Source organism: Amblyomma americanum, chromosome 9, assembly GCF_052857255.1.
Source record: "Amblyomma americanum isolate KBUSLIRL-KWMA chromosome 9, ASM5285725v1, whole genome shotgun sequence".
Lineage (NCBI taxonomy): Eukaryota > Metazoa > Arthropoda > Arachnida > Ixodida > Ixodidae > Amblyomma > Amblyomma americanum.
In genome coordinates, this window is record NC_135505.1 from 33,461,408 (window position 1) to 33,605,586 (window position 144,179).

General features: G+C 44.4%; 1 protein-coding gene and 1 pseudogene across 1 annotated transcript; both read left to right on the forward strand.

Moving 5' to 3' along the window:
• Positions 1–8,197: 8,197 nt before the first annotated feature.
• Positions 8,198–86,128, forward strand: LOC144103279 (uncharacterized). Its single transcript, XM_077636041.1, has 10 exons — positions 8,198–8,340; positions 8,432–8,601; positions 26,614–26,744; positions 37,660–37,754; positions 48,791–48,989; positions 51,580–51,631; positions 57,359–57,465; positions 72,517–72,605; positions 80,181–80,412; positions 85,994–86,128. The coding sequence occupies exons 1-10, from the start codon at positions 8,198–8,200 to the stop codon at positions 86,012–86,014; spliced, it is 1,239 nt and encodes a 412-aa protein (XP_077492167.1). The 3' UTR covers positions 86,015–86,128.
• Positions 86,129–140,167: 54,039 nt separating this feature from the next.
• The window catches only part of LOC144103280 (uncharacterized), a 5,368-nt pseudogene continuing 1,356 nt past the window's right edge, over positions 140,168–144,179 (forward strand).

Here is a 144,179-nt window from a genome sequence, read left to right on the forward strand (position 1 = left end):
GTCATCAAACTGGCCGGGCAGAGCTTGTTGGTGATCGTGGGGGACTTTAACGCGGAACACCAAGAAGGGGGGTACATGAGGCAAGATCCGAAAGGTAGACTTCTCCTTGAGGAGTCCCAAAACCTCGGGCGAACCTTGCATACCGACCTGTGTGCACCCACTAGTGTAGGTAGCGGTGTAAGCAGAGGCATCCCGCCGGACCTCACCTTCAGTAAAAATGCAAGCAGAGTAGAATGGGCAAACACAAGGAAAATCTGTGCAGTGACCACTTTATCGTAGCTAGGAAGCTTGGAGAAGGAGTCAAGCTGCGGAAACTAAAACAGGCGAGAACACTAGAGTGGAACAGATTCCGGGCGATTTGCAGAAGCCACACAGATAAGGAAATTCATGCGACCCGCGGCCAAAACAGCTTGCAGGCCTTGAAGGGATGTTTTGAAATCAGTGAAAACTGACGACTCATGTCGAGCTTCTGGGCTGCAGAACTGATCTGCACCCCGAAAGGAAGCTGTTCTGCACCAGTTGAGGAAGTGCGGTAAGTCACCTTAACCCTCATCAAGATGGACCTCGTCGGGATCACCAAAGACCTCGCGTGTGAGAATCTACGTACCTCGCCTCATGCGTTAAATACACATTTACGATCACTATTAAATGGAAAGAATAACTTAGATTTGATAATTTTTTATTAGCCTTCGTGTGCTGTCAATGAGCCATGGATGCATTGAAATGAATCTCACAAAAAGGGTGACCCTCGGAAATCATGCTCCGACACGGGAAGAAGCATTCATGTTTTCTATCAGCGGAATTTTGAACCTCAGCAAATAGGGTCGAAACATGAAGCCGCTCTCGGCGGTTCTGAACTGCGTTTTGATGGCCACACGGTGTACGGTAGTCCCAAAGAGGATGGTGCGCTGCGCCGAGCGGCGCACGATGTAGTCTTTCTCGACCTGGCTTTGGAAAATGTTCACGGCACCCGTGCGCAGGTTAGTGTTTGCGGGGAGTGGGGAGAGACTTGTAGGAGGAGAGATTTCACGAAACGCTTAAACGTGTCTGTATTAGAGGTGCGCTGTAGAGCTCACAACTGCGCAATTTTTATCAACGCGAGCAGAGATCAGTATACGGTATTGGCCATATATGCTTGCACTGGGTGCCGATTTGTGTGCTCCCATTTTACACTACTGACGTGTGTAAAATATCAGGCAGACACGATCTCACCATTTACTGACAAATAATGCACTTGCATTTACTGGTGGTGTTCAGAGGCCTGGGATTGAAACAGTTGCTGATGAGAGTCAATGGAGAATACCTAAATAATCTGCGATTCGCTTATGACTTTGCGTTGCTCAGTCACACAGCTGGTGAACTGCAAATCATGATCAGTGAGTTAAGCATAGCAGAATGGTGAGTGTAGAAATTAGCAAACAGAAGACCAAAGTAATGTTCAACAGTCTAGCAAGGAAACAGCAGTTCACAATTGGCGCCGATGTGCTACAAGCGGTAAAAGAACATGACTTCTTAAGGCAGGTAGTGACCGCTGATCCAGGTCATGAGAGTGAAATAGAGAGAAATGAATAGAATAAGAATGAAATGAAGCGCATTTGGTTAGGTTCTCTCAGATCTCAAGAGAAAAGTACAAAAAAGCTGTATCCTAATGGAATCACGGTGCAGAAAGGCGGAGGCTAACAAAAGGGTTACGCTTTATATGAGGACAACGCAGTTGGCTAAGGAAAGGAAAACGACAGACGTAACTTTATGAGATGCGGAGAGGGCATAATGGGTAAAGGAAAAAACTAGGGTTAATCATGTCCTAGTCGAAATCAAGAAGAGGAAATGGGTTTGGCCAAGGCATGTAATGCGATGGCAAAACAGCCGATGGCCGTTAAGCGTAACGGACTGGAGCCCTATTTACATGAACCCGACAAAAGTCAAGTTCATTCTGTGAGGGTAAGTTAAAAACATTGAGAAAGAGAACAGGGAACTATCCAGGCTTTTTCTTTTCATAAGCAGCTCTTTCTCTGGAATATACACCTCGACCCGCACTTCGTCGAGTACCTGTATGCGGTGTGTGGGTTGTATGAGAAGGCAAGCGCAGCAGGGGGTGGCAGAAGGTTAGGAGGGCTGATGAGATTAAGAAGTTTGCCGAGATAGGGCGGGCGCAGCTAGCACAGGGCAGAGCTAATTGGAGAGACATGAGAGAGGTCTTTGTCCTGCAGTGTGCGTTCTCAGGCTGATGATGATGATGATGATGATAACGTGTGCCGTATTCCATGAATCAAAAAGAAAAAGTTCGTTTTCTTGCAACGCCGTATACTATTACTATGAAGCGTTTTGTTCATAAGAATAGAGTTTCTCTTAACTGGCTAATGAAAAGAAATAATAACCAACTCATGCACGCGCTAAATGATATATTCACCTCTGAAATAAGCGCTCAGCCACACAGCTACACTGCAACGCATTTTTTTTTTAAACAGACATGCTCCTTCTATAGCACTGACCATCATGACAATCTAATCTAGGGCCCTCCATCCTAGTAGCTTCCAGCTGATATACTTGGCCTTTGTTGGCATGAAACCCTTAGGCACGATGTGGGAATTTTTTTCTTTATTATTATCCTTTCTTCAGCACAATACATAAAATCACTGTCTGGATCTTTAGTCAAAGGCTAGTTATTGATCCATGCCATAAAAGCAAAGAGATTATTGAGGACAATTGTTTTCTACTGCATTTAAAAATAATGCAGATATAAATGGTGGAAAAATGAAAAGCGTAGAAGCACGATAGTTTAAATTACAGAAATACAAATTGCTAATGACTGCATAATAAATTAATAGACACAAAAACGCTGAAGAAAAATTAATGCAGAACGCGCAAATATTGGCGCATTAATATAAAATAGAAGAGTGTGCAAGGACTGATGACAAAAACAGTTATGATAGCAATGACATCATTCATTATACAAAATAAATGCAGTTGCCTTAGAGATGATTATTCGATAATAAGTATGAATAGCAAACCCAACATTAACAATACAGAGAATAATAAGAGCTAAGCGCTAAGAGATTTACATTGCAAATCAGGCAATTATTTGTAACAGAAGAAAGGTCTTCAGTGAAATAGGAGGATTACACGTGGCTAAGAGTGCACAAGAGAATTTATTCCAAAATTTTATACCTGGATACTCAAATAGGCGCTGAACATAGTCGATCGCTGCGAGATGTAGGGACCTTAAATATTCCATGTGCTGCTGAACGGCTGTTTGTTGGGACTCTGTGGAATGTGTTGAAAGGAAAGGGGGAGACGCCGGACAGGACTCTTAGCACGAGTAGTGCAACATGAAAATCTCAAAGCTGCAATGCCGGCATTATTTGGCGTCTAAAAAGAAAAGGCGAGAAGGCGTATTCGGTGTTGTGCAAGTCATTCTCAATTCCCGCTTCTGCAGGCGTAAAACAGGCTCAATGTAAGTGATGTAAGTGAACTCCAATGATTCTTTGTTGAGTAAAGGTACTGCGCAAAATAATACAAACCTGGACGAGAAGGGCACAAGGACGGGCGTCTAACCTTCTAAGGAGGGGTCTAACCTTCATCTACGAATTACCTGACGATAATAGATTGCAGTTTTTAGATATCAACTTGTGTTTAAAGCCAGATCACACTTGCTGGTTGTACTCGCCACGAGCCCGGAAAGACCTGTTACCATACGAATCCGCACATTCCAGGACGGTAAATCGGGCCAATGCTACATTCTGCCTGAAGGGAGCCTTGGAGAGGTCGTGTGTTCATCTGGTGCATGACAGCCTCAACAATCGGGTTGGTAGGTTGCTGAGGGCTGGGTTCCCTTTTCCAGTTGTCGCCGTGGCGGAAAAGCTACTACGGAGATTGAAAGCGAGAGCACCCCAGAAAGGTTCCGTCCGAGAAAAAATCAGGCCGACGGTTGTTCCCAACATACACAGGGTATCACACAACTTGAAGAACGTAGCTAATCGCTACGGCGTGCCGGTGGTATTTTCTGCCCCGCGCAAATTGGCCTCACTCTGCCATCGGATTGCTGCCCGAGAAAGGAGCGTGCGAGGCATCTACCTTGTGCGAGGTTGCAAAGAAGCGTCACGCCACTGAGTTCGTCAAGTGCTCGGAGGGGGTTGTTTACGAGATCCCACTGACATGTGGAAAAGCTTACATCGGTCAAACGGGCCGATGTATAAATGACCGGCTGAGGGAACACCAGCTTTCGATTAAGACCGGAAAAGGATCTAATCTGCCCTTACACTGTAGCGCATGCGCTTCGGCTACGCGTGATAGCCCATGCCTGCCTTTGCTGCCGAAAACGAGGATTTTGAGGCGTAGCCGTGACCAGATGGCGCGTGAACTTGCTGAGGCTTTTTTCATTAGGAACAAAAGAGATGACTGCGTGAGTGATACCTCGACAAGACTTTATCAGACAAAATGCAGATTTCTGGCTTGCGCACAGTGACTGACATGGTGGTGTGGAAGTTATAAGTATGTGTTGTTCTGAATAAACCCAGTCGCGAGTCTGCGCGCGTCCCTGTGCCCTTCTTGTCCATGTTTGTATTATTTTGCGCAGTACCTTTACTCAACGATGTACGACTGACTCGCCCAACAACATGCACTTCTCCAATGATTCTATACAGTAAGTAAATCGGGACTGGAAAGGACGTAAGTATATTGTTTTTGTTGTGTGTATTTCGAACTATCGCCCAGCTTTAGCCAGAACGAAGTATGCATAAGAAAGTTTGCTGCGCAATTTTTTGATATGCAGTTTCCAGTTATATGCAGCATCTAACGCTACACCCAGGTACTGAATTGTTGTAACTTCTTCAACTTCGTTATCTCTTATTGATATTGCGGAGCAGGCATTCTGGTACCTTTTATGGGGGGATGTAATTATAACATATTTAGTCTTGGCTATGTTCAAAGTAAGTCACTTTGTGTAAAACCATTCACTGACTCTCTGAAGTGTTGAGCTTAAAGTATGCTTGGCTTTTTCGACAGAATCAGCGGTCACCAACAACGAGGTATCGTCGGCGTACATAATGGCACGAGTACTATTTAGGCAGTCAGGTAAGTTGTTTGTGTAAAGCGTAAAAAGTATGGGCCCCATTACTGAGCCCAGCGGAACACCTAAGGAAATCGAACACGAGCTTGACGTGTGTTGTTCAATAATCACACACAGCCGTCGCCCAGTTAAAAGCTTCGAAAGAAATCGAGTGATACACCTCTGAACACATATTGTTCTAGTTTTTTGCATAAATTATTGAGATTCACAGTGTGGAATGCCTTATTAATATCTAGAATTGCACCAATAGAAATATTGTTATTATTGAGTGCTTCATTGATTAAATCAGTTATAGAAAGCACAGCCGTGGCGGTCGATCAAAATTTGTGAAAACCATGTTGGGACGCTGAGGGAATTGTATCTCTAGTCAGGAATTGCGTACTTATTTTAGCCAATAGCTTTTCGAAGAGAGTGTTGATACAGCTAAGGATTGAGATCGGCCTATAGTTTTCGAGTTCATTACGATTCCCACTTTTGTAGATAGGGGCTACCTTGGCGAGCTTTAAAATATCAGGATAGATGCTGGACAGAGAGAGACGCTTTATTAAATAATATGGCTAAGGTGGCAGCTTTATTTTTAATGAAGGGCACCGGAATACCATAGAGTCCCGTGGCCTTAGTGGCATCCATTGAATTTAGTACACTCATTACTTCGTCACTGCTTATTTCCATAAAACCGAACGTCTTTTCAACATACTCAGACAGAGAAGGTTCGTATGTGAAACCCATACTTAAGAGTAAATCAGCACCCACTGAACCAAAATTATCGTTAAACTGTTCTGATAGCACACGTTTATCTGCGGAGAGGGCCAGATCAGGAATTATCCGGTTTGATGACGTAGGCCGAATTACAGAGTTCACTGCAGCCCAGAGTTTCTTAGAATTGCCGGCGCATGCTTTTATTTGGTTGCTAAAATATACGTTTTTCTGTAAAACCCATTGAAGCAACAGGTTTATTTCTATAAATCTTTTACTGAGCACTATAGTATGGGTTCTCTCTGCTTTGTTTGATTTTGATGTGGGTGCGATTGCGTGTTTTTATCATGTTTCGCAGAGCTGCTGTCATCCCAGGGCACACTAGATGTGTAGAGCATGTTTTTTTCTGCGTAAAACTAGAATAATTTTTTACAGCAATAATTCTACCGACAATGGTTCGGCATTGTTCATTGGTATTCATACCAGCGAGGTCTGCAAAGCCCATTTTAGAAAGCATGAGTGCATATTTTTGGTAGTCTATTTTCTTCACAACTCGGCACGTGCTGTCAGAAGTTCTATGGCTGTCTCTATCTTATGCAAAAGCACCGAAGTTTGGGCCAGTTGGTAATAATCCATCTTGAGAAAACGAAGCAGCACGAGAAAACGGGGACGAAAAAGACACACATACGACTGGACGAATGTTGCGTCGTATATATGTGCTATATGTGTGTCTTTTTCGTCCCCGTTTTTTCGTGCTGCTTCGTATTCTCAAGATGTCTCTATCTTCTACGTGGTATACGAAGGCAATGGCGAGGTGATCTGCTACTGGTGTATCATTTTCTTTACAAAATAACAAGGCGGCACGAAATTCCATAGCGCATGGTTGAGGCATATTGAGTTAGGACCTAGGATTCGTGCCGGGGGAGATATAAGATTATTTAATCCATGTGAAAATAACAGGTCAGTGTATTCACTATGGTTGGTGCCTGAAGTATCAATATTTGCATCGCCGACGATGATTGCATTTTGTGTTCATTTCTGTTACGTGGATAAAAGCAGAGCAAACAGATATAGAAACAAAGATCATGTATACACAGAAAAGAAACCAATGAGCACTGTGATTTAATATGCGAATGTGTACAGACACGATGAAAGCAATAAAGTGCAGATACCAGGTTATGTTCAACCTAATTGATTGAAATGCTGCACAGGAATTTAAAAAAAATAAAATGCTTGTACTCTGTCTGTTGTGGGACAGAGCGTAGAGCATTTAGCTGCTTAGATTGAAATGTAGCATCCACATTTAGTGGTAACAATATGTAAAAGTGTCCGTGTGCTTGTGGTGGTGTTGAAGACCCCAAATGGGTGACGCAAGTTTGTGAGAGGTGTGTGGGGCACCTCTTATAGCTACGACACAGCTTCAGGTCATGAACTCCACAAAAAAGACAAATTATTTATAATATCTGGTTACACATCTCTGCATGATCAATTCGTGCATGATGAAAATATGTCACTTAAGCTATGCTTGCTAAAAACATTGTAGCACTGTTCCTCAAGATTTCTTTAGCCCAACATGCTAACATGTGAAGAAAACAATGTATCCGCAATGCAATAACAACTTGTGGAGGGTACAGATGATACCCATCTTTAGGTTTCTACGAAGAACGTGAACAATGCTGAAGAGAATAAAAACTTTTTAATAAAAATGACTTTGAGGTCAGCGTCCAGATTTGCGCAAACGGGGCGTGTGCAATTCTTTCACAGAGTGAGCTTCATAAAAATGTTAGACAAGGGATTGATATCACGTTTTTACTGACCTTGATGTACTCCTCGACCGTACTCAGTCGCTGCTGCTGGCTATCATTGCCTAGTTAATATCTAGCGCGTGCAGAGTAGGCGATCACACGAGGTATAATACTGCTGCGCATCTTTGTACTGTTTGTTCGCTCATGCTCCAAGCCGCCGGCTGGTGGCTTTATCATTTTGTTTGCGGCGCCCGATGTGACCAGACTTATCTCGATTAATCGTGGCCCCGCGCAGCGGCTTCTACATTTTTCCAGATTGTTCTAGTTGATTTTGGTCTCCTATCTCGAAGGTTCCTAGGCAGCTTTAAATTGAGCGTGGCCGAGAACTGCAGGCATTGTGGTCCACGACCGCAGAGAACGATTGTTGCTTTCAGCGCCGCCGCCGAGTCATTCAGTTCTTTGTGAGCATAGGTCCTGCCCCTAAACAGTTTTGTTTGGAAACCTTTTCGCTGTTCTCCTGCTCGCCGGACTGCCGTCGCCCCTACGTAACATCTGGTGAAGGTGTGGCTACACCCGAGGTTTCCAGCGGTTGGTTTGTCGGGAAAAGTCTTCATAACTTCATCTCACAAGCTGTTTGAAGGCGAGGACGTACGCGGTCTTGTTGAGGGCGATGTTACTCTTTACGAAAATGCCATCTGTCAGACAAAAAGAGGACAAACCACGCTTGAACGCTGCTGGGGGTGGTGAAGCATCAGGCTTCCAGATACTGGATGAGAAGCTGCAGGTCCGGGTCGCCGCGATGGCCCTGAGCGTAGTCCTTGGTGCTTATCGGTCCTAAACAAATGTACTCATCGTCCTCTTCCAGGGGGTTATCAAACAGGAACTCGAGATAGGCAGTCAACACCGGTACGCTTGCATCCAGATTTGCAGACGACGGAGATGTCGAACTCCTGGAGGCGCACGCTCCACCGAGCGAGTCGCCCGGCGGGGTCCTTCAAATTGGCAAGAAAACCCTGTGCATGGTGATCGCTGACAATCTTGAATGGTTTTCCGTACAGGCAGGGGCGGAACTTGGACATAGCCGGGACAATGGTAAGGCACTCTTTATCAGTTGTCGAAGAGCTGCCCTCGGCAATGGACAGAGAACGACTTGCATACGTGATTACTTTCTTCAGTTTGTCGCTTTGCCGAACGAGGATAGCGTCAAACTCCATGCTGCTTGCGTCGGTTTTAGTTACAGTCTCGGAATTTTCGTCAAAGCACCCGAGGGCGGTAGAGGTCTTTAATGACGCTGATTTTACCTGAAGGCTTCCGTTTGCGGCGCTCCCACTTATATCGCACGTCTGCATTTGTCATTCGGGTCAGAGGATCGGCGACACGGGGAAAGTTATTGATAAATCGTCGGTAATGGGCACACAGTCCGAGGAACCAGCACACAACTTTCTTGTAAGTCGGGGGCGGAAACTATGCGAGAGCGCCATATGATTTTTGGTTTATGAGGGTTTAACGTCCCAAAGCGACTCAGGCTATTAAGGACGCCGTAGTGAAGGGCTCCGGAAGTTTCGACCATCACGGGTTATTCAACGTGCACTGACATCGCACAGTACACAGGCCTTTAGAATTTCGCCTCCATCGAAATCAGACCGCCGCAGCCGAGATTGAACCCGTGTCTTTAAGGTCAGCAGCCGAGCGCCATAGCCACTCATGAGCCACCGCGGCGGCTGTACAAATTTATTTATTTATTTATTTATTTATTTATTTATTTATTTATTTATTTATTTATTTATTTATTTATTTGTTTGTTTGTTTGTTTGTTTGTTTGTTTGCTTGCTTGCTTGTTTGTTTGTTTATATATTTATTTATTCAAATATCCTAATGCCCTCCTGGGAGAGCAATACATAGGGGACACACACGAAGCACTTTCACAACACTCCTTGAAACAGAAAAGAGAGAAGAAAAATACAGACATCCTTTTGGAGCACAGTAATCAACAATAACAACAACACTATAGCGCAAATAGAAAGCGTAAAAATTCTAACAGCTGGGATTAGGAATACAAAAACAACGCAGAAAGAAAAATAATAATGGAAAGGAAACATCTGGAAGAAGGTAGTGGTATTCGAGGGAGCACAAAAGAAGGATTACTAACTGTATAAAATTAATGTGGTGCACAGGGGCGTCACATCCTGATTTGAGTGTGCAGAATTTTGTGAAATTTGTCAAGGTGAACCTCGGTAGCAATATCTGAGTGTAGGTTATTCCAATCACTTATGGTTCTACGTATGAATGATTGCGCGTAGAGTGATGACTGACGGGCTGGGCGACTAAATTTAGAAGGGTGATCACGGCGATGGAATATGAGGCAAGGTGGCTGAAAGACGTCGTCATGCAAAACGTCGTGGTGATAAATCATGTGAAATAGAAATAGTTTAGCTTGTTTTCGTCGTAGTGATAACGGATCTAATTCGGCAAGATTTTTTGAAGATGTAACACTGGTGTTACCATGTATGCACCGTATGTGCACAGAAAGGGAACCAATGAGCACTATGATAAAACATGAAGGGAAACGCAAAGCAAGACAGGAGCGATATCGCTGCTCAGAGCGCGCGCAGAAGCTCGGCGGAGAAGGAAGGAGGCGAGGAAAGAGAAACGACGGAGGAGGAGAGGCGAACCAACTTCCGGTTGCGAGGCGGCTTCGCTAAAAGTGACGTCATGATTCTGTCCTTTCTTCATGGTTGGAAGTTTACCGGTAATGTAGATGGCTCCATCATGCGTCCCCCATTTGACTCTGTGCGCTGCGGAGAGGCTTGAAGGAGGCAGCGACTTTTATCAGCTATTACATCTCCATTTCAAGGTCAAAAGGACATTGCTAGCTTTACCTGCAAGTCTCACACATTTTACTCCTTCAACCTGGCTGAATTCTAAAATCTCTAAGAGTCAGTTGCCGTTTAATGCGCTGAATGCATCCGTGATTGAACAAAACTATAGCAAGGCGGGCGAGTTCGTGATACATATTTGAAAATATACAGCGCGGAAAACGGGGACTTTAGGGTAGGAAACACAGGACAAGCGCTGACACTCAACTAAATTTTAATCACAGCAAACAGGAAAATATAAGCGAACAGGCAACAATCAAACATTAAAACCACAAGGCACGTGCACAGTGAGGTTGCCTATCTTGATCCAACATAGTGCATGTGCCTTGTGGTTTTAATGGCACGTGCACAGTGAGGTTGCCTATCTTGATCCAACATAGTGCATGCGCCTTGTAGTTTTAATGTTTGATTGTTGCCTGTTCGCTTATATTTGCCTGTTTGCTGTGACTAAACTTTAGTAGAGAGACAGCGCTTGTCCTGTGTTTCCTACCCTAAAGTACCCGTTTTCCGCGCTGTATATTTTCAAAAAATGTGGTTGAACAAAACGCCGTATTTTATAAGTATGGTAGTAACTGATGAGAACACAGACCACGGCAGCCTGGCGAAGTGCGTCGACTGCGGCAGAGGGCTTGATGGGAAAAAAGAAAGACTCATATACGTTGTGCATAAAAAGATAAAATTAAAGAAGAATTTTTTTCAATTTTTTTTACGTAAATCTTGTTTTGCACTAGTCTGGAAATTTAAACAGATGTGACATGACGGGAATATTTTGCCCCGGGAAATATTAAGCGAAACTGCATGTGACAGTTAATGAAAAAGCTAAGAGCATTCAGAAAGAAATCGGGGAGGGCAGAGCGCACATTGGAGCGGCGGTTATGGCATGGACCTAAAATAGACATCGGTGCAAGCTTGAGCCACTTTCGAGTTCAAAAGTTCGTTCCGCTCGAATAAGTGCCTGAAGAACAAATTATAGCAGGGTGCCTGTGTGCTACTAGACAATGCACTAATTGTTAAGAAGTGCACTCAGATAAAGTTCATTATTATTGAGAGCAGTGATTTGAACATTTCTGGACGAATGATATCCGAGTTTATTTCTCTTTGCTATCATTTCGTTAAAGATTGCACGGTGGTAATCGCATAGGGCTTTAGGCAGGAGGACTGGAGGAAGTTGGGCGAGTTGCTACATCGAGTTGGACTGCATCGCCTAGCAGGATAATCATGACAACTTTCGCTAACATCTACTCAAGCACTTCATTGATTGCGCTTAGCTCGTTGTTTATATACTCACAATTATTGCAACTTCGTTTATAGCTGCTTGCGACTAATGCCGCTTTGATTCTGTTATGCGCAGCTTTCCTCATGTAGTCCTGATATGCGTTCTTTTGCTTTTGTATAACTCTTTGTGCATTTTCTTCTATTCTGTTCCATGGCGCATAGTTGCTTTTAACTTTTATCACTTTTTGTGAATTTCGATATCTTATCTGAACTCACATATTTTTTGTGTTTAGCTGTAGTTTTATTTTTTATTTCTAACCCCTTTTCCTCAAACTTCTGTATATGAACCCCTTGCACAATGCCTCTCCGGAGGCCTGTAAGGTATTTGTAAATAAATAAATAAATAAATATTCTTGACTCTGAAAGGCGCAGAAAACACTGGCAAAAGGGGGCAAGATAAAAAAAGCGGTGACTTCCGCTGACGTTTATTACTGGAAGAGGAGAATATGTAAACCAGGAATTTGCAAAAACCAAACAAAAACGAAACCGGCATACAAGACGCGAAATATATGCGCACGTGTCAGACAACAAAAACACACTGGCCAAAGGAAGATGAAACTGGACGCGTCCTTAATTGCGCTATCAATCAAGGTGGGCGCCCTTGAGGAAATCCAGTTCATTCTGTGACACCACTACCGAAGGCCGACTGGCGCAAGTGTCTCCAGAATTATGCATGTAATACGCTTTCATCATTTCTCTAGCCAATTGGCCCTGATGCCTGCAACGAATGGCTGGAGCAGCAAATACTGGGGTGCAACCACGCGAGCGACGGTGCAGGGTGAGGTCAATGAATGACTTTGACGAGTTATTAGCGCAGGAATTGGAGTCTTGTTGAAGCCTTTTATTAATGCATCGTCTGGTCTGACCAATATACATGACACTGCAAGAAAGCGGAGATATATATACAGATATGCTTTAGCAAGCCTAATTTAGTTCTCCATAGAAACGATATTGCAAAGTTACAGTTACGACTACTTACGTGCTTTGAATGCAAAATCATTGTTTCTATTGTTTCGTTTATATTTGTTATTTTATTCTCCTTTCTAATTACACGCCTGCTCATAAGTATGCAGTTGCAAAGCAAAGCACGTGGTTCACCTTTGCTAGCCGAGAAGCAACCCGTTTTTGTGGCCCATGGGCTGCATGCTTGCCTCTCAGGGTTAAATTCCTGGGTTTGACTCCCCGCACGTTCGGGAGAAATTTTACGCGGCAGCGTTCGGTCGAAAAGCCGTCGGCGTAGTAGTGGGCATCGCTTGTCGGAAATAATGTTTATTTACGGGTGTTTAACGTTCCAAAGCAACTCAGGCTATGAGGGACGCCATAGTGAAGGGCTCCGGGAATTTCGACCACCTGGGGTTCTTTCACGTGCACCGACATCGCACAGTACACGGGCCTCTAGAATTTCGCCTCCAACGAAACTCGACCACCGCGGCCGGGAACGAACCCGCGTCTTTCCGACCAGCAGCCGATCGCCATAACCACTCAGCCACCGCAGCGGCTGTCGGAAATAATGGGGGCTGCGTAAAAAAGATCTTATCATAGTGATTTGTGGTTCTAGTGATTGATAACTGATTGGTGTGTGATCGGCGATGACAAATTAATGCAATTATGGTAATTAATTGATAAATTAAAGAATTGAAACATTTGGAAAAGGGGGTTCAAAGGTGTCACAAAGCAAAGAATGAAATGCCAATGTTTGATGATGCTACTTAAGAAATTTTAAAGCATGTAATTGATCAATGATTTATTGAAATAGTTGAAAAAAATACGAAAATGCGTTCAAGGGTGTCAAACTGTTCTGAATGGAAAACCTAACCCAGTACTCTATCGCGCCGCACCCTTAAGGCGGAGTTTAAGTGTCGTCTTCAACTTTTATTCTTCTTGGATACCACAGTGACGTCCTCTGTAACTTTTTGTGACGAATTTTGCCGTCAATGACGACAATGACGGGTATCCATGCCAATGAGCTGTATAATGCGTTCGTATTAAATGTTGAATAGGAGGTCATAAGCTCGTGTTAGCATATGATATATTTCTGAACAGAGTTGCGACAATGTTTTGAGTCCGAAATCTACTAAGTGAGCAGCTAGGCCTGTGGTTCTAGTAGAGGCATGGACAGTTTGTGTGCGGCTAAAACAGATATGACTGCGGCAAAGTTCGGTTACACAATAAATGATCGATTGTCAAGATGTGCATGAAAAGACCAATGAACTTCTGGAAGGAGTTCTCTCCATGACACACCGACAGCAAAATGTTAGAGAGAGAAAACTGAATAAGCATTAGAGGTAAAGGCAGGGTTTACCTCGAACAGTTGGTCAGTGGTTAGTAAAAAAATGACGAAAACATTTCCATCATTTTTAATCAACACTTCGCAGACGTTGTTAGCGTCGTTTAAACCCAATTATTTCGAATATTCAATGATTCGAAGTTCCAAAAGCAGCAATTTTAGGGAACGTTTTCTTACATTCATGATGCCTCCAGACAAAAGGTAATTATTGAAAGCATTATTATTGTCTTTTACTCATTTACAGCTTTTTGACGCAAATTTGTTTCCCAATTTTTCTCTCGCATCAACTGATCATGTTTTATTTGGGGTGTATGTAGGAGCAACGCCATTCGGCCACACGCAAATCGGTTATGATACGGTCCGATGGCACTTATTTCGTGTTTAAAACACTGTGACAGGCCCTGTAGTCCTTCGGCGCGGTTCACTTTAGATATGCGTGCGGCAGGTATGAGCAACGAATTGCTCGCTTGATGCGTATTCTAATTCTGACATTGAAAGAGCTATTCTCGAAGGTCATAATCTTTCTACAGTTGCAGGTATGCCACGTATTTCTTGCAACAGGCAGCGCCTCCAATATTTAGATAGCTGCAGGTGCACCATCGTTCTGTCTGGCCACGAAGTCGTGAGGTTTCTTTCATATTGCTCTGTCTGCACATAAAATGCTACCTAGTATATAGCTATGGCGTCTATGATACCATGTGAAGGGTTTTGTTCTTACGATACGCTTTCTAGGATTGAAATGTCTGCACAGACTCATCCATATCGATGAGTTATGCGGCATTAGCTTAATATTCATGCGTACGGCGGGGAGCCTCAAGTCTATAGCTGGTGTTTGTGGATTCTCTGCAGAGTTTTATTAGCCATTCTTTGTGGCTCGAGTTTCAAGAGGACTCCTTAACGCGGCCTTTCAGTTTCCTTGACATGAGCACTTAATTCTTTTCGACATATCAGCAGGTGAGAAACTGACAGTGCTTATGAATCATGCCTATACCTGCAATTTGCCTCTGAACAAACACTACATTTGAAACGAAAGGCAGACAGAGTCACAAGCACTATTCGAATTCACTGCTCCAGAATTCTTCATTTGGGAACCTTTTCTGTCTGGTTACTCCGTGAGGTTAAACCATCACTTGCCGACCCTAACAAGTAAGTTTCCCTAAAACTTTACCATGATAAACATCAGAAAGGTGGAAAAGTGCACAATATTGGGGCATTATTCATAAAACAATGAATAAAATGTACGTATTCAGCAGAATGCGCTGTAAGATAAGAAAGCGCGCTTTGAGTAAAAAAGAAACATACTTCTTTCAAATATTCTCTTGGAATGCGCAAACAAGCACTCAAAATTAATCAACAGTTAAGGATAAACCTAAAGATTTCTGAAGTAGCACAGATATGAACTGATGTCTCCATCCAGCCATAATTTGACATGTACATTTCGTGCATGATGTTCATAGAGCATACATTCCTATTTCGTATCTGTTTTAGCTTATTACCGTCGTTACAAAGTGTTCACTAGTGAAGAAAATTGACTGATGATTACGATAGTTGGTAGTGCGAGATTTCAGTGCAGCTCTTACGATGTTACGCTGCTAGCCATCCTCCGCGACATTCCGGTGCCAGCCACTTTCCAGGTGGCGTTTCGCTCTGCTACTCAGACAACCGGTTACGCTGACAACGGCGCCGACAACGCGGAACGCGGAAACAGGCGCCGCTCTAAACAATCGGTAGGGGTTTAACTTCGTTAAACCGAGCAGACTGGCGAAAGCAGGTGGTGATTCTTCAATTGCAGGAGGCACTTAAGCACCGCTTTTATGGCATGGCGCGATGTATTTTGAGGTTTAATGTCCATACATGCAGAATTGCTCATTCTCTTAACATTCATAAATGGCGGTGAGTCCTCATACCACTGCCAGCGCAGTGGGGCAGCGGTTAAGTGGTGCGCCACAGCACTGGAAGGTGGCTGCGCCTATCATAGCCACCCGTAGGGATTGTGCGACCCAGGTTGTTCAAGGATGCACTTACGGTGCCCTCTTGAAAACCTGGCGTTGTGAAGCTTTCGCTTGAAAAATCAAGGCCTGCGAGGCGCGCTGCCACTCCCGAAACGTGCGCGCCACCTGGGGTGATGGTAGGCTGCTCTGGCGTCGTCTAATTCTCATTTTTTTCAAGCGTTTCAATACGCGTCTACTGCTGCACCTGTGAGAGACGATAGGAACTGAAATTTGGAGCGTATCTAAAAAGCATTTGTTAAGATCCCAATATTAGAGCTGCTTTGTGTTGCATTCGCGTTATTTTTCTAATCTGTCGGCTTCAGCGGCCGACGAGGTTGACGCGATATAATCCACTTGCATTTTCGACCCGTTTGAAAACAACAAAAAATGTTAGGTTTGCGCCTTTTTCCTCATCGCCGAGGATTTTTGTACTTCGTACACCAGGCAGAATTCCTTTTTTTCCGTCAGACTGCCCACTGAGACTACACTTGCAGGGAACCTACATACTACGAGAAGAAAAATCTGCAAATAATGGTTACTACATTCGAATTAGTGCAAAAGCACCAATTTGTGCGACGTACAAGACTATGAGTTGGCAGTGCCACTGGATGGAGCGCTCGCGGTGCGCCAGTTTCTCGGACATACGGTGGACGATTTTGTTAGGCTCTAAATCTCAGAGTAAGAGATTTCGTACAGATATCTTCATAGTAGCGACTTGAAGCGGCCCAAAATGTTGGTCAGGCAGTCGTCACCTGTGACATAACTTCGATCTTCAACGTCTCAGTGAGGCGAAACCGCACTATATTCTGGATAGCAAAGTGATAGATAAGGGGAAATTTATATCCATTCTCAGGGCCTTTTTTTTCGAACATTCGGGAAGTAAAAATGCAGGAATGCATTTCATGCGGTATAACTAAGACGGATTTATCAAAACAAAGTGTCGACATAGCTCAGAAGAACCGTTTAAAAAAAAAAAACGATTACGATGCTAGGCGCTGCCTAGCTACACTACACTCAGAATGTCAGCGCTGCGACATTTGGGGTGTAATTGGCACTTCGACAGTACTACTACACTCCACAAATAATTTTATGTTGCGCTTTTTTTGCTGCCGTGGCTACACATCAAACATTGTTATTAAGCACAGCCTTACCAAGTCATTTCGTTGGGCTTGTCCTTAGTGCTGGTCCTACGGCACCTTCAACAGAAACTCCCTTTGCAAGTCACGCTTCCTTTACGGCCAAGTGTCCAATGACGTCATGGAGGCTTCGCTGGTGAGCATGCTAGAGGCCCATGCATAACTTGTTTGTTGCTTTTTCGCTCTCGCGCGCTGCGCATTCCGTAACGGTCCTGAATCATTGTTGTCTGCCTTTCATTGGAGTACGACGTCAGAGCAGACGTCACTTTGGTAGTGAAAGAAACATGCCTATAGTGCTATCTGCTTGCATAAACGCGTTGCGAGAGCATCTCGCACTGGACGACCAGCGTCGACTTTCAACTGACAAGCTTGAAAGCCGTGCGCGTCTTCTGTGCGGCAAAGCTGCGCAGCGCAGCCGATGTGATTCAGCCGGACTTGGTCTGTTGGCACGACACTCCGTAGCGACCGCTAAACCGTCACAGCCATCACGGCCAAAGTGAAATTGAAAATAAAATTGATCGTTATAGAATGGTCCCCTGCGGTCGTTTCGGCGGGACTGAACCTCTGGCCCGTATTTGCGTCTACCTTGCGTCTGTTTCTCCTTGCGTATCTGCTCTACAAACGCCATGCGGTGCTTCTCTCGGCCAACCGGTGTGTTTTCAACAGCCGGGGTGTTTTTCAACGACGCGATTTTCATTTGTTTCCTCCGTGGCGCCTGTGCAAAAAGCACTCCGGCAACGCCATGCTCCTGATGGTGTCGCCGCGCCGGTCGTGTACTACGCGCCGTCACGTGAATGTTTACCCCAACAAAGGAGGACGCTCGACCTTGAAATGCGCATTAACAGCTGCGCTGTAAACAACTGAGCCGCTTATCCCTAAGTTACGACGAGAGAGCAGCGCTGCTGGGCCGAGAAGTGATTAACACACTGACGACTCCACGCAGTAGCGCCACTGCCATTTGTCTCCCACTGAATGCAGATAAAAAGCCTCAGTAGCCTGATTGTGGCGATCCGCGGCTGAGGGACAGTGCATTCTTCCTCAGTCTCGAAGATAGGCTGTTCGGCTACAGTTCAAAATTCGCTCCGACAGGGGCGTCTGCTACATGCAGATGTTGGTAAGTTGCGACACCACGGGTTCCCGAGCATCCGCAGGTACGCCCCCGCAGTGGGATGATGGTGAGTAGTGCGCCACCACAGAACGGACCACACGCGCTTAGCCGCGCTTGTCATCACCGTGTCCTAAGAGGCTCCTGGTAGTTGATCTGATGGCGAGCGTTTGGACCTTTAATGCCCCTCGGCGGAAGCAACGCACCGCTTTGGCCCGAGCTTCCTGTAGACAGCACCTCCGGTCTCACCCGACTATTGAAATCGGCAGCCGCTTTTTCCTATCCTCCCCTCCATCTTTCAGTTTTCTATCTCCTTTCCCAATTGTCTACTGTCTCCAATTCCCCTTTTGGGTATTTCCTTTCTTAAACATGGCGGCGAAGGTTAACCTTGTGTGGGCAACTACCCTGAGTTATGTCATATTTCGCTACAGTTGGGGTGTACAGCTTGCGTGAGCAGGGCTTGCTTGCAAGTTCCTGTCCCGTCCCCTCGTTGGGATCTATGGTGGGAGGCTGCCACCATGACCGAATAGCATATGCATTTCATGGCTCGCCCCTTTCCAAACAAGACCGCACTCTGAAAGGAGTGATGAACGATGTAGATGACTTTTTTTTCACATAAGAAAAGCAATTTTTCCCAAATACCATCACATCCATAGCGAAGTAGAACATACGCAAGCAATAATCATATCCCCCTTCTTTGTATCAAAGTGCTTGACAGTAGCCTTGCGCCTTGGCTACCAGGTATCAAAAATGACCAGCGGTCACGTGTTCTTCACACTGCGCGACAACGTCCAGCAATCTTAGCTCTCGAGTTCATAGCGGAAATCCAGGTCTCCGTGACTTCCCACAGATCTATGAACACTCTCTAAGGCAAAATATGTGAAACTGATTTTGTCCACATCACCGAAAAAGAAATGCTTGAAGGGCTAAGTGACCAAAAGTTCATAGATGTTCACAAAATCAGGATCCGGAAGTTAAGTAAGGAAATAGGCACAAAACACTTGATCCTAAAAAGCAGCGCATTGGCCGACACATTCGAAGTAAGATATGTTTAAAGTTAACTTAATATCATACATACCCAAACCTCGCAGATGTTTCACTTGTCAAAGTTTCGGCCACGGCTCCAAGAGTTGCCGCGGTCGCAAAACTTGCCTGAAATTGCTTTTAAGGATCACGATTGTGATGAATGTGAAGCTGCCCCACGCACGGGGAACTGCGAATGAGAATACGCTGCACACCCCAGGGCGTGTCCGTCTTGGAAGAAAGAAAAAAAGATAATCACCATACAAACCAAGGAAAAGATTTCATTTCAAGAAGTGGAAAGGCAATTTCGCTTACCAACACATTTTCCTTCACAGCAAAACAAAACTTCTCCGTTGTGATGCGCAGGAGCTGAGAACCACGCAGATCCTCGGCACCTGCCGATACCAATTTCAAACCGCCTATGGCAGGGCCGTCCACGCCCCAGGTAGGGACAGCAAAAGCTACCATGCCATTGTCAAAGCAGGGAACACCTGTCCATAGGTCGGCATCCCGCTGGACTACCCCCCGTCGCGGGAGGCCTGAAACTCACACACTTGCAGCTTCCCCGTGGTCCTCCGGCACCTCTGGTGAGGTAATGAATGTAACTACCAGCCTGCGCCGCGGCGGAATAGCTCTTGAGCTGAAAAGTCACACAGCGCTGATAACGAGCCCAGAACACAAGTATACCACTTTTCTTTCCCGCACCCAAACATAAACGTGGCTTTTATAGTGCAGTATAACTGCAGAGGACTGTTGAGGAATTGTATTGACATAACACAAATTTTAAGGTCAATGTTGCCCTTAGCTTTATGTCTTCAGGAAAAAAATCTTGGCGCAACACACGTGTATATCCTGAAACATTACAGAACTTTCCGATGCGATCGAGAGCAGTCCAATACATTCAGGAGCCGTCGCGATTGTCGTCTAAAGTGCATCCCTGCTCAAGAAATCAAACTCAAAACAAAATATGAACCGGCTCTGGTGAGCATCGTTACCTACAAAACAGTAACAAACTGTTCTGTATATACTCCTTCGTAGTCACCATTAACAGTCCATAATCTGCAAGAACTGATGAGTGAACTTCCAGAGACACACCTGGTAAATGGAGACTTTAACGTTCACTCCCCTTTTTGGGGAAAGGAACGCTTTCAGCTAGGGGCCAAATAATCGAAGATTTTATTCTCACAAATAATGCATGTCTTTTAAATGCGGAAAAGGCCACATACTCTTCCCCAACCTCTGGAAAAATTTGCTGTTTATACATGTTCTTCAGTTCACCGTCTGTTTTTAGCGACATTAAATGGGATGTTTTAGACCGCCCATGTGGGAGTGATCACCTGAGAGTTTTTATCAACCTATCATGCTCACCTGCAGTCCTTTCATGACGATAGAACCTCTATTTACCTTACTTGGTTTTGGTTCAGAGAAAAAGCCAGTTTAGGTAGCATCTTCTGAGCTTAGCATAGATAAACTCAATAAAATTCCCCGAAGTGTATCATCGAAGCTGCGGGCCTAGATATTCTGCAGTCCACAGGAATGCTGCGCCAGAAACACAAAGTATGGCGGCCGCAAGGAAGTAGAGAAGCCCCCCCCCCCCAAAAAAAAATACAAAATAAATCCTTTGGTGTATTTCGTAGCTATCCAACTCACGATAATCTCTGAATGGTAGCTACTTTCCATTCATCTTTCCCTGCTGACAGACCCTGGTATACGCACAAGTATTACACAACAAGAAGACATTTTAGGTGGAAACTTTATTTTTCTAGTTCCTCACACTATACAGAGTCATTCTTAAAATAAAAAAAACACAGTCGAAAAACAAAGGCGTCCTGCGGCAAGCAGCACAAATGAGGCTTACAATTACTTATTTGCACTTCAAGAAACTCATGGAGTATTTTTAGAGGTAAACGAATGGCACCAGGCCTCGATGAACTTCATTATGAAATGCTTCCCATCTATCTGAACCGTCGGCAATTTTGACGTTTTTTACCAATATATGGGTAAGAGTAAAATATGAGCGGCTTGGAAAAAGCCATTATTGTTCCATTATCAAGGCCAGAGAAGCCACCAACCTCCGCTGGTAATTACAGGCCTAGCACCCTTACAAGCTATCTTGCCAAATCTTTTGAAAGTGTTCTCAATATTCATCACCACCACCATCATCATCATCAACCTGACTGCGCCCATTGAAGGGCAAAGGCCTCTCCCAAGTCTCTCCAATTAACCCGGTCTTTTTCCAGCTTCGCCCACCCTATGCCAGCAAACTTCTTAATCTCATCCGCCCACCTAAACTTCTGCCGCCGCCTGCTGAGCTTGCCTTCTCTTGGAATCCACTTCGTTACCCTTAAGGACCAGCGGTTGTATTGCCTTCGCATCACATGCCCTGCCCAAGCCCGTTTCTTCCTCTTGATTCCCACCAGGATGTCCTTAACCCACGTTTGTTCCTCACCGACTCTGGCCGCTTGCGGTTTTTTAACGTTGCACCTATCACTTTTCTTTCCAAGGCTCGGTGCGTTGTCCTTAGCGTGAGCTATATATATATACCCTTTTCGTTATCCTCCACGTTTCTGCCCCGTACATGAGCATCGGTAATACACAGCTGTTATACGCTTTTCTCTTAAGGGATATTGGTAAATTGTTATTCATGATATGAGAGTACCTGCCATATGCGCTCCACTCCATTCTTATTCTAGTTATTTCCCTCTCATGATCCGGATCAGCATTCACTACCTGGCCTAAATAGACGTATTCCTTTACCACTTCCAGCACCTCGCTTCCAATTGTGAACTGCTGTTTCCTTGCTGGGCTGTTGTACATTACTTTGGTTTTCTGAATGTTAATTTTAGATCCACCGTTTTGCTCTGCTTGTCTAAATCATTGATCAGGCTTTGAAATTCATCTCGTGAGTGAGTCAACAAGGCAATGTCGTCAGCGAATCGCACATTATTTAGGTATTCTCCATTAACTCTTGTCACCAACTGTTCCTAATGCACGCCTCAGGACACCTCCTGTAAACATGCGGTGAATAGCGTTGCCATTTGATGCCTGCCAATGTGGTTTTAAAAAGGCATGCTCCACAGTTGACCATCTCGTCCGCCTGGAAAACACAGTCCGAGAAGCCTTTATACACAGACAACGTGTCTTTCGGTCTTTTTCGATATGGAGAAGGTATATGACACTAACGGGAGGACCGGGATTCTTCGTGACTTGGCAGACCTGGGCATCAGCGGGAGGATGCCGAAATATTTGAGCGACTTTCTGTCCAACCTTTCATTCCAAGTTCATCTCTGTGCTACCCTCTCGAAAAATTTCACCAAGTAAAATGGCGTTCCTCACGGATGCATTTTAAGTACCTCATTGTTCATAGTAAAAGTGAATTATTTAGCCAGCATTACTATGAAGTCTATTATGTGCTCAGTCCACGTCAATAACCTTCAAATTGCATGCACATCTTCTACCTTAACAACTTGTGACAGACAAGTACAGCTCTCAGTTACCAAATTAGCTATTTGGCAGACAGAAAAGGATTTAGGCTTTTTCCACAAAAAAAAATGCCGTTCTTTTCTCGCTGCAAAGATGACTGCAGACTGAACCCACCATTTACATGAATGAAACCGTACTTAGAGTGTAACAATAACGCAAATTTTTAGGCCTAACTCCTGACAAAAAGCTCGCATTCCTACCGCACATATATGTCCTAAATAAGAAAGCAACCCAATGCGTGATTATACTATAATTACTGCCAAGAAAACGCTGGGGTCCGATAGGATGTGCCTACTGCACATCTATCGCTCACCAATGCGTTCTTACATAGAATATGGATGCATTGTGTATGGGTCCGCGATGACATCATACCTATAAAGGCTGGGTACAGCACAAAACTTCGGTCTGCGCCTTTAAGCTGGTGCTTACAGAACATTCCCCGTAAATAGCCTTCCCGTAAATGCAAATGAACCACCCCTCACTGACAGGAGAACGATGCTTACCTTTTGCATATTTATTGAAAATAAGGTTGCTACCAAAACATCTCTGTCATCCCATACATACTAAATCCCCTTTTTGGGGAAAGGAACGCTTTCAGCAAGGGGCCAAATAATCGAAGATTTTATTCTCACAAATAATGCATGTCTTTTAAATGCGGAAAAGGCCACATACTCTTCCCCAACCTCTGGAAAAATTTGCTGTTTATACATGTTCTTCAGTTCACCTCGGGCTGTCAAACCTCGGGCTGTCAAACCACTTCACCTCCGCTTTGATGAGCAGTGCTAGGAAATAAACATACTGAACTCACTTCCCGATGTTGCCCGGAAACCCGATCAGTTGCCACCTTGGTAGACGTTTCCAGCTGTGCTCGATTTCGCACTAACACACATTCACAAAAGGCACACCTCAAAGGAATATATACAACAATAGTTTTTTCCAGTAAGTGAAAAATACGATAATTACGCCGATTTATACGCAGACATTTCTCTAATAGCACACTATTATAGGGAGTGCGATAATACAAGAGAAATGAGAGAAAGTAGTCAGGCTGCCTTAGAGCACTTCGACTTTCACAGAAGAATAGTTCGCCATTACTGTATCTGTAGAAAAATATAATGAAGGAAAACGTAGAGGACAGTGTTATCTACACTGACTCCCTCAGCGTAATTACAGCAATAAACCCCAGAAATGCAGTTCAACCAATAATAGGGAACATAATGTATATTGTAATTAAAGCTGATACACAAAGACGTACAATAAAGTTCTGCTTTTTTCCTAGTCACGTTGGCATCAAGCGAGAACGAGAGCGCTGATGCATGGGCCGCACTTTCCCGTAAAGGTTAAGTGAAACAAGTAAACATACCGCATAACGAGTGCACCAAGTTTGTCGCCATAAATTGACAGAAAAATGGCAGGCTTCACGGGAGAGCGAGGTTAACAACAGCTGCACTTTGGAAAGTCCGTCTCGGGTTAATGGAAGACCTGTAAACTATATATAGGAGTCATTTTTTGTCGTCTCCGCATTGGTCACGTACAAATTCTAAAACAAGACAAGCCTCTTTGTGAAAGATGTGTAGACGGGCTCACCCTAAACTATATTTTATTCTCTTCTTCAGAAGTCGGGAAACTAAGAAAGAAGCGCTTTATTAGATTTTATAATGAATACATTCCTTTACAACCAGCGCTGCTCTTAGGTGAAAATGCCGTTGTTAACATGCCTTGTGTTTTTAGCGTTTTAAAAGAAGCGGGTGTTCTTGAGAAACTCTATTTTGATCCACTGCTTTGCTTTATTATATCATATAATTCAGCCAGAAGGCTGATGTCTTTATTAGACTGTTTAAGAGCTTCAAGATCCTTGCCCAGCCAAGGATGGCTGCTGGGGTGACGGTCATCTTTAAAGCTTTTACTATTAGCTATTTATAAAATATCTTTACTCTCTCATTACTAGGTCGAACGAACTGGCTTTTGAGCCCTCTACACCCTAATGTTTGTTCACATAATAGTAAAAATCTAAAGAAAACAATTTATCTCGGTGCAAGCTAGCATTGGCTGCTTATGCGCCCTTAAACCCTACACAACACCACAATTATAAATGGAGTCTCCGCCTGAATGTGGAGACCATGACAGAGTGACCGTGTCCCACTGCTGGCAGCTTTGTAAATAAGTATATCGATTCCTATTTTTTAGGTCCAATATGGGGCACGCGCTCCCGACGACCACAATGGCGGCACAAACGACGAAAGAAAATCGCAGGAACTCCAGTGGAAGCTAAGATGTGCAAACAATGTTTAGTAATAGTTTCGGCCTTCGTCATAATAAAGCATCGGCTCACAAAGGTCTATCTGCCAAGAAAGTAAATAAACTGCTACACTTCAAAATGCTCTCTAATGAAGAGGTTTTGAGGGGTGCGACTTTTAAAGTGAAATCATTGCCCAAAAGGAAGAAATTGTCAGTCGTTATAGCGAAGAAGGAAAGGTGAAATTATTCAAACAGCCAACATACATTGACCTTCGTAATAGAGAAGTGAAAAAGCTACAAGCCATTGAGGCGCTTGGAGAGCATATTCGTGGCGACAGCAGTGTGATTCAAAGCAAAAAGAAGTTTGTTTTTTTCGCCTTTTTTGTTTGATTGGAAGCCCTTGTTATCATGCATAATAAATTGTTTTTCTTCCCCCCAAAAATGTACCGCGTATTTTTGCTGCAGACCTGTATTACGTTTAATAATCATGAGAAACCATAGCTGCCTATGCCGGTCGGTTGCACGTCTATGGGGAGAATAACTTTTTTTTGTGCAGTGAATTTAAGACTCGAGCACCCGATTAATTATTTTCCATAATATATTCTCGTTTATAGGTTTGCAGGACATATGGAAGAATGAGAGGCTGTAAGCATCAAAATGGGACGCAGCATTAGGACCTCAGTCGGGGTCTGCTTCGAGATTATCTTTAATTGATGCCTGTGAACTGGCCCCATAGCCATGCTCATCGCTGGCCTGCGCTGGAAGCATAGCCCCATTTTATAGCTAGGAGCGCGTTTTAGTTACTAAAATAAAAGCACTGTTCAGATTTAAGGCACATTGAAGCTGACTGAGCCAACGTTTTCCGGAAAAAGGTAAATACAACTGACACTGGTAGACGCCGCTTATTTAGGTTTGGGCAGTGAAATCAAGGTAAACTGCGAAACCTAAGAACGTGCAACTTCTACAGGCAGATGGAGAGTCTGTAAAGTGTCAATAGAGCTGAGTAAAACGTTAGATCGTTTACGAAGAAGAATAAGGTATTTTTAGTCACTTATTACATTTTTATGGCTTGAAACAAGGCCATGATCGAAGTTCGAGCTGGCGCGTTTGATATCGATATTGTCTCCCTTTGTGGGCTTGAATTTATGTGCGTTATTTGAAAACCCATTACGAGTTAAGAGATTGGAAAGACAAGGGTTGCCTTCGACGTTGACTGCCTTTAATCCCATTCGCAATCTTTAGCCCTAAAAGCACATAAAAAAACTTTATTTTGTGAATTTTCTTCAGTACCTAGACCAGATGCAGCCCGGCCTTAGGTCGACCACTGGATGTGGAAAATTGGATCCCGGGGCTCCACTGCCGGTTCTTGCTGGAACTGCTTCGGGAATCCGGCATGTATCTCTGCCCTTAGGATACTATTTTAAGCTAAAATGTCTGCAGTCGCGATAAAGAAAAAATATGAGCTGGTTTTCCACTTGTTTCTTCCTAGGAGGAGAAAAATAAAGATTAAGATAGAGGCAGCATCTGCACCTGATAGGTTTGTTACGTTTCGGGACTCACAGACTTTAAAGAATTCGCAGTCGAATACCTCACCAAAGATGCAGCGTCCAATTTACACACCAGTCACTGGTAACAAGAGTTTAGTCCTTCACATGTCCAGTTTTCCAAAGCATTACGTTGTTCTCTGCAGGAAACTTACGCCACAAGGCAGCACATCATTCGGCTATGAGCAGTTTCAACCCACAAGCTCCTCTACCCGCTCCAATCATGGACTTGCGCCGCAAGGTTCTCGCGAACCCAGGTCTTCACATCAATTATCCCGTAAGCCGACTCTGCCTAAAAAATTCGTTATTGTTATAACGTAATCTATATGTTCATGAAAAAATGCGCTTTTTAAAAAAATAAACAAAAGAAATGCCAATGGAGCGGACCTATTTCTGTCTCTGATTAAAGTTATTCTTTCGTTTTTCGCTTCAGATGCGACCGAATAAATGCTCGGCATTAAGCCCTTGCTTAGGAGCGGAAACTTAAGCTCCGCTCTAAGTGTATGACGTGATAGCATTAATGCTCATATATGCGTGATTGGTAATTTTTAAATTTAGACTGATAGATCACTGGAATCATCACATACCGTTCCTCGTGCAGTGGTTAAGCAATGCGCCATTGCGCTGCGATGGCAGGTGCTGCCACCGGTCTGCTTCTGCGGTACAGGTTCCTTTTCCAGAGCAGCCTCTCGCACCCAGTCATTAATTAAACTTCCTCCTGCCACGATGTTGAGTTTGTTCACTATATGGCTGGCCTGGTGTGATCACGCCACTAGGTCACGGGAATAAGGTGGCACACCTATGTTGCCGATGTGGCCTGCTGCTCCGGCAGCTCCGGTTGGGAGGCTCCAAACTGTCGTCGATGCCGACACCGGTGTTCGGAGCGGACAACGGAGAATTTTTACCGACATGGAGGTAACAACGCTCTCGCGTTAAAAAAAATTACTCAAAAGGCCCACTTAAACAAAAAAAACTGCACACTTTGAACAGCAGGATTTTATCACGTTGATCTCGCAAGCATAGCCGAAAAACAAAATTGAAACGTGTAATAATAATAAAAAACACTTCTATTATAAATTACGACCATCTTCCTTCGTTGCCAGTATGTTAAAGAATGATATGCACTGCACGAAATTCCGTGTAAAGAAATTTTTATTGCTTCGCGATGAAATGCATAGTTTATGCTTATGCTCATTAGACCTTCAGTTGTTTCGTCAAAATATTTTTGATGAGATCCCATGAGTTCAGTTTTGCCGCAAACATTGCTTTCAGTTTTCAGAGTGATAATTATAATTGAACTGTTAATTTTTATGTTTATTTACGTCGTAGTGTGTTTTTCTGCTGCTCTGATAATGTGTTCCGAAAAAGATGTCAGTGTGCACCTATTGATGTTTTCTAGAATATGTGCATATAATGTGAGACGTAATATAAATTTTAGTTTGTGAAATAATTATAACGTGAGGGGTAGGAATTAAGAATCCAGGTCAGTGTCAGAGCTTCACATGTTATTCGATTTCACAAGACAGCATCAAATGCTGGATATTTTTTATTTGAATCTTCATAATACAAAATATGCTGCAAGCGCATCCTGGAAATGTAGAAGAATATCAACTAGTCTTGTATTACATAAGAGGGCACAAATGTAGATTAGCATATGTGAACTCAACTATATGTGAGATAATCTGTTTTACTAACGGTCGGTGGTCGCCGTCATATGATCCGTGCAGTCTGATGCTTGTATAATTTGGATTTGCCGAGGGGAAAGTAACAAGATATAAGTACACAAACTACCAACAAAAAACAATTGTTGTTTTCTTCGCCTATAATTGCGCTGCGTGCAAAAAACTTATTCGGTTAAGGAAGCCCAACGAAAAGAAGGTGCACTGAAGCATAACACCTTATAGTCAGCGGCTACATCCAAGGATCACAAATATTTTTAATCCGCATGTTTCCACCTTCATTTAGAAGTTACATGCTCTTATGGTAGCAGTATAATGACGCTCAGGAAGGTTAAGTGCTAAATAGCTTGTCAGCCTAGCGGCACCCCCCGTAACGCTGTTGTATGCTGCTTGCATCACTGTTCACGGATGCACCATGCGGCTTGTTTTACCCGCCGAGTATGTTTTCTGCCACACACTAACACTGTGGAAGCTGCGCGGTATTTTTGAATACACGAGCTACTTAATTTAACTCAAATGACGAGATTGACTTCTTTAAGTACATATCTCTCGAGTTTTAGCCAGAAATAAGCTTTCTTATGCGGCAATGTTCATAAACAAAAAATCGTAGTCTATGTAATAGAAGTCCTTGTATGTTTGTGTCTTTTATTTAAAAATAAAGCTCGAAATCAGCGGTGCATCGTCTTTCTGCCTGCGCCCCATAAGCGGCTGGCTTTCATATCAACAATTGGCGGCCTCAGATGGTAATTACTGGTTAAACTGTACCCTAATCTAAAAGAGAAAGTTTGCAACGCACAAAATAAGTACGAAAATTCTACGCTTCTACGAAAATTAAAAATTGTGCCTACCATTACATGAGACAAAAAATACCAATTATAGAGCTTAGGCAGACACGGCCAAGTGATTCCGGGCATGACGCGTTCTTTCGAATGTGACTGTCATATGCTTATAGTGGTATTGCTGGATGTATTTCGTCTCGGAATCCTGTAAAATAGCAACGTAGAGCGAAATGGAGGTGCGGAATTGTTTCGCTGCTTTCGAAGAAGTTAAAAGATGCCCTCGAATATACTGCAGTCACATTTTTTGTAACAATGCGCCAACACTTTTCTTACAGCGCCTGTTAAAATATATCAATTTTAAGGATAGCGCGAACACTCCCGGTCTTCACAATACGTGTGGCTTCTGGGCAATGAACTTAGTCCAGTGTGTTGCAAACGAACTATACGAGTTCAGTTTTGGATTTGGTTTATGTGGTCCGCAGTATGAGGAGTCCTTTTCAAACTTCTTCCGAAACCTGAAACTACGGAGCGATCACGGCAAGCATAGCGCCCAAGGTGGGTTCCTACTCTTGCATCGACCGTGCTCTGCAAAGGCGGCGTTCTCGCGATTCCACAGCATCGACACGACTTTGTAGACCAAAGTCGTAGCTGTGCGTGAAAAGATGGCGTCCATTTCCCAGATTTAGGTTCGCAAAGGTATAACTACTCCGCCCAGCGCAGACTATGGATAGCGTGCAAGTTCGTAAGTTTCATTCTCTCCGATACCAAAGGAGATTCACTGCCCTCTGAGCCTGTCTGAAGGTACCACGCGTGTTCTGGACGATTCCGTGCCACCAAAAGGGCGGCGAAGCGAGGTTTCTCTATGGCAGTCCGCTGAGTAGCTTGGTACTGCATCGCGGAGTTCCCCAGTTCGCCTCGGTGAGGAATCGATTTTATTTTCATCCCCATCATCATCATCATCAGCCTGACTACACCAACTGCAGGGAAAAGGCCTCTCCAATGTCTCTCCAATTAACCCTGTCCTTTGCCAGCTTCGCTCGCCCCATGCCTGCAAACTTAATAATCTCCTCCGCCCACCTAACTTTCGGCTGCCCCCTGCTACGCTTACCTCCTCTTGGAAGACACTCCGTTACCCTTAAGGACCAGCGATTATCTTGCCTTCGCATTACATGTATTGCCCAAGCCCACTTCTTTTCTTGATTTCGACTGAGTGTTATTAACCCGAGCTTGTTAAAAGCTCATAAAACATATATTCTAGGCTTTACATTCTACTAATGTTTGTCTGGAAATATTAAACATTTTTATGAATTTCAGGCCGAGTCGCACAACTTGTGCCAGTCAAAAAATTTTCTTTTCGTAAGTTATTCTTATCATCTTTTTTTCTGTAATAAATACGGAGTTTAATTAGCTACACTGTGATGAGCTGCAGGAAAGCAGACTTTTTATTTAACGCGGGAATAAATTGTTTATTCACCAATGCGCCGTAGAGGTGGAGCATCCGCCTCGCATGCAAGAGGACCGGGGCTCGAATCCCGGTGCCGCACAATTCTGCAACGGGTTTAAAAAAAAAAAAACTCCGCATGCCGATGGAACTGCATTACCAGGCCTGGGTGCGGCCAGATTTCGGTGCCCGGAACTGAGAACGCACTCCCTCACCAGAACAGGATTTGGCCACCCTGGTGTAGTACTTGGCCACAACAACCTATATGAACAAACCAATTAAGCCACGGCCCTCAGTCCCGTGCGCCTGCGGAGGAACTGACGAAGGCGGCGGTCAGACCTGTGATGCAGCGGAGGGAATTAACAATCTCTTGCTCTACCTAGACCACCATTGGAAACTCCACCTGACAGTTGTACAGGCAACGCGAGCGCTCTCACGCTTTTTAAGCGACACGGACCTTGCCTCGCGTTTGTGATGTTAGAAGTGTGGCTTTTTCTTTTTATTTTTTATGTATTTTTTCATCTGCATCCTGCCATCATCATCCCCCCCATCGTGACCCGGTTTTTTCTACTCTTCCTGTTTCCTAGTGCAGATTAGCAGGCCAAATATTTTTCAGGCCAGCCTCTCTGCCTTTCAAGTCAATAAATCCTCTCTCTCTCCTCTCAACCTGACAGCGTGTAACGCTGGAACCTTATACGGTGAGGCTAGCTTAGCACTTTTTAGAGGAACTAGAGGGTACAAATGGGATGTCTTAGGGATTTGTTTGGTTAGGAGGACAGAAGAAGCGTTTACAGAGTTAAAGGGCGGGCAGGTGCTATGCTATCGTAGGTTAGCGGATACGCGAGAACTAGGTGTGGGATTCCTCATCAATCGGGATATAGCTGGCAACATATAGGATTCTATACTTTATCGAGAGGGCAGCAGCTACCGTAATTAGGCCTAATAAGAGGTACAGACTGTTGGTTGTACAAGTCTACGCGTCTACATCGACTATGATGTAGATTATAGAAAACTTTTATAACGACATGGAATCTGAAGTGAGGAAATTAAAAACATAGTACACTGTGCTGATGGGCGGTTTCAATGCCAAGCTAGGAAAGGAGCAGGGTGGAGACCAGACAATAGGTGACTATGGAATAGTCTCTAGGAATAGCAGGAGGAGATATTAGTAGAGCTCGCAGATAGAAATAATTTACGGATCATGAACACCTTCTGCGAAGGATAAAAAATTTGGCGGTGGTTTAGCTTTGGTTAAATCAATAGTGACGCAATGCCTACAGCTGGCCGAGTGGAACTTGGTCACGTGACCAATCACGTGACGAATCACGTGATCAGCCGCGCCGCTGGAAGCTGCTCCACACCACGTGACCAACCACGTGACAGCGTGGTGGCGTCGCCACTGCCATGGTGGTGTCACGCTGGAGGCTCGAAATGCCACCGTAATGTAGCTATCTCTACAAAAAGAAAATGTACGTGGAAGAGCCCCAAAGATAAAACTAAAAATGAAATAGACTTCATAATATGCGCTTACCCTGGCATCGTACAGGATATGAAGGTGCTCAGGAAGTGCATTGTAGCGACCACAGGATGGTTAGATTTGGAATCAGCCTAGACTTAGAAGTACTCGCAAGTGGGCTTGTTGGTGAGTATTCGTGAAAGACATGAGAGCGCAAAAATGGCAACATGGGCGAGTAAGGAAACAGGACGATCGCTGCACTTTCCCAAAGCCTAGACTTGAAGAGGGAACGGAAGTATTGAAGCGGATGCCAACTATCGAGTTATCGGTTACAGGGAAGTAGAGGAATTCAGGAAATCATTGCAGAGCCGATGTTAGGCTTCAAGTGAGCACTACTGAACGCTTTTTGTTAGCCGGAAAAACGCCGGTGCGATCCCGGCCGCAGCGGTCGAATTTCGATAGAGGCGAAATTTTATAGACTGCGTACTGTGCGCTGTTATTGCACGTTAAAGAACCCCTAGTGGTCAAAATTTCCGGAGCCCTTCACTACGGTGTCCACCACAGCTTGCGCCGCTTTGGGACGTTAAAATCCACAAATGAAAGCTTTTCGCTAGCCTCCACGTTTCTGCCTGACAGGTGGGCACCGGTAGGACACAGCTGTTGTGTACTTTACTCTTGAGGAATATTGGTCAACCGCTATCGTTAAACCACATTTAACTACCAGATTGTTAAACCACCGAAGGTATACCAATTGCTGAAGGACAGAGGTGCGATTGTGCTAGGAAAACTTGCCACCCTGCATACACAAATGCGTTATGACCTCGAGCGCACGAGAGCCCTGGAAGAATGGTAATATTATCATAATTCTTAAAAAAGATGTCAATGGCTTGAGAAAGTAGAGGTCGATCAGCTTATTTTAAGTTGGCTACAAGGTACTTACTAAGGTAATCGCTAATAGAATCAGGACAACCTTATACTTCAATCAGCCAAATGATCATGCAGGCTTTCGTGAAAGATATTCTACAATAGATCCTCTTCATACTATCAGTCAGGTGGTAGAGAAAAGCGCAAAATATAACCAAAACTTATATATAGCCTTTATTGATTACGAGAAAGCATTTGACTCAGTGGAAACCTCGGCGGTGATGCAGGCATTGCGGAGCCAGCGTGTAGAAGAGCCTTATGCCAAAATACTGGAAGATCTCTATAGCAACAGCACAGATGCCACAGTCCTCAATAAAGTCAGGAATAAAATTACAACAAGGAACGGCATCAGGGAGGAAGACGCGACTCTACGTGCTTCAAAAATCGAGTTAGTAGCTGCTTTCAGACTATGCAAGTTAATCAGGCCAAAGGACTGGCTGCTGAGTGCATGTCTTTTCTTATGTTCATATTTTATTTTTGTATTCTTTATTTGCCGTGTGTATTCAAAGCATTGGAGATTCCAGGTAAAGAATTTGTCGTGAAGTATCAAGTGAGAGTAGGTTCTCAATATATTTTAAAGCAAATGCTATTGCATATCCAAATCATGTATATGTAACCGCGCTGAGGGCGTTTTTTTTTCTATCGATGGTCCATGATGGTCTTGTTAGATAGTACGCTCCAAGCATTAACGTGAACATTGTGCGTTACAATTCAGCTAACTAACAAGAAAGGAAAACCCCCACTCAGACTACACGGTGCATGATATCTTTCCATCATTCGAGAGAGTATTTTGCGCTGCACGCTATATGCTCTACAAAAAAAGGCAGGATTACACTTGGGCAATTGGCGTGCAATCGGTAAAAAAAATTGTCCTGAAGCTAATATTTAAAATGCATAATTAGGTTAGTTTCTTTTGTGCTTTCTGTGTTTTATTTATTTACGCCTCAAAGGCCCGCAAGGGGACCCTTATGCAAAGCCCTCACCAAAGGGCCCTTGAGGTATCTGTAAGAAGTAAATAATTAAGTAAATATTTTGAGCGGTGGGCTGATATAATTATTAAGTAATTAGTTCTTTGCTTGATGCCATGAAGCGGCCGGGGGCATTATGTAGTACAGTTTCCGTTGGCAAGTTGTTCCGCTCTCTGATAGCCTGAATGGAAAATATCTTGAGATGCACAGAGGTGGATCCACTGCTTTTTTCTGTTGGATAATACGGCGTCAGTAACGGTGGGCAGGAGTGACGACGGGTGTTCTGAGGTCTGAAAAGCAGAATTTGTTTTAAAGGCAAAGTCTGGTTATCGTCCTCAGCGATTCAAGGCTGGGGTAGTTAGATTGGTATTTAATGTTGTAACGCTACCGTGGCAAAAATAACATGAATATACGGTACGCACTGCACGATGGTAGGCAGATTACAGCGCTCTGTGAAGCATCATTTCATGGGTGTCCCTGATGGCAGAATGCATATTCAGTTTTTGCGTTACTAAAGTTAAATAAGTATTTAGTTTTTCTGAGCGTTGAGTAAGCCTTATGTTGCGTTTTAGGTAGCCTAGGACACGGTTAGCATCATTAGTTATATTCATAATGCCGGAGGTAAAAGTCAGATCATGTGTTAGGCTGATTCCTAGGTGTTTGTTTGATGGTGCATGTTCCATCGTGCTGCTGCGTGTACTGTAACTTCAAAAATGATGCGAATGAACACAATTAAATCAGACATGAGTTGTGTTATTAGCATTCAAGGACATGAACCAAAAAGGGCACAAATTTTTTTTGAGTACTGTGTCATTTCGCTGATGGAATGAGTCACTGTTGCTAGTGGTGCTCCGGTAGATGAAGCCGTCGTCTCCGAACATTCGAACAGTCGATGATAGAATATTAGGAAGACCGTTAATGAACATTAAACAAAGTAGAGGGCGTAAAACGGCGCCTTGCGGGACGCCAGGTGTTGCAGAGGACATTGAAGACACATGGATTTATTAGCGAATACGAATTGCAGCGGTTAGTCAAAAAATGATTTAGCGAACTGAACACAAGAGGGTTTAAGTTTATGAGTAAGAGGCTCTGTAAGAGATCTGTTTGGGCTACTTTATCAAATGTTGTTTCGAAGTCCAAAGTAATTGCATCCACAGGTATATTAACACTCTTACTGGAACTAATCTCTTTATTAAATAGAGCTAGCTGAGTTGAACAGGAAAGTTTTATAACAATTACTAGTTAGTTAGGTTCAAAGAATTTGACAGACTCTAAATTTTCATTATTAGCTGCTCTATTAGTTTAGAGAGAACGCTGATGAGTGAAATTAGACAATTATTTTTATTTGATGCCGGAGGACCCTGCTTGTGAACTGAAATTGTCTTTCCAACTTTCCAGTCTTGAAGTATGACACCGGCGTAAAGCGTTGCTTGAAAATGTGGGACAGTAGGACGGCTAAAACAAGTTTGGCGCTCTTGAGGACTTTTCATTATTTCAATTATGATTGCTGATGGCGACCATTTCACGGTGAGCATTTGTCAGGCACCAACCATATGGATGAAATATAGGTATTCTGACATTTCATCATCAGGACAATTAGTAAACATTGACGAAAATACGGAAATAAATGTTTGAGGCACACTGTGTTCACGAATTGGTGAAACCTCTTCGTCAAAAAGTGATATAGATGATAGCGCTTTAGGGTTAATTACTGAGCAGTAACGTCTGGGATTATTTCGGCAGAAAAAATACGATTGTTTAGCTATGGTTGCGTGAGACAAGAAGTGCTTTTTGGTGGTTTGGTACTTTAATCATGTCTGGTGACTATTAGGGCGTCTGTCATTTCGATAGAGTTTTCTTTTTCTTTAGAAGTCTTTTTAGCCTTCGGTTGAACCAACGCGATGATTATAGTCTGGTGGCAGTTTTGGTGGGGATGTTCGGTTTGGATTATGTGAGTTTAATGTCGCAAAGCGACTCAGGCTATAATAGACGCCGTAGTGAAGGGCTCCGGAAATTTCGACCACCTGGGGTTCTTTAACGTGCAATGACATCGCAAAGTATCCGGGCCTCCAGAATTTCGCCTCCATCAAAATTCGACCGCCGCGGCCGGGATCGAACCCACGTCTTTCGGGCCAGCAGCCGAGAGCCATAACCACTCAGCCACCGCGGCGGCTCAGTGGGGATGTACTTGCGGTTGATTTCACGCTTTTTACTTTTGAAAAGGGACCGTTTACTTAAGTGGAACGTTGTGCAAAAATAAGACGAGAATACTTACAGAACTCGATGAGGTGATTATTTATGCTTTCATTGCCGCCCGTGTGATTAAGAGTTAATATTTTTGTTCGTTTTTTTGGGGCGTGATAGGGGGTTGTGATAATTGTCATGAACTTTGGTTAGGTCGCCCAGGACTGGAAGCTCTGTAAAAGTGGTAGGACGTTATTAGGGTGTGTTGTGAACACGAGGTCAAGTATGTTAGATGAATGGCTATCTTTTAGGAAATGCTTTAAACATACGGGAACTACATACCCATGTCTAAAAAAGGGGTACCGCTTTTTTTAACGGCTTCCTCAAGACGTTAGACTCTATAGCGGCCGGCACTCCTCACATTGCTCGACGTGTGTATCGCCGGCGTCTATCACGACATCTGCTGCTAAGCGGTGCGAAGAAATCAACTTTTCCAGACGTGCCGCGTCTGTTCGTTGTTACCCCAAGCTATGGTGTCCACCAGTGGCACCTTTTTTTTTTCTTCACTTCCCAAACTGTCGGAAACGCGTCGTCCGAGCTTTGTGAGGAAGGAATCCTCGTAACTCACACAACGCTACGCGCTGCACCAGTTAATGCAAGCAATCTTCGCCGTTATTGAATGGGCTTCGAAAGTCGACAACGGTGCCCGTTCTTTTATATTGCGCGCAGATGTAACCCTGGACGTTGCAGATACAGTAGTAACTGCAAGTTCAGTGCTAATTTGTGCTGTCATTTTTCATCTCTTTTTGAGCATGAGGGAGGTGCTTATTGCAGATGTGAGTAATGCTGTAGGTGTGCGATTGGCGCGACAAAAAGAACTGAAAGGAACACCACGAATACGGGGCGCGAAGGGAGAAACAATGTTCGTTTAATTGTTCATGGGTTATGCTCATTCATTTTCTTCAGCTGCGCGCCGTCATATCGTATTGTAACGCGAATAAAAACAAACAGACTTCTCTTTAATTATTGTATCTGCAAGTAGCCGATTACACAACGATCTAGACGACTGCCGTAGTTTCACAATGCTTATCTCGGAAATCTTCTGTGCCTGAACTTTGACGTGGCCGAGAGTAACGAGTATTGCGATCTTCGAAGACTTCCCAGAGCACTTCCTGATATCGCAGCCGCCGCGTTGCGTACTTTTGAGGCACTAGATCGCGTAATACACCTTCCTTTGAATGCCTTCAGCCGTATGACCGCTCGACTGCCGCCTCCACGACTTGACAATAGATAGCGTTTGCATACTCGGCGCAAGTGCATGCCCATATGCAGTTTGTTCAGTCAACCACGGAAAACGTTGCTCATCAGGCTACCGCTATTCTTGCATTTATAATAAAGACGCCTAGTCCGTAGCGTCGACGAAAGTTGGTGCAATAAAATGCATTGTATGAACGGAGGAGTAGATTCTCGTGTAGCTCTTCAATGGTGGTTGCCCTTCAGCTTGGACCACGCCTGTTGGTCGATTACGTCCCACCTTCGCTAACTGAAAGCGAATGGACAAAACGCAGCATGCGCAAAAGAGACCTGTCGAACCAAACAGCCTGCATATCTATCCTAGTCGAACTGATCTGTGCCGACTGTTTGCCGGTATATCGAGCATGGATGGGATATGAGAGTTACTTCTCAAGTGCACTCTTAACTGAGGAACCGCCCTCTTTCCGAATGTGAGCGACGTTATTTTGTGTTCAATTCCATTTCTAGTATGGCCTCACTTTTAGAAGAAAATGGGCAAAGATGCCAGAACCATTGTATACTGGTGTTACATTACGTGCCTTCTTTTACGGGGCTGGAGACGCGTGAGTATTCTTTTTTCAAGCTTTTTGCTCATCCTTCAAACTGGTCTTAACCTTAATGTTCAGTTTAACACTTTGCATTGTTTTTTACTGCCTGCTTTTTGAGCCATATTATAGAATATTTCGATTATGCAGGCCAGTCCGTGAAAAGTTTAGTGAGATCTGGGACATGATGTCTGAAAATTTCCTTCACGGGCTTGCAAAATAATATCGATGCGGCGATCGGAGCTAACAGAAGCCTTCATCTAGAAAGTGGGCCCATGTCCATGAATCCTTCCGCTTGAAGACACGCAAAAGAAAAATTCTACCTCACGGATGATTTCGGTACGCAATTGTTGGAGAAAATTTTTCCGGGAGAACGTGAAAAATTCGCGGAAAATAGTACAGGCCTACATTCCGCCTATATACGAATATAAAAACAAAGTGTACCTCAAATAATCCCCGCAGGGGGGCGCCTGCAGCTTGCAGGCGTCGCGACGGTGAGTGGCGACACCGCGGGTTCCCGAGCATCCGCAGGGACATCCCCGCAAGGGGATGATGGTGAACTGTGCATCACCACGGACCCGAGCACCCGCGCCTCGCCGTGCGTGGCATCGCCGTGTCCGGGGAAAAGGGGATCCTGGTGGTTGAGCCGATGCCGAGCGTTTGGACCCTTAAGGCCCCTTGGCAAAGGCAACACACCACTTTGGCCCCAGCTTCCTGCAGACGGCACCTCCGGCCTGACCCGACCGGGGGGAATCGGCAGTCGCCTTTTCCTATCCTCCTCTCCATCTTTCACTTTCCTATCTCTGTCTCACAACTCTCCTATATCCTACTCACTCCTTGGTTTTTCCTGTTTTCCTGGCGGCGAGGGTTAACCTTGTGTGACCAACTACCCTGAGTTGAGTCATATTTGGTTATAGTTGAGGTGTACAGCTGGCGTGGGCAGGACTTGCTTTCAAGTTCCTGTCCCGTCCCCTTGTTGGACTCCGTGGTGGGTGGCTGGCACCATGACCGAATAACTAAATTTTCCTTATGGCTCCCCCCCTTTCAAAACCTGATCGCTCTCTGAAAAGAGGGCGGAACGAAGCAACAGACTTTTTCCCGAAAAAGAAAACAACCTTCCCAAAGTTCCATGTCATACATAGTACAGTAGAAGGAAAACAGGCAAGAATACTATCACCCTTTCTTGTGTCAAAGTGCCTAACAGATGCACTGGGCCCCGGATATAAGCTATCGAAAATGGCCAGTGGCGACTTATTACTAGAAATCCGTGACCATACCCAAAACTCCAAGATCCCAAACATTCTCTCTATTGGAGACATCCCAGTCTCCATAACAGCCCACAGATCCCTCAATACCGTCCGTGGTGTCATTTCAGAAAACGACTTCATTCATCTAACAGAAAAAGAAATGCTAGAAGGTCTCAGCGACCAAAATGTCACAGATGTCTATCGAATTAAAATCCGCAAAGACAACAAAGAAATAGATACTAAACACCTGGTACTCACATTCAGCACAAGCACATTACCTGAAACCATCGAAGTCGGATACCTTAAAGTTAATGTCAGGCACTACATTCCTAACCCACGCAGATGCTTCAACTGTCAAAGATTCGGGCACGGCTCTCAGAGTTGCCGCGGCCGCAAAGCCTGTGCGAAATGCGCTTCTAAGGACCACAATTCAGAGGAATGTGACGCAGCACTGCGCTGCGCAAATTGCGAAGGAGACCACGCTGCGTACTCCAGGGCGTGTCCGTCCTGGAAAAAGGAGAAAGAAATTATCACCATAAAGACCAAAGAAAACATTTCATTTAAAGAAGCCAGGAGGCGTTTTGCACTAAACAACACATTCTCGTTCACAGCGAAACCAAACTTCGCTGATGTGGTGCGCAGGGGCGTAGCACCACACAGCTCTCCGGCACCTGCCGAGGCCACTTCCACCGAGCCTATGGCAGGGCCATCCACGCCCCAGGCAGGGTCAGCGAAAGCTGCCCTGCCATTTTCACAGCAGGGAGCGCCGGTCCATGGGTCGGCATCCCGCAGGACTTCCCCCCGTCAGGGGAGGCCTGAAACTAACACAACCGCGGCTGCGCGGTCCTCCAGCACCTCTGGCGAGGTGATGGATACAACTCCCAGTCCGCCCGCTTTGCAGCGGCGGAACAGCTCTCTTGAGCGAAAAAAAGACAGACCCCTAATAACGGGCCCTGAGCATAAGTAAACGCCTTAGCGTTCTCACCCCAAAAATTAACATGGCTTTCTTAATTCAGTGGAATTGTAGAGGAATTATGCGGAACTACAGCGACGTAACACATATTTTAGGGTCTATGCTACCCACAGTTTTGTCTTCAGGAGACCAATCTTGGTCCACAACATGTGCATATCCTTAAACATTATAACATTTTTAGACGCGATCGCGAGCAGGCAAATCGACTCTCGGGAGGCGTCGCGATTGTCCTTCAAAGCGGCGTCCCTGCTCAAGAAATCAAACTTTACACAAAACTTGAGGCAGTTGCAGTTAGCGTCGTTACCTACAAAACAATAACAATTTGCTCTTTATATCTCCCCCCACACATCACATTAACAATACAAGATTTAGAAGGCCTGATCAATGAATTGCCGGAGCCATATCTGGTAGTTGGCGATTTTAACGCTCACTCCCCGTTTTGGGGAAGCGAACGCTGTGACTCTAGGGGCAAAATAATCGAAGATTTTCTACTCTCAAATAATGTCTGTCTTTTAAACACAGGAAAGGCCACATATTGTTGCCCAAGCTCAGCAAAAATGAGCTTCCTTGATTTAGCTTTCACATCACCGTCTCTTTTTACCGATTTTAAATGGGATGTTTTAAATGATCCTCTGGGAAGTGATCACCTACCCACTGTCATCAGGCTCTCGTCTTCCACTCCACTCATCCCCACAAGACCACGGCGCTGGAAATTTCACCTCGCCGACTGGTCACTTTTTACAGAAAGTGCCACTCTAGATAAAGAATTTTCTGAAGACCTCAGCATAGATGAAATTAATGAAAGATTTACTACATGCATAATATCTGCTGCAACACTCGCTATACCACAAACAACAGGACTCGTACAGAAGAAACACAAAGTATGGTGGACAGAAGAATGTACATTTGCAAAAAAACAGCAAAATAAAGCATGGGGCACCTTGCGCCGGTACCCCACTGCAGAGAACTTACTCATTTTTAAAAGGGCCAAGGCGAGATCGCGGTACGTGCGCAGGAATGCTGAGAAAACCTCCTGGCAGAAATATGTGTCCTCTATAAATAGTTCAATACCATCAAAGAAAATGTGGGACAAAGTTCGTAAATTCACTGGTGACCATACTTCCTTCACACTTCCGCTTTTGACAACACCCGGTACTCAAACAACATTAGAAGAACAGGCCAACATATTGGGTGAGCATTTTTCCACAGTTTCAAGCTCATCCAACTATACACAAACATTTCAAAAGCACAAAACAATAGTAGAAAAACAAAAACTTCCCTTTAGAACATGCATACACGAAGACTACAATCAGGTTATTACAATGCAGGAAATAAACACAGTACTAACATCCGGTAAAATGACAGCACCAGGCGCAGACAATATACATTATGCCATGCTTGCTCACCTCTCTGAGACTGCCATAGAGGCTCTCCTAAAATTTTTCAATAAAATATGGATGAGTGGAGAAATCCCCCAAGCATGGAAAGAGGCAATCATAGTACCCTTCCTAAAACCTGGCAAGCCACCAACTACTCCCACCAGTTACAGGCCAATAACACTCACTAGCTGTATAGCAAAATCATTCGAAAGCATTCTAAACATCAGACTAACCTTCATACTTCAGTCCCGGCAACTTTTAGATATACACCAGTGCGGTTTTAAAAAGACATGTTCCACAACCGATCACATCGTTCGCTTTGAGAACACAGTTCGGGAAGCGTTCATCCACAACCAGCACTGTATCGGGGTCTTCTTCGACATGGAGAAGGCTTACGATAACCACGTGGAGGTTCGGTATCCTCCGTGACCTAGCGGACCTAGGTATCCGCGGCAGGATGCTGAGCTGTTTGAATGACTTCCTAACCAACCGCACGTTCCGAGTCCGCCTAGGTGCAACCTTCTCCAACACTTTTACACAAGAAACTGGCGTACCCCAGGGGTGCATCCTCAGCACGACCTTATTCATCATCAAAATGAACTCAATAGGAAAAGTAATCCCAAAATCCATAATGTACTCTGTTTACGTAGACGACCTCCAAATAGCATGCACGTCATCCAGCATACCCACCTGTGAGCGACAGATACAAATAACAATAAATAAACTGGCTACCTGGGCAGATAGAAACGGATTTAGATTTTCCCCTCAGAAAACAGTAGCGGTTCTGTTCTCTTTGAGACGAGGCCTACAGGCCAACCCCACAATATATCTAAACCAAACCCAATTACCTGTCAAACAAGAGCATAAATTTCTAGGGATAACTTTCGATAAAAAGCTCACTTTCTTGCCACATATAAACACCTTAAAGAAAAAAGCTTCCCAAGCCCTCAATGTGCTAAAACTACTGTCAAGAAAACGCTGGGGATCTGATAGGGCATGCCTATTACATATATATCGTTCTCTGGTTCGCTCTAAGTTAGACTATAGGTGCATAGTATATGGCTCAGCAAGACCGTCCTACATAAAACGACTAGATCCTATCCACAATCTTTGTTTAAGGTTGTCTTCTGGTGCTTACAGAACTTCACCAATAGCAAGTCTGTATGTGGAAACGAATGAACCTTCCTTAGAAGATCGAAGAACTGCACTAACTTGTACATACATCCTCAAAATCCTTTCTCACCCCAAACATCTCTGTTACTCAATCGTCACGAAATGCCCATCCAGAATACTCTTCAACAACAAGCCTCACGCAATTAAGCCGTTGCTCTTGCGCTTCGAAGAAAAATGCCAAGCACTAAACATATTTAATGAAATTAAAAATATTGCCCCAAGATGCGAATCGCTACCACCGTGGTACACTCTTCCCACAGTGTGTGACGTCACACTAACACGCCTCAGGAAAACTTGTACACCACACGACCAGATAATACAAGAATATCTAGCACTACAGGAAAAATACAGAAATTACACTCCATTTTATACTGACGGGTCAAAAACTCATGCTCATGTAGGAAGCGCAGTAATACAAGGAAAAAATGAAAATGCAGTACGACTTCCCTCATGTGCTACAGTTTTCACCGCGGAGTGTTATGCTATTAGTGTTGCGGTGCAGAAAATAACAAATGAAAACATCAGAAACAGCATCATCTATACAGATTCACTGAGCGTCCTTACAGCATTAAAATCTAAAAATGCCACGGAGCCACTGATTGGAAGCATCATACATAATATAGTAAAGGTCACAACACAAAAACATGTTATAAAATTGTGCTGGGTTCCCAGTCACGTTGGCATTCAGGACAACGAGAGAGCCGACATGTGTGCTGCACAAACCAGAACCATGGAAATAAAACATGTGAATTTGCCTCCTAGGGATTACATGAAGTTAGTGCATAGCAGACTAAGAGACAAGTGGCAAGCTTCTTGGCAAAATGAAGGACACAACAAGCTGCATACCATAAAGCCCATTATAAAAGAATGGAAATCAAGCCACCATAAAGAGCGTTTTATCGAAGTAATTTTATGTCGTTTACGCATAGGTCACACACACATCACCCATAACTTCTTATTAACAAAAAAAGACAAACCTGTGTGTGAAATGTGTGGTGAAGAGCTCACAGTAAATCACATTTTAATTTCTTGTTCGCATCTCGAAGAACTTAGACAAAACGTTTTTACGGTATTTTACAATGAACACATTCCATTTCATCCCGCATTGCTTTTAGGCGAGCAAACACTCGTCGAATTTTCACTTGTTTGTAAGTTTCTGAAGAAAGCCAGTGTTTTAAATCTATTATAATGTAACCTCTGTACACTTGACATAGCATCATCTAACCTTGTGTTTGGCGCATGATAGCCATAGTTGCTTATGCGCCATAAAACCCCATACAACATGTACCTCAAATAAACAAAAATATTTCACCTTTGTGGCTCGCACCTTGATGCATTTCATGTTCATGCGATATACCCTTATTGTAGCAGGAGGAGCAGCATAACTTCTGATGTACGACCCTTTTTACATAGGCCGAGGTTACCATCTTCAAATGTGACCCTTTCTTCACTATGACACAGCAGCCAAGCAAACCGCTCGGTTATTCAAAAAATAAATTGTGAAGGCGACTGTAATGACATTTTCCTAATGCAATGTAATTTGCGAAAGCATTTTCAGATTTTCTAGAAAACACGTGTAAAACGCACAAACGATGTTAACCTGCTGCTGTTTTCATGCCCATAAGTTTTGTTTAACACTGGTACTGAATGTCTGTATGTGTTGAAGTTGCATCTTTTGGGTGGGGATAATGAGCTAAACCCCGGGCCTACCAAGGATGACCCTAGCAAGACAAATAACGACGTCGTTGCTTTACTGAAAGCACTGACTGGTAAAATGGACAAAAATCACTCAGAAGTCCTGTACCAGAGTAGCGAAATAAAGGAAATGCAAATAAATCTCGAGCAGCGAATGAGCAATATTTATGACCGACTAACGGCTGAGGAAGCTGACATTGCTGCTTCACATTCCTACTCTGAAAATGATATTGCTCGCAAACTTTCGGAAGCTATTCATACCAAAGCGACCACTCTTAGTATACGTTTATACGAACTGGAAGACAGATCAAGGCGTGAAAACTTGCTGTTCTGCGGTTTTCCTGATCAGCTGTCAGAATCATGGGCGGAATCAGAAAAAAGTTCGCGACGCTATTTCATCATCATTAAACATGCAGCTAACTGATGATTACTTGATAACTTGATCCGATGAAAATGGCGTTGCTAATCTTAGTGAAATATGTTGCGATGCACCTAATGAAGCATTTTTAAATATCTTTTTGTGACTCCAGTCTGTTTCCCTGCCTGTAATTGATGACATGTATTTTATTCCAATGGACACTGTACTTATTGACTCTGCCGGTGTGCAAAACTTGATTAAGAACCTAAAACTGCCCTCGTCGTCGGCCGTAGAGTACCGATGTATACTGACCCATAATCCTCTCTAACCTGTTTACTCAATCTTTGCATTCTTCAGTGTTACCAAACGATTGGAAGGTGAGAAAGGTGGTACCGTTATTCAAGTCTGGTGACCCACATCCACCCACTAACTATAGACCAATTTACCTAATTAGCGATCCATGCAAAATCATAGAACATATAATCTATTCTATCCTGGTTAATTTTCTTGAAGATAACTCATTTTTTACGCCACATCAGCATGGGTTTCGAAAATCGTTTTCATGCGAGACACAGCTCATATCTTTGACTGATGACCTTCTTGCTACCATAGACTCTGAATCCTACATCGACTGTATATTTCTAGATTTATCCAAACCGTTTGATTTTGTTATTCAACAATTGCCTTGTTTGAAGCTTAGCAGGCTTAACATTGATCCCAGACTTTTAGCATGGATCGAAAATTTTATTCTCATCATAACACAGTTTGCATATGGCAATAACTCTGATTCTTCGCCTTCTCCAGTTTACTCCGGCGTCCCCCTTGGTTCTGTGCTGGGACCATTGCTTTTCCTTATCTACTATAATGACTCGCCTCACCACATTAACTCTTCTATTTGATCGTTCGCCAATGACTGCGTAATTTACAGAACGATTTCTTCTATCTTTGACTACGCCCAACTTCAGTGCGACATTAACTGCATATCCGACTGGTGTAACACCTGGAACATGCGCCTTAACCCTAATAAGTGCAAAGAAATGCGAATTTCCCGGAACACTCCTCCTGTTTCCATGTAATTTTTTGACTACCAAATGGATGGCCTTTCCCTAGAACACCTAACGTCTTAAAAATACCTAGATGTTTGCATAACTAACAATCTGTCCTGGCAAGCACATATAAACTCCATTTGCAGAAATACCAATCGCATAATTGAATATTTAAGGCCAACTTTTACAATGGCACCGTCCTCTTTAAATCACTCGTGCGCCTCATACTCTAATATCTATGCTCGGTGTGGGATCATGGTCTCGAACGTCACACTCGAACATTGGAGTCTGTGCAAAATCGTTGCTCAAGATTCATACTTCACAACTACTCTCGTTTATCAAGGGTATCAAACATGAAAGCTACTTTGAACCTTCCACTTCTTTCCTTACGAAGAAAAATGTCTCGCTTATTTCTCTTTAACAAAATTTATCGTCACGATCGCCATTTTAAAGAAGCGTTTCTCTCTGAACCTGAATGCATTTCATCCCGTAGAGATCAGTCTCATAAAGTTGGCATCCCCTTTTGTCGCATGAACGCATATTTCCACTCATTTATTTCCAAGACCAGCAACGAATGGAACGACCTGCCTACCTCAATTGCCACAATTACCGACTCGGTTTTGTTCAAATCTGCTCCCGAAGAATATGTTTACGCCCACTAATCTGCATCTTACCGCGTTATTTGTTGTTGTCCCTTTTTTTGTCCCTCTGTATTGCCGCAATTCCTGTGTTATAACTACATAAATATAGATATTTTTTATGAATTGTACTCTATTCTGTAATGCCTCCAGGGGCATTGAAGGTATTTAAATATTAAATAAATAAACGCTTCATTATACTTCTTTAAAATTACTGTTTGGGCTGGCGTCCATGGTCGCCTTAGATAAGCCCATAGCGACGTATGCCACTATTCACGAAGAGTAGAAAAGAAAGTATTCCAGGTAAACTAATTGCTGATAACACACAAAAAAATATATCTGCAATGGTAGAAGCAGTACGTATATCAGTATGGTATAATAGAAACTCGCGTTAATGACAGTGCGTAGTCACCATATTTCCTGGCGCTCGGCTGCTGGCCCGAAAGACGCGGGTTCGATCCCGGCCGCGGTGATCGAATTTCGATGGAGGCGAAATTCTAGAGGCCCGTGTACTGTGCGATGTCAGTGCACGCTATAGAACCCCCGGTGGTCGAAATTATCGGGAGCCCTTCACTACGGCGTCCCTCATAGCCTGAGTCGCTTTGGGACGTTAAACCCCCATAAACCAGTCACCATATTTCCTGTATTTTATGACGCGTGTCCAAGAGATGGTACCTACATAGATTGGCACCAAATGCTCGCGCCTTCTGTAAAATATTCCGCAAACGTTTCCATGTCTACAGCGCATTTGACGGCGCACAAGAACGCAGAGAGAAGAAGAAGGCACACAACGCGCAGAGCTCTGACTGATAACCGAGTTTATTGGAAGGCCAGAAAAGCTTTTTGTACACGACGATGACCAGAAAACAAAAATTGCATAAAAATATGCAAGGAAGGAACTACTGCCATCATGTAACTGGCATGCGTCGAATCTCACAATCGATTTATTTGGTTTCCTTTTGGGACAGTGCTACTGAGGGTATAAGCTCACCTTCAGTCGCATTGTCCCAAAAAGAAATCAAGTATCTCGACTGTGAGATTCGACGCATGCCAGTTACATGCTGGCAGTAGTTCCTTCCTTGCATATGTTTGTGCGATTTTTGTTTTCTGGTCATCGTCGTGTATAAAAAGCTTTTCTGGCCTTCCAATAAACTCGGTTGTCAGTCAGAGCTCTGTGCGTTGTGTGCCTTCATCTCCCCTGTGCCTTCTTACGTGCCGTCGAATGTGCTGTGGTTATGGAAGTGAAAAACCATCTCGCCTAACGGATTCTAATCTGCAAACGTTATTCTTTGTTCTTTTGAGCCAACCGTCTAGCTAAAGCCACACCGCATAATCGTGTGGCGTGCTAGTTCTGCAGCTTAATTAATGGGTAACTGACCTTTTTTTTAGAAATAACACGCACTGTTTCAGTTGTGAGTATCCACCAGCTGTACAGCCATTACCAAAGCAATTTTCGCTTCTATGCTAACCACTTGGCTTTTCTGGCCTCCTTGGTGTTCTGTTCTGTGTCCGCTAGAACAACAGTTTCTTGAACTTGCCTCCTAGCCCAACCATATCATCATGTGATATGAACCATGTTTGCATGATTCAGTTCTCTAGCTGTGTTCAGGCAGTAAATGAGACAATTGTCTTGTAAAGGACACAATCTCTAGTCTGCGCATTCAGATGGTTGAGTGAAGGACTGAGCGCTTTGGATCTTTCATAGAAAGACTTTTGTATGCTTAGTCTGAGTGATATTCTGGAAGACTAACTTCATGGTGTTTGGGAAATACTCCTGCACAAATAGCGGGCGCATTATGAGGCCTCTCTATGCACATGATGTGCCGAAGTCCTCCGAACGCCTCCGTGGTAGAAACCACTACCAATACATGAGATGGGAAACTGCGTTGTCGAAGCAACGTGACGCATGAAGTTTTAAGTTCTCAACCAATATTAAAAGTTCGAAGATAACCACAAAGGAGAGAATAAATTGAGAGTCCCAAAAGAGGTATATCGACTACAAAATAAACCTTGCGTTGTGGGTTTTTGTTGACACAACGTACATTTTCTTTATATGCGTGAAGAATACCCTGTTCTAATACACATCAATTTTTATCAAAGGAATGAGTGCAAGGACAAGTTACGCAGAATATGGGCTTTGCCAATCTACCTACTGTTTCCTACCTCGAAGTTTTCTGACTCAGATAAAGAATGCAAAATGCGAATGTAAAAATTCACTTGAGTGGCTGAATAGTGTCGAGCAATGGTTTAGCTTTCTTTCCTGGGAGAAAAAAAAAAGTTGAATTTTTGAGCCAATTCTTGCCTGCAGTGTTTCAAACTTCTTAAACTTGAATTTCTTCCCTCTGAAATCAGCCTGTTTTGCTGGTATTAGGAGCGATCGGTGTAAAGTATGCGTTGCTACCGCGCTTTAAGGTTCCCCTCAATTGAAAAAGAAAACGCACTTTTCTCCGCAGTTAAGAAATATCGGTGGCAAAGGAAGTGACCATCAAGTAGCCGACTGTGTGTTTTGCCTTCCTGCTTTAAACGCTAACCTCAATCATTTCAGGGGAGACACTGGTGTTTCATTGCATTACTACGACTACGTAGCGAAGCCGTATTCACATGTCGCGGTCCGCGTGAACGTCGACAAAGTGACGGTATCCCACTTCTTCACTCCTGTAAGAGAGTCTACAAAAAAGTTATCACTGAAATACCCGGCCTATTACTCGGTGGCTTTGCGAATCACTGACCACAAGTACGTAACGGTAAGTGAAAATTTTGACAGCGTACGTATTAAAAAAAAAGACCACCAGGCTGTACAAATTATATCCAACTTCACGAGCAAGCAGTAAATATGTGATCGTTTCGCAAACAGCGCACGGCCTTCCCTCACAACGTTGATGCGTCTAAGCAGTGCTGGTGGATAAAGACGATTATGCAATAGCACATGGTTATGGCTTTCTGCGGCGGGGCGCAGTTTCGGTGCTGCATCTTAGGTCTGGTTGGCCGCGTTGCGCTCCAGACGAGGTGTATTAATTCCACAGTACGAAGACTTCGGTGTACCTCAAACTGTGCAAAACGGTGGAGATTGACCTCAGAACGACTTCAGTGTTGGCACGAAGTTCGGCAGGGGCACTTAGAGTATGACCGCGTGAGCATGCATACAGATATTCAAACGGCAGCTAAAAGATAACTTCGCACTTGATTCTCACATGGCAAACGAGAATTGCTAAATATCCGTGCGCTTATATGTAGAGCAAAATATACAAATGAATTATGGAGCATTTTCAAGGCCTGCACAAGACGAAGAATGCTGAGGGATGTTTTTTTTTTCTAGCTGCCTGTGATCAGCAAAGCCCCTTGTGCACCGTATCAGTGGCGCTGGTCACCGGGGATCTATTCTTTTAGTCGATAGCTACGGACTAAGGTCAACATGCCCATTTTTTTTTATTCTCTCCTGCAGCCGTTTAAGGGCCTTAAACAAAGTTGGTGGTGGTTTAGCTCTGGTTAAACCTGGAGTGACGCGATAGCTGCAGCTGGCCGAGTGGAACTTGCTCAGTTGAATTGCAAAACCAGTCATTCGCCGCTCTGTTTCGATGGGCGTTCCTTCTTCATCTTCTTCCCGCTTGACACGGCGCATACTCACAGCTGTGGCAGCTTGATTTCGCCGATGCGTCGCCCCACCGGCAGCAGCAGCTGCTCCGCACCACGTGGCTGGCCGCGTGACCAACCAAGTGACGAACCACGTGATCCGCCACGGCGCCGCGCTGCCGGCAGCTGCTCCGCACCACGTGAACAACCACGTGACAGCATGGCGGCGCAGCCACGGGTTGCGGCGCAAACACTGGGTGGCAGCTCGCACGCTGAAAGCTCGAAATGCTACCGTAATGTAGCTATCGCTACCATATAATTAACATTATCTTGTTTAAACGCGCAGCTTATGAGTTGGGCTGTTCGGGAAAATATAGAAGCGAGTACTGCAAATGAATATTACAAGCGCTAAGGACGGTGTGATCAAATTTGTGGTCTCAAGCTGTTGAGGTCTATTTGTCATAGCACTTCGAGATGACAACTTCTAGTTCTATCTGTACAATCTGCCTTAGCTTCTTGATTAATTATTAGGTGGAGTTAGAAACGATGCTGCATGTTTTCAAATCGTTTGTGACGAAATCATCACTACATACGCTGTTATTGTACTCCGTGAAGCATTATTTCGTCCTGCAGACTTCGTATCCAGAAAATCCTATCAGCCAAATTCTACCGACATGCTCCATATGAACGGTGCATGTGGAATATGTGAGCCAGGCGCCTCATAGAGCTTGAATATACATGTAAATACATAAACTTTAGACGTGTTTTTCTTCCGCTTTCTACATCCTATCCGTGTAGTTTTAACGTGATATCAATATTATAGGCTTAATATCATACAGAGCGCGTATGACCTTTACTTTTTCTGTATACGTTGTCTCTATAGTCCGTGTGGCCTCAGTGAGTTCCATAAAGAATCCATATCAGCCATACAGAAAACATTCGAAATGTTGGAATTCTCATAAAGGGTTTTAATAGCAACAGCAGTTTGTTTCACATGAATGGTCTGAACTTCGCATCCCTTTTCCACAAAGAGTTTGAACAAATATTTACGCAGCGTACAACGATTTTAGTTTGCATGAAGGCAGCACTCTGGAAAAAGTTGGTGGTCATAACTAAAAGTGTGATGAGTCGTGATATTGTGAATTTAGATGTATACGGTTCTCCTATATAAACAGCAAGAAAATAACGAACACCTATCATCCATGAAGAAATCGCGGAATTTTGCAACTAATCCTTACTGATGCAGTGTGAAACAACTTCGTGGCATTGCGAGTGTTGAGGATTAGCACGACGTCAAAAGAGGCCAGTTGGCATTGCATTGCTCTCAGATTGAAGAAGCGTTCCATGCTTATCTTGTTTTATAACTCGCGTGTTTTTCAACCTCATTTCTTTAGCGTTATGGAAACAAAATATAATTTACATCTGGCAAGAAATGTAGGTTTATTGATATTTGAGTCCTAAGCTAATGTCTCCAAAACATCGCTTAGCACTTTTAGGAATAAAAATAATTCCATTTTGTACCTATAAGGGCGTAGCATCTTGCTCCAAAACGCCGCCTTTTATTCCATTTCGGCTACCGGAGCCTGGCGGGGTCGTAACTTCAGCGTAACTTCCTGCACTTGTGTTCGGTCTCATACACGTGCCTTTTATTCCCGCATCTCAAATATCTGAGAAGAGGCCAGCAGATGTGCGTGACCGATGCAGCTGCTCTGCATTAGAAATCTGCATGGTCAAATTACTATTTTCCGTCATCCTTGTTTTCAGGGCTACTTGAATAACGAAGAACTTACCGTCCTCGACGTTGATGACATTAGTGGTAGGTGCCAAAAACTTTTCTGATACTACAATCACAAGTGGCGCATTCGCCGAACGTCTTGACAGTTTTTGAGAAATTTTATTTCCGCCTCCTTTCAAACCGTCATCACACCAATACAAGTAATAATACGGAGACTGACTAATTTTAAAACGGGCACTTTAGGACAAGTTCATAATTCTTGACCCTATTGGCTAAAACGCGAGAAGCAACAAAAAAGGCTATTTATTGTGAAAACCACGGGCGCTCAAATAATTATTTAATTGTTTACAAGACAACGCAATACTTTAAATCCTCATCCAGTGATCAATCATTCGACGTCAACGCTTGTGCTTGAACCTAGGTTCGTCTTTCGCCTGGCGTTTGGAGCTGGTGCTGGATTGGTGCCATCCAATATTAATCTCCCAATTTTAGTGTACTTTCCAATCCACTACGCACTAATCTGACCACTGAGCCAGTGCGCATTTAATTTCTCATAGATCTAGTTCAAATGTAGAGAGCTACAGACAGAGAGATGGCGTAATGCCATTTCCGCGTCATTCCTTGTCTGGGTGCGCTTTCGCAAGCAGCGGCAGCTCAGGGGGGATGAAAGGCAAAAAAGAAGGAGGTTTCATGCTTGCGTATCTGTCAGGCGGCAACAATAGGAAAAAAGCGAGAGCCGTAACAAGCGCAGGTAGCGAACTGCTAAAAATGCCCGATACGCTGGCAGGCAATTTCTCTATTGGAAACTATTCTCGCTGAGGTACTTTGAAGTAGACAATGCTTTCAGTTAAGAAAGAGCATCGAATATTTCACAGTTAGATTGAACGATACCCGCGTATGCAGCTTTGAATAATGCACTGCAGCTCTTGTGGAGGTTTAAGTTACCACAGCAGCTCTGGCAGTAATTTTGAAAACAATCGCTTTCAACCTGCTGAGGAAGAAAATCTTCTGTTGAAAAATGTTTCCTTCTCAAACGGGATAACCGATGTGAATGTAGTCAATGCTTACAGCTGACATGGAACATTTTGTTCTCACCTTACTTGTGCTTCAAGGCATAAAAAACCTATCACCCTAGGAACACTCCTTTCCTCGGTCAAGGAAGCCTAATACGAAAGCTGAGTAGAAAAAAAGCGGTTTACTGAATACCTGCATTTAAAAAAAAAACAATTTTTGTTCACATGCATTGCAAAAAGTACGTAACCCTTTCCTATGCCTTGAAGCTTAAGCATAACCGCCCGTTGGCTCGAAGCGGGTGTGAAAATCGTACTCGACAGCTGTGAAGCTGACATCGATGTCAAGCACATGCTTCTTTCTAGTTCGGCCGTTTTTTTATCCTGCAGAAACATCAAACTATGTGAAACGCCTGCTGCTCGGTGTACAAGATTTCTGACGAGAGGAGGAACCGTGGCCTAAACTTCTAATTTCACATGTCTCGAATCTCTGTGTGTTGTTCATGAAGTTGAATGCGCGATGAAATATAAACTTTTGCCAGTTCTCAACCCTTTCTCTATCTTTCCACTCTGCTAGCCTTGATCACCGTTGTAAGTAACGCGTTAAATAACCGGTTACTTATAATCGATTACGTTTACTAGAAATTTCGTAATTAATCGATTTACAGTTTTCAGACAGTAACATGCACTTAATTCAGCTACTTTTCTTCTAAAACAAGCTGTAACAAACAGTCTAGCTTTGAGAACATTAACCTGACGGCATACAATAGCGCTAGAGAGGACGTTTTCTTCGTGACAAAGCGAGAACAAAGCAGCTGCGTAGAAGCATCTTGCACGATAATTTCCGCACCATACCCGAGGGACTGCGCCTTCTCAGCACTATTTGCATCCAGAAATAGCACGGGGCCGCTTTGTATGGACCAGGCGCCCCGACAGAAGGCACCGCTACTTGCCTCCCACTACCTCCCAGTACGCCTAGCCTGGTGGACTTCACATAGACCACGGAGGCGAGGATGTAGCTCAAGAGGGCACGTAAAGCTGTAAAGCAACGATGGTATTGACACCAGCACTACTGCTAGAGAGCTTTGTGTTATCAGACTAAAAAATACGTGGACAACATGCACCTCTATTGTGGACCAAAGAGCAACAAAAACGAGGACGAGATGACAGGCACGACGCTGTGTGTGCATATTTTCGCCCTTTCCTTTCATGCATTTTTATTTTTACTGCTCTTTGACTAAAGTTCTCTAGAGTTTATTAAATAATGCGAAAATTTATTTATTTATTCATACTGTTAACCCTCTGCATGAGGGTCATTACAGGGAGGCAAACATATACAGACACAAGTGCAATTCTCTTCGCTAAAAAAAAGAAACACTCAAATGCACAGAATTACAGATTTGCACAGCAATCTTCCAGGAACGCGTTCACACCAATCACAAATTTTTCTACATCTGTTTGGTCCACAACGTCACTTGGTAGTTGATTCCAAATTTCTACAGCATCGGGAAAAAAGGAGTAGCGATAGACATCAGTACGTGTAATAATAGGTTCTAATACCTCACTGTGATTTTTCCAAGGGCAACGCTTCAGGGGAGGTGTAACATAGTGATGTTTATTAACTTTGACTTTATCATTCATTATCAGAAAAAAATGTTTCAATTTCTGCTTTGTTCTTCTTACTTCTAGTGATTCTAACTGACACTCTTTTAACATTGCTGTGACTGAATCAGTGCGGCGGTATTTAGAGCATATAAAACGTGCTGACATCCTTTGCAATCTTTCCAGTTGCCGGTTTAAACCCTTTTGATGAGGACTCCACACTGCACTTGCGTACTCTATGATTGGCCGCACGAACGTCTTCTACGCAATCAATTTAATTTCTCTAGTCGCATTCGGCAACTTTCTCCTCAGGAAACAGACCTTCTGGTAGGCTTTTAAATAGACATTTTCAATATGGGTGCGCCAGTCAAGATTATTTGTTAATGTCACTCCCAAGTACTTGAGACACTTTACTTGATCTAAGGAATTTTCACCGATATTGTATCGAAACATCATAACATTCTGCTTCCTTGTTACTTGCATGTAATTAGATTTTTGGTAGTTGATTTCCATACCCCATTTCAGGCACCACGAGTTTAACGACTGAAGACACCTATTTATGTTCATCTGATCTGCCGGGGAAGCCACAGGAGAGTAAATCAAACAATCATCGGCAAAAAGTTTCATTCTGACAGGCGATTCGACGATAGCAGAAATATCATTTATATACAATAAAAACAAAAGCTGACCTAAAACGGAGCCCTGTGGCACCCCCGACAGAACTTCACGCTTATCCGATACTGCACTTTCTATTTTGACGACTTGACAGCGGTTACTTAGATAGGCCTGAATCCACAGTACTATATTTTCAGCGATTCCTAATCTGCGTAGTTTAAAAAGAAGCTTATGATGCGGAACTTTACCGAAAGCCTTCGAGAAGTCTACACAGACCACATCTACCTGCTGACGTTCATCTATAGCCTTGCAAAAGTCGTTCACTGTTTCAATTAACTGCGTTACTGTCGAAAGGCCGGTCCGAAAACCATGCTGAAATGGACACAATAGGTCATTTATTTCCAAAAAATGAAGAATGTGTTTAGCTGTTGTGTGTTCAAAAACCTTGCAACATACGGAAGTGAGTGAAACTGGCCGGTAGTTTTTTACAAGAAGTCGATTACCGCCTATAAATACCGGAACTACTATTGCGCTGCGCCAGTCACGAGGTGAAGAATGATCCCGCAATGACTTTTCAAATAAAATTTGCAAATGATATGATAACCACTCAGCATACCGTTTAAGGAATTCCGTCGGTATTTCATCGAGACCGCTCGATTTCTTCGGGTCCAGAAACAGCAGCTGCTCACAGATGCCCTCCCTATTGATGCGAATCTCGTGCATTGAGTATGGCAACGGGTAAATTATTGTATGATCACTCTCAATATCATTGTCATCCCTACTAAAGACCGACTGGAAGAAATCATTAAACAGATTTGCAATATCGTTTTTATCAGTCACCTCATCGTCCCCATTCATTACCTGAGTCATTGCGTTCTTTTTCGCTGAAAAATATCGCCAGAACTTTTGTTGTGAGCTTGTGAGAAAATTAGTCAGTGTTTTATTGAAGTAAGTTTTTTTCGAATCTAATAACACTGTTTTGAGCTTCTTTTTGATGTTTGAAAGTTCTGTCGCTCCATTTTTTTGCTTTCGTAGCCTTTTTACCTTGCGCTTTAACTGAATGATCTCTCTAGTGATCCAAGGATTGAGCTGCTTCGATTTCTTTGAGCGAGTGGGAACAAACCTATCAATGCAATATTTTAGTGTGCCCTTAAAACGTTGCCACAATTCATCGACACTTGCATGGTGTGATGCAGTTGCAAACTGATTCAAGTTTTCTTCTAAGACGTCTAAGATAGACGTATCGTCTGCCCGGCTGTAATCGTTGAAGAAGTTGGCGCGGAAAAACGAGGACAAGCGAGACAAACAAAGACGAGCGCTACTCACAACTGAAGGTTTATTCCAGACAATGCTCGAATAAATAGTGAAACCAACAAGAACAAAAACAAACAAACGTCATGAACACCACAAGTTACCCCGTGAATCCCAATGATTTGGTTAGGAACAGATACTCCCTATCAGAGAATCGGACGGAAGTCTGACTAATGCACTTATCGCCACTGATGCGCATATGAAAGGCTTCCATGAGCTCCCGCCTGAGTTGCTCCCTGTGCCTGAATAGGATGGTCGTTTTTTCAAAAAGCGGTTTACACTGGATTTTCTTTTCCTTGTCGTTTGTAATACACGTGCGGCAATGTTTAGGGAGGTTCTCAAGAGAATCTCCCCCGAGCAATCTTCGGTGCTCTCCTAATCTCTCGTTGACGCATCGTCCAGTTTGGCCGATGTATAGAGCGCCACACGACAACGGCAATCTGTACACAACCCCCCTGGCACAGGTAACGAACGGGGCTTTGTGTTTGATGTTGCATTCATTTCTTGTTTTTCTTGTTTTTCGTACCGTTCTTTCGCCTCCTTCTTCCATCCGTTTGTGCACCTGTGAACCGATTGCTCCCAACTTCCGAGGGGCGGAAAACACAATCGGAACCAGGCTTGAGGTGCGGTGTGATCTTGGCGACCAGAACCGACAACGCACTGCCTTGCCAGAGCCAGATTTGGCCCGCCTTATGGGCTACTTAGCCACTACCTCCTAATTAGCGCTCGGCCCCGAGTTCCCAGCGCCTGCGGAACAACTGACCAGGGCGGCGGTCAGACCTGTGCCAGATTGGAGGCAGCGAAGAATCTCTGGTTCCGCAAAGGCCGCCATTGGAAACTGAACTTGGCAACGTTTAACGCTATAACCTTATCCAGTGAATCTAGCCTAGCAGTGCTGTTCGAAGAAGCATAGGGCGTGGTAAGGTTAATAGGGCGGATGAGCGGTATACAGCGCTGAAGTTCGGACACCTACTATGTTATTGTGGATTAGCGGACATATTTGATCCAGGTGTTGGCTTCCTCATTAGCAACGTGCGAAAAAACACCAAGCAATTGAGCAACAGTAGTTCATCGTAGTTTGAGTAAATCTTCGCTATACTAATAGTAGTTGGAAGGCAAATATGGGGGGGGGGGGGCAGTACTAATCAATCGCTTTTCTGTAATTGTTCAGTTTGTTTTGCAGTTGGTTACTCAGTTTGTGTGACATGTAAAACGCTTGTCGATGCTGAATATTGAGGCCGTGTAACCGTTCAGGACTACTCTCTTGCAGCCAGCGCGGACTGGGACTTGGCCGTTTTCTCAAGGACCCAAAATCACGTATTGATTTCATTCCACATTTCGGATGAGCTGCAAACATCTTTTCCGAGCGGAGGCCTGGTGAGTGCTCGTGACCCTGAGGTCAGTTGAGGAAAGAGAATATTTTATTTTGAAGTCGGGAACTGCCGCTACAGTGCTGTTTTTAGCCTCTTTAGTTCATGTAGCCACCGCCGCGGCGGCTCAATAGTCATGGCGCAAGGCTACTGACCCGAAAGAAACGCGATCGATCCCGGCCGCGGCGGTCAAGTTTTGGTGAAGGCAAAATTTTAGAGGCCCGTGTACTGTGCGATGTCAGTGCACGTTAAAAAACCCAATCAGATCGAAATTTCCGGAGCCCTTCACTACGGGGTCCCTCATAGTCTAACTCGCTCTGGACGTAAAACCGCCAGAAAACAGAAAAATAATAATGTTGCTCCGCGATGTTTTTAGATAGATCGGCGCTCGCGTGTCGAATGTTCATTTCACTGACGCTCACGCGGAAGACTTCTCTTCGCCGACTAGGTACCGCACCTTCATGCAAAGGTTTGGCTATGCCGTTATCTGCATTTTCCGGATTTGCCGAAAGCGGCGGCGCCAAGGAACGGAAATTGCCAGCATTGCTGCACAAGCTTCCAACCGCTCCTGTAAATGATACCGTTTTAAATAATGGAGAACGCCCAATATAGAAAGAAAATCATTTCCTTGCCTGCTTCTTCAAACGGGAAAGATATAGAGGCGGGAGAGATATAGACGCAGAAAAGCAGAAGCTCCCGCCGTTTGCTTCTTTGTCGTCTGCTTGCAGTGAAGGCGGCGTTGAACCTGTTTTTTTGGCACAGACTTACAATTCGGTCTGTATTGTTGTTCTTTCACAGAAGCATGACTGTATTTTGATTATGCTGGTGTATGGCGCTGTCGCCGGTGCTTCGGTGATTCGACAATGGGACGAAAGTGCTTTGCTCCGCGATGCACGACTGGCTACAAGTCGTGCAAAGAAAAGTTTGCACTGTTTTGGGCGCCAAGGACGAAGAAAGTTTGAAGGTGTGGAGAATGATATGCCACGTGGTGACCGTTTGCGGAAAAATTCACACTATTTCTGTGAGAAACATTTCGAACCTCATCTGGTACCGAAAACATGGGAAGCCATGTACAAGGGTCATGTACTCGTACGTACACTGCGGTGACCTTGTATTGCGAAAGATGCGGTGCCAACAAGGTTACCTGACTGCCCTGCGCACCTGCCGAAAGTTAGGAAGGACAGAAAAAGGCCTGCTCAGAGGCACGATATTCCGGTGCCAAAAAAAAAAAAAAAAGGCCGCCTTAAGCTTCACGCCCCTCGACGGTCCTCGAGGATGGGGCGAATCAAGAGCCGTCTACAGAGGAGAGCCCGCAGGAATCATCCTCCTCGGACACCACTTCACGTGACTTCAGCTACTTGTTTGAAGCGCCGTTGAACATTTTAACTTCTAGCTCTTGGGGCTGCCATCGACTCGAACTAGATCGAGTCAGAAGCGTGTACTTTTCGAAAGTTGAGCGCATCAAAGCTGACCACTTGACAGCACCGCCAATCCCGTCTCCTCGAGTCGTGTCGACAAGGATCGTAGACGTCACTGAGGACATGACAAGGACGGTTGTTACATCGGGAAGGCAAATCTCACGACATGAATTTCAGCTGTCAAGTGATACAACATGAGGCGCTGAAAATTTGGCCGCTTTTCTCAAACATGTGGATAACGCTGCTGTCGGTCGTGGTGGACTAAATCCAAAGGCTTATCTTTGAGTTCAGCCGGAAAGCGGATTTCTTCACATAAGAGGCGAGTGGCGCGACACAAGCAAAGCAAGTTTATTCTTCAGCCAGGTCTAAGCACTCGTCTGAGATGCCTCAGTTTCTTGGATACCTTGAGACTCCGCGAAAAGCGGTTAGCGAAGAAAGATAAAGCAGCAGGAACACGTAGATTTCGTTTCAAGTCTCCAGAAAATGCTGAACAAATGGCGACACTGAACAGTGCGAACGACGCACTTGAACTACGCACGAGAACTACGTCAGTGACGGTGCGTCAGTACTTCAAAGCAGAGAATAAATAAACTGGCAACAGGAATCAAACACCCAAGAAACTGACAAAGAAGTATATTCTCTTTTTGCAGCGTACGTGGAAAGGCTGTGACTTTAGTTCTAAAATTAAGCGCGAAAAATGAGGTCTAGCTAATTGCAGTCCTGTTTGTGTTGTAGGTCATACACGTGCTTTTTCGCTCACAAGTTGCATCGATTTTAGAGTGTCTTACTTTCTTTGGCAATAAAGCGAGTCATATGTGCCGAATGAGTTCAAAACTTCACAGTTTCATTAGCATGCGGACTGATTCACAGTCAGGCCTGCGCTCTTTTGGCTTGCGTGAGATATTTTCACATGATGCCAAGAATTTCAAGGTTCATTTCCTTAATATCTTTAATACAAAAAATAGAAGCTGTCAGATTCTGCTCAGACCGCTCACCGCTGTCCGCACCACTTCTCAGAAAACCTGCACGCCGTGCTAGACTAAATCCCGTGAATGGTTTTTGTTTCGACCGGTTGATGAATTACGGATGACCTATGAATACAGACATCCACTTTTTATCTGCCTGGTAGCAGGCTAATTGTTGGAATTCCCAATCTTTCGCACAAGCTAAATAACCTGAAGCGACGAGACCGACTGGTAAACGCAGAGAATTATCGGGAAATGCGCGTCCTATGTTTTGGTTGTTTACTCATTTTGGATAAGCTTTGTAACTAAAGTAGTTGTTCTTATTTCCTGTCAATGTATGCTTCCCTATTTCCTTTCTAACGTCTATTGCTGCCCGATTTACTTCGCCCTTTCTAACTTCAAACGCGGTCGTAGTCGTGTGGCGACATCTGGCCGAGTTTCCAGAACTGCGAGGGGTTCTGTGGCACCTGCGGAGCGCTCGTTGAGACACCTTTGCATTCTTACACTGTGCTCGGAACTCTGGACTTCCAGATTGAAGACCTGAAAGATCTCAAGAAAAGAACAAGGAAGCTCAGCTACACGACATAACCGCTGAAAATTCTCTGGTAGAAGCAGCGGTTGATAAATTAGGGCTGTATTCGAGAAAAATAAGTTTTAACGTTATTGCGTACAATCAAGCCCTGGCGAGCATCTCAGAGCCGTTCTTGGATCCCTTGCTAACAAGCTGTAATTGGATGCACCCGCCATGATGAAATCCAGGCTATCACTGCATTAAAGGCGAATAGAAGACTGCTCCTCCGATTTTCGTAAGGATTAAGAGGCGAGAGATCAAGGAGAAATGGATTGAAAAAAGTGTGTGTGCTCATGGACGACAATATATATCTAAACGAAAACCTAACATCGGCTCTAAAAAAGCCTCTCTGGCCGACAAAAACTCGACCAATGGAATATTCTTTGGCCTCGATATGGGCGGATTCTTCTAAGTTGGAGGGTGCATCGATAATCCAAGTTAACACAGAAGACCTCAGCAACTTAACATTAAAAACATAATGTGCACTACACAAAGGCGCAAACTAAGCGGCAGCAAAAAATGTTCCTAATATAAGCAGACTTCATATGCCTTGTGTAATAAATGCTCGAACTGCAAACAATTGCAGTTTCCGTCTTAACATGAAAAGACTCAAATCTAGAGAAATCTTGAAAACCGACAATTTGAAGCTGAGTTATTTGATAGCACCAGTGTGCCACTGGAAAAGGACGTATTTTATGTTTACACGTGAATGCTTTGTCAGCTCGAACCAAGGAAGACGTCATCACATCTTCGCTTGACGAAATGAATTTGGTTTTTGGGGAAATGAAATGGCCCAGTACCTGTCTCACATCTCAGCAGATACCGGAACCGCGTCGTAAGGAAAGGGATAAAGGAGAGAGTGAAAGAAGAAAGGAAGAAAGAGGTGCCGTAGTGGAGGGCTCCGGAATAATTTACACCACCTGGGGATCTTTAACGTGTCCTGACATCGCACAGCACACGTGTGCCTTTGCGTTTCACCTTCATTGAAACGCTGCCGCCGCGGTCGGGTTTGAACGCGGGTACTCAGGATTAGTTGCCGAGCGCCCTAACCACAGAGCCACTGCGGCGAGTACATCTTTGGTTGATAGCTCCTACCTTTGACATTGATGTAATAAGGATTGCTGATACCTGGTATCACGATGAATGTGAAGTGCGACATTGACCAGGTGGTGGTGTCATGCTGTTAATCAAAAAGAGTTTTGATTCTGCTGGTGCCACTACCTACCCGCCGCGGTGGCTCAGTGGTTAGCGCACTCAGCTACTGATCCGGAGTATCCGGGTGCGAACCCGACAGCGGCAGCCGCATTTCGTTGGGGCGAAACGCAAAGGCCTCCGTGTGCTCTGTGATGAGAGTGCGTATTAAAGATTCCTAGGTGGTCGAGCTTATTCGGGAGCCCTCTACTACTCCACCTCTTTCTTCCTTTCTTCTCTCGGCCCCTCCTTTATCGCTTCCATTACGGCGCGGTTCAGGCGTCCCCGAGATGTGAGGCGGATACGGCGGCATTTCCTTTCCCCAAAAACCAATTTTCATTTTTTTTCAGTAGCATATCTAAAATTGCACCGGGTTATGAAATTCTGTGGATGAAAAACCGATTTGGCATTTGCAGTTATGACTTTTGTGTACTGTTATCAGTATTTTTGAAAGTTGTTAAAGCTTAATTCTGAACACCATGTATTGCACCTTTTGAAAAATAACACGAACCCTCTCCTAAAAAACAGGAGGGCAATACCACAAGAAAGCAGAAAGGGAGAACGGGTGGACTTCTCTAGAAGCTTGAAACCTTTTATAAATACTTGAACAAAAAACGAACAAGACCAGACAGTCATTATCTATGCTCGGTTAGCCACTTTCTTTCGCTGCAGCACCATTTGTGACGTCTTATTTTTGCTAGAGGCAGCTCTACGAATTGCTTTTATCAGTCTTGTCTCAATAACAATCTTATTTGATGATGGAAAGCGTAGGAAAGCAAAGCGCATATTCTGACATACATATAAGAAAAGCCAACAGTCACCTAAACCAAGGAAAGCGCATGAAAGTGTTTTTCAAATTGTGATGCTAATCACAACAAATCAGATTTACAGTTAGAACAAACACTTTGAAAAAACTTTACTGATAATAAGGAAAATAGATTTTTGTAGGGAGTGAACGCTGGAGATAGGATTGAGCGGACGCAACTTGTCTGCGCTCCTTGGATTTCTCGTCCTTCGCGCGCAAGATCCATTCGCAGTTCCACATTTTTGTCCGGATCAGACGTATAACGCCGAGAACTACTCGAGGATACGCTTTGATCCCAGGAAGTGACTTTCTTGGAATTATGCGGGACTTTAAAGCCCAAGCCAAAACGTGGGATCGCTAAGCCTCACAAGCACTTCGGTACCGGGCCCGGCGTCCGTTGCCGCGTTCGGCCTGACCAGCGAGCAGCTGGTCCGCTACGGCTTCGACGATGGATGTTGACCACACCCATGGCTACGACCCCGAGTCTGGAGGATTCGGAAGTGTTCTGATCAGCAGCAAACAAAGCGAGGCAAACTTTGATAATTCACAGCCAGAACATGGATGGAAGATGATATACCTCAGGGCAGGACAGCGTGCTCAATTGCACTCGGCTCCGAAGGCATACGAAGATGACCCGAAGTCACCAGCAGCTCATCACACCAGCCGCAAAAGGCCCCCGAGACTGCCTGACCTCGACAAGTATGAATTTAAAGTGATTATCAAGCCGAGAGACCGTTTCTACCTAAAAATGTAGTGTGGGAGTGTACACCCACTTAACGTCGCGTTCGAAAACGCGTTACATGGCAAGACGCTACGCGCCAAACCTTACATCAGAGCTATTGAAGAGCAAAAAATCATAATCGCGGCAACTTCCCATGTCGAAGGCGCCACAGTACTTGCGAAGATCGATCACATCAACCTAGACGGGAAAAAGTACCACCACAATGCCTACGTGAGAACACCGCAAGACTGTTGCAAAGGGGTGGTGCACGAGATTGACCCCAACGCATCAGACAGAGACCTAGAGAAAGACTTTTCCTCGGAAACCCACGAAATATTAGGCGTCCGAAGGCTCAGCAGATCCAAGTCGGCGGTGATACTGTTCAGTGAATACAAATTCCCTTTCTTTGTTACGTTCGGGTGGATCGAGCGCAAATGTTTTCTTTATCGGAAAACTAGACCGTTTTGCGTACTGTGCGGCAGGGAAGGACATAGACCGGACGTCTGCCCCAGCCCAGCTGAATTGAAATGTGACTCGTGCGGCAAGCTGAATCCCGGGGAAGCTCACGATTGCACCCCAACTTGTGCGGCATGCCAGGGGAATCACCACACCTACTCAAGGGAATGCAAAGCAAAGTTTCTGGATCCCATCAATAAGCCTAGGAAACATCAACATTTCGGTGATCAGGAAGAGAAACCGACAACTAGTGGCACCAGCAGGAGCTACGCGGCAGCTGTACACGCCAGTCGAAAAGAGCAGTTCGAGAACAATGAATCCAGAAGAGCGGCCTCCAATTCTACGTCCAGGTTCAGGTCAAGATCTAAGTCTAGTCAACGTCGCAACTCGTCAGGCCGATCCGGAACGGAAGAGTCAAGACATCATAAAGAGCAGGGGACCACCAGGTCGATCTCCTTTGCACCTAAGGCGGATCCACCGGCACAGGAGACGCCACGCACCCGAGAACGCGGACCGTCTTCTGAGAAGCAAGAAGACTGAAGACACATCATAAAGGTGGGCTATGATGGGTTGCCTCCATCCCTAACCAGAAATGCGATATCTAAGGAGTTTAACGACCTGAAAGCAGAAATTATACAGCTAAAAAACCAGAACGAGGCGTTGCGAACTCAACTTAAATTGGTCAGGCTGCAGTCACAAACAACTCCCGACAAAACACCCGAAGCCCGGCCGAACTCACAGTCAGTTTATGAGCACGTCATTGCAGAGCTGAGGGCTGACAGAGAGGAGCAAGATAAATAGTTCCTACAAGTTATTCAGATGGTCAAATACGAGCTCGCAAACGAGTCCGCCAACACTAGGAAATATATAAACTCCGCCATTGCAACAGTCCGAGACGAATTCAAATCTAAACTCAACGTGTGCAACTTCCGAAATAGGAAATGGAAATCCAAATATGCCGACAGGTACCCCCTTCCAGAAGAGGACGAATAAGGACCATGTCACATAGGGGACAGGAAACAATAATTTGGCATTAGAATTGTCGGGGATTTAAAAATAAAAAAGCAAGCCTTCAATTTTTCATCGACGCGTCGGAGACGCCACCTGCTGTAATAGTACTTCAAGAAGCAAATACGGTCATCAGCATGAAGGGGTACAAAACTTTCCAAGACGCGCATAGCCTAGGAATACTTGTTCACAAGGAGTTTACCACAACGCTGCAAGAACCGCCAGCCAAAAATATCGAACATGCTTACATTGAAATTCTTCCCAAACACTGGGGAAAGCGCAGTTTCCACATACTAAACGTGTACAGTCGCCCCAGGGACTCATGTCATCAGATAGCCGCGCTATTTAATAATTTTATCAAGAGGGCAGGAAAGGACCCCCTCGTCATAGCAGGTGATTTCAATGCGCCCTATCAAGCATGGGGAGATCACATTAACAGCCCGAAAGGTAGGAGGATCCTTGAGATCGCTTACAGATAAGGGCTCACAATCTTAACAGATCCCCTGAAACCCACCAACGCGGGTAATAGCGTCAGCAGAGACACCTGTCTAGATCTCACGCTTGTGAAAAACTGCCTGCAGGCCTCCTGGTCTAACACTGGCGAGTCCCTGGGCAGTGATCACTTCATCGTCTCCTGCACTGTTCAGGGAGTTAAATGTCGGAAACCATTCGGCAAGCCTAAGATTGTGAACTAGGACAAGTGGAGAGAGGGAAGTCGCTGTCATGATCGACGTGCCCATGCAGATGAGATCACCCATCACGACTCACCCCATACCAAAGCACATGGATGAGGAATACAACAGAGGACGGAGACTAGCTAGAGCTAGACACATCAATAAGGGCTGAGATGAAAACAAGGACACGATCTACGTCGATGCGGCTGGACCCGTTAACGGAGTCGCGGCAATTGCAGCAGTTTCACCCCGAGGGGATATCATTTCAAGCAGCCTTATCCAAGTGATGGATACCACATAGGCTGAAGAAGCAGCTATCGCACTTGCGATTACAAAGAACAGCGAGGCAACGGTTATGTCCGACTCACAAACAGCGGTACGCAATTACCTCAGAGGCCGCGTTGGCGCTCCGTGTTGGGAAATTTTGGAAAGGTCTAATCCTTCCAACATCCAGGTCTTCTGGACGCCAGGGAACCTCTCAACGACGTGCAATGAGGCGGCCAACACAGCTGCTCGAGCTCTCCTCCTCCGAGTATCTGGCACGCAGCCTCTCTCTGACACAGTTGACAACCCCTCACCCTTACTAAGCTACGCAGAAATTACGGAGTACTATAAGATCACAAGAAGGAGATGTCTTCTTCCCCACAAAACCCTAAGTAAATATGAAGAGCACATAATCAGGTGACAACAAACTAATACTCTGCCTAATCCTTACCTAATGAGTAAATGGTACCCAGACATCTACGATTCGTCCCGCCCCTTCTGCGGAGCAGTTGGCACACTCTTTCACGCGGTTTGGGAATGTCAAGAAAATCCAGACTTGGACAGCAATCTCGGTCCGACGTATGAGCGCTGAAAGGTAACCCTTCATAGCCACAGCTCCCTCGACCAGAAATCGCTGGTTGAGAGGGGCCGGATTATTATGGCGCCCAATGGGTTCTCGTACTGAACTCACCCAGTTTTTATGCTCTGAATAAATGTTTTTCCTCCTCCTCCTTACTGATAACAAATTAGAACAAACTTTATTGATAACAAAGTACAAGAAAACTACATGCCGCAAGTGGGATTCGAACCCACGGGCTCCGTACAGAGCTTAGGGTGCTCATTCAACTGAGCCATAGCAGATTCCGTCCAATCTTTCACTTTCAACTGTAGTTATGCTTCGTAACGTAACCGTGAAAGCGTTCACATCAACCACTCTCGTTCTTGGCGGTGGTCATGGGCTGTTCGTTATAAGCGCGACAGTCACGTGGAACTTATCGAACGGTGAGGCCGGCTGCTCTACGAGCACTTACTCAAGCTAGGCATGATATAAAGACTACCAGAAAGTTAATCTCTTCTTGAGACCCTCTTGAATAGTGTCCAAAAAGGAATTAAGACAGTACAATGAGAAGTGTGCCTCCAGCGCTTCAGTCATCTGAGCGATCACTTTTCTTACCTGCAGTGTGTTTGCCACCTGCGAAGTGTTTTCAGCCCTAGATTTTCGTGGAAGTGGGGATTTGTAAAAAATTGCAGGGCACTTAAGAGTGCTTAAGTTCTTTACAGGCGAAAGCATGAATCTCTCATCGTGAGTGTATATGGCATCGGTGTATGTCCCGAGCTAGCCTGCAACTTGACTAGCAGATGTATGATGTGTGCGACGAGAAATCGTATGACTCCACGCGCATCGTTGTACCGCGGACCGTTGTGCAACAACTGTAGAACAAAGGTCGGGGAACAGCATACCATTAAAGATGCATATGTCGTCAGTTACAGTCTCTGTCGCCTTCTAACCTGCAACTTGACTAATATACGTATGACGTATGCGACGAGAAATTGTATCACACCGACCACAGTGCTGTATATCTACCGATGGCGTCAATATTTTCATACGAAAGATCGAAGAGTGCATACAATTTGAGGTAGATATGTCGGCAGTTTGAATCCCAGTCGAAAGTAAGCGTTGAACCCGACTATATAACGAGAAATCGTATATGACACCAACCGCAACGCTATACGACAAACGGTTGTATAACATGTTTGGTGCCAATGTCAGCACATCACTGGTGCCACATGGGTATCGGCCAGTTACGCCGTCGTCGCATCTCCGCTTAGGCTTCTAGACGACGAGTGTTGCGACAACATCTTTTGTGGCCATCTCTCAGCCTCACCAGAAAAGACGGTAGGAGACGCAATTTTGTCTAATGGGGCTAGTAAGCCCTTCTCTTTGAAAAATATCACTTAATCGTGTTTTCCGTCGCAGCCTAGACAGACGTTTTGTTTGGAATAAAAAACGTAGCCATAAGAGAGATAATCGTTGTATTGGTGTGGAATGGACACTGAGAGCAACTCAGTTCAGTTTTTGTTCTTAGTAAATAAATATTTTGGTTCTTTGGTTTGATGTGCACGTGTGTATAGCATGAAAACTTTTATTCATAAGGAAAAGAGTTGAATTTAAACTCAAAAAATATTTTTCACAATTACATTCTAATTTTTAATTATTGCCTTCGGCCTCAAGTGAATGACATTTTGGGCCAACCTCGTGCCCCAGCTGACGAAATAAAAGTATTTTCAGCCACTTATTCGATCCCTTGTGAAAATGGTCGTTGGCAGAAGATGATCCATAACAGCGCGACAGACGGTTATGGATCATCGTCAGCACCAACTCGCCCAACAACTGGTATCGTTGGCAGAAATACCCGCACTTATTGGTTGGGCCTTTTTGTTTAGTGAATGCGCCGCTTCCAATTCACTTCAGCAGCTTTTCATTTTAATTGGTCGATCCCTGTGTATGGGCCGGCAAACATTTATCCTATATATCTCTTTGACATTCAGGCGGCATTAGGATTCAGTATGAGCATGATAATAAACCGAAGATGTAACTTTGGATTTAGATGCTTGCCTCATTTTTAGTTCACCTAAAGTCTTATTTATTAATTGATTCAATGCGTGTTTTGATGGCATGATTGAAGAGAATGCAGGCAGATGCTGATATGACACGTACAGGTCTCGAAAGAAATGACCGTGCAACCGCACAGGTGTTACAAGTGATAAGATTACTTACCTTTACAAGTGTTGTATGGCGTGAAGTGTACCGACTAATTGTTTAGTGACCATAGGACCGTAACATTTAGCCTTTTAAATCGCAAACCTGAGCACTGGAACTAAAAGCCAACATTGAAACGCATGAAGGAACAAAAGGTAAAATCACTCGAATAAAACTAGGGGCACCTTTTTTTCCCAAAACGCTTTCGCTGCCAGTATGCGTCAGATTTAAACTCGTTCATGGAGACCACTCATTACCTGTAGTCTTCCTACTTAAGCACAACAGTAAACATAAAGCTAGCAAGAAGACAAAAGTGGGTAGTTGGTATGGCATTGTTGTGTAGCTTGTATGAGCTGAGTGGTTACCAGAGCAAAAGAAGGCAACGACTGTACGTAGCAGTTATAAAGTGTGAATGATAGTGCACTCTCACGTGCTGACGCGGTGCTGTTATACAATCCTGGCAGTTTGCGTGAGGCCTGACTAAATTTCAACAGCCAAAATTCCTAATCCCGCGAAGAAATCTCGTTAACCTGCTTTTCTGCCGCTTGCGTCATTGAAAGGAGCTGTCCTCGATATTCAGGGCACTGAGGGGGAACTTGGTTACAAGTTATTATAATTTACAACAAATAATTTAAAAAATGCGCATAATATAAAGAACTAAACTGAAAAGAGAAGCATCTGCTAATGTGTGAAGCTCTCAGCGACCTACTATAATATGTTAGAACCGATGGAGCACGTTTTTTTTAAGTTCAGGTTTTCTCTGCAAAAGAAAGAAAGTCTGTGAGAAGACGCTCCAGGGTCTGCATAAAAATGAGAAAAATATCCCTGCATTCTTCTCTAAGGGGCCTACACGAGAAGTTGAAAAAATGTATTCTTTGTATTAAAGTAGGGCGTTGCTAAGAGGAAGGATTATTTCCTGTCTCCATGATGTGAGTGGACCATGGTAATTTTGTGTGCTTATCTTGCCCCAATCGATAGAGCCGTTCAATGCACTGAACGATAAAAACCGGTTAACCATTATTTCTTGTGGGACATTTAAGGTGCTGTGGGGCTATGGGCGCTGGCAAAAACTTGAATTTCACGGAAGAGGAGCGTTACATAGGTTTGCTTGTAACCATGATTTTCTTATTCTTTGTGACAATTTATCCGTATTTCCCTTTTGAATTTTGAAATATATTGTCATTTCTCTCATACAGAAACTATAGTACCCCGAATAAAAGGTGCTGCTTTGAAACCTGACTATGTTCAGGGCCCCTTACAACCTCTGTACACATGGGAAAAAGGGCGGCACAGATTAAATTGTTTCCTCCACTCAAGGATGCACAATAAAAATGAAAAAATGCAACAGTAATAAGCACTCAAAATAATAAACATAACTTTTGGCGCTGACGACTGTTTTAATCAGAAGCACTTAGTGCTACATCCTTTGTCCGTAAAGTTCCGAGACTGAGTCTTAAAAAAAATTGAAATCATTTGTGCGGAAACCCTTCGAAATATTCTACATGACAGTCTATACACCGTTTCCAACATTTCTTGAGGTATAGGGAACAGTTAGAAAACGCTTCTTATGGCAGGGCTGTCAGCTCCTTTGTGGTGGCGTGTTGAATGGCCTCCACGCTCCCCATCCAGCGACCTTTTAGGGCCCTCTTCACAAAAGGAAACAGGAAAAAATTATATCGAGAGAGTAAAGCTGAAATTTGGGCGAGTTGGTAAGCATTCATGGTGGGTGAACAGCGCATGTCTTGCCTTTGTCCCGCCTTTGTTGCGCTGTTCACCCACCATGAATATTGAGAGAGGTCAAGCGAGTATACCGGATGAGGAAGTACAGTAATGCTATGCTTGGCGAGAAATTTTGTCGCTTAAAGCTGTGTGCGGCCTTGCGTTATCGTGGAGAAGGCTACATTGTCCAGATGCCCATAAGTCAGGGTGACGGCGTCGCAGTGCATCACGCATGTGTTGGAGCACCCGGATATAAAACTCCTGAGTCACCGTCTGCCCGTGTGGGATGAACTCGTGGTGTATGACACCTCTGGCATCGAAAAAAACTATCACCATCGTCTTTGTCTTGGTCTACTGTCGCCGCACCTTTCTCGACGCCTGAGCGCTTGTGGACTGCCATTCGACGTTCTGGCTTTTTGTTTGAGGATTGTATTGAAAACACCATGTTTCGTCTTCAGCAATGATGTTGTCAACGAATGCAACATCCTTCTCTGCCTCCGAAAGCAAATCAGCGCTCACTGATGCCTAAGTGTTCTTCTGGTCCTGTGTGAGGGAGTGCGGCACAAGTCTGGCATTCAACTTTCGTTTCCCCAAGTTCTCGCGCAAAATTTTGTGGCATGTTGTCTTACTAATGTCAAGAGCACCTGATAGCATGCGGACTGTAATGGTACTTTCTTGCTGTACGATATCCCTGACCCGAGCCACGATGTTTTCATTCCGTGAGGTTAAAGGACGCCCCTGCCTTGTGTCGTCTTTCACCGACGTTCTCCCCGGAACAAGCCTCTTGTGCCACTCGAAAACTTGCGCCCGCGGTAATGTCTCTTTGCTATAAGCGTCACGAAGGAGCACATACGTCTGTGTGGCTGTCTTGTCAAGCTTCACAAAGAATTTTATGTTTACATGCGTTCGAGGTGGTCGTCCATCTCTCCACATTCACTCACAGCAGCATGTGCAAATGACTAGTGACAACGTATTTTTCTATATGCAGGGCCCTATAGTGGCTGCCACAGCAATTAGCATAAATAGCTCAGGTTAACCCGAAAATATGGCGCTACACACACGCACCAACATTTGCTTTGGGGAATCATTTCTAGAGAAGAAAATAAATCTGTCTCGAAACTTTACGTACAAAGGTTTTACATTTCGGTCAGTGTACGCTTGAATACAGCATGAGTGCCGTTTAATTACGTTAACAAGATACTTACTTTTGTTCAAAAGCATGGTTATTTCGGATTCTAGGCTTTGCCAACCATAGTTTGTTGTCAACTATGGTAGCCTGCGTTGCTTTCTCCTGAGGTCAAAATTTTGATTTAGGATTATATGTCTATGCAAAATTATCACGGTTTTTCCTCATTTCGTTGTATATATAAATTGCAAGTTTGTTTTCTACAGATGATCCCCCCTCGCAACTTTATAATACGCACGTGCTTCGCTTCATATTTACTGTTATGTGAAACTTTCCGCGTGCACTTTACCATGTTTGAGTAGTAGTTTCATTTCTTTGTGTGGTACGTTAATGTGTGCGCAATGTACATTAGCTGCAGTTGTTTAAAATCCTTCATTTGTTTCTTATACGTACAGTCTTCGACTTCTAGATTGAAAATGCGAGCGTCAAGATTGTGCTCTTCAGAGCGCCAGTCAATCCATTGCATGTACGCAGCAAAGCGGCACACCACGAGAAGCACCAGATGTAGGCCTCTCTGCGCCTGCGTCACTTAGTCTCGGTGCGTGGCCATGTCGTACACACAGGCCGTCTGAAGAGCGCAGTCACAGCTCTCGCGTGCTCGAGCTTGGAGTGAACAGCCCTGTACATTGTAATTACCGCTCTAGGATATGGCTGCAAAAAGGAAATGCTTCATGCTGTCAACATAAGATTCTAATAGGTTTTCTATTATTTAACTGCGCGCGGTCACTGTATCCCGTTTACTGGGGAACGTGAGGTGTTAATTCTTTTATTGGATTCTCGCTCGTGCCTTTCAGCACTGATATTTTAAATAAGTTTACTTTAGTTTACGGGGGTTTAACGTCCCAAAGCGACTCAGGCTATGAAAGACGCCGTAGTGAAGGGCTCCGGAAATTTCGACCACCTGGGGTTCTTTGACGTGCACTGACATCGCACAGTACAGGGGCCTCTAGAATTTCGCCTCCATCGAAATTCGACCGCCGCGGCCGGGATCGAACCCGCGTCTTTCGGCCAGCTGCCGAGTGCCGTAACTACTCATCCACCGCGGTGGCTGATATTTTAAATAAGGATCGTATTGTATTTTAAGCCAGATCATATTAGATGGCATTTATTTTTCTCGTTCTATGGAGATTTATAGCTCGTTAGGGCAGCACCCATGGTTCACGTCGTTCATGCGTGGTAGCGCTGTCGCTGGTGCCTAAAGTAGCAAGGGAGCTCCGGCGCCCCAGGCCCCTGCGGAGGACCACCCTTATGTGGCTTTCCGGCCGTTGTGTTTTGATACGCTTTATGGAAACCTACAACGTATCCTTTCTGCTCTCCAGAAACAGCAATATGCCCTCGAGGGCGACTTTCATCTCCCAACTGGTTCATACTCGGTGTACACACTGGTGTTCACAGGGCCGTCGCACGAGTAAGTAATCAATTTACTTTGTGAGGTAAACTGCAGCGTTTGCACATGCTCAACAGGAACGTACAGAATGCTGACATACGCTGCTTAATATGATAATATAATATATACGTTTGTAAGAACGGGAACGGCGAACGCATAGAAACATTAGCACGAGTTTGTTATATACTGCTGAAAAACATGCAACACTCAACTTTGAGATAAATTCCCAAATAATAGAGTTTACTAGGTAGTTTTGTAAATATATTATTGCTCAGATATATATATATATATATATATATATATATATATATATATATATATATATATATATATATATATATATTATTCAGCTCATACATTATTCAGCTAACTTGCTCCGAAGGTGAACTAACTTGAGAATGTTTGTAAATTCCTACTTAGGTTTCTTGAATCAAAGTCTCTTTAGCATCACTACGTTTTAATTTAAAAAAAGAAATCATTCTCTCGAATTTAAAAATGCCCATTTGACAATGCTCTCATCTCAAGCAAAATTTGTCACCTCAAACGCATTTGAATTTAAGGGACGCAAATGCATAAAGCTCCTTGAAATAAAGAGTCCAGAGATGACATGCTTGCAAGGCCTGCGTGGGCCCTCCTGGCGTAAATAGTACTGCTGTATAAGGGCGACAATGTTAAACGCAAAATTTTATCTCTGCCATCCGTAAAACCCCGAAGGTATTGTCGAGCTACCCGCCGCGGTGGCTCAGTGGTTAGAGGGGTTGGCTACTGTGCTCAAGTTCCAGGACTTTAAACCGGCCGCGGCGGCCGCATTTCGATGGATGCGAAATGAGAAAGCGCCGTATACTGCGCGATGTTTGCGCACGTTAAATAGTTCCAGGTCATAGGCGTAGGAGGAGAAAACATTTATTGCCGTACTGTACTAAATTGCAAATGGGAGGTGGGGATGGTTGTTGGGCTGGGTGGCAGCCCCTATTCCCGGACGCCATTGGCCGCCGCTGCGGCCCATGCTCTCTGGACTAGGACCTCCAGGTCCGAGCTGTACAGGTCCGCCTCCCAGCCCTCCCCAGCTGGCGGACTTATAACGGCTATACATGTATTTACTGGCAGGCCCACATCACGTGCTATACGTCAGCATACTGCCCGCATAATTTGCACCTGTCCGTGAATGTAGGTTCCACGTGTTTTAGTATGGCGGGATTTAAGAAAGACCAGGTTTAGAAATTATTCAGGAGCCTTCCACTATGCACCTCTTTCTCTCTTCTTTCAGTTCCACCTTCCTCCTTTCTCTTATGGCGCGGTTCGGGTGTCCACAGAGATGTGAGACAGTTACTGCGCCATTTCCTTTCCTGAAAACCAAAACTATTGTCGAGGAGTATCTGCATGCAGCATTATGACTCCTAGAGCAGAATGGCCTGAACAACCAAAAAGCATTTGACAGCCATGTGAATGACTTAAGTGTTAGGTTTCACAATTTCGCACAAGGAGGTACTGCTTGTGGTCCCCTCTAGTAATGAGTTACCGCCACCAGCTAACGAAATTTCAAATGAACAGCGAGGAGAAAATGCTTGCATAATACACCGCAATGTGCCTTCCACCAGCGCTGTGCAGCGCGGCGAACATGACAGTATCTTAAGACTTGTCGCCCCTTGGCACCGGTAATAAGTTAATGGTATGCCTATGAAACAGTATTTCTTTCTTGAAAGTTCATTGCATAATATAATAGAACAACATGCCCTCTCCCTATTCCAGCAAAAACCTTTTCTGCATATTACGAGAGCGTACAAGTGCCGGAAGTGGTGAAAGATAACTTCTACTTAAGGAAGGTAGTGACAGCTGATCCGGATTATGAGAGAGAAATAACTCGAAAATTAAGGATAGGGTGGAGCGCATATTGTGGGATCTCTCAAAAAAGGAATGTCAGTTTACCAATATCTCTCATAGGAAAAGTATACATCAGCTGTACTTTCCCGGGACTCACCTACGGGGCAGAAATGTGGAGGTTCACGGAAATAGTTCAGCTTAAGTTAAGGACGGTGTAGGGAGCGATGGAAAAGAAAAATGATAGACGCAACATTAGAAGACCGGAGGCGTGTATAGTGGGTGAGGAAAAAAACGCTGGTTTATGGCACCCTAGTCTAAATCGAGAGAAAGAAATAGGTTTGGGTAGGACATCTGATGCGAAAGCAAGACAACCGCTGGCCCTTAAGTGTGACGGAGTTGGTTCCAATGGAAGGCAAGCGTATCAGGGGGCAGTGGAACGTTAGGTGGGCGGATGAGATTAAGAAATTTGCAGGCGTGGGGTGGGCGCAGCTGGCAAAGGACAGGGTTAACTGGAGAGACATGGGAGAGACTTTTGCCCTGCAGTGGGCGTGTGTAAATGGTCTGATGATGGTGATGATGATGACACACTGATTCTCTAAACCCTGCATGACTGCTGCGGTTTCGACTGAGAAAAATGCTCTCTGGGAACCTGTGAATGCTATATATAGGGGCTGGTTATATTTGCGGATATTTCTATAGCCCGACTGACCGTGTCAGTATATGTCGAGTAACGTTTCAGATACCATGCATGATCATTTGGTTGAAGCCTATGGTCGTCCTGGCTCTATTAGCGACTAACTTAGTAAATACCTTGAAAGCAACGGACTGTGAGCTGATGGGTCTGTAATTTTTATATATTTGACGTCCGGTTTATAAGAATTAATATGATAATAGCGTACTTCCAAGTCATAAGGCACTGTGTATTCAGAAGGGTGGAAATTTGGGCGAGTCGGTAACGACGATCCATGGTATATGGGGAGCGCATTCATTCAGAGTATTCAGAAAGCGTACTCAGAGTTGCTAGTTTTTCTAGCTCAATCTCACTATCGTCCTTAAAAAGATCTGGTGTTATATGATAGTCACAGGCTGATTTACCCCACTGCTTTGCTCGTGAGACTTTTGCTTTCTCTTTCGTTACTGGTGGGATGCTCCATTGCTGTCGTCTACTGCCTCTCTCATTAACGTCCGGAGAGCAGTAGCTACTTCATAGATTTGTCTAGACTCCTTGGCCACTTTAATTACCTTTGCATATTGTTATTGATATGCTCGTCTTTTTCTCTTAATGCGTTCATCTGATTTTATCCTATGCCCTGTTTGACCTTCACCGTTTCGGTCCACCTCAATTCCTTAAAGCATGCTCGATTCAACCCATCTTAAACTTCCGTAGGCCGGTTTCTTTGCGCTTATTGATTTCCTTTGACAGCTCTTCCAGTTTTATTCGGTCTGTAGGTTTTAATGCTTTCATTTTTTCACGTATCCTAATCACATCTTTTGCCTCCTGAGAGAGGTTACCCTTATCCTGGGAAACCATCCTACCACATACTTCTACTGCGCACTCCGCAATGATAGCTGTGAGACTGTTGTTGATTGCTTCAACATTAAAGTCGTCGTCCGCAGTTAATGAATAATGTGTGTTCTGCCGAGAAATCCTGAATTCTTCTGCCTTCTCTCATTGGCACTAACTCGCTGATGGACTTCCGCCTCTCTTGTTTTCTCCATTACCTCTTCATGTCTATGCTAGTTCTTGATCTAACCATTCTGTGGTCGTTAAAGCACACCTTTCAGAGAGCTTCGACATTCTGCATAATGCCAGTGTGAGCACACATAATGAAGTTTATTTTTAGTCACAATATTAAAGCGCTTCGAATTTCATTTTATGTTCTCTCCTTTGCAGCAGATAGGGTTTACGATTCGTAAATTATTTCTCCCTGCGAACTCTTCTTACCGATTTCTTGCACCGATAACAATGCCAAAGAAATACATCAAAAAAAGAAGAAAGAAGGCAACTTTAAAACCCCCTTTGAAAGGGAATACTCCTATCCATCTATTCATCGATACACGCCACTTGGCGAGCAGGCTGCCGGGGCTTTAATTGTTTTCTTGTGTTTGTTGGTGTTGCCCAGCTGAGGTAATCAGCGCGAAAAGAATAAGACCACCGTAAAACAAACTAGAGGGCAGATGCTAGGTGTTTCGTTTCTTCCCTTCTTTTCGCGCTACTTTTCTTCGTTTGGCTGCCATAAACTGTAAATCACAAACATCTTTTCCTTCCTTTTTACTATTATTTTTAATAAAACCACTACCACCACCAAACATGTTTTACCACTTCACGTTTTCCAAAGCTTTCATGGTGGAAGCGGTGTTATCTCATGCTACCGATTTGAGAAGTGCTTCGCGGGCCGCTGATAAAAGCTAGCAGTTGTCCAAGTGGACCTACGGGTTCGTATAGAGGTGTTTGCTCTTTGAGTACAGGATGCAGAGGCTGGCCTAAGAACGGGTGCGCACATGGCCAGCAGTGCGTCGGTGACATGGCTTTGTTCCAGAAGTGTTGCTAGTTGGGCGAGTTGGTGACCCATAATAATAGAGCAGCGCGTAACAAAACAGGACAAAAGGAGGAACACAGAATGACACGAACCCTAACTGTAAACTGTTTATTTCTTGCCGTTGCTACACATAAATACATGAACCACAGCATGAAATGGGAAGGAGCGATCAGGTCAGCTGATACAAGCTTTACAACTCAGTCTTTCGCTGGTTACCATCGATTTAGAGAGCTCTTTTGCTGATAGTGCCAGTGATGCCACGGTCACACAGTTGTTGCCTGCACGTGAAATATTAAGAGCCTCAATAATCTCTCTGACAAGCTTATCGTTGTGGCGGTTGATAATTTTGTGCCTTATGTTCTCTTCAACCAAGTGCTCTTGCTGCTTTGGCTGCCAGTGCAACCTGCCAGGCTTGCACACTTTCCTTCTGTTTACGTGTCAAGTTCCTGCCGTCGGTACTTCGGTTGATCTTCGGAGTCGTTAGGCCTTCTGTCTGGCATACGACAAGGGTCCTCAAGATACTGAGGTCCGAATGGCGAAGGCAGGCTCGACTATTCAGGGAACACCTGTTTGTTGAGGTTATCAGGACAGCACCTCCTTCAAAGGCCCTACGAATCTGGCTGGAATTCCGCCGAACACTTGACCAATCGACTGAAGGACTTTGGAAGGTTTTGCTACCTCGCCTCCGTGTACTTCTACCCATCAAGGAAAAGGTGGGCGCCTACAAACCCGTTCACATTGAAGGCTGCGCTCATATTCCTGAGGACGTACTTCGTACCCTCCAGCTTTGGCCAAAGTATGCGGTTGAACCTAGGTAAAATGCCCCGGTGTTGCCAGGAATGGTCCGACAAGACACAAGCCTGACGCCGGAAATTGAGAAGAGCAGCTGCGTATGCCCAGACGCATACGTTCTGGAACGTTCAGGGCGACCAAAGCGAACCGTGCCGGTAAAACGGGTGTCAGATTTGCTTTGCGATAATCGCCTCTGTGACTGAACAACTTATAAGGAGGTGTTGTGCCATCTTACCTCATGATCTGTTTTTGAAGAAAGCTTCACAAGATATTGAGTGCAATTTCGTTATAAAATCAGGACAGCCAAAAACTTTCCTTAGACATGTTCTTTTCTGCTCAAACGCGCAAAGAACAGTGCCCAATTTGATTAATATTCTTGGAGAGAGAACATAGAAGAAATGTTTAGCTAGATTCTTGCAAAAGAACTTGACGTTACTTGAAATTGATGACCCCTACCATGTAAAAAAATTCTGCACATGTTGCCGAGTGTCTGTGCCAGAATAAAAATAAAAATTTATTGGCTTCTTCAATAGACATGAAATATCTGTTTCAATCCTTGCCACAGGATAAATTGCTGTTGTGCGTTGAAGAGGCTATTGACGCGCTTGGAGCTGTTTCCTTTCAGAACAGTTCTGGAGTGAGTGTGAGTGGGTTTATGAAATTGTTGGATGCATACCTGTGCTCAACAGTGGGTTCCTGGGACAAGGGTGTTTATTTGCATAAGTGTTATTTTGTATTGGTTCATGTATTGCGCCTGCTCTCAGTGACCTTTTTTCTTGCAAAACATGATAGGATCCTAGAGAAAAGCTTAAGTGGATCAAAAGGTGTGAAAAGTTTTAGATTTGTGCACTATTTTTTTATTTTCTTTGACAACTTTAAGGCAGATCTTTATACAGACGCTGCAAATGTGCTGGACACCTTTAAGAGACATTTAACCCCTTTAATTCTGACTCATGAGCTTCCTGACAAGAACTCTGTCAAGTTCTTATATCTTAGACACAAATTTTATACTAACCGCATCGTTTGGGGTTATAAACCTTGTACCAAAAAAGGCCCACTGCCAGCGGTATCAGCGCATTCCAAACTGTTAAAGAGAGGCATTATCTAGTACTGCCTGACAAATCCGCTCAAAAGCTCATGTGAGCACATGATGCAAGAATGCTTGGCATTACAGATTAGACGACAATCTGATCATGAGTATCCTGGGCCACTAATTATATCTCTGGCTGAAGGCCTGCTCCAAAAAAGGAAGAAAGCACGACGGTTCAAGAAACAGGAAAGTACCAATGAACAGCAGGATAGCAAGAGTGTATCTGTCGTTCCTTACATTCATCAGACCTCTAATAACCTAAAGAAAATAGGAAAATGAGCAGGCTTTGAAGTTCTATGTTCAGCGCCCATATAACTTTCTATACTTTGCAAAAACACAAATCAGTGCGGTAAACAAGAGAAAAAAGATGTGTAATTGGCCATCGGAAACGATTTGTCACTTGTGAAGAGAGTTTTGTCTATTGTGTACCGTTGTCTTGTGGACATGAGTATTTTGGGAAAACTGGGAGATGTGTAAATAGCAGGTTAAAAGAACATGACTACAATGCTAATGAGAGCAAATCGGGCCACCTAAGCCAGCAGTGTCGCCACTGCAAGATCCAGTCTAAAAAAGGGGGCGTGCATGCCCCTTTTTAAAAGAGTCCAAAGTATCAACCGCCACAATTATAAGCTTGTCAGAGAGATTATTGAGCATCTTAATATTTCACGCGCCGGCAACAAGTGTGTGAGCGTAGCATGACTGGCACTATCAGCAAAACAACTCACTTTTCTAAATCGATGGTAACCAGCAAAAGGCTGAGTTGTATAGCTTGTATCAGCTGACCTGTTCGCTCCTTGCCATTTCATGCTGTGGTTCATGTATTTATATGTAGCAACGGCAAGAAATAAACAGTTGACGCTTAGCGCTCGTGTCGTTCTGTGTTCCTCCCTTTGTCCTGTTTTGTTACGCGCTGCTCTATTATTATGGCTCTGTTGCGTTTTCGCTGCAGTAGGGCATGCGTTGCTTTTATACAAACTCACAGGTATTGAAGCGCGTCTCCTAATACAGTTCATCTTTGTAGTACCTATGAGGTAAGAACAATTTGCAGGCACCGTAGGGAGAAAAGTAATTTTTTTCCAGCTTTGCAGATGCACTCGAAAGCATAAGCTCTTTCCAAAACTTTGTATTAACAAACGGAACATTCCAACTGAAGCGAAATATAGGTAGACTTATATTAAATATATGAGTAGCTCCCGTTTTGCTTAGGTACTGGATTTGTTTTCAGTATTTCAAATAGGTCGCAGCGTACTGCTTAATTTTTGCAAGCTTTTTCTGCGCTTGGCTTTAATGAAGTTTATGTGGTGCGTTATGCATAAGCGTACTTGGTTATGTTACTTGAAGATGTTATTTCAGGGTACTGCTGTTATTTTCTCAACCTTCGGGCGTCGACTTGGAGACCAATTTCGATGGACCCACGCTTCAAGATGGGGAAGAATTCACTTTCTTCATTCGAAATGCACCAAAGGGATGGCTCATACATGCAAGCTTTGTGAACACCGCAAAAGTTGTTCAGCGGACTGGGTACAACACCTTCATTGCGCCAAAGTTCAGCGATGATTGCTGCTACATTAAAAAGGTATATTCGGTAAGTATAGTGTACCCATCAGCTGCTATATGTAGAGTACTAGGCAGTCACTTTGCAACGATGTTGGATTTGAAAATATCAGCGTAACAATTTGAATGATTAGGATGCTAAAACTGTACCAGTAGCTCATTGCAGTTTGTGTGGAAAATACCATCGCATCCATAACAAACGATTTCCCGAACGGGTTTGCCAATTGTTGAAAGGACCCCTTATAAAGACGCCTAATGTTTCACCCTCAAAGTAACACGATGCGCTGATTTGAAAATTTGAAAATTTCAATATACTAAATGATAAATATCTGTAAATGAGCTCTAATAAGCTATTATTGAACAACTATTCAACATCCTTCATAACAGCCAGCAGAGCATCACAAGCAGTACAAATTGACTTTGCCCCGCAGCGTAGTTTTTCAGCGCAAAGAAAAGTGATTTGTTGAGCCATTTAAAACTCCGGCACTATATTAAACAGCCTGCCTTTCGTTCTTCATCGGAAAAATTCCAGGCAGAAGCCTGAGCCTTTGAAGATTGGCGCCTGGCGCTTGAGGTAGAGGTATACGACGACGTGAAGCGAGCGTGACTCATGAATGAAATCGTACGCTATACTGGAAGCCGGCGTAAAGGTTTTCAGACGTAGGGAATATGCTCTTCTTTCTTGCATATGAGCTGCGTCTTCCAGCAGTAGAGGAAGTGTTCTTATGCTTGCGGAAGGGGGGGGGGGGGGTACACTAGGCAAGCAGAACGCAGCGGTAGCAAGAAGCAGCGGTCTGACGTATTGACCGTGCAAGCCATCCGCTGTCCTAGAAGGATAATCAAACTTCTCGAAAAGTAAGATACGTTGTTGTCGTTAAAGTCTAGATAACGAAGGCAGAGCATTGGAAATTACTCTTGAAAACTGAAATTATGTATGCAGCGCTTATCATCTAAACACATAATCACACATAAAACTCTACGTCTGATTGAAAAAGTGTTTCATTTTCACAATCACTATGTGTATTCCAAAAAAAAAAACGTACAGGTGTATATTTTTCACTTGAAAGGAAAAACAGCGGAAGATCGACTTTTTGTATGTATAGACCAACACCACGCTTAAAAACAAACCTCGAGGGTTGCGGCAGGCGGATCCCACTGTGGGTGAAAAGTTGGTTTTGCACCCCTATGAACACATGGAAACAAAAGTTTTCAAAGCAGTTTTTTTTTATTTCGCAACGCATCTATAATGTCGTCCCTTTCTGGTGAACAGCCAGGCTGTTCCTAGAACAGCTCCCGAAAGTATGAATCATCACTTCGAATGCGATGTTAAAAAAAAACCGCGTTACATACTCATAGTGGTATTTCCCTGGTGGAGGTAAGCCGGAAGCGCTGGCCATAGGTATACATGTAAATAACACTTCCCGAAATATTTTAATTTCTCTGAGTCCCCACGGTCGCGGCTGATTGCTAACAGTGGGCGAGCACATAGAAGAGGAGTGCAAGAAAATATGCTACATTATTTGTAATCTATCCTTTTAAACTCCAGAATAAATGTGCATCGTGAAGCCGGTCATACTCTCAAAAGGCGCTCTAAACGCTGAGTGTGGCCGCGAATCACGCAGACCTTTTGGGTTGTCGGACCTTTCTACCGCACACGCTGTATGCCCTACCAAATACTGCCGTTCAAACAATAGCAAGTATCACAGTGAGAACAGTCCTCAAACGGCAAGATAAACTAACCGCGCACTGTAGCTGACGACCACCACTGAGATTACACATGTAGGCGGCGCTGGCGGGTGGCGCAGCCGGAGGCGGCCTGCGGGTATCGTCTGCGGCACCGTCTGATAAAGCGTGTGGTTTACTTTCGTGTGCTTGTCATGGCCTATGAGAACTTCCTTTCGAGCAGTTGCTGTCTAGTCTGTCTAGTTTGAACAAATGTATCATTGAGCAACAAACGCGCACGTGGCAGCATGTCGGGGTACAGGAGAAGCTCTCACGATTCGGGTGAACTCCACCCGCCGCAGTGGCTCAGTGGTTAGAGCGCTCGGCTACATATCCGGAGTTCCCGGGTTCCAACCCGACAGCGGCGGCTGCGTTTTTATGGACGAAAAACGCTAAGGCGCCCGTGTGCTGTGCGATGTCAGTGCATGTTAAAGATCCCCAGGTGGTCAAAAATTATTCCGAGCCCTCACTACGGCACCTCTATCTTCCTTCCCTCTTTCACTTCCTCCTTTATCCCTTCCCTTACGGCGCGGTTCAGGTGTCCAACGATATATGAGAAAGATACTGCGCCATTTCCTTTCCCCGAAAACCAATTATAATTATTATTCAGGCAAACTACCAGAGGATAGAATACCTTTTTGAGGTTATGTCCATCTTAGCAGCAGACATTTGTCGCGGTGTTTTAAAGAGATTGCTTCCGAATGGCGCAGAATACTTTCTCACATTCTACTTCTACATCTAACTTGCTGGATGTTAACAGCCTCCTCCGTGAGAATGCTGTCAAGCGACAAAATATTTCAGGACCTTTTGCTTACTTGTGTTTCAAAGCGCCGCGCTCACGTTCCCTAACCCCATCGGGCATCACTCCCATAAAACGTGTAACAAGATGCTTTAAAGATAAATTGCCTTCGAAATAATGCCTCATACCTAAAGAATTTGTTCTGGGATGAACTTGGCTGTTCTTAATGAAGGGACGATATCATAGGTGCAGTGTGAAATCAGAAAACTGGCTTGAAAAATTTTGTTTCCATGTTTTTCCTAAGAGCGCAAAGCATAGTTTAGATCCCCATGTTTTACACAAGTAATCACAGTCGTTCCAGATTAGTGCTGGCCACTAACAAATTATTTGGACACCTCCACTGCGGCACCTCTTTCTTGTATTCTTATTTTACTCCTCCTTTCTCCCTATACGGCACGGTTCTGGTGTCCACCGAGATAAGTGAGACAGTTATTGCGCCATTTCCTTTCCTGAAAAAGAAATTTTCAGTTTCATTTTCTGTACTCGAAAGCGGAGCACCTGGGTATAATAAGGCGAAAGCCTTTCTTGGCCCATGAATGGCGTGGACGGAAGTTGTAGACGGTAGCTGTAGACGGAAGTCGAAGACAGATGTTTTAGGCGGTAGTTGTGGACGGAAGTTGCCCGCATAAACTCTCAATGATAAGTTGTGTGGCAAATAAAACAAAAAGTAAAAGTTGAGTAAGCAACAGTTCTTAAGCAACCCGTATGTAATGAACTAAACCACAAATAAAAAGTAAAAACACAAATATCGAAACAAAAATTACAGAAAATAACACAAAATGACAAATGAATGCCGAATGAAGAAAGGCAAAGGCTTTCGTATTAGCGCTCTTAAGAACACTTAAGTGTAATCCTATAATAATTTTGTTAGCGAGAGCTACACTAGGCTAGTGAGCGGCGCATTTCGGGTGAGCATCGCTAGTCACTACTTCGCATGCACCACTAATTGCCCCGAGCCACAGGTGTTCCGTCGGTGCTCGCGCCTTTCCTCAAAATCCCATGTTAAATTTTCAGTTTCCTGTTTCCGGGTTCGAACCCGACCGCGGCGGCTGCGTTTTTATGGAGGAGAAACGCTAAGGCGCCCGTGTGCTGTGCGATGTCAGTGCACGTTAAAGATCCCCAGGTGGTCGAAATTATTCCGGAGCCCTCCACTACGGCATCTCTCTCTTCCTTTCTTCTTTCACTACCTCCCTTATCCCTTCCCTTACGGCGCGGTTCAGGTGTCCAACGATATATGAGACAGATACTGCGCCATTTCCTTTCCCCAAAAACCAATTATTAATATTTCTTCCCTTCTCTCCATTATCCCTTTCCTTACGGCGCAGTTCTGGTGTCCATCGAGATATGTGAGACAGTTACTGCGTCATTTTCTCCTTAAAAACGAAAGGAAACAAGTTAGCCGCCGGCGTTCATTGGGTTCATTAACGTTGACAACGTTGTATTCTATAGAAGCCGTTTATTTTCACAAAAAGAAAGACGCACAATTTCCTCCCTGGGTCAGTGGAAACCTGAATCTCGCTTTCATGTACGTGGCGTTTGTATCCAACTGAAAAAAAACCTGCATTGATTGTGTTCCACATACTGGATATTCCGCCCGCCCTGCCACCCTGGCAGGTGGCAGTTAATGGTTGATCGCGAGAGGGTAGTCATCCAATGAGCGCTGCGGTCTATTGCTGCAGTGCCGCGTGTGTGTCACTGCGTTGACAGAGCGATTGCATGCGCCCACACCTCTCTATCTCTCACCATCGCGACAGATCTCAAATCGCAATTGAGGCGTCTGCTGACCGAAGTAGCCAGTTAGGCGCCCTTCTTGATTACAAAAAAAAATTATTTACATATGTGCACATGCCAAAGTTACAGGATGCATTGACATTCACAAGTAGACATGACGCAAAGCATGCAAGGGGAGCCAATTAAAGAGGTAAAGTACGTTGTCAATGCTAACTCCAAAGAATACAATGAACGCTGTGAGCTTTCGCTTTGTATATCCTGAATCAGATGAGCTAATCAACACTGATTTTTTTTAAAGTGAAGACCTTAATACGCCATGTTCCGCGAGTTACGCCGAGACCACCACTATCACCCTTAGCGACCATTAGCTGCACAGGAGCTGCGCTGTAAGCGATGGAGAGCGGGAGCTTCGAAAGCAGAGGAAAAGCGCATAAATGGCCACCTAGGAAAGTGCACACATGAGTCGCGCTTTAAGCTACGTGCCGCTAGTGACAGATGTGCGCTGCATGCGTTGGCAGCGACAACGTTGTGGCACCCACGCGGCACTCAAACTATATGGCGTCGGTGTTCATTGTGTTTGTTGGCTTTGGCGATGACAACGTTCTTGACTGCATTGATTTTTAGGCATGGAATGGCGAATATTTTCTTCTTGGGTTCAGCCGCAGCGTTCATTGGGTGACCAAACTCTCGCCATCAACCATTAATTTAACCCCATCTAGCAGTATTACACGGTGGGCGCGCTGCCTAATCAGTGTGCGGAATGCACTCAACGTTACAGGTGCCAAGCCGCGTCTACTTGCGCGATGCTCCATAGCTTTCGCTCTCTAACCAGGTTCAGCAGTAGTTAAACAGAAGCTAATTTTGTTATCATCACAGCCTGTCGCCAAGATTCTCACAGTGGGACGCGAAAGAGAATGTTTAATGCAGCACGCTATGCAAAGCGTTCTCCAACTGCCGCTCCGTCCACGTGAAATGGGCGGGAACATTTATGGAGCTATGCCAGCATGTGACCACGTGATCACGTTAAGCGAATGAGAGGTGCGGCTGCGGTATTTTTCAAGTTCCAGTGTCTTTACTTATTCTACCTGGCTAGGGCACGTTGCGCCAACTGAGCTGATGCGATGGAAAGGCTCCAGTTGGGAAGTGAGCCATGCCGCCGCCTTGAAAACAGCAGAGGAGGCGCGGTACCCGGCATAGGGGTCCGCCTTGTAGGAGGCAATTTTATATTTAAAAAACTCCATAATAAAACGATGGCCAGTAATAGTTTTCAAATACTCACGCTTGCACATATTGTATTTTTTTTCGTAAATTTAGGGAAACGTTTAATGAGTTTTCAAAACTTCACACCTTTTTTTTTCAGGAGTGCGGCCCTCAAAAGTAAAGGCAACAAATCATAAGCGGAATCCATGCTCTATACTAGGCGGGAGGAAACCAGCTTCATTTGAAAAGTAATTCAGAGCCATTTTGAAACGCTTTCTCACCTTGGGTATTAAAAAGAAGCTAAAAGCTTTGAAACAAAGTATATATATATATATATATATATATATATATATATATATATATATATATATATATATATATATATATATATATATATATATATATATATATATATATATATATATATATATATATATTACTGTATCCATGGCTTCGTCAGTAGAATCAGTGCGTTGTTTTTAAACGTGCTATGCTTATTTGGAGTGACTAAACCTTGAAAGCCGTGAAACAAGTCATGTTTTTACGTACGACTGAAAGTGTCGATTAGCAACATGTTACAATTGCATAATAAGTCGCCATTTAAACTAATAGAAGGTACTGAACATTTTTAAATACAAAATAAGAGCAGAACGCTCGTTACCATCTGATGGTTTCATGTAATATGTTTTTCATTTCTCATCTAACTCTAATCAGTTTTCGAATCCTCTTTTATTTCTACTGATTGAATGGGTTCTTCGACAGACCACCGTTTTTTTGTTATAAAATTAAAACAGCGACGTCACTTTGGCTTTGCGCAAAGAACTACTGTTCAGATCCTTTCGGTCGGACGACTGTGGTGGCCGCTTCTCACATTGCTCGCATTTCGGCAGGGTGGGTGAACATCAAAGCTGGAGACCAAGAAAGACTCAGCAGATGCAAGTCACAGCTTAAAACTGCTAAGGTGCGCTTAGTCACTAAGCAAGGAATTTACACATTTTTTATAGAAACGCACACTGCGTGGGAACGTTAAGCACCACAGAGATCCCCAATAATGATGGTATGGCAAGTTCGCCTTTCGGTAGTGCAAGCTGTGTCAATATCATGAGTCGCTGAGTTGAATTCATGATAGGTCACAAGAAACCATTTCTGGCGTTCAATTCCAGACACTCAATGCTCATTAAACGAGCTATTGGCATGTCATGCCTCAAAAACGCTCCGGGCAAAACTTGCCCACATTTTATATCACAAGCGTTCAACCGTCAAGTTCAGAGAATGCTGAGCGCTGGATGCCCTCACCACCTCCTGGTTTCAGTGACTGAAGGCCTCCTGAAAAAGATGCGCAGTAAAGTGAAAACGTGCGATGCCCGCGCACAGCGTCGGCAGAAGGTAGCGTTGATAACTCACATATATACACAGTCGCACGATCTGAAAAGGTAGCCCAGCATTACGACATCAAAGTCTTGTTATCTGCTCTGCACAAGCTGTCGATGATTTGCAGGATAACTGACCCGGAGGAAACCTAGCAGCGTGGCTGTGGCCTCTCTCACAGCCTATGTGGAGGTTTGGTACTTTAAACCTCACATACTGCCCTGTACCGTATGGTAACAAAACATGTTCCTTATTAGATTTAATTGCGCGTACGGGAGAGCTCTGAGAAAGAGACAAAGAGAAAAGTGTTACAAGAAATGGCAGGGAGGTTGGCCAGAAGAATGTTCCGGTTGGCTACCCTGCACTGTGGGGGAGAGATCAGGGGGAGGGGGCGTAAAAGAATGAGAAGTAGAGCAATGAGCTTCGTAGCAAGCACGACACGCAACGACAAACGTACTTACTGGCAGTCGCAGGTCGCCGCAGCTGTAGCCGGCACACTTTGATGGCTGCCGAGCGCTGCGACCTGAGTACAAGAGATAGACCGTCCTCCATCGCTAAATCAACGCAGGCAGCGCAGTCGTTCCACTGTGAAGAAAGGCTGTTTGCTGTTGCGGGAGATAATTTGGATGACAACGTAAGACATCCCCGCTTATCGGAACGATGAGGCTGTAGGATGCGTTGTGCCAGCTATTGGAGAGCTGCCGGCACTGAATTGAACAAATCCAGCACCTGCAGTGCTTTCTGTGCAGCTGGCGTGTTAAGCTGGAAAGCAGTACACGCTTGACATTCACGATTGTTTTAAGCACAGCAATTATTTACTCGTCCGGGACTTAGGCCGGTTTCTGACCTACTACCCGACAAGCAGTAGGCTCAGCACACTGGGTGCGCGGTGAGTATTCCATATTTGAAGGGTGTGTAGTGCTTCGGAAGCGATGGCCTACCCACTTGCCGGTCCCGGTCTTGGACTGGAGTTGGGCCTTGCGCTTGATTAGCAATAGGCTCGTGACTTTGGGTGCGCAATACCTACTTGATCACGGCGAGTGTGTGTGTGTATCTCAGGCAGGGATGGCACAGGACCGCCTGCAACAACCGCCCCTGCCTCGCCCGTCACATATGGGTCCCATTCATGAGAGTGGTATGCGGAGGTGGACGAGAAGTTGCGGCAATTCCTGGATGATCCTTTCCAATGTAGCCGCCGCGGTGACTCAGTGGTTATGGCGCCCGGCTACTGGCCCGAAAGACGCGGGTTCGATCGTGGCCGTGGCGGTCGAATTTCGATGGAGGCGAAATTCTAGAGGACCGTGTAGTGTGTGATGTCAGTGCACATTAAAGAACCCGAGGTGGTCGAAATTTCCAGAACCCTTCACTACAGCGTCTCTCGTAGCCTGAGGCGCTTTGGAATGTTAAACCCCCATAAACCAAACCAAACCATTCCTATGCTCACTGCATTCTTAGAAGGGCCAAAAGCTCTACGTGCACATGGAGCTGCGGGCCACAGCGCGCATGCGCAGATCGAGAGTGCGAGCCCTGCGCATTACATGCGAAAGGAGACAAAAAAGGGCGGGGCAAGCAACAGCAGGCAAAAACCACCAAGACAGTATCACCGCGCCGTCTGACATTGCATTTCTGGTGCAGTGTGCAATGCTTTGCTCATGCGCGTCTTTTCATACTCGCACATGTGCATTTTTCAACGCACCAGAGGGACAAGCTGGTCGTATGTATGCAGCCGTAGCCCCGAAGGGTGACTGTCCTTCAACGACCATGCCACACATGCACTTCGTAGGCGCACGAAAGGCCATGAACCGGCGCTTTTCCCCTTGCGGTGATTAGGCAGAGAGCATTTTGCCGTGGTACTGAAGTATGTTTCAAGGTTAAACTTCGTAATAGATTTTGCCCCAGTTTTACAGGGCAGGTCATTTGCAGAGAAACCGGCGCCTACTGCACAGGAAGGGCACGCTACCGCGCAGGAAGTTTCTTTGTATGGCTAAAATTTGAGACCTCGACTTTCAAAGAAATGTTCGAGGGTATCGAACTCACTAATCAACGCCCACTATCCCACCCGCCAAACGCAATCGGAGCCCAGCGTCGTGATTTGAACGCTACGTGTTTGCACCAATACAAATCCAGAAACACGCCACAGATATATAGAACACAAATTCAGAAGTTTCCCCATGAACTAAAACACGAGAGGGATGTATTATTAATAAACTCTAAGGGGGAGGGGAGACTTGGTGTATCGATGATAGCAGGGAACTGGCAGTCACTTTAAATGTTTTTAAAGCTTTGTTGAGGGCTAGTTGGTCGTACATACTGAGACTGGGGAGCGCTACAAGCAATACAAGGGGACAACACCACATAAGAACACCACGAGACATGAGCGCAAACTTTCAACTGAGTTTATTTTCGACATGGCGCATATTTATGCGCATATATTCATGAGACACACAAATATAAAAGCTTTGGAACCAGCCAAGAATGCCAAGCAATCACCTAAACCATGCAAGATTTAAAATAACCTCGCAAGTCATGAATTTCACAAATGACCGGCTAAAAACAATTTTTCTTTTTTTGTTAAAACCACAGACGGGTCACTAACGAACCCAGCACCGTCCTTTTCTGAAGCCATGCAAAATGCTTCCCACAATAACCTTGTGGTCTTGTCCTTTGATTTAAGAAGAACCGTCGTTCTATCCAGTAGAGGTTCGCACTTGTGCACAGGGCAGTGTGCTGCGAGGTTGCTAGGGGCACTGACCAGAGAGTTGTTGTAATTGTGCTCCCGCAACCTCTTATTTAAGCACCTTCCTGTCTGGCCGACATAGGCCCTGCTGCAAGACAGCGGTATTTTATACAGCAGTCCTTCAACACATGCCACAAACAACGTCTTGTGCCTCACGCCACAAGACCATGCTTCGTGCTCTTCTTCTTGGCCGGACTTAATTTCTGCACACATTCTTTTGAGTTTTTCAGGCGCGGAAAATACAACGAAAACTCCATACTTTTTTGGCATTCATTAGCCTGTGTGACAAGGCATGCACATATGGCAAAACAACAGGTCTCTTATCTTTTCGTCCGCATTTGCAGGCTTCCCTTTAATGAATGTCTTGAAACATTTTTCCGCGACCGAGACCAGCAATTAACAGGTTTGGGTATCCAGCAGCCTTCAGTCTTGCTGCCTGTAAGTTAACGCTGTCAAGGATCTTGCGATGGCAAGAGTTTTTTAGCGCATGCTTGAAACATGCATCAGCTACGTTCCGCTTTATCAGCTTAGAGTGCGCGGAGTCGTAAGGAAGCAAGCCCTTTTCGCTCCTTATTCTGTACTGCTAGCAAACGAAGGGGCCGATTTCAATGCCTAAGTCTAGAATTTGTAAACGGTTGTCAGAGGGGGTTTGATATGTGAATGAGAGTCCTGGATGAGCTAGCTGGAATTCGATCAGCGTTTTTTTCACCAAATCATTCATTGTGCATCCCACTTCGGCACGTACCAGAAAATCATCAACGTACCTGTAGCATGCCGTGATGCCAAGCGGAAACAGTGTGTCACGTAGGACACGGTCGCCTCTGGCTAGAAAAATGTTGCACAGCACCGGTGTGATGAGAGCCAATGCATATCCCGTCCATCTGAAAAAAGACCTCACCACCAAACTGCACGTATAGGGAAGAGAGGTAGAGCTCAAGTAGTGCAAGTAAGTCCAAAGTGCTAATTCCACTCGCGTTCATAAACCTGACTGTTCCGCGCAGAATGGTGTAAAATAGGTCCTGGACATCGATAGAAAAGCACGTCACTTTTGGGTCCTCCTTGATGAATCGCGCCACCTCATCAGAGTTCCGTATCAAGAAAGGGTCGTCCAATGGTAGCAAGGTCAAAAGCCTTTGGAGGTATCGGGACACCTCGCGTTGCCATGTACCTTGGTCTTCCACAATTGTCCGTTAGGGTGCAGCCGTTTTATGAGTTTCACCGTGAAGAAGTGTTTTAGCGACAGCTGATTGCTGCCTCTAACTTATTTTCCTAGTTTCTCAAGGCCTTCTTTTTCGCAGTTTTGCAGCTTGGCTTCGTACCTTCAGAATTTTTTCATCACGCTTCTCCTCTTTGCGGAAGTGCTTCGAAATTGCCTCCACGGGTTTTGCCTTGTACTCCGTGGCCCCCTGAACCATAAAGCAACCCGTCTTGTCTGATTGCAAAAGCCTCATATCGTTATCGGCCAAAAATTACTTGGTTTTCTTGGGAGACATATGTGATATATTTTTCTTAGTATTCTTGGTTGTGATCTGCTTATCGCAGAGAAGTTAAACAGAAACACACGCAGGTTTGTCTCCTGAGGATGCGCTGTTCGCAATCCTGTGCACCATGCTGAAAACATCCAAACAGGCCAGATTTGGTTGGGTGGAAAATTTTGATCCCTTGCTCAGAGTTTGGACAATGGAGGGTGGAAGAGTGCACCCGGTTGCGTTGGTCAACTGCGGCTTGTCTCGGGGCCCTCTTTTTTTTCCTTTTGGGTAAGTTCTTAAACAAAGCAATCCAAAGGTGCTCGCCCAGTGATTCCACGTGGTCAGAGAGGTACTTTGAAATGTACTTGCATTGCTACGGTTCCAGTGCTTCCTGCACAACACTATTACGGCAATGAACAAGCTGGGATGACCGAGTCGTCACAGGCTCAGAGCACCAAATTAAACGACGTGATTACTTCCGAGATCAAATAATAAATATTTCATCCGCACAATCTTTATCTGCTTTATCGGGTTTTTGAGACACGGTCCAATGAACAAAACTAAAATGTACAGCGTATCTCTTCGAACGGCTCGTGGCTTTCTGCCCAACATCATGAAGATCCCTCCCAAGTCGAGACACTCTTGCCTAGGAAGCGCGGCGCGTTGTCCGCCTTCGTGTTTTCGCCCCCAAAGATCGATCTAAATAAAGCGCGCTACGATGGCCACCGCCGTCACATTGCTTACAGACCTGGTCATTTGGTCCTGTTGCGGTGGCCTATCAGACAGCAGAAACTGTCCGAGAAGCTTCTGTGCCACTACGATATACCCTATGTTATTATTGAGCAAATTAGCGAGCTGAATTACCGCATAGCCCGTCTCACGGCAAGCGGCCGTCGTTTTGCGCAACTGAAGTCACTCACGTTGCCCGTCAGAAGGCCTAGCATTTAATCGGCGCTTTTTAACGCGCCCTGCGTCTTTCGGCTGCGTAGAAAGAAGCTTGAAGCTTATGAAGAGGCGATGCCTCTTCTGCGCGGTCAGCATCATCGACTACACAGAAGAAGAACGAGACAGATGGGTCTCGTGCTCGGCAAGCGGAGCCAGCTGGCCTCAGTCGCCCGTCCTGGTCTGAATAAACACCTGTTCGTAGCAATATTATTTACAAATTAAACCTGTACCTGTCGCAAGTACAAACCAGACAGTCATTTTTCCTTTCCGCCTAAATTTTTTTCAGAATTTTTTTTTTCGGTGAATGCAATAAGAACAGTAAAGCTCAAGATGCAAATGGCATGCAGGTGATCCCGGTAAAACACGTCCTTGAGCTATTCTATCCAGTTATCAATAACATTTATAACCACGTTCTATCCACAGGTACAAGAAATGCAGGTCGGTGGTGTAATGCCTATATTCAAACAATGGGACAGAAGCACACACACGAATTATTGTCCTATTATTGCACATACGAATTTGTTCACTTTCACCTCAACATCGTTTATTCACAGACTTTCACCGAATATTCAGAAGTCACCTGATCAAAGGAGCATGTATTTTTATTGATTTCATTGATTTCATTCAATAAAAGTAATTAAATTGCGAAACGCTATGTTGGGGATGTGGGAAAGAGAAAAGAGTAGAATCCTCTATCCGAATTACGGAAACAGGGTAAGTGCGAGATGGCGGGGAGAGAGACGATGGGAGACAACCAGTAGCTTAGTGGCTTGGCAGGTGACAGCGAGAGAGAAGGAATGGGCAACCGGACAGTGGTTACAGCAGAATGCAGGGCTATATAGGCAAACCAAAACTGCGACGGCTCTCGCACCATAATGCGCTAAGCCGGTGAGCTTCGCGGTGTAAACTCTTCGATCGATAGCTATTTTTAGTTGGTTCCTCATTTTCGCACCACCATCGTCGGCGCCCGCAGCCCCACCAGCAACTTTATACAGCTTGGCTGGTGGCAAAGGGGATGGCTAAATCTGCCTCGGGCAGATGAGGGAGAGGGAAGATGGAGAGAGGGTGGTAAGTGACGGGTGGCATAAGAGTTTGGGCATCCGCCTCGGCAGCCAGAAGTGGTTATTTCGAAACCTACCAGAACACGTTGTGACCTACCATCGCAGTCTTTGCTCGGTGGGGTGCTCGCAATGCACCAGCTCAGCAGGGACAGTTGGACACAAGCATAGCTTCTGTAGCGATAGCTACATTATGGTAGCATTTCGAGCCTGGCCAGCATGGCCAGCCACTTGGTGTGGAGCAGTTGCTGCTGCCGGCGGCGCTGTGTGCCGGCGAAAGCGAGCTGCAACAGCTGTGCACATGCGCCGTGTCAAGTGGGACGAAGATGAAGAAGGAACGCCCAGCGCAACGAAGAGGCGAAAGGCTGACTTCGCAATTCAACTGAGCAAGTTATTCTCGGTAAGCTGTAGCTATCGCATCACTTCAGGTTTAACCAGAAGTAAATCACCAACAATTTTTTATTTGGACCTTAAAATTAACGCGTTTATTTTTACTACTTCGTTCCCTAGTTTTGCGCCGTCTTTGTCAGCATTTACAACACTACCTGCCGCTTACCATCCTTCGCCTGTCTCGATAGGTAGGCGGCAAAGCTCAGATGGGGAAATCCTCCCCTCTACTTTTACGAAGGGGAGGAGGCGAGGAGAGGACGAGAGGGTGGAAGAGGAAGGGTGGCCTAAGAGCTTAGACATCCGGCTCGACAGTGTTAGGTCGTTGGCTCGCAACTAACCGCAACCCATAGCGAGTACAAATGCAGTGCTGCCCAAGTCTATATTCACATCTGACTGCAAGAAATTGCGAGGAAAAGACAATGGATTTCTGTGAAAAATAATTTCCTGCCATATCGCAGCTAATGCTCAGATTTCAGTTACACACTCGTAAACGAGCGTGATAATTTACAATTATTATTTTCCCTTCTGTTTTCTTTTTGTTTTATTTACAAGCCGCATTTCGAGGCCTAAATTACTCGTTTCTTTATGGAATCCGGTTTGTGTCTTTCGAACGTCTGTTGCACACTTAATATTTTTCTTTTTTTTCCACTTCTCATTTTACCGGTATTTGTTGCCTCTGGGCCTAACAAGGAAATGGTTGCACGAACATACAAACGATATTGAGATACAAACAGAAATATGAAGCAGATTAAATGAAGTCTCAGAAAGACCGATAATGTTATCTCTGCGTCCGGGCATATTAAGATAGATAAATGCAGTGACAGAGCTTCGGTGAGGGGGAAGGCACGTGGAACGCCCGGGAGCACAACTCAATTACCACCTGGGGGACCATTGGTTAACTCGTCGCCTATTTTTCTTCTCCATTCCGGACTGTCATTGCCATAATCCTATTAACGGTATTGACAGCAATAAATACCATTTGCTCTTTTTCTTCCAGTTATCTCAAGTATATTTATTATTTCTGCTCGCAGAGCAACTCCGAGTTGAATTTTACGCCTTTGTTTTGATACTACGGTTTAACGATATGCATGACCTAGAAGATTCCTCGGCCTCAGTACGCTGAAAGTACTGCCAGAGTTCATGCTCTATTTCCGGAACAAGAAATAAGGTAGCTACACACACCCCATGACGTCGGACCTCTAACGGGTGTGAGCATTGTTCGAGCCGCGCCTTTCGTATGCTGAGGCACAGCGGGGTTGATTCTTGCACTTAGCAGAGTATGAGCATAAAAGAATTGGTTCACTACATATTCAAGGCCAAAGACGACAGTAAAAATATGCGGTACTCATTCCACTAACAACATAAAAGATTGGGCATACTGCTTAGGGCACTAATGAAATCAGAGTTGACTTTTTTACTGCAAAATGTTATGGGTCGCCGCATCCAAGGGCCTTCTAAGTGGTATCAAGAGTGTTCCAAAAGTGTTCAACAAATTATTGATACAAGCTTTTCTTAGGAAGGTACCATTTTAAGCACAAACATTCCTTAGTAGTATTAACATCCAGTCACATCCACACGAACAACTCAATGGGCTATTCCAGAGGTGAACTTAAACCTCCGTTATTCTGAACATGACGACAGTCTATACATAGCAATAGGTCGAATAGAGGCTGGTTCTTGGTACATAAAATGTTCTTTCTCCACACTGCACGACATTTTTAATGCCCGTCCCACCTACCCATTCTACTCGGCCCCCAGTGTTTTATGGTTTATCGGTGTTTAGCGTCCCAAAGCGACTCACGCTATGAGGGGCGCAGTTGGGAAGGGCTCCGGAAATTTCGACCACCTGGTGTTTTATAACGTGCACAGACACCGGACAGTACACGCGCCTCTAGAAATTCGCCTCCATCGAAATTCGACCGCCATCGCCTAGATCAAGCCCGCGTCTTTGGGGTCAGCAGCCGAGCGCCATAACCACTGAGTCACCGCAGAGCCTTCGGGTCCCAGTGTTTTGCACAACGTGTAGTCTACTGCGGCCACTGAACATGACCCATGTTTTAAACATTTAGCTGCTCTTTACAGGATTCGATGTCAGCTTGGACAGATGGATATACGCGCACACTGCTGTGTACGCGCTAGCTAGCCGGGGGAATATGTCTCGACGGCTCCACCTTTTAAGGCGAAAGCCTTTAATGGCTCATATTGTTGTCCGTACGTTAACAGAGGGCGTCACACGTGTTAACTCGGGAACTAAAAAAGATAGGAGAAAACCAATGGCTGCTTCAGATAGAGGAGAAAAAATGAATCTAAAAGCAAGGTTTGATGACTGCAGAGTAAATTCTTAATTATAATAAAAATGTCAGAATTGCGTTTAAATAACAGGGACGTCAATATAGCCATGGGAACGGTGTAATGTCACAACCACCGGAAATCGTCATGGCATAGTGAAAATTTTCACAGAATTGACGGAAAGACGTCGGATTTGTGTCAAAATAGATAGAAAATAAGTAATTAAGCGTATTTAATACTCAAGACGTGCAACACACGTAGAATTTGGGTCTCGATATAGCCACGGGAACGGTGTGACGGCACATACACCGGAAGTATTCACAGCATAGTTAAAATTGTCACAGAATGGTCGGTTTTCGCCTCTCAACAGTTTAGTTGTCAAAATGTCTCGTCATTTGTTGTTCTATGCATGCGCGGCGAGCTCCTGCCGTGGAAGAAGTGAGCACGAACGGCAACAGGGCTTGAGTGACTACTGGAGTGCTTTTCCTTTGTTATTTCATCGAAACTACATAACAGCCCATTGATTTTGGCGGTGTTTGCCTGATTTGTACTTGCACATACGCAAAGCAGGGGGACAAAATTATATTGGTATTATCTGGGAATAAGTGGACACACTCTAATCTGTGATATATGAACCTCTCTTACCACTTGTCTTTCGTCTATTTTTTTTCGGCACATTCTTGTTTGAAGTTCACCGGTAAAACATCTAGTGCTTGAGAGCTCCCCTTAGCGGTGAGGTGTGCAACGCGAGTTTTCGTAGATTTTCTATCGAGGCGGGGTTTCCCCTACATTTCGATGTCTGGGAGGTCTACTCTTACAGAGAAACTGTGCTCCCGGAAATGAACACAATAAAAGAACATCGTGAAAGCATATAAAAGCGAAAATAAATGTTTTAGTAATTGCACGGGCGAGGATGGAAGCTATAGTCGCCATGGAGTTCTAAATGTTTCGCCCATAGCTCTTTCTTCTGATGAACCATCAACAAGAACAGCGTACGTTGCGGAAGGCTTGGAAACAAAGTAATTTCGTGCACTTCCAACAAAATGTTACATCTCCTTCCTAGAAACGCAGCATAACCGCTTTGTTTCAAAGCGGCCACCAGTAAATCTATCCCTGCATGTGCGTTGTATCCCCTCTACTTCCATATAATGGGAGACTGAACTGAGTTTCCTGGTGTCCTCGAGGAATTTACGACAAAGCGCAAATGGCGAGATAATTTACTCCCGCCAAAGTCGTCGTACAGTCGCTGAAAAACTAAACTGCAGGTGGTATATACGTGTCGGCCACTTTTAGAAGGGCTGTCCACACAGAATGGAGCTGCAGGGAAGGAACGATCTCTCTGACCTCAAGCAAGGACCTAATCTCTGGTTCTCAAGGAGCATGAGTTACACTGTTGCGATCGTAGAAGCTGCACTACCTGCTCCTGAGCGCTGGTTGGTGTGATCACCCCAGAGTGTAGAGGCACCAAAAAATATATAGAGAAACAATTCTTCTAAACCCCGACGCTATGAGAGCCAAGCACCAAATCCCAATTATGTAAAAACAACGAAGTGGGAAAGGCTGCTAAGACGCAGAGGAAACGCTAACCAACAACACCGGAGAAGCGGTGCTCTGGAAATTACTAAATGTAACGCTGCCAGAAGGAATGAAAAAACTTATTCTTAAACACGACAATACACGGCAACAACACTTAGAGATACAACATTCAGCAGAGCTGAAAGTTGGCAAAGGTATATATTAAACCTGGTTGGAAAAGCATTCAAACTCGTTGAACACAAGATCTCAAGTGATTGAAAAAAAACGGGAAAGTGGGAAGGAATGCAAAAATTGGGAGGAATGCAGTCGTTTTACCAGAAAGGGAATGAAACGGCGTGTTGACGCATTCACTTCAAACATTCAAACCTGAGCGACTACTTAGCGCCAACATATTCTGGCATTTCTTTTTTTCAAAACTGTTCTCTTCGTAAATAGGGGAGCAGTGTTGATCATTGATTTTCTGCGATCATCAGGCAAGTTTCTCAGGTGTGACCCTCTTCAGTCATTAGCATGCTCATCTGACTTTACGTTTATACATAGCTTCAGTGGCAGATGCACGCGTTGTCATAAGATAGTGATTTAGAACAGACCATGATTAGCGCTCGTATGACAAAGGCTTTTACGCGACAGCCTATACAGCTCGTTCGGTCTAAAAGCCGTCAAAAATATTCGGGTGCTGTGCAAAAAAAAAACCTCTCATGCCAACCGCTTGGCGCAGAATGTTCCGGATGGTGTCATATGATTCATCGTTTTGTGCAGCGTGAACTGACTCGTTAAGTTAGCTCACAGCAGGGATTCCAACCGACGACCAATAATCGAGGGCTGCTCAAAAAAACCCTATCTTGGTAATTTGTGGTATAAGAGACTGATGATTGATTGGTGTGTGATAGGCGTCGACGATTGCATGAAATCATTATAATTAACTGAAAATTAAAAATGACAAAAAATAAAAATTAGAGAACGTTTAAGCTTCGCCTTTAAGAGTGGAATGCGACGTGTTGCAGCGCTGCCAGGGAGTCCATGGAATGCATTCGGCCGTTCGGCGCGACGCCTTGTCTGTTGAACAGATCCCTAGGGGTCCCTAGGAGGCCTCAAAAAACAGGCCGAGAGATCACGAACGGGCTGCAGGGACGCTGCTCTCTGGATTGGCCGCTGTGCTCTCCGTTATGATTATGAGTTCAGAGGAAAGGCGCAGTAACTGTCTCACATAACAGTGGACACCGCAACCACGCTTTGAGAGGCCTCGAGATACTACGAGCGATTTGTCTAATGGGCAAGGCGTCGCGCCGAACAAGCGACGGGTTTCGTGGACTCCCTGGCAGCGCTGATGCGGTGTTGCGCTCAGCTCTTACAGGCAAAGTTTAAGTGTCCTAATGTTTTTTTTTTTTTGCCGCATAGCGCAACACCTCTTTCTTTTTTCTTCTTATTGCCGGTTACACTTCAAAAAAGACCGCCTTCGCATTCGCCGCGGAAGCAATGCCAGTTTTCTTCTGGGAGTTACGCCACCCGCCGCCGCCAGAGGCGCGACGACCCTACCGCGGGCTCCATGCCTCCATCTGCGGCGGCAAGTGGTTTTTGCCTGGTTTCGCTCTGTACCCCGCTGGTTCACGGTGAGCGCGGCACCGAAATAAAAAACAAACAAAATGCGGATGATCAAGCAGCGTATCTTCAACACAGTCCTCAAGTGCACAGATTCTTCATTACTAATTTTGCTCCATGAAGCCATTAAAAATGCGGAATCACTCTCCCATTCCTCAGAACTATGTCGAACATTTGGGGTTTTAAATAGAGAAAGAAATACTCTGATCACTTTTTCTCGTATGTGTCATGGTTCGTTATTAAATAAAAAGTTAATGCTAAGAGGAAGACAATGAAAACTCAGAGAGCGAAAGTTTTGCGTTCATCCCGTAAAAATGTACTATAACGCGGAGAAAATTCTCTACGACGCGTGAGCCGCAAATCCGATATCGCCGTAGCTGCATGATAGCTTGAGACCATACTTGTAGAGTTGGAAGTCAGACTCATGTATACACTAACGTTGAGCTGTCGAAAAAATTGATTGCTGAGAGATACATATTGTCACGAAGTGGTGACTGCAATCCGAGGAGCAGGACGACAGCAAAGGTGGCGTCTAAACAAACTTTATTGGGGGCTGACTTGCACCCAAAATGGACTGCAGCGAAGCGACAAGCGTGCTCGGAGGTCATGGAACAGAATGCCCGTCGCTGTCGGCCATGCTGAATTTAAAGCTGATAGCGTACATTTGAGATAAATTGCACAAAGTTACTAGAATATTCCGAAACAATGTAGAATCAGCTCTGCCTGGCTGCGATCAATCGAGATAATTCTAGTCGCGTCTTGCGTCGCAAACAAAGCGATAAAGTTGTGTGGCGGCAGATTTCAAAAACGAACAAATACTGCAAATATTCGCGGCATTACTCCCGTCTCAGAGAAGTATCGACCCGATGCATTAAAACAAATAATGCGGCTAGTAAGAGAGAAAACGCATCTTGCGAAAATAGAGCATACAAATACAGCGGATTTTAGCGCGCATAATACGGCTTCAGACGGAATACATGGACAACTTCTGGTCGTACGCGGCGTCGCTTCGATGCAGTCATTGCGTCAGGGATGACTCCATAATCCAGTTCACCTAACCGACGAAGAACCTTGTACGGGCCGAAATGGCGGCGCAAAAGCTTTTCACTCAATCCACGGCGGCCAATGGGCGTCCACGCCCAGACTTCGTCTCCTGGCTTGTATTCCGCGTAGCGTCTTCGTAGGTTGTAGCGTCTGGCGTCGGACCGCTGCTGATCTTTGATCCGTGATCGGGCAAGCCTTCGAGCTTCTTCTGCGCGTTGAAGGTAGGCGGCAACGTCGACGTTCTCTTCTTCTGTAACGTTGGGCAGCATGGCGTCTAGCGTGGTCGTGGCCTTCCTGCCATGGACGAGCCTAAAAGGCGTCATCTAGGTGGTCTCCTGCACTGCAGTGTTGTAGGCGAAAACGACGTAAGCCAGGATGACATCCAAGGTTTTGTGTTTTGCATCGACATAATGGCGACCATATCGGCGATGGTTTTGTTCAGGCGCTCGGTCAGTCCGTTGGTCTGCGGTTGGTATGCAGTGGTCCTCCGGTGGCTGGTTTGGCTGTAACACAGGATGGCTTGCGTTAGTGCCGTCGTGATTGCTGTTGCTCTGTCCGTGATGAGAACATCGCGCGCGCTGTGTCACCGAAGAATGCACCCAACGAAAATATTTGTGACTTCTGCTGCTGTTTCGTTCGGTAGGGCTTTCGCCTCGGTGTAGCGGGTCAGGTAGTCGGTCACTATTATGATCCACTTTTTTCCAGACGTTGACTTTGAAAAAGGGCCAAGCAAGTCCATGCCGATCTGCTGAAAGGGCCTTGAGGGAGGTTCGATGGGGTTCAGAAATCCTGCTGGTCGTGTGGTAGGGGTCTTTCGTCGCTGACAATCTCGGCAGGTTTTCATATATAGTGCGACATCGGCAGACAGTCGTGGCCAGTAATACTTGTCTTGAATGCGTCGGAGGGTGCGAGTAAACACTATATGTCCAGCGGTCGGCTCGTAGTGTGAAACCTGTAGAACGTCTTCGCGGAGACAAGCAGGTACAACAAGGAGGTAGGCTGTTTTGCTCGCAGCAAAGTTCTTCTTCACAAGGACCTCAATTCTGCACACAGAAGGAAGACAGTCCTCGCTTGAATGAAGCGGGGGGTGAAGAAACCTTGCCGTCCAGGTACTCGATGAGGCATTTTAGGTCGGGGTCCGAGCGTTGCTGCTGAGCAAAAGAGCTGGGGCTGATGGGTCCCAGGAAGGCGTCTTCATCGTCGTCCGGCGGCGGTGTATCTACAGGGGCTCGTGAGAGGCAATCGGCGTCAAAGTGCTTGCGTCCGGACTTGTAAACGACGGTGACGTCAAACTCCTGGAGACGAAGACTCCATCGAGCGAGTCGGTCAGAGGGGTCCTTCAAACTGGCAAGCCAGCACAGCGCGTGGTGGTCGCTGACCACCTTGAACGGTCGTCCGTAGAGGTAGCGGCGGAATTTCGACGTAGCCCAGATGATGGCAAGGCACTCCTTCCCAGTTGTCGAATAGTTAGCCTCGGCCTTGGAAGGGGAACGGCAAGCGTATGCGATGACTTTCTCAAGCCTGTCGCTTTTTTGAACGAGGACGACGCCTAGGCCCACGCTGCTTGCGTCGGTATGAACTTCAGTGTCGGCGTTTTCATCAAAATGCGCAACAATCGGTGGGGACTGTAAACGACGCTGAACTTCCTTGAAGGCTTTTGCTTGTAGCGCTTCCCATTTAAACGGCACGTCTGTCTTTGTCATTTGGATCAGGGGCTCGGCGATGAGCGAAAAGTTTTTCACAAATCGTCGGTAATATGCGCACAGTCCGAGAAATCGGCGCACTGCTTTCTTATCGGCTGGCGGTGGAAACTGTTCAATAGCAGCTGTTTTCTGCTGGTCTGGGCGTACTCCCTCCTTGCTAACGATGCGGCCTAGAAACAGCAGCTCTTCGTAGGCAAAGTGGCATTTCTCTGCTTTCAAGGTTAGGCCAGAAGACTTGATTGTGTCTAGTACTGGTCGAAGTCTTTTGAGGTGCTCTTCAATGTTTGAGGCGAAGACAACGACGTCATCTAAATATACCAGACAAAATTTGCCACTTCAGGCCTGCCAGCACTGTATCCATTACTCGCTTAAACATCGCTGGTGCGGAACAGAGTCCAAATGGAATCACCTTGAACGTAGAGGAGTTCTACAGTATTAACGAGAGGGTACCAGCTATAGTAATTAGGCTGAATAGGAGGTACAAGCTGAAAGTGGTGCAGGCCTACGCACCCACATCCAGCCATGATGACCAGACCGTTGAAAGTTTCTATGGGGACGTAGAATCGGCAATGAATAAAGTAAAATCGCAGTACACTGTACTGATGGGCGACTTCAATGCGAAGGTGGGCAAGAAGCAGGATGATGACCACGCGGTAGGTGACTATGGGATAGGCTCTAGAAATAGCAGGGAAGAGTTATTAGTCAAATTCGCGGATAGAAATAATTTACGGATCATGAATACCTTCTTCCGCAAACGAGAAAACAGGAAGTGGACATGGAAGAGCCCCAATGGTGAGATTAAAAATGAAATCGACTTCATACTATGCGCTAAACCTGGCATCATTCAGGATGTGGCCGTCCTCGGAAAGGTGCGTTGTAGCGACCACAGAATGGTAAGGTCTAGAATTAGCTTACACTTAAAGAGGGAACGGAAGAAGCTAGTGAAGAAGAAGACCATTAACGAGTTAGCCGTAAGAGGGAAAGTACAGGAGTTTAGGATAGCGCTGCAAAACAGATATTCGGCTTTAACTGAGGAAGGTGATCTTGATGGTCATTCAATGCACGATAATCTGACATCAATAATTACGGAGTGCGCAGTAGAAGTAGGCGGTAGGACAGTTTGAAAAGATACCGGGAAGCTATCTCAGGTGACGAAAGATCTGATTAAGAAGCGCCAAAACATGAGGGCATCTAACCCTACCGATAGAATAGAACTAACGGAGCTATCAAAGTTAATAGATAAGCGCAAGGTAGCCGACATAAGGAAGTTTAATATGGAGAGAATCTAGCATGCTGTAAAGAACGGAGGTAGCCTAAAACAGTGAAGAGGAAACTAGGCATAAGTAAAAACCAGATGTATGCATTAAGAGACGAGCAGGGCAATGTCATTAGCAATATGGATAAGATAGTTAACGTAGCCGAAGAGTTCTACACAGACCTGTACAGTAACCAAGGTAATCAGAGCGTTAATGAGACAGACAGCAGTGCACAGCAATGCGTCATCCCGCCAGCAACGAAAGATGAAGTAAAGAAAGCCTTAGAAGCAATGAAAAGGGGAAAAGCAGCTGGGGAGGATCAGGTAACAGCAGATCTGTTGAAGGATGGAGGGGACATCGTGCTAGAAAAACTAGCCACCCTGTATACGCAATGCCTTATGACCTCGACTGTACCAGAAGCTTGGAAGAATGCAAACATTATCTTAATTCATCAGAAGGGAGACGCCAAGGACTTGAAAAATTACAGGCCGATCAGCTTACTATCCGTTGCCTACAAAGTATTTACTAAGGTCATTGCTAATAGAGTCAGGGCAACGTTAGACTTTAATCAACCAAATGATCAGGCAGGCTTTCGTAAAGGATATTCCACAATAGATCATATTCACACTATCAATCAGGTGACAGAAAAATGCGCAGAATATAACCAACCTCTATATATAGCTTTCATTGATTACGAGAAAGCATTCGACTCAGTGGAAACCTCAGCAGTCATGCAGGCATTGCGTAATCGGGGGGTAGAAGAGCCTTATGTCAAAATACTGGAAGATATATATAGCAACTGCACAGCTACTATAGTCCTCCATAAAGTCAGCAATAAAATTCCAATAAGGAAGGGTGCCAGGCAAGGAGACACGGTGTCGCCAATGCTGTTCACCGCATGTTTACAGGAGGTATTTCGAGGCCTGAATTGAGAACAGTTGGGAATAAGAATAAATGGAGAATACCTAAATAATCGGCGATTTGCTGATGACATTGCCTTGCTGAGTCACTCAGGAGGTAAACTGCAAATCATGATCAATGAGTTAGACAGGCAGAGCAGATCGATGGGTCTAAAAATTAACATGCAGAAATCCAAAGTAATGTTCAACATTCTAGCAAGGGGACAAGAGGTCACAATTGGCAGCGAGAGCCTAGAATTTGTGACGGAATACGTCTACTTAGGGCAGGTAGTGACAGCTGATCCGGATCATGAGAGGGAGATAACTAGAAAGATAAGAATGGGGTGGAGCGCATATGGCAAATTCTCGCACATCATGAGTGGCAGTTTACCAATTTCCCTCAAGAGGAAAGTGTACAACAGCATAATTTTACCGGTACTCACCTACGGGGCAGAAACGTGGAGGCTAACGAAAATAGTTCAGCTTAAGTTAAGGACAACGCAGCGAGCCATGGAAAGAAAAATGATAGGTGTAACGTTAAGAGATCGGAAGCGGGCAGAGTGGGTGAGGGAACAAACACGGGTTAATGACATCCTAGTCAAAATCAAGAGAAAGAAATGGGCTTGGGCAGGGCATGTAATGCGAAGGCAAGATAACCGCTGGTCCTTAAGGGTAACGGAGTGGATTCCAAGAGAAAGTAAGCGTAGCAGGGGGCGGCAGAAGGTTAGGTGGGCGATGAGATTAAGAAGTTTGCAGGCAAAGGGTGGATGCAGCTGGCAAAGGATAGGGTCAATTGAAGAGACTTGAGAGAGGCCTTTGCCCTGCAGTGGGTGTAGTAAGGCTGATGATGATGATGATGATGATGATTATGATGATGAACTCAAAAAGCTCTTCCGGAGTGATGAATGCTGTCTTCTCGCGATCTCTTTCGTCGACCTCAATTTGCCAGTAGCCGCTTTTGAGGTCCATCGATGAGAAATATTTGGCATAGCAGAGGCGGTCCAGTGTGTCGTAGGGGGTGGACGCCCTTCTTTGTTACGTTGTTCAAGCGGCGGTAATACACGCAGAATCGAAGTGCGCCGTCTTTCTTTCTCACTAGAACAACCGGTGCCGCCCATGGGCTGTTTGAAGGCTGGATGACGTCGTCGCGAAGCATTTCTTCGACTTGGTCCCGGATGGCTTGTCGTTCTCGCGGTGACACACGGTAGGGCCTTTGACAGAGAGGTCAGACGTCTTGGCCCGTTATAGTGCGATGCTTCTCAATTAGCATTTGTCGCACCTTCGGCGACGTCGAAAAACACTCACTGTAGCTTTGAAGCGGATTGCGCATCTGGTCTTGTCTGTTCCGGTGCAGGGCTGGCTTGATATCGAAAGTGGGCGAGTTCTCTTGGTCAGGCGACTCTTCTGAGGAGGCGTCGGAGAGGGCAAAAGAGTCTCGTGCGTCGGATATTTCGTAGAAGAAAGCAATCGTCGTTCCTCTGTTAATGTGCCGGTATCTTCGCTGAAGTTAGTCAGCAGTACTTCGGCCTGGCAATTGCGGAAATGTGCGATGCCTCTTGCGGTGCTGATTCCTCGGTCTAGAAGCAACTGCATGTTCCCCTTGAATATGGTGTAAGCTTTAATGGTTTTCGTGGCGCCTACGGTCAGGATAACGCTTGAACGGGGTGGGACGCTCACTTCTTCCTCCAGTACACTCAGAATAACGTGATTTTCCCGAGTTTTCATCGAAGCGATCGCTTCGTCCGTCGAAAGCGTGATCAGCTTGGATCGCAGGCCGGTGATCGTCTGATGCTCATTAAGGAAATTCATACCCAAGATCACTTCGCGAGAGCATTGTGGTAGCACAACAAAGGTCGCAGGATAGGTATGTCCTTTGGCAGTCACTCGCGCTGTGCATCGTCCTGATGGCTTAATGAGGTGGCCCCCTGCGGTGCGAATATGTGGGCCGTCCCAAGCCGTTGATACTTTTCCCAGCTGCGCAGCGAATGTTCCAATCATCACCGAGTAATCGGCTCCTGTGTCGACTAGACCGGCTACTTTCCGGCCGTGGACAGTCAGTTCTAAGTCGGAGGTCGTGGCTTTGCAGTGCATGTCGCTCTCGGCGTCGGGTCCCGGCTTCGTCGCGTATGCAAGTCGCGAGTGTGGCGTGTGGTTGAAGCTTTTCTAAATGGCGTCGTCATTTTGAAGGCAGTTTGCATCGTGGTCGGGGTTGTCATTTTGTGCGGCGTTGGTGCAGCGAGAGTAGGTTCTTCATGCGGACTCGCGGGTGCAGCGTCTTCATGGGGCGTGGTCGGTGGAGGATCTTCGGCCTTTCGCTCGTGAGCAACCTCACCTCCAGACGTTGCTGCCTTTATTTTCCCCTACGGGGGCTGGGAGACCTTCCTCGTACCGCGGCTGCGTACCTGCGGCGTAGCAAAGCAAAGCGCGAAGTTGACGGCGATGGTGAGCGGGAAAAGCGGTTCGGCGTGTACTCCTCTCGACGTTGGTACTCGTCGATTTCCTGCGGACATTGTCCGAATCATGGTCGTGGGGCGTTAACGGCAAATCCTCGAAGACCGATATGTCTGTACAGGCAGTGACGAAGAATATCGCCGGCCTCACCGCAATGGAAGCACAATGGCCGGTTGTCGAAAGTCCTCCAGGCGTCGCATTTCCTGGGGCTTGAGAGTCGATCATAGGCTTGTTGGGCGGGGTCTATGAGGCGGCGTTGTGGAACAAGTGGCTTATCTCGGGGAGGACATAGGGGTTGTCGTTGGGGCTGAGCAGTCCTTACTGCAGCGGCTTAGGTCATAACCTGGGGTTCTGTGACCGTCGGGGTGCCAAGTGCCTGTTCCACTTCGTCCTGTACCACATCCATCAGAGTCGCTGCTTGTGTCTGTGTGTAGGCTGGCAGTAATAGGCGTAGCTCCTCTCGGACGATTTCGTGGATAACTTCCCGCAAGCTGTCGCTGGTGGTGGCCGGCGTGTCCAAACGGATTGCACAGGCAGAGGAACAGCGATTGTACTGCCCAGCACGAACGTCGAGGGTCTTCTCAATCGTGAAGGTTTCTTGCATGAATTCCTCGACTGTTTTTGGCGGCTGGCGGACTAGGCTGCCAAAGAGTTGTTCATTTACACCGCGCATTAAAAACTGAACTTTCTTTTCATCAGTCATCTCGGGGTCGGCGCGGTGAAATAGGTGCTTCATCTCCTCGATGTATCCTCAGACGGGTTCATTCGGAAGCTGGTTTATGCAACACGGAGTTTCTCTAACATGGAGTTTCTGCAACATGGAGATTCTCCAACATGGAGTTTCCTCAACAGGAAGTTTCTCCAACAGGGATTTTCTGAAACATAAATTTTGTTCTGCAGAGAGTTTCTCTAAAATTTATTTTATGCAACACGGAGTTTCTCCAACATGGGGTTTCTCCAAATGAAGTTTCTCGCACAGAGAGTTTCTCCAACAGGATGTTTCACCAACATTTAGTTTCTGACAAAGGGAGTTGCTCCACCATGGAGTTTCTGCAACATGAATTTTCTCCAACAGGGATGTCCTCCAACATAAAATTTTCTTCGATAGGAGTTTCTCAAACAGATAGTTTCTGCAATAAGGAGTTTCTCCAGCTGAGAGGTTCTCCAACATGGAATTTCTCTAACTGAATTTCTCCAACAGGGAGTTTCTCCACCATCGAGTTTCTCCAACATGGAGATTCTCCAACAGAGAGTTTCTCGAACATGGAGTTTCTCCAAAAGGAATTTCTGCAGCATGAATTTTCTCCAGCAGGGAGTTTCTCCAACATAGTTTCTCCAACAGGCAGTTTCTCCAACATGTTTTCGCAACATAGTGTTTCGCCACATGATTCTTCAATGTGGAGTTTGTCAACAGGAACTTTCTCCAAAAGGGAGTTCCTCCAGCAGAGAGTTTCTCCAACTTGGAGATTCTCATAAAGGGAGTTTCTCTAACAGGGAGTTACTTCAATATGAAGTTTCTCAAACATGGAATTTCTCTAAGACAGAGTATACCCAACAAGAATTTTCTCCAACGTGACATTTTTCTAAGAGAAAGTTTCTTCAACAGGAATTTTCGCGAAAATGAAGTTTCTTCAATATAGAGTAGCTTCAACAGGGAGGTGCCACAACATGAAGTTTCCCAAAAGGGAGTTTCACTAACATGGAGTTTCTTAAATGTGGAGTTTCTAAACAGGGACTTCCTCCAACAAGGAGTTTCTTCTACAGGGAGGTTCTCTAACATAGAATTTCTCCAACATGGGGTTTCTCCAACAGGGAGATTCTCCTACAGAGAGTTTCTCCAACAGGAAGTTTCACGAACTTATAGTTCCTCCAACAGGGAGTGTCTCCAACATGGAGTTTCTCCAACAAGGTGTTTCTGCAAAATAGATATTCTCCAACATGGAGTTTCTCAAACAGGAAGTTTCTCCAACATGAAGTTTCTCCAACATTAAATTTTCTTCGATAGGAGTTTCTTAAACATGGAGATTCTCCAACATAGAATTTCTCCAACAGGGATTTTTGTCCAACGTGGAATTTCTCTAATTGGGAGTTTTTCCAACAGGGAGTTTCTCGAAAATGAAATTTCTCCAAAACGGAGTTCCTCCAACAGGGAGTTTCTGCAACATAGAGTTTCTCTAACAGGGTGTTTCTGCAACATAAAATTTCTCCAGTAGTCTCTCAAACAGAGTTTCTCCAATATGGAGTTTCTCAAACAGGGAGTTTCTCCAACATAGAATTTCTCCAACATAGAATTTTGTTCGACAGGAGTTTCTCAAACAGACTTTCTCCAAACCTCCAACAAGGAGGTTCTCAAACAGGGAGCTTCTCCAACATTTAGTTCCTTCAAAATAGAGTTTCTCCAACATGACCTTTCTCCAACATGGAGTTTCTCCAAAAGAGAGTTTCTGCAACATGTATTTTCTCCAGCAGGGATTTTCTCTAAAATGGAGTTTAAGCAACACTGAGTTTCTCTAACATGGAGTTTCTGCAACATGGAGATTCTTAAACAGGGAGTTTCTCCAACATAGAGTTTCTCCAACAGGAAGTTTCTGAAACAGATTTTCTTCTGCAGAGAGTTTCTCTAAAATTTAGTTTATGCAACACGGAGTTTCTCCAACATGTAGTTTCTCCAACAGGAAGTTTCTCCTACAGAGAGTTTCTCCAACAGGAAGTTACACCAACATTTATTTTCTCCAACAGGGAGTTTCTCCACCATGGAGTTTCTGCAACATGAATTTTCTCCAACGGGGAGTTCCTCCGACAATGAGTTTCTCCCGCATAGAGTTTCTCCAACATGAAGTTTCTCCAACAGGAATTTTTGTCCAACCTGGTATTTCACTAAAGGGGAGTTTCTCCAAAAGTGAGTTTCTCGAAAATATAGTTTCTTCAACAGGGCGTACAGACAACTTTGATTTTCTTTCTTGTGGAGCTTCTCAACAGGAACTTTCTCCAAAAGGTACTTTCTCCAGCATTGGTTTCTCCAACATAGAGTTTGCCAAACAGGGAGTTTCTAAAACATGGATTTTCTCCAACAGGGAGGTTCTCCAACGTGGAGTATCTGCAACATGAAATTTCTCCAACATGGAGTTGATCCAACAGTAAGCTTCTCCAACATGCAGTTTCTACAACAGTGAGTTTCTGCTACATGGATTTTCTCCTGCAGGGAGTTTCTAGAAAATGGAGTTTATGCAACTCTGAGTTTCTCCAACATGATGTTTCTCCAACATCGAGTTTCTCAGACAGGGAGTTTCTCCAACATGAAAATTCTCCAACAAGGAGTTTCACCAACCTTTAGTTTCTTCAATGTGGAGTTTCTCAACAGGGACTTTCTCCAATCGAGAGCTTCTCCAAATGAGTTTCTCCAACATGGAGTTTCTCCAACAGGGACTTTCTCCTACAGAGATTTTCTCCAACAGGAAGTTTCACCAACACTTAGTTTCTCTAACAGGGAGTTTCTCCAACATGGAGTTTCTGCAACATGAATTTTCTCCAACAGGGAGTTTCTTCAAGATGGAGTTTCTCCCACAGGGTGTTTCTGCAACAAAGTTTTTCTCCAGCATGGCGTTTCTCAAACAGGAAGTTTCTCCAACATGGAGTTTCTCCAACGTGGTGTTTCTCCAACAGGGAGGTTCTCCAAATTAGAGTTTCTCCAACATGGAAATTCTCCAATAGGGAGTTTCGCCACCATGGAGTTTCTTCAGCAGGGATTGTTCGTGCAACATGGATTTTCTCAACCAGCGAGTTTCAATAAAATGGAGTTTATGCAACACGGAGTTTCTCCAACATGAATTTTCTTCAACCTTTAGTTTCTCCAACAGGGAGTTTCTCCAACATGGAGTTTCTCCATCAGAATTTCTGCAACATGGAATTTCTGCAGCAGGCAGTTTCTCTAACAATGAGTTTATGCAACACGGAGTTTCTCCAACAGGGAGTTTCTCTAACATAGACTTTCTCCAACAGAGAGTTTCTGCAACATGGATTTTCTCCACCAGGAAGTTTCTCTAAAATTGAGTTTATGCAACAGGGAGTTTCTCCAACAGGAAGTTTCTATGACAGTGTTTCTCTAAAAGGGAATTTCTCCAACACGGAGTTTCTCCAACGGGAATTTTTGTCCAACATGGTATTTCACTTACAGGGAGTTCCTCAAACAGGACGCTTCTACAACACGGAGTTTTTCCAACAGGGCGTTTTGTCAACATGGAGTTTCTTCAATGTGGATTTTCTCAATAGCGACTTTCTCCAACAGGGAGTTTCTCCAAAACAGAGTTTCTCCAACATGCAGTTTCTACAACATGGAGTTTCACGAACAGAGAGTTTCTCCAACATGGAGTTTCTCCAACATGGAATTTTTTTCGACAAGAGTTTCTCAGAGAGTTTCTCCAACATGGAGTTTCTTCAACAGGGAGGTTCTTCAACATAGAATTCCTCCAACATGGAGTTTTCCGAAATTGAGTTTCTCCAGCAGGAAGTTTCTTTGACATAGAGTTTCTCTACAAGGGAGTTTCTCCAACAGGGATTCTTGTCCAACGTGGAAATTCTCTAACGGGGAGTTTCTCCAACAGGGAGCTTCTACAATACGGAGTTTTCCCAACAAGGGGTATAGCCAACCTGGAATTTCTTCAAAGTGAAGTTTCTCAACAGGAACTTTCTCCAAGAGGGAGGTTCTCCAAAAGAAAGTTTCTCCAGCATGGGTTTCTCCAACATGGAGTTTCTCAAACAGGGAGTTTCCACAACGTGGAGTTTATTCAACGTAGAATTTCCTTCGACAGGAATTTCTCAAACAGGGTTTCTCCAACATAGAGTTTCTCCAACATGGAGTTTCTACAACAGGGATGTTCACCAACATGGAATTTTATTCGACAGGAGTTTGTCAAGCAGAGAGTTTCTCCAACATAGAGTTTCTACAACATAGAGTTTCTCCAACAGAGAGGGCTCTCCAACATGAAGTTTCCTCAACATAGAATTTCTCCAAAATGAACTTTCTCCAACAGGGAGTTTCTCCAACATGAAGTTTCTCCAACAGGGAGTATCTGCAACATAGATTTTCTCCAGCAAGGATTTTCTGTAAAATGGAGTTTAAGCAACGCGGAGTTTCTCTAACATGGAGTTTCTGCAACATGGAGATTCTCCAACGGGGAGTATCTGAAACATGAATTTTCTCCAGCAGAGAGTTTTTCTAAAATTTAGTTTATGCAACACGGAGTGTCTTAAACATGGGGTTTCTCCAGAAGGGAGTTTCACCAACATTTAGCTTCTCCAACAGAGAGTTTCTCCACCATGGAGTTTCTGCAATATGAATTTTATCCAAGAGGGAGTTCCTCCAACAGGGTGCTTCTGCAACATAGATTTTCTCCAACATTGAGTTTTTCAAACAGAAAGGTTCTCCAACACAAAGTTTCTCCAACGTGAAATTTTCTTCGATTAGAGTTTCCCAAACATGGAGTTTCTCCAACAGGGAGGTTCTCCAACATGAAATTTCTCCAACAGGAAGTTTCTCCACCATGGAGTTTCTCTAACAGGAAGTTTCTGCAACATGGATTTTCTCCAGCAAGGAGTTTCTCTTAAATTGAGTTTATGCAACAGGGAGATTCTCGAACATGAAGTTTTCCGACATAGAATTTCTCCAGCAGGGAGTTTCTATGACAAAGTTTCTCTAAAAGGGAGTTTCTCCAACAGGGAGTTTCTCGAAAATGAAGTTTCTTCAACAGGGAGTACCTTCAACAGGGAGCTTCTACAGCACGGAGTTTATCCAACAGGGCGTTTCGCCAACCTGGAGTTTCTTCAATGTTTAGTTTCTCAATAGGGACTTTCTCAAACAGGGGTTCTCCAAAAGAGAGTTTCTCCAACATGAAGTTTCTCCAACATGAAATTTTCTTCGATAGGAGTTTCTTAAACATGGAGATTCTCCAACATAGAATTTCTCCAACAGGGATTTTTGTCCAACGTGGAATTTCTCTAATTGGGAGTTTTTCCAACAGGGAGTTTCTCGAAAATGAAATTTCTCCAAAACGGAGTTCCTCCAACAGGGAGTTTCTGCAACATAGAGTTTCTCTAACAGGGTGTTTCTGCAACATAAAATTTCTCCAGTAGTCTCTCAAACAGAGTTTCTCCAATATGGAGTTTCTCAAACAGGGAGTTTCTCCAACATAGAATTTCTCCAACATAGAATTTTGTTCGACAGGAGTTTCTCAAACAGACTTTCTACAAACCTCCAACAAGGAGGTTCTCAAACAGGGAGCTTCTCCAACATTTAGTTCCTTCAAAATAGAGTTTCTCCAACATGACCTTTCTCCAACATGGAGTTTCTCCAAAAGAGAGTTTCTGCAACATGTATTTTCTCCAGCAGGGATTTTCTCTAAAATGGAGTTTAAGCAACACTGAGTTTCTCTAACATGGAGTTTCTGCAACATGGAGATTCTTAAACAGGGAGTTTCTCCAACATAGATTTTCTCCAACAGGAAGTTTCTGAAACAGATTTTCTTCTGCAGAGAGTTTCTCTAAAATTTAGTTTATGCAACACGGAGTTTCTCCAACATGTAGTTTCTCCAACAGGAAGTTTCTCCTACAGAGAGTTTCTCCAACAGGAAGTTACACCAACATTTATTTTCTCCAACAGGGAGTTTCTCCACCATGGAGTTTCTGCAACATGAATTTTCTCCAACGGGGAGTTCCTCCGACAATGAGTTTCTCCCGCATAGAGTTTCTCCAACATGAAGTTTCTCCAACAGGAATTTTTGTCCAACCTGGTATTTCACTAAAGGGGAGTTTCTCCAAAAGTGAGTTTCTCGAAAATGAAGTTTCTTCAACAGGGCGTACAGACAACTTTGATTTTCTTTCTTGTGGAGCTTCTCAACAGGAACTTTCTCCAAAAGGTACTTTCTCCAGCATTGGTTTCTCCAACATAGAGTTTGCCAAACAGGGAGTTTCTAAAACATGGATTTTCTCCAACAGGGAGGTTCTCCAACGTGGAGTATCTGCAACATGAAATTTCTCCAACATGGAGTTGATCCAACAGTAAGCTTCTCCAACATGCAGTTTCTACAACAGTGAGTTTCTGCTACATGGATTTTCTCCTGCAGGGAGTTTCTAGAAAATGGAGTTTATGCAACTCTGAGTTTCTCCAACATGATGTTTCTCCAACATCGAGTTTCTCAGACAGGGAGTTTCTCCAACATGAAAATTCTCCAACAAGGAGTTTCACCAACCTTTAGTTTCTTCAATGTGGAGTTTCTCAACAGGGACTTTCTCCAATCGAGAGCTTCTCCAAATGAGTTTCTCCAACATGGAGTTTCTCCAACAGGGACTTTCTCCTACAGAGATTTTCTCCAACAGGAAGTTTCACCAACACTTAGTTTCTCTAACAGGGAGTTTCTCCAACATGGAGTTTCTGCAACATGAATTTTCTCCAACAGGGAGTTTCTTCAAGATGGAGTTTCTCCCACAGGGTGTTTCTGCAACAAAGTTTTTCTCCAGCATGGCGTTTCTCAAACAGGAAGTTTCTCCAACATGGAGTTTCTCCAACGTGGTGTTTCTCCAACAGGGAGGTTCTCCAAATTAGAGTTTCTCCAACATGGAAATTCTCCAATAGGGAGTTTCGCCACCATGGAGTTTCTTCAGCAGGGATTGTTCGTGCAACATGGATTTTCTCAACCAGCGAGTTTCAATAAAATGGAGTTTATGCAACACGGAGTTTCTCCAACATGAATTTTCTTCAACCTTTAGTTTCTCCAACAGGAAGTTTCTCCAACATGGAGTTTCTCCATCAGAATTTCTGCAACATGGAATTTCTGCAGCAGGCAGTTTCTCTAACAATGAGTTTATGCAACACGGAGTTTCTCCAACAGGGAGTTTCTCTAACATAGACTTTCTCCAACAGAGAGTTTCTGCAACATGGATTTTCTCCACCAGGAAGTTTCTCTAAAATTGAGTTTATGCAACAGGGAGTTTCTCCAACAGGAAGTTTCTATGACAGTGTTTCTCTAAAAGGGAATTTCTCCAACACGGAGTTTCTCCAACGGGAATTTTTGTCCAACATGGTATTATTTCACTTACAGGGAGTTCCTCAAACAGGACGCTTCTACAACACGGAGTTTTTCCAACAGGGCGTTTTGTCAACATGGAGTTTCTTCAATGTGGATTTTCTCAATAGCGACTTTCTCCAACAGGGAGTTTCTCCAAAACAGAGTTTCTCCAACATGCAGTTTCTACAACATGGAGTTTCACGAACAGAGAGTTTCTCCAACATGGAGTTTCTCCAACATGGAATTTTTTTCGACAGGAGTTTCTCAGAGAGTTTCTCCAACATGGAGTTTCTTCAACAGGGAGGTTCTTCAACATAGAATTCCTCCAACATGGAGTTTTCCGAAATTGAGTTTCTCCAGCAGGAAGTTTCTTTGACATAGAGTTTCTCTACAAGGGAGTTTCTCCAACAGGGATTCTTGTCCAACGTGGAAATTCTCTAACGGGGAGTTTCTCCAACAGGGAGCTTCTACAATACGGAGTTTTCCCAACAAGGGGTATAGCCAACCTGGAATTTCTTCAAAGTGAAGTTTCTCAACAGGAACTTTCTCCAAGAGGGAGGTTCTCCAAAAGAAAGTTTCTCCAGCATGGGTTTCTCCAACATGGAGTTTCTCAAACAGGGAGTTTCCACAACGTGGAGTTTATTCAACGTAGAATTTCCTTCGACAGGAATTTCTCAAACAGGGTTTCTCCAACATAGAGTTTCTCCAACATGGAGTTTCTACAACAGGGATGTTCACCAACATGGAATTTTATTCGACAGGAGTTTGTCAAGCAGAGAGTTTCTCCAACATAGAGTTTCTACAACATAGAGTTTCTCCAACAGAGAGGGCTCTCCAACATGAAGTTTCCTCAACATAGAATTTCTCCAAAATGAACTTTCTCCAACAGGGAGTTTCTCCAACATGAAGTTTCTCCAACAGGGAGTATCTGCAACATAGATTTTCTCCAGCAAGGATTTTCTGTAAAATGGAGTTTAAGCAACGCGGAGTTTCTCTAACATGGAGTTTCTGCAACATGGAGATTCTCCAACGGGGAGTATCTGAAACATGGATTTTCTCCAGCAGAGAGTTTTTCTAAAATTTAGTTTATGCAACACGGAGTGTCTTAAACATGGGGTTTCTCCAGAAGGGAGTTTCACCAACATTTAGTTTCTCCAACAGAGAGTTTCTCCACCATGGAGTTTCTGCAATATGAATTTTATCCAAGAGGGAGTTCCTCCAACAGGGTGCTTCTGCAACATAGATTTTCTCCAACATTGAGTTTTTCAAACAGAAAGGTTCTCCAACACAAAGTTTCTCCAACGTGAAATTTTCTTCGATTAGAGTTTCCCAAACATGGAGTTTCTCCAACAGGGAGGTTCTCCAACATGAAATTTCTCCAACAGGAAGTTTCTCCACCATGGAGTTTCTCTAACAGGAAGTTTCTGCAACATGGATTTTCTCCAGCAAGGAGTTTCTCTTAAATTGAGTTTATGCAACAGGGAGATTCTCGAACATGAAGTTTTCCGACATAGAATTTCTCCAGCAGGGAGTTTCTATGACAAAGTTTCTCTAAAAGGGAGTTTCTCCAACAGGGAGTTTCTCGAAAATGAAGTTTCTTCAACAGGGAGTACCTTCAACAGGGAGCTTCTACAGCACGGAGTTTATCCAACAGGGCGTTTCGCCAACCTGGAGTTTCTTCAATGTTTAGTTTCTCAATAGGGACTTTCTCAAACAGGGGTTCTCCAAAAGAGAGTTTCTTCAACATGAAGTTTCTCCAATATGAAATTTTCTTCGATAGGAGTTGCTCAGAGCTTCTCCAACATGAAGTTTCTTCAACATGGAGTTTCTCCAACAAGGAGCTTCTCCAAGATGGAATTTCTCTAACATGAAACTTCTCCAACAGAGAGTTTCTCCACCATGGAGTTTCTCCAACAGGGAGTTTCTGCAACATGAATTTTCTCCAGCAGATAGCTTCTCTAAAATTGAGTTTATGTAACACGGAGTTTCTTCAACATGAAGTTTCTCCAGCAGGGAGTTTCTATGACATGGAGTTTCTCTAAATGGGAGTTTCTCTAACATGGAGTTTCTACAACAGGAATTTTTGTCCAGCGTGGTATTTCACTAACGGGGAGTTCCTCCAACAGGGAGTTTCTCGAAAATGAAGTTTCTCCAACAGGCAGTTCCTCCAACAGGGAGCTTTTAAAACACGGAGTTTTTCCAACAGGGCGTTTCGCCAACCTGGAGTTTCTTCAATGTGGAGTTTCTCAACAGGGAATTTCTCTCACTGGGAGTTTCTCCAAAAGAGTGTCTCCAACATGGAGTTTCTCCAACAAGGGGTTTCCCCAACTTTAAGTTTCTCAAACAGAGAGTTTCTACAACATAAAATTTGCTTCGACAGGAGTTTCCCCAACAAAATGTTTCTTTAACAGAAAGATTCTTCAACATGGAGTTTATCCAACAGAGAGTTTCTGCAGCATGAATTTTCTCCGACAGGGAGTTTGTTTAAAATAGAATTTATGCAACACAGAGTTTCTCCAACATGATGTTTCTCCAACAGGGAGTTTCTGCAACATAGATTTTCTCAAGCAGGGAGTTTCTCTAAAATTGATTGTATGCAACACGGAGTTTCTCAAACATGAAGTTTCAAGAACAGGGAGTTTCTCTACAATGGAGTTTCTGCAACGTAAATTTTCTCCAAGAGGGAGTTCCTCCAACAGGGAGTATCTCCAACATGTAGTTTCTCTAGCTGGGATGCAGTTTCGCTTAGAGGGTGTTTCTGCAATATTATTTTTTTGCAGCAGAGTCTCTCAAACACACTTTCTCCAACATGGAGTTTCTCAAACAGCGAGTTTCTCCTACATGGAGTTTCTCAAACAGCGAGTTTCTCCTACATGGACGTTCTCCAACATGCCATTTTCTTCGACAGGAGTTTCTCAAACAGAGGGTTTCTTCAACATGGAGTTTCTCCAACATAGAGTTTCTCCAACAGAGAGGTTCTGCAACATGCAGTTTCTTCAACATAGAATTTCTCCAAAATGGACTTTCTCCAACAGGGACTTTCTCCAACATGAAGTTTCTCCAACATGGAGTATCTGCAACATGGATTTTCTCCAGCAAGGATTTTCTCTAAAATGAAGTTTATGCAACGCGGAGTTTCTCTAACATAGAATTTCTGCAACATGCAGATTCTCCAACATAGAGTTTCTCCAACGGGGAGTTTCTGAAACATATATTTTCTCCAGCAGAGAGATTCTATAAAATTTATTTTATGCAACACGGAGTTTCTTCAACAAGGGGTTTCTCCAAAGGGGAGATTCACCAATATTTAGTTCCTCCAATAGAGAGTTTCTCCATCATGGAGTTTATGCAATATGAATTTTCTCCAACAGGGAGTTCCTCCAGCAGGGACTTTCTCTAACAGGGTGTTTCTGAAACATAAATTTTCTCCTGCAGAGAGTCTCTCAAATAGAGTTTCTCCAATATGGAGTTTCTCAAACAGGGACTTTCTCCAACATAGAGCTTCTCCAACATAGAATTTTCTTCGACAGTAGTTTCTCAAACAGAGAGTTTCTCCAAAATGGAGTTTCTCCAAAAATAGAGTTCCCCCAACAATGAGGTTCTCAAACAGGGAGCTTCCCCAACATTTAGTTCCTTCAAAATAGAATTTCTCCAACATGGACTTTCTCGAACAGGGAGTTTCTCCAACATGAAGTTTCTCCAAAAGGGAGTTTCTGCAACTTGAATTTTCTCCAGCAGGAATTTTCTCTAAATTGGAGTTTAAGCAACACTGAGTTTCTCTAACCTGTAGTTTCTGCAACATGGAGATCCTCCAACAGGGAGTTTCTCCAACATAGAGTTTCTCCAACAGGGTGTTTCTGAAACAGATTTTCTTCTGCAGAGAGTTTCTCTAAAATTTAGTTTATGCAACACGGAGTTTCTCCAACATGGAGGTTCTCCAACAGGAAGTTTCTCCTACAGAGAGTTTCTCCAACAGGAAGTTTCACCAACATTTCATTTCATATCATTTCATTTATTCTACCCTCAGGGCCCGAGGGCATTGAAGAGGGGAGTGGTTGTATACAGGGGTTTAGTACAAGGCGTTTGATTTCTAATTATACAATGATAGCTAAGGCGGAACAAAAACGCTGATGGTCGATGATGGAGGCTGTACTTCCGGGTAGGTGGTTCCAGTCCTTTGCTGTTCGTGGAAGGAAAGACTCAGCTGCGCATTTTGTCTTAAAGAAAGGAATGGCGATTTTATGTGCATGTTCAACTAGTGATGAAACATATGTTGGAGGAAGTATAAGATCTCGGTGCTGTCTGGGGTTATGATACATTATTTTATGCATTAGGCAAAGGCGAGCGTGCTTTCGACGGCTAGCAAGAGATGGTAACTGTAATGTATTCTTCATAGAGGTTACGCTAGCGGTACGGTTATAGTTCTGAAGGATGAAACGTGCCGAGTTATTCTGAATTAATTCGAGGGAACTGATGAAGTGTTCCGTGAAGAGATCCCAAATGGACGCAGCATATTCCAACTTACTACGAACGACAGATTTATAGAGGAGAAAATTCAAGGAAGTGGGGGCAGAGAGAAAGTTACGGCAAAGGTAGCCGAGGACACGGTTGGCGTTGTTAATCATTGAATTGATGTGAAAAGAAGTTAGATCACTTGCTATGTGAACGCTAAATAGCGGTATGAAGACACTTGTTCTAGTTCGATGTTGTCTAGATGATAAGAGGTGGGGTGTATAGAAATGCTTGACACACGTAGTACTTCACATTTGGTTTTGTTTAGTTCCACTGACCACATATTACACAACTCAAGAATTCAATTTAATGTCTTTTTGCAAAAGAAGAGAGTCGTTAGGGTCGTTAATTTCACAAAACATTACACAGTAATCTGCAAATAAATTAATGTGGGAGGTAACGGAAATAGGAAGGTCCTTAATATATATCAGGAACAAAAGGGGCCCAAGGACAGACCCCTGTGGGACCCCAGAATGCATGGAAGTGAATGGAGAACAAATGTTATTAGCCATTACAAACTGTGTTCTATTACAAAGGAAATATTCTGACCATGCTAAAACATTTGGGAGAAGATTTAGCTTGCTAAGTTTAAAAAGAAGTAGTTTATGACTAACCTTCTCGAAAGCCTTGGAGAAGTCTAGAAAAATACAGTCCGCGCATGAACGACCATCCTGAATAGCGTGAAGTTTGTGCGTGAAGGTAAGCAACTGCGTCTCGCACGAGAGTGAATTGCGAAAGCCGTGTTGAGCGTCAGTGAAGAAGGAGTTAGATTCGAGAAAGGTAACTAAGTTAGTGTATAGGATGTGCTCAAAAATTTTGCGTGGTATGCTGGTTAGTGATATTGGGCGGTAATTAAGAGGGGAATTAGTACTACCTGACTTCTGCAACTGAACCACCTTCCCGATCGTCCAGTCCGCTGGAAGCACTGACGTCTCAAGTGACTGCTGGAAAATTTTGGAAAGGATGATTGAGGAATAAAGTTTCGTACTCTTCAAGAACTTCGCGTTAATTAAATCTGTTCCAGGGCTTGTATAGGTCTTAAGATTTTCTATTAATTTTTCTATTCCTAGGGGCTCGATGTATATTGCATCCACGATTGAGAATTGGCAGTCCTCCACTGTAGGAAACGTGACGTTGGAAGAAAGAACAAAATTGCGAAAAAATGTTTCATTTAGAATTTTAGGACAATCAGTATCAGCGATAGTTGAACCGTTTTCATCTAACAATTTAATTGAATGATTTCTATTGGGAAGAATGGCACGCCAAATTTTTTTGGATCATTTGTGAGCATGTTGGGTAGTGTGTGCTGTAGAAAATGATCTTTGGCGTTTTTCCTTGCCGATACATACACGTTATTTGCCGCATGATAAGCTTTCCATTTAGAAACGAAGTTACATTTTTTTGCGTCTCGGTAAAAGCGTTTTTTCCTGTAACAAAGCCTTCTTATGTGAGCGTTGTACCACAGTGCATTTCTATGACTTGTAATGGTGCGTAGGGGGATATATCTTTCCGTTAGTTCGTTAACCTTAGCAACGAAAATGTTCCAGTTCACCTGCGCCTCCCGGCTATCAAAATCTGTTAAAATGCATCGAGAAATGGAAATAGTTCTTCGTTGACAGCCTGAAAGTCAGCTCTGCTATAATCACGGATGCGCTTGACTTTCTTGTCAGCGATATTGGAAGGAATGCAGAAATTAAACGAGACTAGGAAGTGGTCACTTATGCCGGGCATGCAGGTCAAGTCTGAAACGAGATCAGAATGGGAGGTCAACACTAAGTCTAATATGTTAGCAGTGGTGTCTGATAGACGGGTTGGTGGGGTACTAGCTGAGAGAGGGAAAAGAGTGAACAAAGGTTATATTTCAAAGGAGTTATTTCCGAAAACCATGTCAGCTCAGGATAGTTAAAATCGCCTAACAAAGTAGTGGGCGCTGCAGGGTGATGCGTAACAACAAGGTCAAGCACATCATGCAATTCTGATGTGAACGTGGAAGGATAATTGGGAGGTCGATAACATACACCAAAAACGTATTTGTGATGGTTTAGTTCTACGCAAGCCCAAATGGATTCTAGATTAGTTTGTACAGGAATGTGATAGGACTGTATTGTTTTCGATATAGCAAGCAAGACACCACCGCCTGGTCGCTGAGTGCGATCGCGTCTGTAAACTGAAAAGCGGGATTAATCGTCAAATATCTCACTATCGTGTACGTTAGGATGAAGCCAGGTTTCTTTTATTGCAATGATATCAGCCTCGCACGTGTCGACAGCGGAGTGAAACGATTCGCGTTTATTAAGAATTCTTCTAGCGTTGGCCAGTAGAACGGATGTGCGAGGAGGTGATAAAGCCAGACCATTACCCCTCGTTCCATGCTATGGGTTATCTTCGCTTTCCGAAATATTGCTTACCTCAAGGGGAGCGGGACGGCTCTGCTCGCTTTCGACAAAAGATTGGACTTGCAGCTCCTCATTGGTATCGGTATAAGAGTTAAAGATGTAGCAATTGCGAATAACAACCAACTTGTTATATCGCAGGCGGTATTTGGGAGATCGCGGTAGTTTTTTCGCGAATTCTGTTAGTCTTTTGCGGGCAAAACGAGTGGCGGGGAAAAAATCTTCAGACACGGAGAGTTGTTTGCCACTTAGTTTAGTACGGAGGTCTAACACTTTCATTCTGTCTTTGAAAGAGGAAAATTTGGTGATAATAGCGCGATTTTTTTAGGGTAAAAAGTGCCGAGACGATGAGCACGTTCAATGCTTAGCTGCGTGAAATCGTCGTCAAGTACTTCCGACAACGCAGCAAGCGTTTTCTTTTCAGTCTCATTTCATGATTCGCTTTTACCAGGAATACCATGCAGGATCAGATTATTCCTTCTCGACTGGTCTTCCAGGCTATCTAGACGAGACTGCAGTACCGCCTGGTGTGATGTCAGACGATTAGTAATGTCCTCAATTGAAGCCAACTCAGGCTGGATAGTATTAGGAATACTAGTTTTTGATTCAAGACCTTCAAGGCGATTGAATACATCTAATATTTTGCTTTCCAGTGATGCTTGATTGTCTTTAATGATCTTAACGTCTGCGCAGATCTGGGTTTGACCTTTAGCTAATTCTAAGGTCCGGTCGTTGATGCTTGTAAGCATCGCTAATACAGACGTTTCAGGATCGTCATTTGATTCTGACTTTGAAACGACCGGGCGCGGCTTGGGTGGGCCGGGGTTGGTCTCAATGTCTCCAGAGCAAAGTAGTACAAGCGATACATCAACACATTCACTGAAGGTTGCGAGCAGCACATGTGGACATGGGAGCAGAAAGAGAAATCGGTTGTCCGATCTTTTGGCATAAAGCGAATAGCTTGTACAAACCTGCGCAACGTAGAGCAGAGTTGCGTTAGCCATGGTGCCGGGAAGGCTGCTCCCATGTCCACTGAAACTGCAGTCGAGATGTGGCCTGCTCAAGTAGTTTGCCACGCAGGCTTCCGTCCCAGATCCGATCGACACGTGTGGCGAGGCGATAGATGTGCCGGTGATAGGTAGTCCTTCCAACGATGCGCACGCAGGTGATGGTTTTTCCATTTCCAGTGACCGTGAAAAACCGGGGTAAGTCACGAAGCACGGCGAGGCCAGCATGCAGGACGTTGCCAGGGTCATTATAACCTGCGGAACGTAGAGCAGAGTTGCGTTAGCCATGGTGCCGGGAAGGTTGCTCACATATCCACTGAAACTGCAGTCGAGATGTGGCCTGTTTAAGTAGTCTGCCACGCAGGCTTCCGTCCCAGATCCGATCGACACGTGTGGCGAGGCGAGATAAGTGCCGGTGATAGGTAGTCCTTCCAACGATGCGCACGCAGGTGATGATTTTTACATTTCCAGTGACCGTGAAAAACCGGGGTAAGTCACGAAGCACGGCGAGGCCAGCATGCAGGACGTTGCCAGGGTCATTATAACCTGCGGAACGTTGAGCATAGTTGCGTTAGCCATGGTGCCGGGAGGGCTGCTCCCATGTCCACTCCAACAGGGAGTTTGTCCACCATGGAGTTTCTGCAACATGAATTTTCTCCAACGGGGAGTTCCTCCAACAATGAGTTTCTCCAGCATAGAGTTTCTCCAACATGAAGTTTGTCCAACAGTAATTTTTGTCCAACCTGGTATTTCCCTAAAGGGGAGTTTCTCCAAAAGGGAGCTTCTACAACACCGAGTTTTTCCAACAGGGCGTATCGACTACTAGGATTTTCTTTCTTGTGGAGCTTCTCAACAGGAACTTTCTCCAAAAGATATTTTCTCCAACATGGAGTTTCTCCAGCATTGGTTTCTCCAACATAGAGTTTGCCAAACAGGGAGTTTCTCCAACATGGATTTTCTTCAACAGGGAGGTTCTCCAACGTGGAGTATCTGCAACATGAACATTCTCCAACATGGAGTTGATCCAACAGTAAGCTTCTCCAGCATGCAGTTTCTACAACAGTGAGTTTCTGCTACATAGATTTTCTCCGGCAGGGAGTTTCTAGTAAATGGAGTTTATGCAACACTGAGTTTCTCCAACATGATGTTTCTCCAACATCGAGTTTCTCCGACAGGGAGCTTCTCCAACATGATGATTCTCCAACAGGAAATTTCACCAACCTTTAGTTTCTTCAATTTGGAGTTTCTCTACAGGGACTTTCTCCAATCGAGAGTTTCTCCAAATGAGAGTTTCTCCAACATGGAAATTCTCCAACAGGAAGTTTCTCCTACAGAGATTTTCTCCAACAGGAAGTTTCACCAACACTTGGTTTCTCTAACAGGGAGTTTCTCCACCACGGAGTTTCTGCAACATGAATTTTCTCCAAAAGAGAGTTTCTTCAAGATGGAGTTTCTCCCACAGGGTATTTCTGCAACATAGTTTTTCTCCAACATGGCTTTTCTGAAACAGGAAGTTTCTCCAACATGGAGTTTCTCCAACAGGGATGTTTTCCAAATTAGAGTTTCTCCAACATGGAATTTCTCCAATAGGGAGTTTCGCCACCATGGAGTTTCTTCAGAAGGGGGTGTTCGTGCAAAATGGATTTTCTCCACCAGGGAGTTTTTCCAACAGGGCGTTTTGCCAACCTGGAGTTTCTTCAATGTGGATTTTATCAACAGTGACTGTCTCCAACAGGAAGTTTCTCCAAAAGAGAGTTTCTCCAACATGCAGTTTCTACAACAAGGGGTTTCTCCAACATGGAGTTTCTCAAATAGAGAGTTCCTCCAACATGGAGTTTCTCCAACATTGAATTTTTTTCGACAGGAGTTTCTCAGAGAGTTCCTCCAACATGGAGTTTCTTCAACACGAAGGTCATCCAACGTGGAGTTTCTTCAACAGAATTCATCCAACATGGAGTTTTCTGATATAGAATTTCTCCAACAGGAAGTTTTTTTGACATAGAGTTTCTCTACAAGGGAGTTTCTCCAACATTGAGTTTCTCCAACAGGGATTCTTGTCCAACGTGGAAATTCTCTAACGGGGAGTTTCTCCAACAGGGAGCTTCTACAACACGGAGTTTTTCCAACAAGGGGTATAGCCAACCTGGAATTTTTTCAAAGTGAAGTTTCTCAACGGGAACTTTCTCCAAGAGGGAGGTTCTCCAAAACAGAGTTTCTCCAGCATGGGTTTCTCCAACATGGAGTTTCTCAAACAGGGATGTTCACCAACATGGAATTTTATTCGACAGGAGTTTCTCAAGCAGAGAGTTTCTCCAACATGGAGTTTCTACAACATAGAGTTTCTCCAACAGAGAGGGTTCTCCAACATGGAGTTTCTTCAACATAAAATTTATCCAAAATGGAATTTCTCCAACAGGGAGTTTCCCCAACATGAAGTTTCTCCAACAGGGAGTATCTGCAACATAGATTTTCTCCAGCAAGGATTTTCTCTAAAATAGAGTTTATGCAACGCGGAGTTTCTCTAACATGAAGTTTCTGCAACATGGAGATTCTCCAACGGGAGTTTCTGAAACATGGATTTTCTCCAGCAGAGAGTTTCTCTAAAATTTAGTTTATGCAACACGGAGTTTCTTAATCATGGGGTTTCTCCAGAAGGGAGATTCACCAACATTTAGTTTCTCCAACAGAGAGTTTCTCCACCATGGAGTTTCTGCAACATGAATTTTATCCAAGAGGGAGTTCCTCCAACAGGGTTTCTCCAACAGGGTGCTTCTGCAACATAGATTTTCTCCAACATGGAGTTTTTCAAACAGAAAGGTTCTCCAACACGAAGTTTCTCCAACGTGAAATTTTCTTCGATTCGAGTTTCTCAAACATGGAGTTTCTCCAACAGGGAGCTTCTCCAACAAGAAATTTCTCCAAGAGGAAGTTTCTCCACCATGGAGTTTCTCCAACAGGGAGTTTCTGCAACATGAATTTTCTCCAGCAGGGAGTTTCTCTTAAATTGAGTTTATGCAACAGGGACTTTCTCCAACATGTAGTTTTCCGACATAAAGTTTCTCCAGCAAAAGTTTCTATGAGAAAGTTTCTCTAAAAGGGAGTTTCTCCATCAGGGAGTTTCTCGAAAATGAAGTTTCTTCAAAGGGAGTACCTTCAACAGGGAGCTTCTACAACACGGAGTTTATCCAACAGGGCGTTTCGCCAACCTGGAGTTTATTCAATGTGGAGTTTCTCAATAGGGACTTTCTCAAACAGGGGGTTTCTCCAAAAGGGAGTTTCTCCAACATGGAGTTTCTCCAACATGGGGTTACTTCAACAGGGAGGTTCTCCGACATAGAGTTTCTGCAACAGAAGTTCACCAACATAGAGTTTACCCAACAGAAAATTATCCAACATGAAGTTTCTCGAACAGAGAGTTTCTGCAAAATGAATGTTCTCTGGCAGGGAGTTTCTCTAAAATTGAGTTTATGCAACACGGAGTTTCTGCAACATGAAGTTTCTCCAACAGGGAGTGTCTCTACCATGGAGTGTCTGCAATATGAATTTTCTGCAACAGGAAGGTCCTCCAACAGGGAGTTTCTCGAAAATGAAGTTTTGCCAACAGGCAGTTCCTCCAACAGGGCGTTTCGCCAACTGGAGTTTCTTCAATGTGGAGTTTCTCAACAGGGACTTTCTCTAACTGGGAGTTTCTCCAAAAGAGTGTCTCCAACATGGAGTTTCTCAAACAAGGGGTTTCTCCAACATGGAGTTTCTCAAACAGCGAGTTTCTACAACATAAAATTTGCTTCGACAGGACTTTCTCCAACAAAAAGTTTCTTTAACAGAAAGATTCTCTAACATGGAGTTTATCCAACAGGGAGTTTCTGCAACATGCATTTTCTCCGATAGTGAGTTTGTCTAAAATAGAATTTATGCAACACAGAGTTTCTCCAACATGATGTTTCTCCAACAGGGAGTTTCTCCAATAGGCAGTTTCTGCAACATAGATTTTCTCCAGCAGGGAGTTTCTCTAAAATTGAGTGTATGCAACACGGAGTTTCTCCAACATGAAGTTTCAAGAACAGTTAGTTTATCTACCATGCAGTTTCTGCAACGTAAATTTTCTCCAAGAGGGAGTTCCTCCAACAGGGAGTTTCTCCAACATGGAGTTTCTCTAACAGGGATGGAGTTTCTCTAACCGGGTGTTTCTGCAATAGTATTTTTTTTGCAGCAGAGAGTTTCTCAAACAGAGTTTCTCCAACATGGAGTTTCTCCAACATAGAGTTTCTCCAACAGAGAGTTTCTCCAACATGGAGTTTCTTCAGCAGGGAGTGTTCGTGGAAAATGGATTTTCTCCCCCAGGGAGTTTTTCCAACAGGGCGTTTTGCCAACCTGGAGTTTCTTCAATGTGGATTTTCTCAACAGTGACTATCCCCAACAGGAAGTTTCTCCAAAAGAGAGTTTCTCCAACATGCAGTTTCTACAACAAGGGGTTTCTCCAACATGGAGTTTCTCAAACAGAGTTCCTCCAACATGGAGTTTCTCCAACATGGAATTTTTTTCGACAGGAGTTTCTCAGAGAGTTCCTCCAACATGGAGTTTCTTCAACAGGGAGGTTCTCCAACGTGGAGTTTCTTCAACATAGAATTCATCCAACATGGAGTTTTCTGACATAGAATTTCTCCAACAGGAAGTTTCTTTGACATAGAGTTTCTCTACAAGGGAGTTTCTCCAACATTGAGTTTCTCCCACAGGGATTCTTGTCCAACGTGGAAATTCTCTAACGGGGAATTTCTCCAACAGGGAGCTTCTACAACACGGAGGTTTTCCAACAAGGTGTATAGCCAACCTGGAATTTTTTCAAAGTGAAGTTTCTCAACAGGAACTTTCTCCAAGAGGGAGGTTCTCCAAAAGAGAGTTTCTCCAGCATGGGTTTCTCCAACATGGAGTTTCTCAAACAGGGATGTTCACCAACATGGAATTTTATTCGACAGGAGTTTCTGAAGCAGAGAGTTTCTCCAACATGGAGTTTCTACAACAAAGAGTTTCTCCAACAGAGAGGGTTCTCCAACATGGAGTTTCTTCAACATATAATTTCTCAAAATTGGAATTTCTCCTACAGGGAGTTTCCCCAACATGAAGTTTCTCCAGCAGGGAGTATCTGCAACATGGATTTTCTCCAGCAAGGATTTTCTCTAAAATGGAGTTTATGCAACGCGGAGTTTCTCTAACATGGAGTTTCTGCAACATGGAGATTCTCCAACGGGGAGTTTCTGAAACATGGATTTTCTCCAGCAGAGAGTTTCTCTAAAATTTAGTTTATGCAACACGGAGATTCTTAATCATGGGGTTTCTCCAGAAGGGAGATTCACCAATATTTAGTTTCTCCAACAGACAGTTTCTCCACCATGGAGTTTCTGCAACATGAATTTTATCCAAGAGGGAGTTCCTCCAACAGGGTGCTTCTGCAACATAGATTTTCTCCAACATTGAGTTTTTCAAACAGAAAGGTTCTCCAACACAAAGTTTCTCCAACGTGAAATTTTCTTCGATTAGAGTTTCTCAAACATGGAGTTTCTCCAACAGGGAGGTTCTCCAACATGGAATTTCTCCAACAGGAAGTTTCTCCACCATGGAGTTTCTCCAACAGGGAGTTTCTGCAACATTAATTTTCTCCGATAGGGAGTTTGTCTAAAATAGAATTTATGCAACACAGAGTTTCTCCAACATGATGTTTCTCCAACAGGGAGTTTCTCCAACATGGAGTTTCTCCAAGAGGGAGTTTCTGCAACATAGATTTTCTCCAGCAGGGAGTTTCTCTAAAATTTAGTGTATGCAACATGGAGTTTCTCCAACATGAAGTTTCAAGAACAGTTAGTGTATCTACCATGCAGTTTCTGCAACGTAAATTTTCTCCGAGAGGGAGTTCCTCCAACAGGGATTTTCTCCAGCATGGAGTTTCTCTAACAGGGATGGAGTTTCCCTAACGCGGTGTTTCTGCAATAATATTTTTTTTTGCAGCAGAGAGTTTCTCAAACAGAGTTTCTCCAACATGGAGTTTCTCCAACACAGAGTTTCTCCAACAGAGAGTTTCTCCAACAAGGAGTTTCTTCAACTTAGAATTTCTCCAAAATGGACTTTCTCCAACAGGGAGTTTCTCCAACATGAAGTTTCTTCAACATGAAATTTTCTTCGACAGGTTGTTTTTGCAACATAGATTTTCTGCAATATGGAGTTTCTCCAACATGAAGATTCACTAACAGGGAGTTTCTCGAACATGGAGTTTCTCCAACAGGTAGTTCTGCATCATGTATTTTCTCCAGCAGGAATTTTCAGTAAATTGGAGTTTATGCAACACGGAGTTTCTCTAACATGCAGTTTCTGCAACATGGAGATTCTCCAACATGGAGTTTCTCCAACGGGGAGTTTCTCCAACATAGAGTTTCTCCAACAGGTAGTTTCTGAAACATGAATTTTCTTCTGCAGAGATTTTCTCTAAAATTCAGTTTATGCAACACGGAGTTTCTGCAACATTGGGTTCCTCCAACAGGAAGTTTCTCCAACATAGAGTTTCTCCAACACGTTGTTTCTGCAACAGATTTTCTGCAACATGGAGTTTCTCAAACAGAAAGTTTCTCCATCATGAAGTTTCTCCATCATGAAATTTTCTTCGATAGGAGTTTCTCAAACAGAGAGTTTCTCCAACATAGAGTTTCTCCAACAGGGAGGTTCCCCAACATGGAATTTCTCTAACATGGAATTTCTCCAACAGGGAGTTTCTCCAACTTGGAGATTCTCCAACAGGGAGTTTCTCCAACATAGATTTACTCCAACAGGAAGTTTCTTCAACATGTCTTCGCTAAAGGGAGTTTCGCCACATGAGTTTCTTCAATGTGGAGTTTGTCAATAGGAACTTTCTCAAAAAGGGAGTTTCATCACCAGAGAGTTTCTCCAACTTTGTTATTCTCACACAGGAAGTTTCTCTGACATGTATTTTCTCCAAAAGAGAGTTTCTCCAACATGAAGATTCTGCAACCGGGACTTTCCTCAACAAAGAGCTTCTCGAAGAGAATTTCTCTAACCTGGAATATCTCCAATAGAGTTTTTAAAAGGGAGCTTCTCTAACAGGGAGTTTCTTCAATATGAAGTTTCTCCAACATGGTGTTTCTCCAAGACGGAGTATATCCAACAACAATTTTCTCCAACTTGGCATTATTCTAACATTGAGTTTCTTCAACAGGAATTTTCGCGAAAATGAAGTTTCTTCAATAGGGAGTACCTCCAACAGGGAGGTGCTACAACATCGAGTTTTCCCAACAGGGACTTTGACCAACATGGAGTTTCTTCAATGTGGAGTTTCTCAACAGGGACTTTCTCCAACAGGGAGTTTCTCAAAAAGAGAGTTTCTCCAACATGGAGTTTCTTCAAAGGGGAGGTTATCCAACATAGAGTTTCTTCAACATAGAATTCCTCCAACATGGAGTCTCTCCAAAAGAAAGATTCTCCAGCATGGAGTTTCTCCTACAGAATGTTTCTGCAACATGAATTTTCTACTGCAGGAATTTTCTCTAAAATAGAGTTTATGCAACACGGAGTTTATCTAACATGGATATTCTGCAACATGGAGATTCTCCAACATGAAGTTTCTCCAACAAGGAGTTTCTCCAACAGAGAGTTTCTCCAACATGAATTTTCTCCAACTTGAAATTTTCTTCGATAGGAGTTTCTCAACCATGGAGTTTCTCCGACTTAGATTTTCTCCAGCAGGGAGTTTCTCCAGCATAGAGTTTCTTCAACATGTTTTCGCAACAGGGAGTTACGCCACACGAGTTTCTTTAATGTGGTGTTTGTCAACAGGAACTTTCTCCAAACGGGAGTTTTCCAGCAGAGAGTTTTTCCCACTTGGAAATTCTCATACAGGGAGTTACTCTGACATGGAGGTTCTCTAAAAGGGAGTTTTTCTAACAAGCAGTTTCTGCAACAGGGACTTTCTTCAACATGGAGCTTCTCCATAAAATTTTCTCTAACCTGGAATTTCTCCAATAGAGTTTTTAAAAGCGAGTTTCTCTAACAGGGAGTTTCTTCATTATGAAGTTTCTCCAACATAAAATTTCTCCAAGACGGAGTATATCCAACAAGAATTTTCTCCAAAATGGCATTTTTCTAACAGGGAGTTTCTTCAACAGCAATTTTCGCGAAAATGAAGTTTCTTCAATAGAGAGTACCTCCAACTGGCTGGTGCTACATCATGGAGTTTTCCCAACAGGGAGTTTCATCAAATTGGAGTTTCTTCAATGTGGAGTTTCTCAACAGAGACTTTCTCCAGCATTGAGTTTCGGCAACATGGATTTTCTCCGGCAGGGACTTTCTCTAAAATAGAGCTTATGCAACACTGAGTTTCTCCTATATGATGTTTCTCCAACATACAGTTTCTCCAACAGGCAGTTTCCCCAACATGGAGTTTCTCCAATAGGGAGTTTCCGCAACATAGATTTTCTGCAGCAGATAGTTTCTCTAGAATAGAGTTTATGCAACACGGTGTTTCTCTAACATGAAGTTTCTCCAACAGGGAGTTTTTCTACCATGGAGCTTCTGCAACATGAATTTTCTCCAACAGGGAGTTCCTGCTACAGGGAGTTTCTCCAACATGGAGTTTCTCTAACAGGATGTTTCTGCAACAAAATTTCTCCAGCAGACAGTCTCTCAAACAGATATTGTCCAACATGGAGTTTCTCAAACAGGGAGCTTTCTTCGACAGGAGTTTCTCAGAGTTTCTCCAACAGGGAGGTTCTCCAACATAAAGTTTCTTCAACATAGTAATTTCTCCAACATGAACTTTCTCCATCAGGGAGTTTCTCCAACATGGAGTTTCCCCAAAAGGAATTTTCTGCATCATGGATTTTCTCCAGCAGGGATTTTCTCTAAAATGGAGTTTATGCAACACGGAGTTTCTCTAACATGCAGTTTCTGCAACATGGAGATTCTCCAACATGGAGTTTCTTCAACGGGGAGTTTCTCCAACAGAGTTTCTCCAAGAGGTAGTTTCTGAAATATGGATTTTCTTCAGCAGAGAGTAACTCTAAAATTCAGTTTATGCAACACGGAGTTTCTCCAACATGGCGTTTCTCCAACAGGAAGTTTCTCCAACATGGAGTTTCTCCAACAGGTTCTTTCTGCAACATAGATTTTCGTCAACATAGAGATTCTCAAACAGGAAGTTTCTCCATCATGAAGTTTCTTCATCGTGAAATTTTCTTCGACAGGAGTTTCTCAAACAGAGAGTATCTCCAACATAGAGTTTCTCCAATAGGGAGTTTCTTAAACATGGAGTTTCTCCAACACAAAATTTTCTCCGACAGGAAATTCTCAGAGTTTCTCCATCATGGAGTTTCTTCAACAGGGAGGTTCTCCAACATGGAAATTCTCTAACATAGAATTTCTCCAACAGGGAGTTTCTCCACCATGGAGTTTCTCCAACATGAAGATTCTCCAACAGGGAGTTTCTCCAACATAGAGTTACTCCAACAGGAACTCTCTTCAACATGTCTTCGCAACAGGGAGTTTCGCCACATGAGTTTCTTCAATGTGGAGTTTGTCAACAGGAACTTTCGCCAAAAGGGAGTTTTACCAGCAGAGTTTCTCCAACTTGGAGATTCTCACACAGGGAGTTTCTCTGACATATATTTTCTCCAAAAGGGAGTTTCTCCAACATGAAGTTTCTGCAACAGGGACATTCTTCAACATGGAGCTTCTCCATGAGAATTTCTCTATCCTAGAATTTCTCCAATAGAGTTATTAAAAGGGAGTTTCTCTAACAGGGAGTTTCTTCAATATGAAGTTTCTCCAACATGATGTTTCTCCAAGACGGAGTATATCCAACAAGAATTTTCTCCAACGTGGCATTATTCTAACATTGAGTTTCAACAGGAATTTTCGCGAAAATGAAGTTTTTTCAATAAGGAGTACCTCCAACAGGGAGGTGCCACAACATGGAGTTTTCCCAACAGGGAGTTTGACCAACATGGAGTTTCTTCAATGTGGATTTTATCAACAGGGACTTTCTCCAACAGAGAGTTTCTCAAAAAGAGAGTTTCTCCAACACAGAGTTTCTTCAACGGGGAGGTTCTCCAACATGAAGTTTCTGCAACATAGAATTCCTCCAACATGGAGTCTCTCCAACAGATTCTCCAACATGGAGTTTCTCCTACAGGGAGTTTCTGCAACATGGATTTTCTACAGCAGGAATTTTCTCTAAAATGGAGTTTATGCAACACGGAGTTTATCTAACATAGAGTTTCTGCAACATGGAGATTCTCCAACATGAAGTTTCTCCAACAGGGAGTTTCTCCAACAGAAAGTTTCTCCAACAGAGAGTTTCTGAAACATAAAATTTCTCCAGCACAGTTTCTCTAAAATTTAGTTCATGCAACACGGAGTTTCTTCAACATGGGGTTTCTCCAACAGGGAGTTTCTCCTACAGCGAGTTTCTCCAACAGGAAATTTCACCAACATTTAGTTTCTTCAACAGGCAGTTTCTCCACCATGAAGTTTCTGCAACATGAATTTTCTCCAACAGGGAGTTGCTCCAACAGGGAGCTTCTCCAACAGGTTGTTTCTGCAACATAGATTTTCTCCAACATAGATTTTCTCACACAGGAACTTTCTAAAACATGAAGTTTATCCACCAAGAAATTTTCATCGATAGGAGTTTCACAAACATGTAGTTTCTCCAACATGGAGTTTCTCTAACAGGGTGTTTCTGTAACATAAATTTTCTCCAGCAGTCTCAAACAGTTTCTATAATATGGAGCTTCTCAAACAGGGAGCTTCTCCAACATAGAGTTTCTCCAACATGGAATTTTCTTCGACAGGAGGAGTTTCTCAAACAGAGAGTTTCTCCAACACGGAGTTTCTCCAACCTAGAGTTTCTCCTACAGAGAGGTTCTCCAAAATGGAGTTTCTTCAACATTCAATTTCTTCAACATGGAGTCTCTCCAACAGGAAGCTTCTCCAAACTGGAGTTTCTCCAACAGTGAGTTTCTCCGGCAGTGAGTTTCTCGTAAATGAAGTATATGCAACACTGAATTTCTCCAACATGATGTTTCTCCAACATGAAGTTTCTCCAAAAGAGAGTTTCTCCAACATTAGTTTCTCCAACATAGAGTTCCTCCAAAATGGAGTTTCTTCTGCAGGGAGTTTCTCCTACATAGAGTTCTCCAACAGGAAGTTTCACCACCATTTAGTTTCTCCGACAGGGAGTTTCTCCACCATAGAGTTTCGGCAACATGAATTTTCTCCAACAGGGAGTTCCTCCAACAGGGAGTTTCTCCAACATGGAGTTTCTCCAACAGAGTGTTTCTGCAACATAGATTTTCTCCAACATGAACTTTCTCCAACTGGCAGTTTCTCCATCATAGAGTTTCTCTAACAGGGTGTTTCTGCGATATAAATTTTCTCCAGCAGAGAGTATCAGAGTTTCTCTAATATGTTTCTCAAACAAGAAGTTTCTTAAACATAGAGTTTCTCCAACACAGACTTTTCTTCGACAGGAGTTTCTCAGAGTTTCTCCACCATGGAGTTTCTCCAACGTAGTTTCTCCAACAGGGAGGTTCTCCAACAGAGAGCTTCTCCAACAGGTTGTTTCTGCAACATAGATTTTCTGCAACATAAAGATTCTCAAACAGGAAGTTTCTCCATCATGAAATTTCTCCAGCATGAAATTTTATCCGATAGGAGTTTCTCAGACAGAGAGTTTCTCCAACACGGAGTTTCTCACCTAGAGCTTCTCCAACAGAGAGGTTCTCCAAAATGGAGTTTCTGCAACATTAAATTTTTTCAACATGGAGTTTCTCCAACAGGAAGCTTCGCCAACATGAAGTTTCTCCAACAGTGAGTTTCTCCGGCAGTGAGTTTCTCGAAAATGGAGCTTATGCAATACTGAGTCACCCCAACATGATGTTTCTCCATCATGAAGTTTCTTCAAAAGGGAGTTTCTCCAACAGGAGTTTCTCCAACATAGAGTTCCTCCAAAATGGAGTTTATCCTACAGGGAGTTTCTCCGACAGAGAGTTCTTCGACAGGAAGTTTCACCAACATTTAGTTTCTCCGACATGGAGTTTCTCCACCATAGAGATTCTGCAACATGAATTCTCTCCAACAGGGAGTTCCTCCAACAGGGAGTTTCGCCAACATGGAGTTTCTCCAACAGAGTGTTTCTGCAACATAGATTTTCTCCAGCATGAACTTTCTCCAACAGGCAGTTTCTCCATCATAGAGTTTCTCTAACAGCGTGTTTCTGCGATATAAATTTTCTCCAGCAGAGAGTCTCGAGCAGAGTTTCTCCAATATAAAGTTTCTCAAACAAGAAGTTTCTTAAACATAGAGTTTCTCGAACACAAAATTTTCTTCGGCAGGAATTTCTCAGAGTTTCTCCACCATAGAGTTTCTCCAACGTAGCTTCTCCAACAGGGAGGTTCTCCAACAGAGAGCTTCTCCAACAGGTTGTTTCTGCAACATAGATTTTCTGCAACATGGAGATTCTCAAACAGGAAGTTTCTCCATCATGAAGTTTCTCCAGCATGAAATTTTCTTCGATAGGTGTTTCTCAAACAGAGAGTATCTCCAGCATAGAGTTTCTCCAGCAGGGAGGTTCTCCAACATGGAATTTCTCTAACATGAAATTTCTCTAACGGGGAGTTTCTCCAACAGAGAGTTTCTCCAACAGGAAGTTTCACCAACATTTAGTTTCTTCAACAGGAAGTTTCTCCACCATAGAGTTTCTGCAACATGAATTTTCTCCAATAGGGAGTTCCTCCAACAGGAAGTTTCTCCAACAGTGAGTTTCACCAACAGTGTGTTTCTGCAACAGATTTTCTCCAACATAGAGTTTCTCACACAAGAAGTTTCTAAAACATGAAGTTTCTCCATCAAGAAATTTTCTTCGATAGGAGTTTCTCAAACATGGAGTTTCTCCAACATAGAGTTTCTCCAACAGGGATTTTTGTCCAACGTGGAATTTCTTTAATGGGGAGTTCCTCCAACATGGAGTTTCTCTAACAGGGTGTTTCTGTAACAAAAATTTTCTCTAGCAGTCTCAAACAGAGTTTCTCCAATATGGAAAAGCTGAAACGAAAAGCTGAAACCACAAAGCCAGAACGCCGACTTCAAACTTAATTCCAGAAGTTACTCCAGACATGTACACCGCATGGCTTAGGAGGATATAAAAAAGCCGCAGTATACCTACTCGACGGCACTCCCTTCTGCTTCTTCGTGATAACGGAACCGACGCCAGCTTTCTCTTGCCATATCGCGTTCATCGCCATGATTCCACACACCATTCACAACTATTGCGCCGGGTCGAATCTAGCTCTCGGCCTGTCTGGCTCTTCTGCCCACGTTCCCCGTATCGCCTGAAGATCATTTGCCATATCCTAGATAGCCCGAACTTCGTACCACCAATATTTTACCTCAGAAACTAAAGCAAATAAAATAACTCCGTAAACTGGAGGGACACTTAAGCCCTGTATTACGGGCAGGACGCGATGACGTTTATCGGTTAATTCCTATATATGAGGACTGGTAATTCTCTGTTTTACATTCATAGATCATTGGGAACCCTCATACTAACCGGCGCATTGGTGCAGCGGTCGTGATGGACCACTGCCCCGGCAGGCACTGTGCAAATCACAGCCATCGGTGGCACTTTGGAGAACCAGTTTTCCTCTACCTCTCACGATCAATAATTTTTTATCTGCTGCGGTGGGCTCGTTGTAAGGATATCACGAGGTCATGTGGTCTACGTGAGACATGGCCTACTTGTTTTTTCGCTCCTCCACCGCCATCTCCGGAGACGACGCCAGACATTTTGCACAAAAGCAGTTTCAACGCTACTGCATTAAAACCCAAACATCCAGACAGATGCATCGAAGTAGTCTTTAATAGTGAACGTAACTATAGCGCTCCACAACAAAGTCGGCACCGTATCATCTTATTTCATCATCTTTATCCAGTACTTTCCTTTATCCGAATAAGTGGGGAGGAAGAAACTCCCTGAACTCATCTACTAAGCTGTCCCTGGGGCGTCGCCTTCTACGCTTGCGTATTTTGGAATACATCTTCAAACCTTAAAGAACAATAGTTTATCCTGCCTCCGTGATGCATTGGTTACGTTTGCCTATTCAGTATTCATGATTTCGACCAGGATATCATTGCCTCGCTTTTGTTCCCTGAGTTGCTCTGCTCTTTTCTTGTCTTTTAACGTTGCACGCATATTTTGCTTTCCATAGCTCGTCATTGTCCTCCATTTATATTCGGCCCTTTTCGTTAGCCATCGCTTCTTTTTCCCCTAGGTGTTTAACGGCAAAATACACCTGTGAAATTAAGTCAAGAACCTGTTACTCTTCTTCGGTTATTCTAGCCCATTTTATTCCTGTACTTATTTCTATTTGATGGTCCGGACTTATGGTTATTGCCTGGCCTAGGCAGATCAGTACCTTTACCACTTCCAACCCTTACGTACTTGTCTTGATCGGATCATACCTTTCGGGAATGAATAATACTGTATTATCTGTATAATGTTTAGGCCAATCATTCTCACCTCTGCAGGTGACTAATCATGCTTTGAAATTACTGCGCTGATATACAGAGCGAGAGAATGTCATTAGAAATTCATTCAGTAGCACGATAGTCTTCATTCATTCCTAGTTTCAACTCTTCGCAACCCAAATCTCCTGAAACCTGTCTAAACACGCGGTGAATACTATTGGAGAGACCATGTCCTCTGCATAGGACACTTCCTTGACGGGACTTTTTCAACATTCCCCGCGCTAGACTATGGTGGCTTTCTAACCGCTATTGATATTTCCGGAACCTTTACCTGTGCGTCTTTTACACGTTGCTTTCGTAAAACCAGCGTCACTGCTGAGGGTAATGTTTTGTCAAATGAGTTTTTGAAATCTGCGACGATCATATATATGGGCAATTATACTGCTACCAAGACGAAGAGGGCAGTGGCGCGGGTCGGAGTGCTCGCGCTGGGCCCACAGCCAATAAATCATATTTTCATCTGTCATTATGTCATCTCGTTCCTTGGCAGAACTTTCTGACGGGCTAGTTGGTACATCTCTATTAAACAGTGTGCGCTAACAGGACGTACACAGGAAACTTGGAGACAGAGAAAAGAAGCGCAAACCCGTAGTAGAACATATATGCTGTAGTAGAACTTTCTGACGGGCTAGTTGGTACATCTCGATTAAACAGCGTGCGCTAACAGGACGTACATAGGAAACTTGGAGACAGAGGAAAGAAGCGCATTCTTTCCTCTGTTCCTTGGCTTGCCACCTTTTAACATTTGGTGTAGGTGCAGGGTATCTCTTCGTCATCCGGGTCCCTGGAGCATCGCTGCCTTCTGCTCGCCCTCATCATCGGCCCAGGGTACCTGTACTCCGCCGCCAGGCTCAACGCCAGCTCTACCTGACCAGAACCAACCAACCCCTTTCCCCCGCCCCGTCCCAAGCCCCGACCACAAGACACGACGACCAGGACCCGACGTACTATGACCCAACGACAACCCGAACCAAGACGGCACCCCCGCCCAAGCTGTCCGGCGATTCCTTAACCCTTGACCTTTGGCTGTGGGCGACCAACCGCTGGACCTGAGTCTCCGGGGACAGCCGTTTATCAGATCATCTCGTTCATATTGGTGGCAAGCCTTTCATCTTCTATCCTTTCTGATCATGCTCATCGTCACATCACCATTCAGAATTCAATCAATCAATCTGGGCGACCTCTCGGAGGACCCCGGTAATGTTGCGAAGAAGAAGAGGGCAGAGGCGCGGGACGCAGCGCTCGCGCTATACCCGCAGCTGTTAAATCATATTTTCATCTGTCGGCATGCCATCCTGTTCCTTGGCTTGCCACCTGTTACAATATTGTCATAATTTTTTCACCACTTAATTGATAATAGTGCTAATGTGCTGTGTTGACAGAAACCCATTACAAAAACCACTCTCGTGATTTGGGCAATTAGTCTAAGATTGCCCACATTGAATAAGCGATTATCAGGACAGCGAAGAGTAAGCCAGTTTGCAAATTTGCAAGTCTCAAAATTTATCTGATTGGATTAGGAACATGTAAGTGTCAGCCCAATATCCGGTATGCTCGAGGTCATGATGCTTTCCGCGCGCACAGTGGCCATGTTAGTCTAATCGAGGTACTTCAATTGATATCTAGTTAGGTAATCCTCAAAACCAGCTTCCCGCCTTTCCATTGCCCCTATGGTCTTCTTTGCTTCCTTGTTAGTTCCCGTCGAAATATTTAATTTCTATGCGCTGCTGTCTGCGCCATTATTGTCCTGGGTAATTTGATTTCAGTATAGGAGTAGTTACAGCTCTTTGGTTACTCTATCTTATGTATGTTGGTAATGAATCTGCCCTCCTGGGCTCTTGGCCTGTGCGTCTATTTTTTTTACTATGCATATGTTCCCCTTGACCGCCTTTAGTTCTTCCATTCTTTAGAGCGTTCTCGATTTTCTACATAATATAAATTCATATGTTGGTACATTAAACTTATTGATTAAATTTTATATCTCAACGAGTTCTTTTCTACCTTTGATGTCAGAGACTTTCATGACCGCAGTTTCTGTATGATGTTATAATAATTACTGAAATTAGGGCGACAGCTGTAGCACATATGTGCTAAACGGCGGGCACGTATTTTGCTGCCGTAGTTTATACGAATTACAAAACAAGGTAAAGGAGTTCTACTCTATAAAGGTGAAGCTGTCAACATTAAGAAAATTTATAGCATTGACGAAAGGGGGCAGTGTCGTCACCCGAAACCAAAGATTTGCCTCAGTTATGTCGACGAATGCTTCGCCGTCATCAAAAGATCTGAGAGTCAAAATTTCCTTCGTCATTTAAACTCCGTAGAACCTGACATTCAGTTCACGCTCGAGGTGGAACAAGAAAACTGCCTGCCGTTTTTGGACGTCCTCGTGTCGCGAAACCAAAATACCCTTCAATAGACCCTTTAGAAAATTTAGTGCCATCTGGTATGTCTCGCACGAACTGCAGTGCCTCCGCCATTACTTGGGCATACGCCTGCTGGACTGCGCTCGGGCCGCATTGAAAGGTACGGCACCCAGCGCAGCCACAAGAAGCGCAATTCTCTTGTTTCTGTGTCCTAGACATCTTCCTTGACATTGGCTCTCTGCTCCAAGCTACAATCGCGATGCCGGCATGCTGCTGTGTGCCCTTCTGCAGCCAGCGCGGCGTAAGAGACGCGCACGGAAACAAGGTGTGTATCAAGAGCACGGAGCGCATGAAACAGCTGCATGCTTACTCCTTCTCGTCCGTGACCTGTTTGTTTTCTCGTTAAAGTAAATGGCGTAAGTATTGCAAGAGGAGCGAAAAGTTCCTTCTACCGTGTAGCCTTTACGCTCTATAGTGAGCACAAATATAAAGGTGCTACCTTCGGTGCACTCGAGCAGATGCATTGCTTCCGATGCTGGCGACTGTTTCGGCCCGTCAGAAAATCAAAACGTTGCTCATGCACACTTCTTTTGCATTTGCTAGCACCCACGTCTCAACCATTCATAGTGAGTTCTGTGATATTCTGCGCGCGCGAGAAAAAGGACGACGATGCGGCTCGGCAAGGAGCGCCGTCGTTCTCTCCGTTGCGAACCTGCAGCAAACGACGGCGACATAAGCGGAGTGCAGCAGCAGCAGCGGTGTTTTCGTTGGGTCAGTGCCTGCGCACTCCGGCTTAGCTAACACTCCCGTAATCTGTCGTCTTGATCTGAAGTGAGGAAACCGCGAGTGATTTTGCACCGACGGCTAGGCGCACCGCCTCTGCTGATCGAACGCCCGTACCCGGATCGACGCGCATTTCGCCCTGCAGTGCGCCTGCTCGTAGTCGAGTCCGCTCCAAGAGTTGTTAGCCCTCCTTTAACGACAGTACATTGATTTACTAAGTTAAGCTAAGTTTTGCAGCTCTGCCTCACAGTCACGGCAAAATGAATAGTTTTTCCACGGCAACGGCGCTGACCCAAGCCGGTCCGCTTGCTGAGGCGACGACAGATCATGGGGAGGAGCGCACAAACTGGAAGCCTAAAACAAAGCATAAGCGGCATGCATTTCAGGGCTACGGGCAACATTTTTGGTGAATGCAGAACCTAGCGCGACACGGGCAAAATAGCGCGACACTGCCGTTCATCGCTAGGGTCTTCGCTCGAAATTTCGTGTGCATAGAGCTCAGCCTCTAGCAGCCTTATTAGTGTGTTCAAAGTCGTCCCACCAGCTTAGCAGTAACTAACGGTACGCGGGTGCGCTTAGACACTTAACTCTGCTACCGCGCGAAGGATGAACTTTTTCTTTGCATATGCATACCTGGAGCTCTCTGCCAGACTGAAGCACATTCGCAGACAAAATATTATGGGCCACACTCTCTGGCTTCAAATCCTGCCTCGCATTTATTAATGAACATACGAAGGTTTTCTTCCTCTATGTGCAAGTGCACGTGACACTTGCAGAAGTATGAGACACTACATTAGTATTGCTAGATGGTGCTTAGACGAGCTTGATTGCACAAGCATGGTCCACAATATTCTGCCTTCAACTGTATGTACTGAAGAGGTGAAGAAAATGTACATTTTTCATTTCTTCACCTTGATGAATACACAAGAAGACATCTGATACCATTTTTCAAAGTGCATGTTTATTGATGCTTTTACACCTGCACCTTGACCAATTAATTACTAAGTGGGCCGTACTTTTGCAGGTCTCTTTTCTAGGGTTCCCCACAAATCCTGGTTTGAAAAAAAAATTGATTGCCGCAATAAGGGGAGATGAGGGCAATGATTTCCGCATAAACAAGCACACAAAGGTGTGCTCAAAGCACTTCGCCGATAATGACTTGTATGCAAACTATGCTACCGGCACAAGGTGCCTCAAAAATGATGCAGTGCCAAGCATATTTAGTTTCGCACAAAAGCAAAGTGCAAAGGAAGCCACCGGAAAGAGCGTTGCGTGCAGAATGTTGCTCTGAATGGAGAAGTGACAACAGCAAGTGGAATGCAAGCCGACGACATTTGTGATGAACTTTCTGGAACGCCTCATGTACCAACAGCATGTCTGGATGCTGAAATGGACTTCAGCTCCTTAAAATCACAGCCGTCTCAATGTACACGGGATTGCACGGGACAAAAATAAGCACAAGATCTGAGGCAATCACTCACAACAGTCAAGAATGAGCTGAAGGTTACCAAAGAACACCTCCGACAGGCTCATATCGAACTTCAAAGAGCTAAACAAGAAGCAAAAGAAAAAGAAGAAGAAATAGAATCAGTAAAAGAAGTGCTGTTTCGTACCAGCGGAGAACTGGAACTCACTAAAGCAACAGCAGAGAAGCTTGAAAAGGAAGTTCAAAGAGAGTTTTCTATTGACCGATTCAAGCACAGTGCTGATGACATGAGATTTTATACCGGTCTGCCATCATATGGAATGTTTTAAACAATTTTAGTTTCCTGTAATCTAGGGGAACCGGGAGAAAACATCAGACTTAAATCTTCATCACAAGCACACCCATCGCAGGCAGGTAGGTCAAGAAGCCTGACAGTTGAAAACGAGTTTTCTTCCTTTTTCTTGTAAGAATGCATCTTGGACTTTTTGAAAAGGACCTTGCTGACAGGTTCTGTGTGTCAACAGCCACTGTATCAAGAATCTGTATTACTTCGGCAAGTTTTGCTTTCACTAAACGAACAAAGATACCTCTGTGGATGTCAAAGGAACATGTTCAAAAGGAAATGCCACTTTCCCTCCAAGGAAAGTATTCTGCAACTCGAGTCATACTGGATGCAACAGAAATTAAATGTCAGGCAGCAAGCTCACTTGCACTGCAGTCGGCAACATTCTCATCGTACAAATCAGCGAACACCTCCAAAGGACTGAATGGCATCTTGCCCGATGGTACAGTATACTACAGTATACTATGTAACTTACCTTCACTCCTGTCTTTCTTTCAATGTGAACAAGGCCCCCCTAAGCCGGGGCCGAAACGTCATCTTTTTTAACGATTGGTCGGCGCTTGAAGATTTTCCGCCATGAACATACCCGACCAGACGGGTTTCCGTCGAACCCTGGATTTCATCGCACTTCGTGAGGCGTATGGCCAACCGATCATCACTGAGATTCGCCGCTTCATTTCATTAGAAACCCGTGCATCAGCATTTCAAGGTCATCTTCAATTCAACTTAACCTGCAAGGCACGGGATATGATTCCTCGCTCCTTACGCCTGAACAGGCCCGTTGCAAGCCGCTTTGGTGTTCACGTTGTTTCGAAAGCCGAACGCCTTCTTCTACAAGCTATGATCATGGTCTGCAGAGAACAGGTCCCCTCACTAAAAAACCAAGCCTTCTTCGCGCGCCGCCGGTTCGAGTACAACTGCCCCGATGATTTTGCCAGCATCCAGCTGCACGCCAACTTCCATGCTGGTCTCCGCTCACGTCGGGACGAAGCCGTGCACGAGAGAAATCTTCAAAGGCTACTACCTCGTCGCATGGACATTTCCAGAACCGCTAACCGCACCACTGTGCACAACCTTTCGTCACAGAAACTGGACGACGCTGAGCTCTCAGTGTTGAGCCTCGGTCTCAATTTCAATTTTGGACCAGAGCCGGACATAAAAAAAATGGTATGCGCCGTGGAAACTGCGGTCAAGAATGTGGAGCCGTCCCGTCGCGACGAGGCACGCACCCGTGTCGTCAGCGTGCTGTCCAAGCTGAACCGGCATCAAGGACTTGATCCTCTTTTGCCCGAAGAAAGAAAGGCACTAAAAAGATTGCGCGGCAATGAGAACATCGTGATCCTGCCCGCGGACAAGGGAAACGCAACGGTCGTCTTGGACAAACGAGAGTACGTGAACAAGATGGCGAGCATGCTGGAAGATGAGAGAACCTACATGCCACTTAATCGGGACCCCACTTCAAAGGTGCAAAGGGACTTGCAGAAACTTTTGGCTGATGTCTTCTCCTTTGTCCCGCCACAACACAAGTCCCTCTACTACTTCCTCCTCTGCCACAATGGTTCCGCTCCCGCTCTGCGTGGACTGCCAAAGATCCACAAAGAAGGCAACCCAATGCGCCCAATCGTCAATTTCACCCGCTCCCCGCTTCACAAGCTGTCGAACTATTTGCATCGTGTTATCTCCCCTTTGGTTGGTAAAAGCGAAACGCACGTGCACAACTCACACGACTTCATTGAAAAGGTTCGCAACATGGTTGTAGAGGACGACGAAATTTTGGTGTCATTTGACGTGAAGTCACTGTTTACGAGCGTGCCCACTGACCTGGCCGTGAAGGTTTGCACAGATGCGCTCCAGGCGGATGCAACCCTACCGGAAAGAACACCCATTGAAGTTCCAGACCTCAGCAGACTTCTTCAGTTCTGCTTGTCAAACACCTATTTCACGTTCCAGGAGAGCATATATAAACAGGTTCATGGTACGGCTATGGGAGCATCAATTTCTGTGACCGCTGCGAATTTGACAATGGAGTCACTGGAGTCCCGCGCCCTTTCATGCTTCACGCCGCGCCCGAAAGTCTTTCTTCGTAATGTGGACGACTGTTTCTGCATAATCAAGAAATCGGCTGTGAG

Coding starts and splice junctions, on each gene's coding strand:
- LOC144103279 (XM_077636041.1), top strand. CDS start 8,198: ATGCCATCTGTCAGACAAAAAGAGGACAAACCACGCTTGAACGCTGCT. Junction 26,745..37,659: donor GTCTTCACATCAATTATCCC/GTAAGCCGACTC, acceptor TTCCATTTCTAG/TATGGCCTCACTTTTAGAAG. Junction 48,990..51,579: donor CTGACCACAAGTACGTAACG/GTAAGTGAAAAT, acceptor CCTTGTTTTCAG/GGCTACTTGAATAACGAAGA.